Source organism: Lynx rufus, unplaced genomic scaffold (assembly GCF_022079265.1).
Source record: "Lynx rufus isolate CCGP_SWC_20201006 ecotype Redwood Valley unplaced genomic scaffold, mLynRuf1.p SCAF_5, whole genome shotgun sequence".
NCBI classification, from domain to species: domain Eukaryota; kingdom Metazoa; phylum Chordata; class Mammalia; order Carnivora; family Felidae; genus Lynx; species Lynx rufus.
Window position 1 is genome coordinate 134,370,910 of NW_025814867.1, and position 144,179 is coordinate 134,515,088.

A 144,179-nucleotide genomic window follows, 5' to 3' on the forward strand; every position below is an offset into this window, starting at 1 on the left:
TGTTCTCACAGTTCGTGAGATTAAGCCCCTCCCCCCATTGGGTCTGCACTAAGAGTACAGATCTTGCTTGGGATTCTCTGTCTCCCTCTCTCTCTCTGCCCTTTGTGCTCATTCTCTCTTTCTCCCCCCCCGCCTCTCAAGATAAAATAAACTTTTAAAAAAATGATCATTTCAATGAATGCAGAAAAAACATTTGACGAAGTACAACATCCAATCATGATAAAAACCCTCAACAGAGTAAGTTTAGAGGGCACATACCTCAACATAATAAAAGCCATATATGAAAACCCACAGTTAATATCCTCAATGGGGAAAAACTGAGAGGTTTTCTTCTATGGTTAGTTAACAATACAGGGATGGCCACTCAACCACTTTTATGTAATATAGTACTGGAAGTCCTAACCACAGCAATCAGACAACAGAAAACAATAAAAGGCATCCAAATCCATAAGGAAAAACTAAAACTTCCACTATTTGCAGATGACATGATACCCTATATAGAAAACCTGAAATGATCACTTCTAGCAGTATTTTGGTGGAGTTAAATGCAGTGATAAACAAATGCAGTAAATTTGAAGGATATTAAATCAACATACAGAAATTTGTTGCATTCATATACACCAGTAATGAAGCAGAAGAAAGAGAAATTATATAATCAATCCCATTTACAACTGTACCAAGTCAATCTCTTTTACCAAAGAGGTAAAAGATCTGTACTCTAAAACCTATAAAACCCTGATGGAAGAAATCGAAGATGATATAAATAAATGAGAAAACATTTCATGCTTGCGGATTATTAGAACAAATATTGTTAAAATGTCTACACTAACCAAAGCAATCTACACATCTAGTGCAATCCCTATCAAAATACCACAGCATTTTTCACAGAACTGGAACAAACAATCCTAAAATTTGTGTGGAACCAAAAAGACCCCCAATAGGCAGAGCAATCTTGAAAAAGAAAAGCAAAGCTGGCAGCATCACAATTGCGAATTTCAAGTTATAGTACAAAGCTGTAGTAAGTAAAACAGTATGGTACTGGCACAAAAACAGACACACAGATCAATGGAACAGAATAGAAAACACAGAAATGGGCCCACAACTATAAGCAGGAAAGAATATGCAATGGAAAAAGACAGTCTCTTCAACAAACGGTGTTGGGAAAAATGCAAAAGAATAATACTGGACCACTTTCTTATACCTTACACAAAAACAAATTTGAAAGACTCGTTCTTAATTGGAAAGTGATCTGTGATTTAAGACTCTTGTTTCTCGTATTTTCAAACAATTTTGTTTTCTATTTACTATTAATATATTAATGATCCCACCACTGTCAATTATTCTTACCTAAATTTTTAAAGCATCCTCCAATATTTTGTCACCTATATTTCCCACAAGATTGTATTAAAACAGTGTCTATAATTGTTTATCACTATAAATATATGTAACCAGAAGACCACTTCCAAAACATTTCTTCAAAAAAAAATCCCATGTTAAAACATAAAGAGATATGGGACATGATCAAAAGGTCTAAAATCCAGGAGAACACAAGAAATCTAGACAGAAATACTTGAAGAAATGATAAATAAGAATTATCCAAATTCTATATTAAAAATCCAGATAGTCAAACATCCTAAAAGCACTTAGCAAGAAAATTAAAAGAAAATCACATCTAAGGGTATTATAAGAAAATAAAATTATATGCCAATAACTTCCATGAACATATAGACACAAAATCCTAAGCAAAATATTAGCAAATTGTATCCAACAATATATTACAAATAATACATAATGCTCAAGAATGCTTATCTTACCGATGTGGTCATTTTAACATTCAAAAAAGCAATTAATTTCATTCATGGCAATAACAGAATAAATAGAAAAAATATGATCATTCCAATACATGGAGAGAAAAGGTTGTGGTAAAATTTAATGATGCTTTCTTTATGATATAAAATCTCAGCAAATTAGTGATAGAAGAAAACTTCCTCAGGCAAAGAATATCTACAAGAAGGCCACAACTAGCACAATTCTAAATGCTAAAGTATTAAACACCATCTCTCCATAAAGAGGTACGAGATTAACATACAATGTGAATATGGAAAAATGTATTTCTACATATTAGCAAAATGGTATGCAAAAGATTAAGGGTAAGCACATTAAAAGCTCCTTAAAATCATTACTAATCAAGGAAAGGTAAATCAACACCACAGTGAAATACTACTGTAACCCCAAGACAATAGCTAAAATTAAAACAAAAAATATATATATCATGTTAGGATGTGAACATACTCAATGGTATGAGGGGAATGCTACAGCAATGTAATACCATTTCACAAACTTTAAAGTTAAATAATCTGATTATGTGGCATGATTTTAATGATATGAGAAAATAAACATATATAAAATAGTCACTTTGGAAAGAAAGTAGGCAATGTGCGATAAATTTGAAGCCATTTTCACTCTACAACAAAACACTTCTACTTTTAAGTATAAAGTCGTAAAAAAGATCTTACATGTATCTAGATTTGTAGTAAGTACACTTGGTCTAAGGACATATGTACTGAGCATGTATCTACTAAAAACTACAAAATCTTTTGGTTAATACTTTTGACCACTTGTGTTTGCCAATTATACAACTGTCTTTTTCTTTTCACTGAAATATTTGTCTTCTCTTAATATTTTACAGGAGTTCTTTATTAATGTTGCTTGACATATGCTTTGCAAATATCACCTTCCGGTCTGGGACTTAGCTTTAATTTTCTTTATGGTGCCTTTAGGCTTACAGGTATCATTAAAAATGTATAGTCAACTTTTTCTGTTTTATGCTTTGCACTTTTTGAATCTAGTTTGGATCTGCTTTGTATTTTAATATAAAATAAGTTAATGACACAATTTTATCTTTGTTTGTTTTCCCAATGTTGATAATCAATTGTTTCAGAATCATTTGTTGAAAGATCCATTATTTCTCAATAGATTTTTAAAACCACTTCTGTTCCATTTAAGGCTTTCATATGCAGACAGTAGGACTTTGTTCTAAAGATTATTTTCATGAATTATTAAGCCAGTTACCAGTTTGATGAACACTATTCTACCTATTAACTGTCTAAAAATTTCAACAGCATTCATGTGTAATCAATTCTATTAGAAATGAATTAATAAAACCTAATAAATTGAACACGCATTAAATCTTCAATCATCTTGGATATTTTTCTTTATTCAAGATAATGTCTATCCTTGATTTGTAGTTGCTTTTGTTAAACTTGGAAACCTTATGCCATAAAGCTAGATGCTAAATTTGGCATATTTTCATCATTAAATTTTAATAAGTTGGATATTTGAATGCATCAAGATGACTTTATAACATTTTAAGTATGTTTCTTTTTAAATTTTTAATTCTAGAGAAGAGTATTAATTATAATATCCTTTTCTTAATATGTGCTAGTGTTTATTTGATATTTACAGGATTTTTAAAAAACCTCAAAGTCGCCTGACTCGACTAATATTGAAAAGTAAAAATATCAAAACATCATAGATATAGTTACAGTAACTTATGTGTGTAACTATGTAACTGCTATAATATACTGAATATTAGCAATTTTTTACTATAATTTTTCTCTCTACACTGAAAAATATGTATCTAATATATAGTCTTTGCCTTGTACTTTCTATCATATTTCTGTTTGTATCTGTTTTACAACATAATGTGTTTTTGCCAACCCCAGATCTATTATTGATAAGATTAATTATTTCTACCAGACTTTTTTAAGATTGTGAATTAAGTTAACTACTTCTAATATTAAATAACAGTTTGTTTTTTTCTGTGATAAGCACTATCTATCATAAGCATCCATCTATCATTAAGTGTATAATTTTTAATACACTATTGGGTTTGGTTTGTAGTAGTTTAATTAGTTCTTTTTCTATCTATGTTCATAAGTAAGTCTGCCTTACGGTTTACTTTTCCCAAACAGTTCTTGCCATTTTTTTTTTTTAATTTTTTTTTCTTTTTTTTTTTCAACGTTTTTATTTATTTTTGGGACAGAGAGAGACAGAGCATGAACGGGGGAGGGGCAGAGAGAGAGGGAGACACAGAATCGGAAACAGGCTCCAGGCTCCGAGCCATCAGCCCAGAGCCTGACGCGGGGCTCGAACTCACGGACCGCGAGATCGTGACCTGGCTGAAGTCGGACGCTTAACCGACTGCGCCACCCAGGCGCCCCAGTTCTTGCCATTTTTTAAAGATTTATTTATTTAAAGATTTAAAGGCATTTATAGCCATTTATATCTATATATTACCTATATTATATCTATAATAGTATATGGTAAATTCAATGTTAAAATGATCTGGAATTCTGTTCATTTTTGACTAGTTTATTCTTATTGTTTCAGTTTCTTCAATTGCTGTTAGTATATATCTGGGTAATTTTTCTGTTATTCTTTTTTTTTTCCTCCAAGAGTTGTCCATTGGCTTTAAGTCAGCAGTCAGCTAAATTTTTCTGTTAAAGGGGCAGACGGGAATATTTTATGGCTTGGCAGATTCTATGGTCTCTGTCACTGACTATTCAACTCTGCCCTTGTAGCCGCAGAGCCACATGTAAAAATGGCTGTGTCCTGAATGCAACTGTGTTAACAAAAACAAACGGAAGGCCAGATTTGGTGCACAGGCATAATTTGACAAAGTCTGTTCTAGATTTCCAAACTTACTGTTACCTCTCCTGTATCTTTGTGTCTTTCACTTGTCATAATCTTGTTTGCGTCTGGATCTGTTCCATAATTTTTGTGATCAAGTTTGAAAGAGATTTGTATATTTGTATTCATCATTTAAACATTTGGTTTAATAATATTCATTTTAATATTTTCAATGTTATGATTTTGGGGATTTTTTAAATTGTTATTTTATAAGTTTTAAAGAATCTATGCCTTTAGATCTTAATAGTCTAATAAACACATTTAAGGTTAGGTATCATTTTCCCTCATTACATTTCTCAAATTTTCATTTGGATAATTTTTATCACTCAACAACACTTATTTTCATAAAAACAAAAAAACAATAGCTTATTTATGTTAGTGTGATGTTTTTCTCCTTTAACCTTTGCATACTTTTGACATTTCAGTGAGGCTTCCTTAATCCTATGCATGTCACTGTGGGCTGTGTTAAAGCTCTGTAGTTTGGCTTTCTGCTTATTTGAAAAGGTGATTGAAATATACTGTCATCTAGGGTCAGGGCTTCTCTAATTAGGCCGGAACATCTGGTCTCCCTCAAGGGTCCATGTTAAATGGTTTATTATTAATTTTGTATGTTAATGACTTGGAACCCTCTAATTTTATGAAGCCAGCAGGGTTATTATTTTTGCCTGTGACCCACATTACATGAAAAAGTCTCTATGTATTAAACTTTCTTGGTAATAGAACACTGACGTGATACAAATCTAGCTGGACATTGCTTAGCACAGTTTTAAAAATTAATTTGATAATTATTAGGTCAAAAGAGAATATTTGTAATAGGTAATCAAATCAATGAAGTACACAATGTCAATCAACAGGGCCAGAATAGTTATTTCATAAAGATAAATATGAAATTTTATTTAAGAAATAAATTAGAAAAGAGGCACCTGGGTGGCTCACTCAGTTGGGTGTCTGACTCTTGACTTCGGCTCAGGTCATGATCTTCAGGTTTGTAGGATCGAGCCCTGCACTGTGCTCTGTGCTGACAGCACGCTTGGGGTTCTCTCTCTCCCTTTCTCTCTGCCCCTCCCCAACTTGTAGCATCTCAAAATAAATAAATCAACATTTTTTAAAAAGAGAAATAAATTAGAAAAAAATACATGTTCTATAGCAATAAACCAGGAAATTTGGGATTTTTTCCCCCAAATACTTATAATCAGCCATATAATTATATTGATGATTTTTTCAAGGTCATTGTTTTAAGAATGGCTACTAATGGTTCAGAATATGCCTTAACCCTTAAAAAACTATGGCAAGAAAATTACTTGGCTGAAAAATAAATTGTGGTTTGGAATATTCCTAAATAAACACTGTTTTAAGATTATTTTATATTCATGAACAAAATTTGCCTAGAAACTTTCAAGTTCACCATAAGAATATGACATAGAAGTCCATTATTTGTATAAATATATGTATATAAAGCAGCCTTATGTTATTAGAACCAAGATTCTGTTCAGTAATAATTAACTCTTTAACACTGCCTCCTATGAATCATACACATTTAAAATGTTGATTTACTAGAATTCATTTTTTTGAGTTTTCTTACCAATTGTTCCTATTAAGTATAATTTATTACATGCTGAATCTTCAAGTCTCCTTAAGATCAAGACCATAGATATTTCACATCTGTTAAGCTGCATCTGGCAAAGCTTCAAGTTTTCAGGTTATCCTTTCTCTTTCTCCTTTGACTCTTCTCTAATTTGTATACAGCCAATAAATTTTCATGTTTCAATGCAATGCAGTGCCAGTTCAGGACAAATTAAATATCTTTTGTCTGGCGCTCTTTTGTATTCTGAAACTTGAGGTACGGTTGCTTTTGTTATTAAAATTTTTCTTTATATAATTTCTCACATTATGTAGCATCTCTAATCTTAATGTAGATGTAGCCAGTATAGAGTACAGAATTAAAGAAAAGCAATCATGTGTATTCTTCTCATATAAACATGTCATACATTAGAGAAGCTACCAACCTTAACTCGTTTTTAACCTTAAATTAAAGCCAGAAACTGGCACAACATGTCTTAAATACCTCATTCTCAAAATTTTAGCAGATACTCTAGTGCGTTGTTTATAGATATCTACCTGCTGCGTGATTTTTTTAACACTTAAACTTAGCATTCAAATTTATTGCTTTTTATTTTCTAAATAACTATGACAAATTGATATTACACCAACATTACATATAACTCTAAATTTTCACAACTATGCTCCCAACATTTGGGGGGAAAATCAGAATTTTCTCACTCCTTTTAGCTCTCTTTGGCTAAAATAAGTTAAGAATATAATATATGTGAGTTAACATAATTTTATACAAGTTAAAGATAATTAAAATTAGGTTTTAGTGGACTTTCTTATAAACTTCTAGTTTTAGAAGCACATTAAGAAATATATTTGCTGGTGAAAGGCTTAAACATAGGCTTACAAAAACAAATATTTATTATCTCAACTTCTGGGGTCAGGAATCTGGAGCTAGCTTACTGAGAACCTCTGGTCAGGGTCACTCACCAGTTTACAGTCCTTCCTGAAAAAGGCTGAAGCAAAAACTTATGGGTTAGAGTTTTACCGTGGAGAGTAGTACCATGGAAGCGCGAGTGAAGAAAGAGTGAAAACAGTCAGCAAAAGCAAGAGAGTAAATACCAGAAGGTGCATTGCCCAGCTAGCCATGGATCTCAAAAACACAGCTGACTGCTCCGTCTTAGGAACTTCTAAAGTTAGTCCATGTGGAGCTATCACATCTTGGGATCTTTCTTTTGGGTGTTGGCAGGAAGATTGCAACAAATTATAAGTCATTTACTTATTGATCTTCTCTTTCTCCTCCCTCCCTGCTCAAGGACAACTGCATAATACTTATCATGCCTGCAATTTTGACTTATGGTAATGGATAGGGCCTGCCAGACCAGCTTGAGAGGAAGTCAGAACCTTAGGCAATTCATCTGGCAAGTGTGGACACATGATGGTCTCTCCTTGTCAGTCATCAGTATATGGGCATATTAATTATCTACTTCTGAGTTGTAAATTATTCTAAACTTATAAGCTTAAAACAACAAATATTTATTATCTCAGCTTCTGGGATCGGGAATCTGGAGATAACTTACTGAGAACCTCTGGTCAGAGCCACTCACCAGCTTATAGTCCATCTGTTGGTACAGGCTACGTTGATCTAAACTGGGGGAGGATCTGTTGCCAAGCTAATATGGCCATTGGCAGGTCATAGGTCTTTGCTGGCTATTGGTCAGAAATATAAATTTCTGGTCACATGAAACTCTCCGTGGAACAACTCACAACATGACTGGTAGGTTACTTCGGAGAGACCCCAGCAAAGCCTAACCTAATCTTAGAAATGATATCTCATTGCTTTTGCCATGTTCTCTTCATTAGAAGTGAGTCACTAGGGCATGTCCATACTCAAAGAGTGGGGGAATATGCACAAGAACCTGACACCAAGGGGACCTGTGTGGCCCATTCCACTGAGCTTCACACTCTTGATTTCAGCTCAGGTCATGATTTCAGTTTTTCGGATCAAGCCCCTCATTATGCTCTGCGATGTCAGCTTGGGATTCTTTCCCTCCTTTTCTCCTTGCCCAAAACCACTCACTCTCTCCCAAGATAAACAAATAAAAACTTAAAAAAAAAATACCAGGTTGTGGGAATCACTGTGGCTATTTAAAGGCTATTTAATTACATATTCATCAATATTAATAATTACTTGTAAGTCATACTGAAAATAACATTTGAATTTATTAATTTATTTACCTTCATTAAGTTCATAAAATGTTTCTTTCTCTACATTTTCTTCCTTGTGGCTTCAGCAACAAGGTATTCTAATAATGAGGGAAAATAGATTAAGGTCACATTGTGGAGGTCCTTAAATTCATGTAAGGAGACAGTGCACTAATTTGTAAAGGCTAGAAATGCAGTGACAATTTTGCAAGGGGAGAAAATATGAATTTTTTTGTATCTGGAGGTGCTGGCATAGCATCAGATATGTGGGAAAATCCAACGTTTTATTTGGTAGCTACTGAAAGTGGCAGTTATGGCAGAACTTTTCTTCAAGCATGTTGTTTTTAAATATTCAAACTTGGGGATTTTGAAATTTTTATTTCTAAGTGGATTTGCATATGATTAAACACATCCTTTTCAATGTGAAAGACACCAAATTTAGATGAGTATTTCCATAATGTGAAAAGCTAGACTTAAATTACCTCATTCTTTAAAAGTTTCCTCAGAGGTGAAATTCATCAATGATTCTTTTTATATCATTTGGTTACTTTGTCATTGGGTATCTAAAATGTAGAGAAAATTATACAAAAATGTGTTACCATTGTTAGTTGCATGCTGAACTTTTTGACTGGGTGGTTAAAACAATGGTTCAGTTTCCTCAAATTTCAAGATGTCTTTCTTTTTTCCAAGTTTAGTAAGTTACTTGTGCTTGATCAGTCATTAAAATTTCTTTTAGTAATTATAGTTTGTTTATTTTTGAAGAAAGACAATAAAAAACACTTTCTTTCCCACTCAAGTAGTGATCAATTCAGAAATAAGTGAAAATGTGAAGAGATATGAACCAAAATAACATCTTTGTTAATGAAAATACTGATATGATAGAACATAGCTTGTATTTATGGTCTTGTATGTTTCCTAATTCCTCTAAAAGGAGGCCATTGTGATTGTCCAGTCATCAGTAATGCTGGAAGCCATAGACTCATAGAGCCAAAGCTTACTCACAGTTGAAAGAAATTTAGGATACAGAATCTGTGTAGTTAGCTCAGACTCCAACCAGAAAAGTACGGAACAGAAATATGCAAACCCAGTTTCTCCTTTACTCCAAATTCAGCAACTAGCTACATTACTCTTCCAGTGAGTGGGATGGTTGAAGGGTCATCAGGAATGCTACCAATGGCCTACAGCTATAAACAGCACAGGGAGGGAAATATAGGAGAAAAAAGGATACATGCACTTAATGAAGGTAAACAAATGCATTTAAATGTTGCATTAAGTGAGGCTCAAAAACAATTATGAACATTAAGATATAGCCATTGATTTTAAAGAAACCAGGCAACCATCCAAATTAAAAGATTATGAGTGTTTATTAAGGTACACTTTCAGAAAAATCTCAGTGAGAGGATCAAATTTATGTTATTCCAAAACATTCTGTGCATTTTCTCACTTGACCTCTTTGAACTGTTGGCATTTATATATTATTCAAACTGGTAGATTTGAAAAAAAAATTGTACTTACTATTGAAGAAGGTATGACACACATCAAATTCATATTAAATGGTTCACCAAATTCTTATGAAGCTGGGTAATTAATAACAACTTACTATATAGAAAAAATAGCTAAAGAAAAGTTTCTGATAATTTTACATTAAATTTAACTATGCACATCAGTCACTTTGTTACTTTGTTGTGAAATATAAACCCCAACAAAACTTATATTTTCAAAACATTAAATTATTTGAACAATTGTCCTTTTCTTGCATTAATGTAGCCACCTGGTGGCACTGTTGATTAAATGTGGAAAAAAATCCAAATTTTGATAAGTGTTTGTAAAGAGCATTTTCTGTATTAAAATTACAAATTATATATGATTCCTGTTACTATTGTGTTATTTGAATATATCAATGTTGGATGGCTGTTGCCGGAAAAATGTATTGAAAATTAACTGCAAAAATTTTTAATGTAAAAAAAATCCTATTGAATATTTATGTCAGCACAACTCAAGGACTTCTAAATGACTATGCCTAATATTAGAAAGTGAATTGAAGACATTTATATAAAGATTGTATACTTAATGATTTCTACACTTAATGAAAGAAATCATATCAAATGGGATTTATTCATTTAAAAAATAGTTAAGACAAAAGTATGTCTAATTTTCATTGGTAGTCATTTTCATGATTTGATTTCATGTAATTTGACAAGAATACCATTACTCTCTTAAAGATACCCGCATCTCAAACATAATATGATTCATTTATATATAAGGTTCTATTGAAGATATATTCACAATTTGGTCATGCTATGAATTTAAAGGATCATGATGAACTATAATAGTACTTAATCTTTTATTTCATGAATTACAGACTTTTTGAAAAAAAGGAAATTATATACTGAATGCATTCGTAACCATCAAAAAATTTCAAACTATTCTTTGTGAAAACAGAAGGAGACAGGTTATCAGTTCATTGAGACATCTGAGAATTCATTCAGGAGGTAAATAGGAAAAATTATCTGAAAATGATGAGGAACACAACATTTATAAATATGGTTTGAGAGTAACTGAGTTCTCAGCCAGAAGCCAGGATAGTTGTCTTACATTAATAGAAACCAAAACATACTGGTCATTTTTATTGCCAGTTTATCACATATCAATATTTTTCTAACTTAAGAACTAAAATTTTCAATTTTACCTATTTGTTCAAAATCTGTTTGATAAGATATTCTCTTATATGCATTCATTCTAACAGAATTGATATGGACTATTTACCTGATTGTCATACAGGTATTCTGAAAGATTAACAATTTGAAATGCAACTTATATAATCAATGATTGTTTGATTATTTGAAGGGATGCAATTCATTTATATGTTATGTGTATTAATGTATTTTGTAAATATCATTTTGAGTCATACATATTTTTTGAGAGAGAGTGCACGCACATGCATGCAGGCAAGCAGGGGAGGGGCAGAGGGAGAGGGAGAGAGACAATCATGGGGCTCCATCCCAGAACCCTGAGATCATGACATGAGCTGAAATCAAGAGTTGGAGGCTTAATCGGCTGAGCCACCCAGGTGCCCCTGAGTCATACATTTTTAATAATGTTAACGAAAATATCTTTGCTAAGGTATTGTGGGATGGAAAATGATATAAAATATTCTGAGAAGGGGTGCCTAGTTAGCTCAGTGGTTAAGCACCCGAGCCTTGATTTTGGCTCAGGTCATGATCTTGCAGTTCATGAGATCAGGCCCTGCCTTTGGTGCACTGACAGCTCAGAGACTGCTTGGGATTCTCTCTCACCCTCTCTCTCTGCCCCTCCCCTCCTCAAAATAAATAAACTTAAAAAAATATTCTGAGAAGAATTACAGCAAGTGAAAGTATCTACTAAAGTTTTTATCTACTAAAAAACATACAGTGCTTTCATATATGCTCATGCAGTGCTATTATACACAGCTAAAAGAAAGATACAGGTTATATTTGCCTGGGCTTTGGGTCCTGAAGAAATGCTGAAGACAGAGAAGGAAAAGAAGGTTATATTATAAGTATTTGTTCTGTATTTTTCTATTTAAAAAATTATTTTACATTTATTTATTTTTGAAAGACAGAGACAGAGCACAAGCCGGGGAGAGGCAGCTGACAGCTTGGCAACTCCGAGCTGTCAGCACAGAGCCCAGGGCGGGGCTCAAACCCACAAACAGTGAGATCATGACCTGAGCCAAAATCAGATGTTTAACCGACCGAGCCACCCACGTGCCCCGTCTCATACCAATTCTTATAGTGATGTGCCAAAGTAACATGAATAAATCCAAAGAAAACTGTGATAATGGTTGAAATGTACAACCCTCCCTGCATACATGCCCGCGTGCACACACACACGCACACACACACACACACACACACACACACTCACACACGCTACAAAAGTTAGAAAAGAAAGATGTGGTGATTCACATTTTTATTCTTTCTATACCCTGGCTACACTGTGAACAGACTCAATATTATACATAGTGCACAAAATCCAGTTGATAAAGAACATGTTCATAAATATTCATTATTGTTTTGTATCTAAAATAAATTTACTATTGTAGGTTTACTGTACACTTTGGTCTGTAAGTTTATTCCTTGAACCACAGAACTTTATATGTGTGTTGACAATCACTATCCGACTGTGATAGCCTTCACTGGCTGTTCATTTGGACGCATGTCCTGACCTACCAGGGAGATGTATCCACTCCTTAAGGGAGGTCATTCTTTCATGTTATCTACTTTATAGTAGATAAAGCTTCAGGAAATCCATTCATAAAATCATGAGTAAATCATAACTATAATAGGATTATTCAGTCATAATAATAGGAGAAGTCTTTATAGAAAAACCTATAGCTTAGTCAAATGCTGCCTGGTGAACATCTAATAAAAGCAAAGATAGTTCAACAATTTGTATGTGTTATTGTTTCTACCTAAGATAATTTGATTCATTAGTCTCACACTATAAGCAATTCTGTCAAATGTTCTACCTTGTTCTGTTAAGATTCTGTCATATTAAAAAAGGGCATACGGAGAGTCAATGAAAACATCTTCTGAGTCGTTTTCTTAACATCAGATTGTAAACTGATACCTTTTTCTTCAATGTACAAATATAGAATCACTTAAGTCATTCTTGCTGCCTAAGAATCCAACTTACTTCTTCCTTCTGAGTTAACCTATTACTGATCTGATGTATTATGCTGCAAAACTTAGGGAAATCATAGTTCATATTTTGATATCCCCTTAAGACATTCAGCTGCCCTGTGAACAGTATGCAATACTCCTCATGGTGCACAAAATCCATTTGGTAAGGAAAAAAAATATCAAGATATGTCATACTTAACTGCAAACTTTTTTCACTGATGATTTTATTACTATTAAGATTCATATTTTGTAGAAATTAACAGTGGGATGTGCTTGCTGATAAAATCAGTAGATTTATAGTCAAGACTATAAACTCATTTAAATGACTCCAATGTACCTCTACCATTGTTCCTGCTTCTTGTTCCTCCACATTTCAGATTAATAAGAAAATAGCAGAGAAGTAGCCATGACAATCTCCTCTCCCTAAATTTTAATAGACTGTTGAATTAACCATGGACTTCTTTACCAACTACCTTAGTATTTATCCTGCCTGCTGCATATACAATTCTGTCTACAGTTACTCTTCATATACTTAACTGCAGTCAATTTTAGCTGGTACTTTTTCTGTGTGTTTGAACTGGCTTGTCCACTTCCAAGCTTTTCATTTTCCATTGTTCCATGCTGGAGTGCTTTATTTTTTCCTCTACTTTCTGTTGAAATCAATGATTATAGGAGACAACTTATTTTGAATCTTATGCAATTTTGGAAAGAAATGCTTTTGACTAGATCTAATGATAATATGATGCTTGTAATGGATAAAATACCTCTGCCAACTTTCTTTTTACAAAGAAGTCTTAGTTTCCTAAATTATCTGCTATTCAAATTTCCTTGACAAATTTTATAAAAGTAAGCAGCAAAAGAATTCCATCTTACTGAGGAAAAATAAAATCAAAATCACATAGGCAGGATAAATTAAGCCTTCCACTCATATTTCACAATCATTCCATTCCCTATTCAGTAAATTTTCCCAACACACTTTAATTATATTGTGATTTTTCAAAATTTAATTTTTATTGTATCTAAGTATACACATATTTTTATCTCTTTAAATAACATTATGTTTCAGTGACCTTATGATAACTTGTCAATAAATATTACCAAATAAGCATGAATGAGTGCAAAACCTCTTGTGTCTGTTTAGTTGAATCTCTCTACAGTTCTTGCATTTGCTCATTTAATTAAAAACATTATTTCACGACTACTCTGTTCCCGCCACGGTGTGAGGTGCTAGGGAAATGGTAATGGGGCTTACATTTACAGGGAAGATAAAAAGGTGAGTTTTAGAACATCCATTTCGCTACATATATTTAGAGTATTATAAACATTATCAAACTCAATAATGCTAATACTTTATTCTTTTCAAATTGAAAATATATTTAGCATGAGTCCTGGAAATAGCATATCTAATGCAGCTATTAAACATTAATCCTAAATCAAACTCACTGCATTCAGTACCTGAATCCATGAAACCTTCTATTTTTTCTAAGTACTCTGTCTTTAAGTTAATGTTCAGGCAAGGAAATGCTGTGGTTTTATGGATTTCAACCCCCTCAAGCAATACAGACTCAGGAGATTTCCCTACTGAAGAGCACTGCAGCTGTGACTTTATTAAATTAAACATAGTTCATGGCAATTAGCCATGGAAGTTTCCTTTGGGCCACTCTTCTGATCACAGAGACACATGACACACACGACTGGAAATTCCACCCGTGAAACTGTCACTTCCCTGCAAAGTATCTTCTCTTCAGTATTACCAGGTATCTCTCATTGCTCTCAGGGCTGTTTTCTTCCTCAGATTTGGATCACTATCTCTACTTTTTCAGCTTCAGGTGCTCACACCATCCATCAATAGAACTTTGTATTTTTCTTTCTCTTTGTTATACTTTTACTATGTGTTATGGTTTAGTTTGCAATGGCCATTTCCACAAAAGTATAAATGAAAATCTAAGCCATATGGCATAACATTTTTCAGGAAACATGAACCGTAATACCTCTCAGTAATTATTGTTTGCTCTTACCTATTTTACACTAGCTGGAAACCTTTTTTTTTCCTTGTTTTGTATTTTTCAACTTAACTTCAATAAAACATTTAAATTAGACTTTGATAAAGCCAGTTCACTGGTTTCACAGTTGCTCCAAAATGACAAAATCTCTCTACCCTGCACTCACACTGAATTGTTTTTGTTTGTTTGTTTGTTTGTTTGTTTAATTCCAGTCCCTATGGGTTTGTATCTGGAGTTTTCTTTCCCTATTCCTTTAAAATGCACTTCCAAGCCACAAGTATATCCTATGCTCGCTATAGGTAACTTTATCTTGCTACCTGTTTCTTCTCTTTTTTGTGTTTTAATTTTTACTTAAATTCTAGTCAGTTAACATACAGCACAATATTGGTTTCAGGAGTAGAATTCAGTGATTCAGCACTTACATAAAATACCTAGTGCTCATCATAACAAGTGCCCTCCTTAATACCCATAACCCCTCTAGCCCATCCCCCTCAGTGGTTTGGTTTTTTTTTTTCTTTTTAAAATTACTACACTTATTGGGGCCCCTGAGTGGCTCAGGCAGTTGAGTGTCTGACTCTTGATTTTGGCTCAGGTCATGCTCCCAGGGTTGTGGGACAGAGCCCCAGGTCAGGTCCTGTGCTGAGCATGGAGACTGAGATTCTCTCTCTCTCTCTCTCTCTCTCTCTCTCAAATAAACTCTAAAATAAAAAAAATAATAATAAATTTAAATAATTATAAAATTACGGCACTTATCATCTCAGGGAGCCATATCTTATTTACCATGATCATCTGTCTGTCACTGAACTTCAAGTGAATGAGAACCAATCCTCATCTGTCATTTTCCCAGGAAAGAGACAAACTTACAAACTTCTGTGACCCCATCTATAGATAGTATGCTACTCTAGCAGCTTGAATGGACTAAGAAATTGGTCCTGAGGAAGGAGGTGCTGTAACAGGTATCTAAAAATGTGGAAGTGGCTTTGGACCTGAGTACCGGGTAGAGACTAGAAGAGTTTTCATAGATACATGCCAGAAAAAAAACCTACTTTGCTGTGAATGGATCATTTAGGGCAATTCTGACAAGATCCCAGAAAGAAGAGGAGAGCTGTTGAAAAGGTCTTGGACCTTTTAGGAAATATCTAAGTAATCCTGAATAAAGCATTGGTATAAATATGTATGGTAAAGGCCATTCTGATGCACTTTGATGACCTAAGTCCCTCTCTTAGGTGGAAATGAGAAACGTATTATTGTAAACTAGGAGGGAAAGGAAATCCTTGTTAGAAAGTGGCAAAGAATTTTGCAGAATTGTGTTCATGTCCTAATGCTTTGTGGAAGGTAGAACTTGACAGTGACAAAATTGGATATTTGTCCAAGGAAATTTCTAAGCAGAGCATTATAGTGACCTGATATCTCCTGACCGCTTATGGTAAAATGTGAGAAGAGAGAAATGATTTAGATACAGGATTTTTAATCAAGAGGAAACAGATTTGGAAAATTCTAAGCCAATCCATATTGTAAAGAAGGATGATGAGAAAGGTTTCTTTTCCAATAGGCACACATTTACATCTGAAGACATAACTTAAGATGTAAATTGATGCTTAGACAGCCCCCATTATAGTAGAAAGGTCATAAACTACAATCTCCAACATAATTAAAGACAGAAAATTTATGAATCAATTAAAAAGGGTGGAAGGAGGTGCTGTTAAGATATACATTCACACTTAAGTGACAGTTACAGAAGTGTGCATATGCTTCTAGTTGAATTAGGCACATGATTAGGTGATTATTATGTTGATTTGATTTGCTCAATTTGTGTCCTGAAAGACAAGATGGAAATTAGGAGATAAAGAAAAATTCTACAGGACACAGGAAGTAATTTTTAAAAGTCTGTCTTGATGTTTCTTATTCAGCTTAAAGAGTCTGCTTTTAATACAATGTACTAAATTGTCACCATAATTAACAAATAATCTGCTTTCAATCAACAGCAGATGCTACCTGTCTCTGGTTATTACTCATGCATACATTAAATAACTTAACAAATATTTTATTTCCAGTGTCTTTCACAGGGACAAAGAACAAGGAATCATCTACTATAAGGGTGATTGAGAAGTAAATGTGAATCTTGTAGGGTAGAGAAGAGTAGAAATAGGTATTTTTAAAAAAAAGACATTTCAGAAATGCATTTGTTAAAGCTCCACTGGGCTTAGTTGATCTTCTGTTTTAAATAAAAAGAAAGGAAAAAAATTAGGATGAGTTGGTTGGGAATTGTGGAAACCATAAGAAACTGCAAGATGAATTTGTGTATCATACAACTCAGCAAATATTATCCCAGTGGACTTCAGTGATTGGTTGGTTTCTGCACTGAAGTAAACTATTCTGCAACAACTTATACTCCAAAACAGGAAGAGGGTCCATTCTATTTGGTTCCAAACCATCTTCTGTGGGCAGACTGCCAAGTTGTTAAAAATATTTGGCCAATGTTTAGCCCTCAGGGAAGAAGGCCTCAGATGAGTAAACTGGGATTCTAGATAGGACTCTAGTCCAACCAGAAAAGTAAAAGATTGGTAATTGATCAAGACAGAAATGAAGTCAACAATGTTCTAAACTAGATTCAATGTCACCAGGGGTTGCTGCTAAAAGGGTATGGGTATCATATCTGGTGAAGAGCTTGATATATAATAGAGTTATGGCATAATCCAGATGTTACCTGATGGTTTGGAAAAAAAAATAATAATGTTTTCCCAGGGTGTGTGTGTGTGTGTGTGTGTGTGTGTGTGTGTGTGTGTGTTTCCCAGCACCTAGAATGGCTGACTCGACAGCTACAGCTATATGCGAGAGTAAGAGTAGTGACAAACAATACCTGGAAAACCCCAAACATGGCATGTTTTGGAAGAAAGAATGTACATTAAGCAGTACAGAAGGTTCTAACTGAATTAGGGTGTTAATCTATGCAATTCTGAACAATGTTATTGAACAATGAATACTTCCCATCTCAAGTAGTCTCTGGATAAGTAATTAATAATTACATTATGTCTACTTATCAACAAAATGTTGTAACATATATTGTATATTATTTTACCATGAAAAAGTATTTATTGAGTCATATGGCCATATGCCTCAAAACTGTGTTTGTAATAGAAATGTAACAATATAAAGAACTAGAACCTAATATATTTAGAAACGCATACTATCTTATATTTGTATTCAATTTTGGCGATCATGTGAAAATAAAATATGTGTGAGCCTCCTTTCAACTGGGTGCTGATAGAACAGTTGGTTTGTATTTCCTACATTTTGTAGTTTTATTTTTTTAATAAGAAATTTATTGTCAAACTGGTTTCCATACAACACCCAGTGCTCTTCCCAACAGTTGCCCTTCTCAGTGCCCATACCCACTTTCCCCTCCCTCCCACCTCCCATCAACCCTCAGACTGTTCTCAGTTTTTAAGAGTCTCCTATGGTTTGGCTCCCTCTCTCTCTAACTTTTTTTCCCTTCCCTTCCCCTCCCCCATGGTCTTCTGTTAAGTTTCTCAGGATCCACATAAGAGTGAAAACATATGGTACCTGTCTTTCTCTCTATGACTTATTTCACTTAGCATTTATTTTCTAAAAACATGAAAGATCACTACATATAAATTGTTTTGTAGTTTATCTCTTATGTATAACCAGGTACTTTCACACACCAACTGCTTGGATTTATGGAAAGACCCAGTAGAATCAGTGACTAAAGGCTAACATAATACTTTTTACAATAGTGTGATTCATAAGATATCACTCATAGATTGATGGGTATAAGCATGCTCTTTTAAATACAGAAACAATTTCTACTATATTTGTTAAAGCCTTACAATTTCTACATGACAAAAAATGTTTTAATTTCAAGAGTAAAATTAAAATTTTTGCTTTGGTTAATGCATCTTCCAATGGTTGTACAGTTCATGCACCATGTGGAAAACATATTAGCTCCTGACACCAATGATTAAAGTCAGATATTACATTCGATTACATTTAATTATTCAGAATCTCTGTAGCATGTAATAAGATAACTTCCAGTATAATTAGAAACACAGCAACATCTAAAGAAAACTATTTATAGAATCTCAACAGCAATTACAATACCCTATAGGCTTCTCTACACTTTGAGGGAGAATTTTTCTGACTGTTTACTGACTGCCATTCAGAATAGATTCATTTTCTGTTTTTGTAAAATCAATACGTAAAGGAATCCCCACCCTCCAACAGCAACAACAAATTCCTGCTGTAAGAATTAATCGTGAATATTTACCATGACTCATAATAATAAGCTTTATGGTGCTATTTAGTCTAAACATAACTCACCTCTCTGGTACATGAACATTATACACAATTCCTAAACAAAACTGCACTTGCTAATGTGACATGTTATCCCTTGCTTCTTTTAATAACACTCTATCTATTATACCTGACACAATGTGCCCTTTCTGAAAGTAAAACATGAGCATTATGTTAATAATATAATACTCTATAAAATAAACACCAAGATTACATTTCTAATATTGTAGTATAAACAAACATATATTTTTATAGGTTGGAAGAAACTTATGAGTATAAGGTTTATGGTATTGACTCATTATTTTTCTATTCAGGAGCAAGTTTACTCCTAGCAGTAGAGTAACTTTTCATTGATTCAATAGCTATATCACATTATACATGTCATATAATACTATATAGGTTAGACCAAGATCTTACCTTATGTTTTTAATTCCAAATAATGATTTGATCTCCCTTCTTTTGGCAAGCCTAAACTAGTACTTTGATGTTAATTGACTTCCTTGTTTTAACTCTCCCAAAGGAATGCTTAACAGCAACAAACTATAGTATTTTAAGACCTATTTTTGTGTTAAATCTCATTATATAAGCTTGCTTTTTGAAAATCAAACCAGATTTTATGGACGTTAATCTCTCATCTTAGGCCAAAAAACTAACAGATAGCATTTAGAATATAAAAAGAGGGGGGGGGGAATGAATGTATGATTTCAGTGTCCAAATCTTTGTCATTCATTTGACTATTACAGTTTTCTTGCAGGTAGAGTATGTCCATTTTATGAATATAAACTTGACATCCTCTCTATCAGGAGATCCCAATCAATGGGAGCCAGATTACAATCTTTATCTTCTCAAAACAAACATGCCATTCATTTTGCTCTCCCACTTTACCCCTCCATAGCTGTGAGGAAACTTTCTTTTGGGAAATACTTTTGAGGTGTAAAATGTGCTTTAAATATATCTCACAGGAATAGGCACTTTACAAATGAGGGCTTGAAGACCCACATGTGTGAGTTATGTTTTGCAATTTCACATAGCTGGAAAATGATTGTATGGGAACCCAACATTTTGACTTTGAATGATAAATATTAGCAGGTAAATAATATAGTTTGGCTGCTTTGGAAAATTTATTGGAAAGCAAGTTTTGTTCAATCATTAGAGTTTTGTTCTAAAAATAAAAAAATATATATATATTGATTTCTAAGTGAAAGCAGTGGTGAAAAACCCTGCAAACCTAATAAGATATTTAGGGACAGGTTCTTGTGTGTCCTATTTCTTTAATGATTAGGGAGAAAACTTAATACTCAGGCATTTCCTGGTCAAGTTATAGCAATTTTAGGAGCATTGTGACATATGTCCTCATTCTGCTCAATATTAAAATGCACAGATTTCAATTACATGTGGTTGATGTTACAAGAGTGGTGTCAAATGTTTTCTTCAATCAGGTAGCCAATTGCACACAGTATCGATTTCTTGTTTTTAAGATACATTATTACAGAATCACAGTTACATCATCAACTATGTGATCTTTGATAGAAATTAAGGAAACACTAAAGGTTTATTTCAGTTATCATAATGAAAACTTTCCCATAAAGCTCTGACACAACTGTGACAAGTTGTCAATGGAGCAGTAAGAATAAAAGAAGAATAGAACAGTGACCTTTTTTCTCATGCCCCCCCTTAAAAGTTACGCATGAGAAACATTAATAAGGTTATTTGGAAATGTTATGGGGATGTACTTTACTTCTTAAGAACATGAAATGTATGTTTTTTAAAAGATGAATGCTCTACTCCCTTCATGGGGGCCAGGGGTGAAGTACAGTTTTGTGATTAATGGAGCATCAGATTATGAATAATACAGACAAATGATGTTTCCCTTATTTTTATATCCATTTTCTCCACAAAAGTAGTTCTAACCTTAAAATAATGCTCTTATAAATCTATCACTGAGTCAATATGTTTTATTGAAGGTGAAATGGGACAGGTTAATGCTCTGATGATAATCTAATGAGTCTTTAATTATCGTTGAGTTTCTTACCACTGTCATCAAATTATGCTAGCAATTTAAATATCATCTTTGCTTAGGATAAAATAAACACTGTCCATGCAAATTAAATAATTCTAATTACAGTCTTATATTTAAATATTTTAAATATCTGTAAGCACAGAAATTTGCATGCCCTCTAATTGAAAGTTGAATACTACTTTAAGACAAACATAATAAAATGAGTTTTATTCTCCCTCTCCCCCCTGCCATGAAAAGCATAGTGCAGTATATGAAATTGAAAATGCCTCCATATTAGGAAATTTAACTTTTTTTCACTTAAAACAGTTCAAGCCCTCAGGGCATCTGGGTGGCTCAGTTCATACCTTAAGCATCTGACTCTTGATTTCAAGAATCAAGTCATGGTCCCATGGTTCATGAGATTGAGTCCTGCCTTGGGCTCTGCTCTCAGAGTGTGGAGCCTGCTTGGGATTCTCTCTCTCCCTCTCTTCCTGCCCCTCCCTTGCTTTCTCTCTATCTCTCTTAAAATATATAAACTTTTGAAAAAAAAGTTTAAACTCTCAAGCTGTAACCATTGAAAGTTTATTAATGGCATTGATTTACAAACCCACACAACACACTCATGCACATATGTTTAAACATGCATATATGGCACTAATCTCCTGAAATGCACCAGGTACAAAAAAAAAATAAGCTTGCAACAAAATAACTGAGAAGTCACTTAAATTTTTGCAGTGTTAACATGTATACTTGTTTACTTAACTTGACTCAGTCCTTGTGTCATTAATCATCAACTAATGTTAACTATTAAATCAAAGTATCAGACTCATTTTAGCCTCAACTCTGATTTCAGTGCAGTGGACAAGCTTCCTTCATCAGTGTTGCTTTCAACCTGCTGATTTTGATATAGTAGTCCCTACTTATCCACAGTTTCATGTTCAGTGGTGTCAGTTACCCGAGGTCAACCTTTAATCAAGAAGCAGATAACCCTTTCTCCAACAGATGGCCAGAAGATCAATAGTGGCCCAACACTACATCACAACATCACAGTGCCTGCGTCATTCACCTCACTTCACCTTGTTGTGTAGGTATTGTATCATCTCATATCATCACAAGAAGGATGAGTTCAGTACAATAAGATATTTTGAAAGAGAAACCACATTCACATAAACTTTTACTACAATATATTGTTATAATGGTTGTTTGGGGTATTTTTTTTAGTTTTTTTTTTCTTTTAATGTTTATTTATTTTTAAGAGAGAGAGATTGTGTGTGTGAGAGAGCAGGGGAGGGGACAGAGAGTGAGAGAGACACAGAATCCAAAGCAGGCTCCAGGCTCTGAGCTGTCAGCACAGAGCCCAATGCAGGGCTCCAACTCACGAATAGCAAGATGGTGACCTGAGCCGAAGTCGGTCCCTTAACAGACTGAGCCTCCCAGGTGCCCCTAATGGTTGTATTTTATTACTAGTTATTGCTGTTAATCTCTGTGCCTAATTTATAAAGTAAACTTTATCATAGGTATGTAGGGATAGGAAAAGACATATAAGTATATATAGGATTCACTACTATCTGCAGTTTCAGGCATCTACTGGGGAATCTTGGAACATATTTCCAGTGGGTAAGAGCAGACTATTATACCAACATTCATGAGGTAATCTTGCTTATTTGAGCCCATTGACAAGGTCTCATTAAAACTACTTCATATCTATTTCTTTCAAGGGTTCCACAGTCTGAACTGTTGGTAGAGGCAATCAAACTTGCCACCAAAAGTGAAATACCACTGAAATCTGTTTGCTAGTTGCTTTTTTCTAAATATGTAAAATTCTCTTCAAGGGCAGGTTTCTTTGTGTCCTGAAAAGGTAAAATTGCACATTGCATCATCCATTATGTGAGTTGCCTTCATTTGTATTTTAACGCAGGGTTAGATTCCTTAAAAAATTGAATTATTTTAATAACAAAATGATATGGAAGAAAGGCATTAAATCCTTTTGTGTAATCATTAGGAAATTGGCTTTAGTCCACATGAAAGTGTGCTTCTATTCCAAGCTGAAATATCTGATGGCAGTTTGGAAAAGGCAACTTCTATCTCAACCTCAAATTCCAACAGTTTCACTTAATTATTGAGTTTTCTTCTTCTTTCTTAGCTTGACTGGCATCTCCGTTGGTATTAGAGGCATGTTTGTGGTAGGACAGCAGTTAGCTACACAGAGATTACTGTCTGTTGCATTGTACTTCTGTTCATTATCTAGAAGAAGCGATAACTAAGCTTCCGCAGATCACTCATACATATAAGCGATTTACCCATATGCAGTTATTGAATATTGATGACTGCCCATTTGGCAATTGCTTTTCTCGAGTTCTTATTCTGGCTGTAGTACTTCTAGTGAATATTGTTTAGGTTAAATAGAAACTTTCCTAATACTTGCCTGGATCTATCAACTGTTCCTCAATGAGATTCCAGTGCTTATATAAAGCTCTAGCATTTACCTCAAAGAGCTCATCTATTTTGCCTGACTGCAACCCTGCTTCCAACCAACAGATTCCTTATTGGTGGAATTCAGTGTTAAATAGTTTGAGCATAACCTTGAAGTGAATTCTTTTCTTTCCTTGTACTCAATTACCCTCTTTGAGCTTTTCATAAAGCAAAGGACTGTGCAAAGCTGCGCCGTCAGTGCAGCCAAGACAGAAGAGCGAGAAGAAACGCTCTGGGGAATACCGCAAATGCAATTGCCGCCTCTTGCTCGGAACTTGAGAACCGGCAACAGTCTAATAGAAACCCTTTGCTTTCTGGAAGATCCCTTTACACTGTGATGAGCACTAGCACGCAGTTAATATCATTCCTCAGAAGCAGACCTTTTCATACAGTTAACTATGTGTAAAATTGTCTTTCTTTTCTTTCTTATTTGACACATTTCTCAAATTTATAACCAGTCTGCCATGTACTTCCAATAAACAGTCTGGTCTTCCTTTTAGTATTTGATTTATGATTGCTTGAGAAAGAGATAGAGCTAGAATATCTTCTTGCATATATCTTCTTGATGTATTTTCACTGTTTCCTAATTCCGATGAGCTTTCTAGTTTTAAATTTGTTTTTCCTAACATTTGTATGTCTCTATAAAGTCCTAATATAATATAATATAATAATAATATATCAGTTTTTTTTCCTATGCATATGCTGTCTTACAATTCATGTATTCTGCCCTGTAGGACACCATTTTTATTATCCAGAGGGAGTAATGTTCTCTTAATAACTATATATTGTAGTGACAAGGACCTTGTACAGAGTCTAAATGACCCTCCCCATGTTTCCCTTCAGTGTGTTATTTCAACTCTATTATCATTAAATAGACATTGGGAATCTTACTACACTACAGAGTAAATGATTAACCTCATTATTCCCATGAAAGAAGGTCAGTATCAAAATTATTCCTTTCAAATAGTACCATTTAAATACGTCATCTATGACCAGACTAGCCAAGGATAAGAACTGTGTCATGTATTAAGTTAAAAATGGAAATAGTTAAAAATTATTAACATTGACAATAGAGGTTAGTTTTGATATTGGTATCAATTTAGTAGAATAATTTGGTGAGATTTATACAAATATTACAGAAATGCTGTTTTTGTCTCTGTCTTGTGTAGCTTTGCTTAGAAAAGCCGACACATTGCCCTGGTGAATGAAGTCACTCATTAGTATTCTGAGACTTCTCATAAACTCTGTGGTGCCATGGAAAAACAGCGGTATTGGAAAGAGAGTCTTGGATTTGAGTTCTAATTTTTTTCTACTTGTCTACATAGATGTCTTACTTAAACCCTGGACTTCAACTTCCCCACATATAAAATGTTGGTAAAAATAATGCAGTAATTAGTTTTTCCTTCATTGGTAAAAAAAAAAAAAAAAAAAAAAAGGAGAGAAAAAAAGGGGGGATTGTTATCAAGTGTTATAAGACCTGAGATAAGTGTGGTCCCAGGGTTTAATTCTGTGGCTCATTTGCTTCCTCAGGACTTAGTTGTCTTTCATTTTTTTGTTGTACCAATTTAGAATTCTGTTTCTTAGTCTAGTCATCTTCGTTCACTCAAGATAGTATAGCAGGAGTGCCTGGGTGGCTCAGTCAGTTAAGTGTCTGACTTTACATGTCAGCTTGGATCTTGATTTCAGGGTTGTGAGTTCAAGCCCCATGTTGTACTCCACACTGGGCATGAAGCCTACTTAAAAAAATAATAAGATAGTGTAGTAAATCTAGGAGTCAGTCTTTTACTTCATTGCTTCACAAGGTCAAAGAGACTCTTCCCAGAAGCCCACAGACATCTCTTTGATTACCCTTTACCCAGATTTGCACTACACACCTCACATTTAATCCATTCACTGATAATTGTACTGAAACCACAATACGTAGCCATGATCAGTAAAGACTTAGGGTGGTGGATGTCCAAACAAACTGGGGGTCTGGCAGCATAAAGGAAGCAGGCATAGATGCTAGTCAGGTAATTAAAAAACATATTCTACAAACATACTGGGTTTGTTATACAAGAGAATATTAGTACATAAGCATGTCAATCAGCACAGTGGCTGACACAAAGCAGGTACTTCAAAACGGAAAGTTAAGCCACTTCATTCTACTCAAACACACTGAGCCTCTTTTTGGTTTCAGGAACCTTGCAAGCCATTGAGAATATAAATGTACTGAATATATTTGCTGAAATCAGATATCTAATTATGGGAGAGTCAGAAAGTATGGTACATAAATAAAACATAGAAACAAGTGAACAGTCTTACTCACAAATTAATGTTACACATGCTCTGATAGAGGAAAACCCATACTGAAATGAAAGCAAAGAAAAGAGCTCTAGTCAGACATTTGGATGGGAGAGTGGGAGGCAAGCAGGAGCAATACTTGACTAAATGCAATGGTGGAATACTTTATTCTTAAAATATGAGTTGTCATTAGCTACGGGAGAAACACAGATTGGATTTTCCAGGGAAAAGATATAAATAGGAGCACACAAGTAGAGAGACACAAATGTAGAAGTACCAGTTTTTGTTTCCCGTTGCATACTTGGGTACCAGAGAAGAACTTCAGTGTCTAGGAAAGCCGTTCTTACTTTTAGAGTGTAGAGTTTAAGCTGCATGATTGATGAGACATTAGTCTTTTCCTTGTCATTATCTGGGGCCAGTTCTAGTAGCATAATGAAATGGCAGGACCTTGACTTCAGTCTTATTTTGCCAGCTTGATATTTATAGTTGAGGGAACATTGATCCCTCTTCTGGCATGGTCAGGCACCAAGGTCTCAGCCTTGGCTTGTGGCTAACATGGTATGATAGATGAATGACTTGATTTCTTACCTTCAGTTCTCTAGTGAATTGATTACGTTACAATTTGGATGTAGCAATTTTTCAGGGAGCTCTTTAGGAGGCCAACCCAGTCTTGGGAAAGTTGATACTTCCCTCACAGAAGAGTACAGCCATGATATGTTAATTTTGTACAATCATTGCTTTTGATCATGCGTTTTGAAATCCCCTTTACTGTTCCTTGGACAGCCTTTATAACTTTCTGGGCACTTTCAGTTTTAAAAAACTACAAAAGAAAAAAAAACCAAGCTCATAGATACAGAGAACAGATTGGTGTTTGCCAGGGGAGGGATGGGAGGTAGCAGACATGAGAAAACTGGTTTTGCTGTTGTCATTGCTCATTTATTTGGGGTTTTTTTTTGGTTTTTTTTTTTTTGTTTGTTTGTTTGTTTAAAGAAATTGAATTTTTCTTAAATTCCATCAAAGTTAATTGGTTTTAAATTGTTTACCCAATTCACTACTCATGTCTTCCCCAACAGGGAGGCCTCAAATTTTTGGAAACACACAGTGAAAAGGCATGTGATATTCATTCTCTTTTCACCACAATTTCCTCTTCAAGATGCTTTCAACTTTTGGAATATTTGAAATTCATGAGTAGGATTAGGAAAACATTAAAATTCTCACCTAACTGGTGATAAAGTTGTCCCCTTTTGGCTGTTATTGCTTGCCTGATGATACCTTCCATGCGTGATATGGCTAAATACTTGACTTCTTGTTGTACACATGTGTGAATTCTTTGAAAATCCTCACATAAAAAACTTCCCCACTTCATAGGTTCTTAATTACTCTGCCTTCACCTCTTTACTCTTTCTCACCTCTCACTTTTGTGATCTAGTTACTGCAAAGTCCCTTGTCTTAGTAACCAGCTCTCTTACTGCCTTGAATTAATAGCTAACTTCTGTGGTGGCCAATGTGTTTGTATTATTTGGGGTTCTTCAGAGAAACTATTAAGGAATTGGGTTACATGATTATGGATTTAGAGTCCTAAGATCTGCACTGGTAAACTGGAGACCCAGGAGAACTAGTGGTATAGGTTCAGTCCAAGTTCAAGTCTTAAGTCAGGAAACCGATGTCCCAGCTTAAAGACAGGCAAGAGAAGTTTCCTGTTACCCACTCTTTTCCTTCTATTCAGGTCTTCAATTGATTACATGAGGGCCACCCGCTTTAGGGAGGCCAATCTTCTTTACTAAGTCTACTAGTTCAAATGTTAATCTCATCCAAAAACATATTCAATAGACACACTCAGAATAATGTTTGATCAAATGTCTGGGCACCCTTGACGCAGTCAAGCTCACACATAAAATTAAGCATAGAGCATTCTTTTCTTACTAAACAGTAGTATTCAGGCTGATAATTAAGATTCTATTCTTGGGGCAGATGGATGGCTCAATCTGTTAAGCATCAAACTTTGATGTCTGCTCAGGACATAATCTCACAATCTGTGAGATTGAGCCCCCGTTGGGCTCTACACTGACAGTGTGAAGACTGCTTGGGATTCTCTCTCACTCTTTCTCTCTCTCTCTCTCCTTCTCCACCTCTCCTGTGGTGTCTCTCTCCACCTAAATAAATAAAACTTGGGAAGCCTGGATGACTCAGTAGGTTAAGCATCTGACTCTTGATTTTGGCTCAGATCATGATCTCACAGTTCATGAGATCAAGCCTGGCATCAGGCCCTGTGCTGACAACATGGAACTGCTTAGGATTCTCTCTTTCCCTCTGGCTCTACCCCTCCCTCTCTATCTCTCTCCCAAAATAAATATATAACCATAAATAAATATATATATATATATATATATATATATATATAAATAAGAGTCTCTTCTTCTTACCTTCCATCTCCTTCAATTTGCCCAATTTTCCTTTTCAGATGATCACAAAAAGTAAATCATCAATGCCATTTTATAAACAAAGAACCAAGCTTATCAATGAAATACCAGTCCCTTCTTTGTATAATTGTTTCCACATTTATTGGCTTCTTGTGGGGTCTTCTTCATGTGTATTAATGGGAATTCCACAAATTTGTATGACAATGTCTTGGCAGTTCTACTTAGAATAACAGGCAAACAATCTATTGTCTAATGTCTGTTAGGGACATGTAGTAGAATGAGTATTTTTTTTTTCAGCGTTCTACACATATTCAGTAATAGGATCACACATTCACATTCTTTGCCATGTTGCTTCCATGGGCCATATTTCTCTACTCCTCCACTCTCAGTTCAGCTATGCATCTCACTTTTGGGATGATTATTCAAGAAGCAAGCTCAGGCTTGAAAAATGTTTGTACTTTTGCATTTATTCCAGAACATCTGAAATTGTCATGAGAAAAACATGCCCAGTATAGTTTGATTTTTATCAGAAGGGAGAAAAAAAGTCTTGGAACAATCACACTGTCCATCTGAGTGCAATCCAGATCAGCTGAACCCTGCCTAATCTCCACTGAGTCACCTGTGGGAGCCCAAAGCTCAGCAGAGTGACCAATCAAAACACAGTCTAGACCAACGGACCCTCAACTGATCTGGAAACTTGTGAGGACGAATGATTACTGTGACTTTGGAGATGGTTAGCTTCTTTTGCTTGTTTGTTTTTTAATCACAGCATTTTTGTAACAATAGCAAACTAACACAAGGATTTAGTCCCAAGTAGGTATACTCAGGGAAAAGGGGAAAAAAAGATAAATATGTAAATTACCTATTTTTTTTACTTTCTCACATATGCTTATTTTTGAAGTGAAAAAATAATGACAAAACAGATTGAATATTCATTTTTCTAGTCAAACATGGTTTGCCATCGTATAAACTTGCCCTTTTGCTGAATTTGATTTTAAAGAATTCCATCAATTCCATCATCTTTTTATATGGGCACGCATTTGTATCAACCTACTGCTTAGATTTTTATTCTCTAAGCATAAATTTTGTAGTTAGAAATGTCACCTTTGTGCAGATTACTTATCATCCCAGCATTATATATTTTTTCAGCTTATTTTGATTTTGCATTGCATTTTTTTCCAATATAAGAACTTGGTACTGGATATATTATCGAAAATATTTGGATAGACATTTTTTTTCTCTTTGTAAATACCAATTTAAAACTACTCAATAAAATTCTCTAAGTAACATTGAAAGACACACAACGCATATTTAACATTAAGTTAAAATGGCAGAATTAAAAACCAGCTAGACTTTAAACAAGAATACAACATTATATTCAAAAAAAGCAAAGGTTTTTCTACTTTATTTTAGCCATTTTGTTGTTTTGCTTGATGACAAAGGTTTTCTGATTTTCAAGTTATTGTGTAGAAATTGGGATAAACACCACAGAGGAATTTGGGCTTCATAAAGTAAATCAACTTCCGTTTATGACTCCTGTTTCATTTTCGTACTTCCCAGGCCTTTTAAACAGAACAAACATGCCTTGGGCTTTTTCTTAAAATCATTTTGAAAGTGTGATTCTGTTATGACCCATCAGTATGAAATATAGTTTTCTGATAACATGATGGCTAAAATAAGTTTGGGGATTTTTTTCATAGGTAGAGAGCAGGTTGGATATGTGGAGTTTCTATATGGCAGGAATTTAATCTATTAAGAAACAATGCTTCAATGTGCCAGCATACAACATAGATTGAAAAGTGTGTTTAATATGGAATAGTATTGAAAATTAAATAGAAGAGAAACCAAGGTTCAAATGAAACAGAAACCCATTCAAGTGGTGCCAATTCTACGACTGAGCTAATAAAGATCAATTTCTTAAAATGCACAAACTATCAAAACTGAGCTGATATTAGATTGCCTTTATCTATTTTAAAAATTGAATTTGTTTAGTTAGTTAGAAAAAATCTCCCCCAAATAAATCTCCAAATACAGATGATTGTACCAGAGAATTCTACTAAAAGTTTATAAAATAATTAACACCAATTCTACAGTCTCTTTTAGAAAATAGAAGAGGGGATACTTCCAAACTCATTTTATAAATTCCATATTATCCTGATTCAAAAATTGGATAAGAGCAGTTCAAAAAGAGAAAATCACAAACCAGTATCCCTCATGAAAGTAAGTGCAAAAATCCTCAAGAAAACGTATAACAAATTAAGTTTAGCAATATGAAAAGAAATTATACATTGTGACCAAGGGATTTTTATTCCAGAAATGCAAGGCTGGCTCAGTACTCTAAAATTAATCAATATAATTTACCATATTAATAAGTCAAAGTAGAAAAGCAACATAAATATATCATTGGTATGGAAAAAAATATGTGCCAATATTCAACAACCACTGGAGACAAAATTTTCTCTGAGTAAATTAGAAATAGAAATTTCCTCAGCTTGATAAAGGACTTCTACAAAAAATAATAATAATAAAGGTAACATATTTCAGGATTAATGAGTAAATGTTTTCTTCTTAGATTAAGAACAAGGAGGGGCGCCTGGGTGGCTCAGTCGGTTGACCGATCAACTTTGGCTCAGGTCATGATCTCACAGCTCATCAGTTTGAGACCCTAGTCAGGCTCTGTGCTGAAAGCTCAGAGCCTAGAGCCTGCTTTGGATTCTGTGTCTCCCTCTTTCTCTGCCCCTAACCCACTCACATTCTGTCTCTGTCTCTCTCAAAAATAAACATTAAAAAAAAAAAAAAAGAACAAGGAAAAGATGTTCTTACTCTACATAATCCTGGAAGTCCAAGTCAGGGCAATAGGGGAAAAAGGAAATAAAAGGCACATGGATTGGAAAGAAAAAAAATTAAATGTCCTTATTTGCAGTTTATATGATTGTATATGTAGAAAATTCCAGGAAATGTGAACAAAACTTTCAAAACCTAAGGTAAGATCAGCATATATAAATAAGCTGTATTTCTATCCACTAGTAATAATGTGGAAAACACAAAAGGAGTTACAATTACTCAAAAGATTAAATCCTTGTGTATAAATATAACAAAGATGTACGGGACTTGCATACTAAAAACTACAAAATGCTAATGAAATAAATCAAAGAAAATCTAAATAATTGTAGTGATATGATACACCATGTTCATGGATTAGAAGACAGAGTAAAAAATCCATTTCTCCCCATGTTGATCTATAAATAAATAATAAAGGGAATTTATCAGTGCTTAACCATTTTTAAAAAACAAACACATGGAAAACATAGCTTTATTTTAGAATTGAGAATTGGTAGTTTCTTAAAAATCTAAGCATGACACTACCATACAACTCAGCAACTGCTCTCCTGGAATTTAACTCAGAGAAATGAAACTGTGTGTTCACACAAAAGCTGTACCTAAATGTTCACATAAAATTATTCAGAAGAACACCAAAGTTATCTCTCCAGATGGTATTCATCAAATAAATGGTTGAATAAACTGTACATCCATATTATGCCATATTATGTGACACTGCTTGGCAACAAAAGGAAACTATGAGTCCACACAACTTGGATGGATCTCTAAAGAATTATGCTGAGTAAAAAATGGCAATCCCAAAATATATATACTTTAGTAATATATTTCTGTAACATTCCTTACCCCACCTTACCTTTCTCGACTCTAAGGTGAATGTGGCTTTTGTTTCCTTTCTTGGAAGAGGAAGGGGAGAGGGCCTTTCCCATTGCAAATCAATCTAAAGAAGAGGTGAGAATGACCCAGAAGATGCAGCTAGAAGGGCAAGGTGATTATTCCTAAGCCTTCACTGTAGTTACTCCACACGGGGTGGCAGCTCCTGCCTCAACAGAGGCAGGTATGTGGTGGTGTTCATGAACAGGATGGAGAACAGATGCAGTGAGTGACTGAAAAGAGGGCTGGAGTAGCCAACCCTGCACCGATTCCTTCCCAGAATGATAACTTTCATAAAATGAGTCTTTTCAGTATGATGGCTGGTCCTTTAAAAAGGTCCATCTCAAGCTTTGACTCTTTACTTTTCCACTGGTTTTTCTTCTGGGCTCTGAGGCAGGTGACTCTGGCTGGCTTTATTGGAGGGCTTATGGCTGGCATGGCTCATGACCTTGGAAATGGTGCCCCAGGGAAATGGCTGTACAAGCATTGTCTCTGTGGCCCAGGCCTCCCTAATATTCCTGAAGTGGCAAATTTATTCAAGGAGAGTCCATATTCATAGTTGCTAGAGTTTAGAGACAGAACAGGGGGAAAGAGTGGATATAATTATGAAAAGATAACAAGATATTTATGGCAATTCAACAGTTCTGTATTTTGGTTGTGATAGTTATATCTATTTATTCATGTAATAAAATTTCATAGAAGCACACACAAATGCAATGCAAACATACAAATAATAAAATGTCTGAATAAATTATGTGGATTATACCAACATCAATTTCCTGGTTTTGATGTTCTATAGTTGTGTAAAATGTATCAGTTGAAAACTGGGTGAAGGGACTTCTCTACCATTATTGCAAATTCTTCCAAATCTACAATTATTTCAAAATGAAAATGGTTTAAAAATTGTTGTAGCTTTGTGACATGAAGCTTAGAACATGCATTCATGAATACTCAGCATATGCCTGAAGGCAATGTTATATTGCTGACAATACAATTACTCCTGAGTACTGCCATGCCAGGATATCACCATACTGAACTTGACAGAAACTTTAGAGTTCATCAGATATTGATCGTTTTAATCAACCAGAAGAATGGATGATGCAATTTAAAAATGAATAGCATATAAAACATTTTTTATCAAAAAGATTTGGCATTTAAAAAATCTAATTTCTACTTTCTACAAATATTTACTGAAAACTGTTTCTTACATATGGATGTTTCTGTGTACACCTGAGGCTATGTAGTAACATAGCAGGATTAGGCATAGCCTTATGGTAAACACGGTGATTTTTTCCAGATTAGTAAGTGTATTTTAGGATTTACAAGTAAACATTCTGAATGCCTGTACTCTCAAAAAAAAAAAATGTTGAGAGTCTGTGCAAGCACAGTCAATAGAATACCAATTTTATGTGAGATTTTCGCGTATGTATGTGAGAAGGCTTGCAAAGTAGAAAAAAATAATTTACCCAAAAGGATTAAATGATCTGATATTTTGAGTTCTCAAAGAATCTAGTAGAATTTATTCTGTAGTCATGTCAAAATGAAAACAGCAAGCTATTGGAGTTCAAAAAGTATTTTATTGTTGGTAACCAGTTCTGAGGGGATTAGCTGAAATCTATGGCTTCTTTCTGAGTGAGACTGTTCACCTTGAATTTGACCCAGATGTTTGTTATTTAATTTTTTTCAAGACTATTATACAAAATCTGGTCCATAAAATTATTTGGCTTCCTATTGCTATTGTCACCATCAGTTTTTTTGTTTGCTTTGTATATTTTTATGATATAAAATTACTTATTATTATTTATTATTACTTAATAAATTATTTGATATAAGTTGCAGTATATTTAAGTGTTCAAGAAAGGAATTTTTAAGGAGATCAAAACAGCAAAATATGCAAAAAATAAAGGAAATTAAAAATTCCTTAAGCTGTAAATGACTGAAGCAGACATAGTATTTTTAAACAACTCAAAATGAACTTTACAGCAAAAGACAAAAAGCTAACAATTAGAACTAAAAATCTTAATCATTAAAAACAATGGTCACTGTAATAATATTGTTGCAGACGCACTCCTCTAGTGGATGTTAAAATCAATGGACCAAAGTTTAGGGACAAACTTGAGAATATCTTATAGTTTCAAAGTATAGTGTCATGATATTTATGAATTGCAAAAATAAGAACATTGACATTCAGTGAAGAAACTCAGAAGACCAAGTGATCAAGGATAACATTATTAGTAATAAGACTTATTAACATCAAATAGTTCATCTGACAAGATGAACTGAGGACACCACATCATTATGGGGTATTCTTATCAAAACTGGATAATCTCAATCTAATCATGAGAAAACATCAGAAAAATTAAAATTGGGAGACATTCTGAAGTAAAAATGATTACTAGTACTTTTCAAAAGAAGTGAAGATTAATCAAAGTCATAGAAAGACTGAGAAACTAGTTCAGATTGGAAGAAACTGAGGAGACACAATAATTAAATGCAGTGTGGGCTCCAGAAACAGAAGGACGTTAGGGGGAAAAGATTGAAATTTAAATAAGGTCTTATATTAGTTAATATAGTTGATATCACTACTATCAATGATCTTTTAAAATCTAATATCGGGCTGTGTGCTGACAGCCCAGAGCCTGGAGCCTGTTTCAGATTCTGTGTCTCCCTCTCTCTCTGCCCCTCCCCTGTTAATGCTCTGTCTCTCTGTCTCAAAAATAAATAAACGTTAAAAAAAATTTTAAAAATCTAATAATTGTGGTTATGTTAAATATAGAGAAGGCTAAGTGAAAGGTATAAGTAAACTCTATACTATTTTTTTTCAATTTTTCTGTAAGTCAAAAATTATTTGAAAATAAAAGGGTTTATTCCTAATATATTCACAGGAGTTAACAGTTCCCAACCAAATTAATATATTAAATTTTCATTTTACAAAAATAAAATAAAACATTAAAATAAAGAAATAATTATATTTTGCATATGACTAGATGATTGTGGTGGAATTCGTTTTTAATCTTATCAAATATCCTCATGAACATTAACAAAAATTCCATATAGCCAATCTAAAATCAAACCAACAAGCAAAAACTACAGTCATGATAACATTGTCAATAAAATCTAAAGATAAGTCATCTTTATATCTCCTGATCCATCTTTATATCTCCTGAATATGTGGGGACAAGATACTGACACCAGCAAGTCCCTGGTTCCAGATGAGCAGTAGCATAGGAGAGTGCAGAGGGAAGGAAAGAATTAGTCAGATGGTCTTATACTTAAGCCAGAGAATCCAGAAGTTCCCCACAAGTACTTACTCGTTAGTTCCCAAAAAACGAAATGGAAATTCAGCACATGAATCTGATAAAGACAGCCAAAACTGAGGAAAAGAATACACAGGTTCCATCTGTAAATTATGTCAAAGTTACTGCGAAAAATTTGGAGAGTACTTTGGGTGAGGTGTGGCTAAAATCTCAAAGTACCCAACAAAAACTCTTTCCCAAGAAGACTGAACAAATCTGCTGAGAGTGGACTGTAAATATAGCTGAGTAGAAATACTGATAATAAAGAAGAGAAAGGAGAGCAGATACAGAGAATATACAGAAGGTGCAGAGAAATCACCACTCTCTTCCTTACAATACAAAAAAAAAAAAAAAAAAGCAAAGCAAATTAAAACTCAATGACTTTTCTTGAACCCATCCAAGGACTGGCATCACAGAACAAATCAAAACCCTGAAACTTGTAGATGGATGAATCCATAGAGTTAAAGTCAAGAGCTACTACCCGGAGCACAGCTGCTGGAGCCATCAACTGGTAGGAACACTAAAATGATAATTTTGACAAAGTGCTGGAGTCTGAGTGTGGGCTAGATATAGAGGGAGAAATTCCTGGGGCCCACAGTCTATGCAGGATCCCCACATTTTCTTAGGTTTTACCCATATGAAGCCTCCAGGTTCTCATTGGCAAGAACTAAGTATAATCTCTCATGGCCTTGGCAGAGGGAGGGGAAGAATCAACCTTGTGAAATATGATCAGGGCATTGTCCATGATAAAGGCTTACTCTAAAGGGCAGCTGACCTTACCAGAGTGTTATCTCACCTACAAGATAAACATTTCTCCCACTGCATCCTCATGTAGCCTTTCTGTGTTATCTAAGATGTGGAGGGATCAAGAAATATTGATGAAGTTTGTAATCCAAGGACAAAGGCCAACGACAAAATTGAAATTTAATTTTAAGATTATAGAAGGTTTCCCTTCATTCAAACCTTAGTATGATACCAGTAGTTTTCCAGAATAATAATAGTGGATTACAGCTGAAAGAGATGCGAGACACAGACTCTTCTTTGATAACCAAAATAGAAGGAGAACAAAAATAATGCCACAAAGGATACTAAAATGCCTGGTACCTACAGCTACAGCAGATATCAAACATGATCCAACGTTCAAACGGATTAGCAGATCTCATTCTAAAATCCTAGTTACCTCAGATTCCAATTGCCCATTACATCATGCCTAGCTTTCAACAAGAAAATTCTAGGAAAAAAGAAAAAACAAAACAAAACAGAAAACCATAGTCTAGAGGGACAAAGTAAGCATCAGAATCAGACTCAAGTATGACATAGAGCTTGGAATTCTCAGACATGGAATTTAAAATACCTGTGGTTAATATGTTAAAGTCTATAAAGTAGACAGCAAGTGATAATAGATGGGTAATACAAGCAGAGAGATAGAAAACCTAAGAGCGAATTAAAAGAAAACGTCAGAAACTGAAAACTCTGAAACAAAATTATAGAATACTTTTGATGGATTTATCAGTAGACTAAGCATGGGAAAGAAAGGAATAAGGAAACTTGAAAATAGGTCAATAACACTGTTCAACTGCTCAAATGCAACAACAAATAATATAAAAACCAAAACCAGAATACTTAATATCCCAGGGGAAATTCAAAAATTTTATATGCATGTAGGATCCTAGAAGGAAAAGAACATAAGGGAAGTAATATTTGAAGTAATAATGGCTGAGAATTATCTAAAATTAATGAAATAATCAAATCACAGATCTAAGTAGCTCAGAGAATACCAAGTGGGATATATACCAAAAAGTTAGACCAATATATATTGTATTCAAACTGTAGGAAACCAAGGATAGAAAAGGTTTTTAAAAATCCAAAAACAGAGTGGGGGCCGAGGGGAGGGGGGAAGGGTGGATGGTGGAATACCTTAACAATAGAAAAACAAAATTTTCTTTTCAAAATGGAAGAGGAAAAAAAAACACTTTCAGACAAAAACTGAGATAATCCAGCAGACGGCACTAAAGTAATATAAAATGAAGATCTTTAGGAAGATTAAAATGGTAGACGTAAGGAGTTTGTATTTACACAGAGAAAGGAAACCACTAGAGAAGGAATAAAAGAAAGTAAAATGACCTTTGTACTTTTATATATTATTTGTTGATCTATAAGACAGCTGTTCATTTCAAGGAATAGCAGTAACCATGTAATGGGTGTTTATAAAACACGCATGAGTAAAATGAATGGTATAATGGCCTAGTGGACAAGAGGAAAGATGTGAGAATTCTCTGTTGTAAGATACCTGCTTAGACATGACTTGGCATGGTATTATTTGAAGGTGGACTTAGACTAGTTAAAAATATATACTGCAGACTCTGGAACAACCACTAAAATTATTTTTTTAATGTTTATTTATTTATTTTTGAGAGCAAGAGGGAGTGCAAGAGGAAGAGGGGTAGAGAGACACAGAATGTGAAGCAGACTCCAGGCTCTTGAGCTGTCAGTACAGAGCCCAATGCGGAGCTTGAACCCATGAACCGGGAGATCATGACCTGAGCTGAAGTTGGACGCTTGACTGACTGAGCCACCCAGGCACCCCATTAAAAGTATTTTTTAAGCACACTTGATATTCAAAAAAAGGAGTTAAAATAGAATCATATAACATGCCCAATTAAAACCAAAGAAGACCTTGAGAGAGAGGGGAAGAGAGAAAATGTAACTAATAGAAAATTTGTTTTAACAAGATAGCTTTTAATGCAACTGTATCAATGATCACTTAAAATATAAATGGTCTAAATATGTCAATTAAAACAGACTGACAGAAGTGGACAAAAAAAAAATCATGACCTGATTATATGTTGTCTGCAGAGAAACCACTTAAAATTTAAGGCTTATGTAGGCTAAACATAAAAAGATGGAAAAGTAAGTATCATGTTAACACTAAACCAAAGAGAGCCATATTTATGTCAGATAAAGCAGACTTTAAAAATTAGAAACATTATCAGTGATAAAGAGAGACATTACATCATAATAAAGTGGTCAACTCTTTAAGAATACATAAAAATCCTAAAAGTGTATGTATCTAACAACAGAATGTCAAAATTTGTGAGACAAAAACTGATAAAACTGCAAGGAGAAATTGGCAAATCCATTATTATTGTCTGAGGTTTCACCACCTCTCTCAATAATTGATAAATTAAAGAGGTAGAAAATCAGTGAGGATATAGTTGACCTGAACAGCGTTATCAATCAATTTCATCTAATTGATGCTGATAGACTACTTCATCCAACAGCAGAATACACATTCTTCTTAACCTCACATTGAACACACACCTAGACCACATTCTCAGCTATAAAACATACCTTAAGAAATTTAAAAGAATGGAAGCATGCAAAGTGTGTTCTTAGACCAAATGAAATTAAACTAGAAATCAATTACAGAAGGATAGCTAGAAAAATCCCCAAATATTTGGAGATTAAAGAACACACTTTCAAATAACAAATAGAAAAAAAATTTCAAGAGAAGTTAAATAATATTTTGAACTTATCAAAAACCAAAACACAACTCACCAAAAATTGTGGAATGCAGTGAAACAGTGCTTTGAGGGAAATTTACAGTATGTAATCCATATATTAGGAAAGATAAGGATCTGAAATAGAAAATCTAAGCTTCTATTTTGAGATAATTAGAGAAAGAAGAGCAATTTAACTAACTCTAAACAAACAGAAGAAAAGAAATAATACAGAGCAAAGCTAAAAAGTAGGATACATATTCTCCACTCTGGGCCAATACAATGAAGTTTCTCACAATTTTGAAACTAGGGCTAAGAGGTTCAGACACTTCTGATTTTCCTCTAAGAGAGGTGCAAATAAACTACAGTTCAAAGCACATGCATGGAGAAGAACAGAAAATGTGTAAAATCTTAAGGGTGACTCAGAAACTTGGAAATATACCTTGATGGCTTCCCAGGCCTTGGTTTCGATACCTTTTTGAGACCCTACTGTATACTACCTCCTGGTTTCCATGAGATTCAACCAGATTTCTTCGTGAAACTGTCTGGAATGTTACTGAAATTATTTCAAGTTGATTTCTATTACTTATAACAAGGGTATAATAGCTAAGATACATAGCTAAGCAGCAAAGGCATTTAAATAAAGATTCATCTTGAATTTTAGCTTCATTTTTTTTTCTTATAATCTAGAGGATAGCAAAGGATTTGAGCTATTTAGCATCACCAAGTGCTCATATTATTTTTTTCTTGTTTTAAACAAAGTACTTATATGTATTTTTAATATTCTCATTTGGAAAATAGGAACTTCAATTTGGATGCATATATCATTTCTGTGAGGTTCTCTATTGAAAGGACAATATGGATCAAGTTTACTCTCATGACACTTATCATGAGATAACCATTAACAAAATAGTATATTCAGGAAAAAAAGTTCCACTGGAATTTTAGAGATCCATATTGAAGATAATATGCTCTTCACTTATTTTCCACTTATTTCTTGGTGTAATATTGACTACTATTTATTTTTGCATGTGATTATTTATAAAATCACACCTATTGATATATGAATAAATAAATGCAAACATGCAGATGTTGATGTTCATACACATCTTTGTTATTTTTCTACTCTGCGATTTTTTTTAACTTAAAGTACTGTGTACACTCTGAACTCCTAAAGTTGAAATCTTTTGAATAAAACCTTTAGAACTATACATGAGTATCATTGTGAAAGGCAAGTACAAAATACAATACAGGTTAAGGACACCCTATATCTTGAAATAACACCTTTGACTAAGTATACAGAGATTTCAGAACCTTAAGATGAAAGTCATTAGCATGATACAGATTCTTGATTACTTTTGTTTAAAAAAAGCTTTGAGTATACCCACTTAGTGTTTTGGCCAACTCTTTTGATTAGCTTGGAGTTAATCAGTTCTATCTCCATTCTTTTACTAAGGTAAAATGTGTTTTGAAGTTCCTTTTCTATAAAGGGCATTGGTATCAATGGCAATTCATTTTCTCTTGGGATGCTCTTGCAATTTTGCTGTGCTAAATGCTTCCACTAAGCACTTAGTGAAGGCTGAGGTCACCTCTCTTGTTAAAGAAGAAAAATTGCAACGCTTTAACTCAAAGTTTCCCAAAGTGCAGTATAAATTGTAATTAAAGGCTGGAATTAATTTTTTCAAATGACACAGAAGTTTTATCCTTGTTTACCCAATCTTCCTGTTTAGCTAGGTAAATATTATCTTGAAACTATATGTTATGGCCCTAAGGACATTTATTTTATTCCTTAATGTCATATGTCTTATAAAACATAGTGATATAGAAAGAGGAATCATATTTCTTTCTGGTGTCTGGAGACGATGTCATGTTCCATGTAAAAATGTCTTCTATTTTTTTCTTTTTTTCTTTTAGAAAGAGAGAGAGAGAGAGAGTATGCATGCCAGTTTGGGAGAAGGGCAGAGTGAAAGAAAGAGAATCATAAGCAGGCTCCATCTGCAGCACAGGGCCCAATGTAGGGCTCTATCCCATGACCCTGGAATCATGACCTGAGCAGAAAGCAGGATCCGAAGCTTCAACCAACTGAGCCACCCAGGCACCCCAAAAATATCTTCTATAAAAGTGATGGTTAACTCATTGCCAGCGTGATACTTTTCAGTAATTCGTAGTTTATTACTAAATAAGAAAGCAAATTCCACTGTTCATACCTCTGAATAGCAATGCTGCTATAATAGAGGCTTAAAATGTTCTTTGAAATTTATGAAATCTGCATCCTATTTAGTGTTCCACATGCATGAGTTATATTAAAGCTCACATATTGATCTGATCATATAACACTTCTGTCCTTTTAGGAGTGGTCTTTAATTTCTAAAATGAAAATAATAAACAAAATAGTAACGATTAAAAAAATACTGTGAAATAATATTGCTGCAATAGATAGCAAGCATTAAATTAGTCCAAGTAACCTATCCTTCAGCACCTACACACAATAAGAAATGTGAACATTTCTTTTGGCAAGAATGTGATTTTTTTTAAGGTTTGTTTATTTTGAGAGAGAGAGAGAAAGAGAGAGAGAATGAGCACACATGGGGGAGGAGCAGAGAGAGAGAGGGAGAGATTCCCAAGCAGGCTCTGCCCTGTCAGGGCATAGCCCAACACGAAGCTCGATCTCACCAACCATGAGATCATGACCTGAGCCGAAATCCAGACTTGGCTGCTTAATCAACTGAGCCACCCAGGCGTCCCAAGAATGTGATCCTTCATAAGATTCTTTGGAATTAGAAAATAATTTTTAAAAAGAATATCTTCTGAGAGTTAAACTTTTAAATCATCACAAGTATGTCACATTAAATACATACATGTTTTTAAATGAAACAAGTCTCAGGCAACTGGCCTGGATTCTTATCTGCTTGAAGTAGTTAACACACATAAAAAATAAACGTTCCATGGAGAGGAGGACTCATCCAATCAAAAAATCATGGAAGAAGAGAAACATTGAAGCAAATAAGAGGAAGTTTGAAAGGAAGGTTCTGACCTATGGACTGAAGCAACTTTGTCTCATTAGCTGGTCCAATGCTATTAAAGGGATACGTGCTTTTGTATAATTTTACCTCTTGACATTAACTGCAAAAACAATCTAATTCAATTTGCTTACATCCATATGTACTCAGCAAGATACTACCTCTCTGTGGAGAGAATGGGTTAGTCATACGCATGTAAGTATTTCTGTGCTAGTGAGAATTGCTTCTTATTTTTAATGGCATTTTTATTCCACAGAATTTTCTCTTAAAATTTATTGACTTGATTTTATTTCTTATAAATATAGTCACATTTTTGATATTATGAGAAAGTTATGATTGATGGTGAGAATGCAGACTTTGGTAAATTTGCCAAAATAATGAATACTACAAGTGAGACTTCTTTAGAATCATATCGCTAACGTGGACAATGAAAATCCATATTGTTGAGAAAGTCGTTCTCCTCCACGCAGTCTTTCTGCTGCCTGGATGACTAAGAATGGGCTTAGGAACAGTTCCTTGCCAGGAGAAAGGGAGCCTTTGCAGCCTGTACTGGAACTATCATCTTGTATGGGAATATCTTTGCCTGTTTCAGACTCAGGGAAAATCTTCTGTTCTGCTAATAGCCCTGAGGCACTCACCCAGCTTTCTTTATTTCAGACCCCACGGGAGAGGGGCTGAGGTACTTCTACTGCAGCCTGGACCAGGGTGTGCATAGCTACACCACCCACATGGGCATGTGTCCACTGGCCAGGGGAACTGATGCATTGCAAGGGGCTGGATCTTATGCAGTCTTTCTCCTTTCTCACTGTGAGTACATACACTGCCCTACTTGAGCCTCTTATACATGCTCTCTTCTTAGGGACCTTGCATCATACACTGGTCTCTTCCTTGGCTGCCACTTATCTGCCCCTTAACCTTGGCCGCACAGTGAGGCCACTGAATTATGCACCCATGTACACGTAGTCCATCACAAAAATGCACCTATGATCTCATACACACCTTACAAACATCACAGAAAAATATCTTCAAAACAAAACAAAGCAAAGCAAAACAAAGCAAAGCAAAGCAAAGCAAAGCAAAACAAAACAAAACAAAACAAAACAAAACAAAACGGTAAGTTAGTAAAATGGTAAGCAGATATTGGTACCTTACTGGCTCTGATATTGTTTGCTCATCTCTGTGATCAAGTATATCAAGTATCAATGGCTTGGTGTCCTGAAAATGTGGCCTGGCTTTCACACGAACTTGTGTAATGAAACTCAGACACCTAAAACCGAGATCTTGAAACCTACTGTGGATCATCCGACAAAGGGAGATTACAGAGCTAATATCCACAAAATGTCACTCAAAAGCGATTTTTAAAGAATGCTTTTTATAAGAAAGAACATTATTTCAACAGCATAGTCCAAGATTAAACAACAAACACTATTGAGGAAAGAAATTGAAAAAGGTGGGTATGACTCCAAATGAACGTTGACTGTTTTAAACACTACTTTTTGATTTTTTCAAAATGTTTATTTTGAATTTTTTAAAAATTTTTGAAAATATGTATTTATTTTGAGAGAGAAAAAGAGCATGGGGAGGAACAAAGAGAGAAAGGAGTGAGAGAATCCCAAGCAGGCTCTGTGCTGTCAGCATGAGCCTAATGTGGGACTCGATCCCACAAACTGCCAGATCATGACCTGAGACAAAATCAAGAGTCTGACACTTAACTGACTGAGCCATGCAGACGCCCCTCAAAATTTTTATTATTTTTCAAAAGTATTATTATGAATAGTAATAAGCATTGTCAAACAGAGGAGGGGAAAAGAAAATGTACATAAAACCTGGAAAACGCTAACATGAAGTTGGTAGCATGGTGCTTGGTATTAGATTTTTAAAAGGCATTTTTTTTGTCTTTGTTTATTCTTATTATTTGAGAAACAGCTACAGACATGTTTTAATTTTAGATTTTGTCAAATTAAACATTCAATTTAATATTTTATTTTATTTTTTCTAAATATTTATTTTTGAAAGAGAGAGAGACCACAAGCAGGGGAGGGGCAGAGAGAGAGAGGGAGACACAGAATCTGAAGCAGGCTCCAGGCTCCGAGCTATCAGCACAGAGCCTGAAACTGGGATTGAACCCATGAACTGTGAGATCATGACCTGAACTGAAGTTAGCCACTTAACCAACTGAACCACACAGGCACCCTCAATTTAAAATTTTAGGTAGCCATTAGTAAATGAGAATGTATGTAATTTCCAAACCAGGAAAAAGAAAACAAAACTAGGCAAGCAACAAAAACAAACAAAAATCACCTCCAGTCAATCAAAACGAAGGTAGAAGAAGAAGAAATAAGAAAAGGACATAAAGGACTATCCTATGCCTGGTTCCACAAAAGCAGATCCTGGGTAAGTGGTTTATTTTCCTTCCTTCTTTTCTTTTCCTTCTCCTTCTTCTCCTTCTTCTCCTAATCCCTCTCCTTCTCTTCTCCTTCTCCTTTTCTTCTCCTTCTCCTTTTTCTTCTCCTTCTCTTCTTCTCCTTTTCCTTCTCCTTCTCCTTCTTCTTCTTTGAATCAAGACAAAAGGAAGGGATGTAATTAAGCAAGGATATGATTTCAAACAGTCTTGCAAAGGTTATCTTCAGTCTAATCCTTCATGACTGCTCTGTTGTGTAAGTTATCTTCAGATATGTCCAAACCTAAGGACAGGGCTTTTATATTCCTGCACCATCAGGCTTTGGTAAAGAGCTGCCCTAGGGGAATGTGAACTCCCAAGTTCTCCAAGTTCTGCCCCAGGAAGCAAAATATGTCCCAGTAACCTGAGAAAACCTTTCCAGCCACGGGCTGCAGAAGCGGGCTGTGGCCAAATCTAAAAAAAGACATAATGCTAAAAAGATCTAAGGAAATCTGGCCAAGTTTTCAACATCATCTGCTACAAAGACATATAAGGAAAGTCAAAAATAAAATTGTTTAAATACTTTCAAATATACCACTAATCATAAAAATGTAAATGGCCTTAATTATCCTGTGAAAAAACAGAGGCTGCCAGATTGGGCTTAAATCAAAATCTAATAATAATATATTTATAAGAGGTACACATAATACGTAAGGATGCAGGAAGATTGAAAGTAAACATTAAAGATATACTTACCAGTATACCAGGCAAACATGAAACAATTAGAAGCTAATATCATTATTAACATCACATGAAATTGACTTAAACCCACATGTACTATTAAAGATGAATAGGGCCCTTAGATAATGATAATGTAATTTAACTAAATATATACAACAAAAATTATTTGTCCTTGTAAAATGGTGAAAACTATATGGAGCAAATGACAGAACCCTATTAAAATTTGCAAAACTAGGGGCACCTGGGTGGTTCAGTGGGTTAAGCCTCTGATTTCAGCTCAGGTCATGATCTCCCTGTTCGTGGGTTCAAGCCCCACGTCAGGCTCTGTGCTAACAGCTCAGAGCCTGGAACCTGCTTCAGATTCTGTCTCCCTCTCTCTCTGCCCCTCCCCCACTCATGCTCTGTCTCTCTTTCTCTCAAAAATAAATAAACATTAGAAATTTTTAAAAAACAAATATTAAAAAACAACCTCAGTGGCAGATTTGTTTGGTGATTTTTTAGTGATATAAAATACACATGCTAAAAGGTACATACATTTTAAGTTTACAATGCAATGAATTCACACAAAGTGAACACTGCCATACAACATCAAAGTCAAGAAATAGAACATTACCAATATCCCAAAGTCATGCTACTCTCCCTCCCAGGATATGCCCCATCAATTTCACTGCACTATTGACATAATGCCATGAATTAACATCACTTGCTTTATAATTTTCTACAAATGGAATCATACATTGTTTACGTTTATCTCTTTGGCTCCTTTTACTTAGCAATTTGTACTATTTGTCTATGCCATAGATTGTAGAAGCTTTTTGTTCATTCTCATTGTTGTGTAATATTCTACTATATGAATAGAACCCATTGTCCAGTTAATAAGCATTCACATGTTTCCATTTTTGTCTATTATTCTATTATGAATAAAGTTGCTCAAATCATTTCTGTGCATGACTCTTAAGTCTATACACAGGCATAAAATGGCTGATTGACACAGTATGATCCACTTTTAATGGATATTATCAAATAGTTTCTCAATGTAATTTATGAACATTAAAATTTCCGCTTGGGGCACCTGGGTGGTGCAGTCGGTTAAGCGTCCGACTTCAGCCAGGTCACGATCTTGCGGTCTGTGAGTTCGAGCCCCGCGTCAGGCTCTGGGCTGATGGCTCAGAGCCTGGAGCCTGTTTCCGATTCTGTGTCTCTCTCTCTCTCTGCCCCTCCCCCGTTCATGCTCTGTCTCTCTCTGTCCCAAAAAATAAATAAACGTTGAAAAAAAAAATTAAAAAAAAAAATTTCCGCTAGTATTTCATGAATGTTCCCCTTCCAGCCCCACATCCTTGCCAACACTTAGCATTGTCAATCATTTCACATATAATCATTCTGGTAGATATAAAGTTGTCTCTCATAGAGGGTTTGGTTTGTTTTGGTTTGTTTTTTTTTTTTTTTTTTGCATTTCCTTAGTGACTAATGAGATTGAGATATTTTCATATTTTTATTGACAACCCTTTAGATAACTGTTTTTCGAGATGCAATTTCCACTGGAGATTTTTACTCACTTTTCTATTTATCTGTTTTTCTTATTGATTTTAAGATTGTTATATATTTTGAATATTGGAAAGATGTATACCTTGTGTATGTATACCTTATGGATAGTCTTTCATCCTCTTAAAAAATGATGAGCATGCATTATTACATTTAATGTAGTTATATTTATCACTTTCCTTTATGGTAGCAGATATTTGTGTCTTGTTTTATTTCTCTTGGTTTAGAATATTCTATGCTTTCTTCTAGAAATTTAGTATTTTAATTTTTTATACTTTAATATTTATTTAATTTAGACTCACTATTCTTTTTTTTTTTTTCTAATTGGGATATCTGCTTGCTTCTCTCCCTACTGCAGTACCAATCTTCTTACAAACCATGCATGTGTGGTTCTATTTCTGAACTCTATTCTGTTCCATTATTTTATTAGTCTATACTTGAACTGATATTACATTTTTGTAATAGCTGTATCTAAATACATTATTGTCTCATAGTGTAAATCTTCTTTCTCCTTCTACTTCAAAATTTTCTTGGACTTTTTGTCTCTTTTCATTTTTATGTTTTTACTTGTATCAGCTAGTATTTTTCCACAAAATAGCAGCTATGGCTTTGAATGGGATTAAATTAAATTTATATATATATATTTGGAAAAATATTTTTACAAAATTGAGTGTCCTGCACTCATAAATATTTTATGTTGTCCATTATTTAGGCCTCCTTTAATTTTTTGAGTATTTTTATATCTTCTTATTAGATATATTGCACAATTTCTGTTAGATTTGTATGACTGATTTTTATGCTATTTCACATATCATTTTAATATTCTAATTCAATTTTTAGTGGTATATAAGAGTAGGATTGATTCATCTATCTTAATTTTATGCTTATTAAACTTGTTAAATCAAATATTTCAATTTTTTTGTAGTTAGACATTCACAATTATGTTGTCCTAAATCTCAGCAGTTTTAACACAACTTTTCTGATCCTCATATATATTTTTTTCTTGCCTTAATGTACTTGGTAAAATATAGAGTACAATATTGAGTGAAAGTGATAATCACACATTTTTTTTGTTTTTGCTTCCAACATTTGAGTAATATTGTCAATAATTCATAATTAAACATGATGCTTTTGTGGGATTTTGTATGGTTTCTCCATACTAGTTAAGGAAATTTCTAATTTCCTTCTATTTCTTGGTTCATGAGGTTCTTTTTTCTTTTTTTCTGAGTGGATGTTGAATTTTACAAACTATGATTTATATCCGATATTTCAGAATATTATCTTTAGTTTCTTTTAAATTTTATTTTTACATTATTTTTATCTATTATTCTGATCACATAGTAAATCTTACTGATTGAATTAAAATTGTTAAGTGACCTTTACATTATTGAATAATGAAATAAACCTAATATTAACACTAGTAATTAGTGACACTGAGTTTGTTCTGCTAATCTTTTGATCATCATTGTCCTGTGAGCAATGCTTAATATATATCAATTAAGTCGATTCTGTCAATCATGTTCATATTTCATGTTTAAAATAGTTAATGAATTTTGTTTCGTTGTCTATCAGTGACAGAAACAGTCTACCTACAACACTCAGTTTGTATATTTCTTCTTATCTATGTCCATTTTGCTTCGCATATTTGGAAGCTATGCGTTAGATGGATGCAGACTTGAAGTTGTGTATCTCCCTGATGGATTCACTTCTTCGTTTTAAAGAAATGGCCATCTGCATATCTGCTAATTCTTCTATCCTAAATTCTATACTGCCTTCTGTTATTGCATAACTCCCACCTCCCTTGGGATAATGTATTAGTTTTCTATTCCTGCTTTAACAAATCCATACACTCAGTGCCTTAAAGCAATCAAATTTATTCTTCTTTTTGTTCTGCAGTTTGGATGTCCAAAACCAGTTTCACTGTGTTAAAATCAAGGTGTTGATGGGAGAGTGTAAGAGGATTACTGCTTTCTTGCCATTTTAAAATCTTTGTGGCCCCTGGATCCCTTGACTTATGGCCCTTTCTTAATGTCACTATAACCACTTGCTTCTATCATCTCATCCTCTATTGCCCATCTGATCCTTCTGACTCCTTTAAATAAATATCCTTTCATTATATCAGGGCAACCCAGAAAATTCATGATAATCTTCCCATCTCAAAATGTTTAACTTAATCACATCTGCAAAGTCTTTTTTTGCAATATAAGGGAATATTTACATGTTCCAGGGATTAGAACACAGACATTTTGAGAAAGGGAATTATTTAGCCTAAAAGTGTTTCATAGCATAACTCTTCCCATTCTATTACTTTCAAAATTACTGATTACCTATATTGAATGTGTGTATCTTAGTTGTATTATTCTGTGTATTCCAATGGAATATTGTTGTGATATATATTTTTAATATACAACTTAATTTTTGTGTTATATTATTCTACTTGTTTTATGTTATTTTTTTGCTTCTTTGTTTTCTTTGGGATTACTTGTTTTTACTATTCATTTTTCCTACTATGACATGTTAACACATTCTTTCTAGCTCATTTAGTGGTTATCTAGAAATTATGACATGTCCCATTTAGTTGCTAAAGTCTAATATTAGTACATCTACCATTTATTGAAAAGTGCATGATCTTAGAACACTTTAACTCCACTTTGCCCTAAACCTGCATGTTATTTTATGTAGTTTTTATTTCTACTCATATTTTAACCTCTACAAAATCTTATTTTATATATCTATGGCAATTTATATTTTCTGCATACCCACTCTATCACTTTATACTCATTGCTCTCTATATTTCCGTGCTTCCATCTGATATAATTTTCCTTTCATCTCTGTTTTTTTTAACTGCAGACTTGCTAATAATGCCATTTGGGGTTGGACAATATTTCTAAGTTTGCTTCATCTCTGAAAGATTGGTTTTTGCTCATATGGGGCTTTGTGTGGGTAGTTATTTTTTTCCAGCAGTTTGATGACACTTCCCCCCCCTCTCTTCTGCTTGGTTCTATATTTGAGTAATCAATCATCAGTTTCCTCATGTCTTTTGAAAATAATATGATTTTATTTTCTGGCTCTCTTATAAGATTTGTTTTCATTAGGTTTAGTATTATGTGTCTTGGGGTGGTTTTTCTCTGTATTTATTCAATTTGGTTTAAAAAAACTAAAATCAGTTATTTATTGTGTCATCAGTTTCCGAATATTCTTAGACTTTATCTCTTCCATTATTCATTTTCTGTCAGATGCACTATCATCTTTTAATCTTGAACTCCAATTACATGATTATATGATACCCTTTAATATGGTAGTTAAGAACAGGGAGTTGGCAATCATATGGATTAAATTTGCACCTGTGCTCTTTTTTAACTAGTTCTGACAGTAGGTAATTGTTCACCTGTCAGTTTCCTCATAGGTAAGTGGAAGATCATAATTCCACAGACACTAACTGCTGAGTAAATATTCAACAAGAAATACCTGTAAAGCATTTAGGACACACATTTTGTTTCCTATATAGCAATATAGCTTTTCGTATACCAAATAGACTGAGTATAAAATAAATTGCTTTAACCAGCATCTCTTTATTTCTTATACTCTTATTACCGTGTGTGTGTGTGTGTGTGTGTGTGTGTGTGAGAAACATGTAGTTGCATTACCATTGCACTTAATCTGAACTGCAGTCCAAATACCTCAATATAAATTAACTTTCTTCTATGAGGTGAGCTTATAAACTATGATTATACTTTCCAGACATTATTGGTCACAGCAGTAAGTCAAAGAAGGAAATCAGAGAAGTAATGTGATATTATAGGAGGAGACCAGAGAGTACATGGTCCAGAGCATTTTCCCTGCCCAGATTTTGCTGATTGTTGGTCTGAAGGATCCTTAGGAATTTAATAGATATCATCAACTAACTACAACTATCAAAGACAAGAGGATTTAAACAAAGCTTTCGTGAAATAATACTACTACTGAACACTCCTATAAAAACCGATTGCACAAAATAACAGATATTAATAATTAAGGATATTGTTTATTTCTGTGTTCATATTAACCAATTCACTTTGCATTCATATCAAATAATTCATTTTGAAAATGTATGTTTGCTAAATTCAATTAAAATTAGTATCTCCAATTGAACTAAATGTATAATTAGTATCTTTCAAAAACTAGTGTAGTTATTCATTTAATTCCATGACTTCTGTTTTAGTCATTAAGCTATATATGCATTATACATGCCTGTGAAGAAAACCAGTGGAGCATTGCTATTTCAGTTTTGCAATGATAATTGGGACTTAATTAAAAGAGAAAGATATACAAAGCTATTGATTAGTTTCCTACATATTAAAAAAAAAAACATTTGTTTCTCTCCATTCTGTGTCTATGTACAAAAATATATAAGAATATTGACATAGAGTATATTGCTTACATTGGCTTTGGAAAATAATTTTCTGTGTGATCTTTCTAGTGAGCATCAAAAATTTCAAAAAGAAAAAAAACAAGTTTTCAAATATGTCTGTACTGTGGATTTTATATATTTAAAAAACAAATAAGCAAAGAGAATAACTTTGGGAGCAACCTTCCTAAGTAGATTACTTTAAGAGCACAAGAAAAAAAATTAGGCAGTTTTCAGCCAAATATTTTGCTTTGACTAAAATGTCTTCCTCTCTCAAAAAGAGAACCAGAAGTCAATATCTCTGATGAACATAGATGCAATTATCCCTGTCTCTCTTTTTTAGCATGAAAAAATGGTTTCTGTTTTTTTCTAGTTTTTATTTTGATTATTGCCATTTTTTAACCCAAATTTTATTTTTAAATTTTTATTAAATAAATTAACTCTTTTATCATTTTATAAATTAAAAATGTTTTCCATGTTGGTATGTAAGTTTATATTTTAGTAAGGATTTTATAATGCTATGTAAGTTTAAAATTGTGAGTAAAAAGGATAGAAAAATGTTTCCTACTCCTGAGGAATAACCTCTTGGATAACATCATACCATTTTAACATTACATTCTATATTTTTAGATTCAAAATGAATTTATTCAAGCTCATGAACTTGCTAAGCATTTCTTAAATTAGAATTTTCTATCTTATCACAGCTAATTTAGATATCAGCATATTAGATATATTTTCTCATGAAAATTATTTTGTAACATTTATAGATTTCATTAAATTATTGCACTATACTTTATAGAAATAGAATGTATGTTGGCAGCCATCCATGAGGCACTTTAATGTATAATGTACTCAACCTTCTTCTTCTATCATTTTTATCATTAAACTATTTATAATGAGTAACATATAGTCCCATAACTTAATTGTATAAATTGAAGAATGTTTAGATGATACTAGTAATCCAATATGACTCAGAATGCAACAAATATATTTGAGAGAATTTTTAAGGTAATGATTGTATTAGTGCCTTGAAAAATTGTTGAATTTTCTAAGAAAAAAAAAATCTGATGATGGCTTAGTCTGAAATGGCTTTTGTCAAACTCATGATTAGTATGTCCATTAACTAATTTCCATTGTATGAAATAAAGAAAATACAAACCAAAAAAGTCAATTTTTAATCAGTTGTTCAAAATATCCTAGTTTAGTCACCTGTGGGTATAGTAATTTTTATTCTATTTAACAAATTTTATTATCCCAAAATGTATTGGAAAACCACTATTTAGTTCTGGAAAAATAAACCTGAAAAAAAAACTCTTAAGGACAGAAATTTTCTTTTTTCTCAGCTTTATTGAAATATAATTGACTTACAATATTGTGTGACTTTAAGGTGTACAATGTGTTGATTTGATATACTTACATCATGCATAATGATTACCATAGTAGTTTTAATATAGTTACATCATCTCACATAATTACCATTTATTTTCTATAGAGAGAACACTTAAGATTTACTCTCTGAGAAACTTTCAAGTATAGGGGAGCCCAGGTGGCTCAGGTGTTTAAGTGTCCAACTCTTGGTTTTGGCTCAGGTCATGATCTCAGGGTTCATGTGTTCCAGCCCCAGGTCAGGCTCTACACTGATAGTGCGGAGCCTGCTTGGGATTCTCTGTCTCCCTCTCTCTGCCACTGTCCCACTCTCTCTCTCTCTCTCTCTCTCTCTCAAAAATAAATAAATTAACTTTTAAAAGAAGAAACTTTCAAGTGTTTAATACAGTATTGTTAACTGTAACTATCATGCTAAATGCTAGATCCCCCAAACTGACTCATTTTATGATTGGAAGTTTATACCCTTTGACCAATATCTCATTTCCCCAAACCCCTAGCTCCTAGTAACCAGCATTCTAGTCTTTGGTTTCTATGAGTTAAGCCTTTTATATTCTACATATAAGTGATATTATACAGTACTTGCCTTTATATATCTGCTTATTACACTTAGCATAATATACTCAAGGTCCATCCATGCTGTTGGACATAGCAGGATAGGCAAGAGATTTTCTAGTATGTTAATCCCCATACCTAGTCCATGTAAACCCACAAATATTTTTCAGAATAGTGAATGTTTACTTACCTCAAGTGACTTCTTTATTATAAGTCCTTCTACAAATCTTCTTTTCTTGAAAGAAGATCTCTATTGTCTAGGGGGAAATACCTTAAAAAGTGAGAAGATTGATCAATCAGTTGATGATTGATAGATGATAGATAGATAGATAGATAGATATGATAGATGACAGATGACAGATAGATAAAAGATAGGCAGACAGATACAGGTTAGTACAAGAAACAAACATCTTTGTGGTCTGTAAAAGGAAAGTCCCTGAAGAGTTGAGCCTAAAATATTACAACTTATAATATAAAATATTATAGAAAACTATTGTGGTCCAACTTCATAATCCTAATAAACAGAGTCTGTGGACGTGTTTCTAACTTGGCAGAGATAATTACTCTCCAATGTTTAAATTTGGAAATGAAGTGCCCAATAACTTTAGGTAAAACCCAAGACCAGATCTTGGTCTCTTGTTTGTATAAGCCCAGAAATGAACCTTTTATGTGATTCAGAGCCTAGAACTTAGCTGTTAATGTGAGACTAGCTAAGAACCGTGAACAATAAAAAGCTAACTCATTGACAATGTTTATACCATCTTATAGGCAAACATCCCTTTAGAAGATCCTAACAGACAATGAACTGTCACATAAAAATTTCAAAATACACAAGGAACACAAGCACTCAGACACACACACACACACACGCACACAGGCATGAACAGGTCAAACAAAATGAGACGAGAAGAAATTAGATACTCTAAAAAAAAGAAAAGAATTACATATTACATATAGAACTAATTACATATAGAATTCATATTACATATAGAACTAATTACATATAGAACTACATATTACATATAGAACTACATATTACATATAGAACTAATTACATACAGAATTCATATTACATATAGAACTAATTACATATAGAACTAATTACATATAGAACTGTTAAGTGTCAAGAAATATTGAGAAAATTTTCGAGTGGAAGAAATGAAGTTTTGGGGCGCCTGGGTGGCGCAGTCGGTTAAGCGTCCGACTTCAGCCAGGTCACGATCTCGCGGTCCGTGAGTTCGAGCCCCGCGTCGGGCTCTGGGCTGATGGTTCAGAGCCTGGAGCCTGTTTCCGGTTCTGTGTCTCCCTCTCTCTCTGCCCCTCCCCCGTTCATGCTCTGTCTCTCTCTGTCCCAAAAATAAATAAACGTTTGAAAAAAAAAAAAATTAAAAAAAAAAAAAAAGAAATGAAGTTTTGCCTTCCAGATATCAACCATTAAGTATGGGGATAATTTGCTACACAGTAATAGGTAATTAATACACTGAGATTCTAGTCATTGTTCTAGATTATGCATTTTAATCATGATTCTGGTCCACTAGTAGCTCAATGTTCCTGGAGGAGTTGTTTATTTGTTTTAAATTTTACTTTTCTTTGTACAATTGTTATATTTAAAGTGACTTCCAAATAGAAAAAAATGAAATTTATTAGCCAAGTGTATACTTTCTTGTAGCCAAAAATAATTTTATGAACATTTTAATAGAAATGACCTTAAGTAGTAAATGGCATTTTGAAATAACTACATTATAAATGTTCATTATTTTATAAATAATTATAAACCCAGTTGTAATTATTTCTAAAGAAGGATCCCAGTCCCACATAAAAAAAAAAAGACAATTCTTCCAACAACTGGTTTTCATTTATATAATTCCCAATTTCCTAAATAGTAAAATGATTTATCTAAATCACAAAGTGTTACACCATCTTGCCAACAGTTGTATCAATGTCTTATTATACTTTGCATATGAAAGAAGCAGAATTCTCAGATTTCCATTTCTGTTGATATCCACCACAGTTAGAAGTATATTTTAATTTGAATTAGGAAGTAAGTTTGAATTAATAAAAAGTAAAGAGAGAGTAATGCAGTATCTAGACATGCCTATATATGCTATGTTTAAATATTTTCTTATGTTATTTACTAATACTTGTTGATGGGTTATTTTTTAAGTCACATATGCCATAAATATTTGTGGCATCTGAAACATTATGTTTTATGTTATAATTCTTATAACTAAATAATATGACTGACTATATAAACACCGCAAGGCTGTATCACGTGTAGCATGATTTTCAGTTGTTCCCATTTTGACGACTATAGAGGTGATATGATTTACTATTCTGTTCTTATTCAGCCTCTGTTGATAACAATGGTGTGAATTTGTGAGCTCCATACTTGATACATACAGGTAACACAAGAATAGAAGTAGTTCTGTGTAAGTTAAACCTTTCTCCTGGCAATAGTGGCATGGGGATCTTACCAAAGAATTAAACATCCAGTCTTTGCAGTGATCACCAACCCTCAATAATTTATAATAGAAAATAGAAATACTGAAGAGGGAACCCATATCTAATTCAAGTGTATATCTACCTTTAATATATGTTAATAGTGCAAATTCTCAAAAGCTTTCCTTAGTATATTTTATGAATTATATTATTTTTTAAAATGTCGCCACCTGCTAGACACCAATAATTCAAACCATTTACCTTAAAAGAGGAACAAAAATACAAATTATATTTGTTTTTATGAAATTCATAACGATAGAAAAAACTGCAAAAAAAAAAGGAAAAAAGTGCTTGGTTAGTCAACCAGTTAAATAGATGCTTTCCTAAGTTTGACACTAAAATGTTTTATTTTTAATCAATGAAACTCCTTGTTGATGAAAGTACATTTTCCATGCTGCTAAAAGTACTCACATTACCATTTATATTCCATGGAAATAAAATGCTTGTTCTTATAAATGTATTAAATATAGGTAGCTTAAAATGGTCTTTTTCATTTGATACATAGATGATACAGATGAGAGATGATAAATGATAGAGAGAGAGAGAGAGAGAGAGATAGCCTATATAATTTATCATTAACTATAAGAACACATTATTTAAAAAAATATCTCAGACTATTTTTATTTTTATTTTTTTAATTCCAAAATTTTATGACTCAGATGGCAGATCCTGGTGAAAACTGAAGTGTTTGAATGGCCATAACATTTCAAAGAGCAGAAAAAAACTTCTTCCAAAAATATGTGGCTGTTCAAACTTTCCTTCTTCATCCCAGTGACAAACTGGAAACATTCATCTGACGCCACCGTCGTTTTGTTCTCCATAATGCAGGTTACAATTTACTTCAGAAAGACATGAAGGACTTTTCTTCGCAAATAGCTGCAGTGAAAGAGGATTGTGTCTTTTATCTGTCTTTTTTTTTTTTTTTGCAAGATAAATGGAGCAGGTGTAGAGGAATTAATGAAGCAACTGCCAAATTGTAGGGGTCATTGGTGTGTTGAAAGCTATAAATTAGCCAGGTCTTGTGGGAAATTACCCTCTACCTCTATTGAGATTCTGCCATTTCTAAATTCAAGTTCTAGACAAGAGAAAAAGCAATTTGAAAGTGGAAAAGAAAAGTGCTAGTTAGCTTGCATTATTCAGGGTCAAACTAAGTGAAAAACACATAGTGGAATATTTCTAAATATTAATTTTACAATGAAATCCACCAATATAAATATAGTTAAATTTTATTAATTCTAGAGAAGAAAATATAGATTATGCTTAATTAAAATCATATTTCTATTGGCAGGAACAACTTAAAACTATTAGGAGTACAATAGAAACTAGTGTTTGCAAAGATACTGATTTGTTGAATTCATAATAAATCCACTGTTTTTTCAGGGAACTGTTACAAGACTAAGGATTAAAAAGAATTTGAATTAAATATGAAATCACGGGATATGCTTCTTGCACTTTCTGCCTCAGACTCTCATTGTTAAACGAAACATCAAAGGGAAAGTACTTGTTTTTTTTAGATTTATTTCATTTTCAGAGAGAGAGAGAGAGAGAGAGAGAGAGAGAGAGTGTGTGTGTGCAGAGGAGAGGGGCAGAGAGCGACAGACAGAGAGAGAATCCCAAGCAGACTCCACACTGTCAGCACAGAGCCCAATGTGGGGGTCCATCCCAGGACCCTGCGATCATGACCTGAGCCAAAATCAAGAGCCGGATGCTCAACCGACTGAGCCTCCCAGGTGTCCCGCAAGTGCTTTATTTTTAAAATACATTTACCATAATAAACTAAAAGCTAAAAAAAGAAGACATTTGAAATTCTTTCAAAATAGTATTGAAATTTTATTCATATTGTTTCAAAGTTACAAAGAAGCCAAACAAGACTTGTAATGTATCTATGAGGCAAGAAAAATAACTTACTTGCATAACAAGAAAACTTGTAAATTGTGTTCTTACTAATATAGTGCTCTTCAGAAAATCTACAATTTTAGTTCAAATGTACATAAATCCTTGTAAAGTTCTCTAGAAATACAATATTCTACACATAAGGCAAAGACAGAAAGTACAGTTTTGTCTAGAAACTGAAGCCAAAATTAGTTAAAATTATGTATGTATCATAGGTTTCTTTATTTAGATGTCAAACATGTACATTAATGTTATACTACCATTGACTGTGCAAGTATGCTCTACCAGTTTTCTTTTATTAATTTCCTGTTGATCACATTACTGTTTCTCTCTTCTCCAAAGTATATACTTCAATGTGTTTGATAAATATTTTACAATATGTCTGTATCATTTTAAATATATAGGATTTAAAATTTTACTTTATATGTTGGAAAACATTTTTCATTTTTTCACTAAGCATTATGTTACATAGCATTATGTAATGTATGTACAATTATGTACTCCAACCGTGTTACACTTTTTATAAATTAACCGCTTATAATTGCTAAGAGTGTTGCTTTGTATGCATTAATCACATTTTACCTGCTTCCTCCCACTGCGGGGATGCACATTATTTCCAATAATCAATGTCACGAAACTACATAAAAGGAAAATCTCCACAAATATTCCTTGTGGACGAGGGCAAGCATTTCCATTCATATATGTGCAGGATGAGTTACTCAATCCTAGAGTGAATATTTGCCTTAGTTCATTACATTCTTCTGAGTTTGACCTCCAGAATGGCTATATCGTTCTAGAGACTTGCAAGCAATATATAAAACATTCATTTCCTAAAATAGCAATGGATTTACCAGCTCTACAGATTTTCCCACTAGTGGATTTCCTGTTTATTTAATATTCCTAATTTTGTAATATTTAGTTTGGGTATATGGAGGACAACTCTTATATTCCAAAGATTAATTCATTTTCAGATTTATATGGCACAAATGTTTTCTCATACTGTTACCGTACTCTTACTCAAGAAAGCTGTCTTTGAACAGAAATTCCTATTTTGTATGTATGTAGTCAAGTTCATGATTTTACTTATGATATATATATTCTTTGTGGATTTGTTTAATATATGAATCTCTATCCTTACGTAATAATTAATTGTCTGAATTTTCTTTGATTACACTAACAGTTTTTTCCTTCACATTTTGACAGTCAGTGGGGTGTATGTTTTGTATATAACATAGCATAAATGTTTAGCCCTAGTTTTCTGTAAATAATTTTTGTCCTAAATGATAACTTTTCTTCCCAAATGATTTAGTAAAAATTCATCTGTTTCCCACTGACATGTGGTGTCACTTTTGCCATATTACAATTTCTTATATGTACATTTATCTAGTACTGAACTTTCAATACTGGTTCATTGTTAATGTCACCGATAGGACTATATTGTTTTTACTATTATTTTGTGATAATCATTATTCATAAAACTTCTCGGGTAAATTGTTGAGGTCCTCAGTAAAATCTTCCTATTACTGTAATAGAGATTACATTTAATCTATTGATCAATGTGGAAAGAAATAAAATATCATAATGTTAAATAATTTCATCATGAAGAAAGTATAATTTTTTATTTATTCATCATCATTTATGTATAGCAATAAGGTTTTAAACCTTCTCATCCTGTGCTCACTTCAGCAGCAAATATACTAAAATTGGAATGATACAGAGAAGATTAGCATGGCCCTGCATAAGGATGACACCCACACTTTTTCAATCCTATCATCCTTTTATTGTCCTCTACATTCATTCTTTCAACATCCTATCCCCTACTTAAATGTTAAGACCCTTCAACATCTAAATTGTCTTCTTACTACTTACACCCCATATTTCATCATTATGAAACCTTGCTTACATTATAAAAACCTCATTTACCACAAAGCACTATCTTCATGATGCAAGTCTGAAAAAGCCCAATTCATGTCTACAGTAGGACAGCCAAATGTGGGTGGTAAAGCAAATATGAAACCTTCAATAGTCTTACTTTATTTTTTAAAAAAATGTTTTAATGTGTATTTATTTTTGAAGGAGAGAGAGACAGAGCACAAGCAGGGGAGGGGCAGAGAGAGAGGGAGACACAGAATCTGAAGCAGGCTCCAGGCTCTGAGCTGTCAGCACAGAGCCTGATGCAGGGCTTGAACTCATGAGCCATGAGATCATGACCTGAGGTGAAGTCAGAGGCTTAACCAACTGAGCCACCCAGGTGCCCCTAGTCTTACTTTAAATCTAGAAACTCTAACATCAATTATGCTCTTACTGATGCCTACCAATCCTATTGTATTTCCACAAGTCCACTTCCTTTTTTGTTTTCTATTCAGACTCCTCTCTTCTGATGCTTCCTCCTTGAATCTTAATCTCAACACATGACATTGCTTTTCATTTCACTGACAAAATTAAAAGAAGGGGGGAGTTGGAATGACCTCACCAACCTCTCCTTATCACAGACTTGTTTGTTGATTTACCCTCATTTTCTTAGATTGAAACATGAAAGCATATCAGGATGTCATCCTCAGTTCCTGTCTCTTCTACTGCTCACTCTGTAGGTGATTTAAAGTATCATTTGTGTTCCAGCTATGCCCCAATTTAATGAGCTGGCTAGGTTGCTCCTTGACCTACAGATTCACACATGCATGTACCTTATCAATATCAGGTTGCCACTCAGGCAACCAAAATGTTGAAATGTTTCCACAGCTTCACATATCTAAAGTGGAATTGCCAATTTCTTCCCACAAAAGACGAGTTCCATCTGCATTCTTCTCAGTAAATTACACTTTTATTCAGTCAGTAACAAGGTGACAAACAAAGCTCATTCCTTTTTTTTTGATATTTTTTCCCAATTTCTACTGTGTTAGATGAGAGCATGTTACTAATTCTAGCCATGAGAATATGTGTAAAAGTGATGTATATCACAGTACGTCCTTGACTGAAAATAAATACCACTTAAAATCTGCTATGACCTATTGTGTTCTGGTGGCTGGTGTGGAGACAATCCTCAGACCATGTGTGAAGAGGGCAGAATCATTTAATGAAAGGAGCTGGGATCCCTACTTTGTTGTTTTGGTGTGATTCACCTGATCAAAAAAAAAATGCACAGCAGATTGGTATGTGTGCAGGAAATGTACAAGTGCTAAGTCCTTGACATTTCAAGAGTTTATTTGTTCAGAAAATAGAATGATAATAAGCCTAAATATCTTGATCCATTTGAAGTCTTCATATTGCATATTTGTTAATCAACTTCATTCATAATTTGACCATCTTTTCAATGTCACTGTTGTAGGCCTCTACCCTGCGTTGTTTCTATTATCTCCTAACAAAATTGTTGCATTGCTGTAGAAATAATTTCATTGGAAACATATTTACATGCTTGTAAATTATCCTACTATAACTTTGTCTTGAAATGATCCTGCTAAAACTTAAATCAGATAATTCCACAGTATTGCTCAAAACTATGCTGTGGAATCCCTTCTGAGAATAACCACATAGATTTATATGAACTTTCTCTTCTTCATTACCTCTTTGACCTGCCCTTCTACCTTTTCACCCCTCCTACTCTGCTGTAATTCTCTGGCTACTTTGTAGATCCTCAATATATCAAGTGCACATTTTTTACCTTTACTTTAGCTATTCCTTCTGCTTGAAAGGCTTTTAACGTAAGATATATGCTAAGCTTTCTCATTCCATTCATCCAGGCACCTGTTCAAATTTGTTGAATGAGCATATAACAATGCATTTATCTCTTTTATTTTTGCGATTTCCATTTCATGACTTATAACCTGTTTGTAGTTTTATGCCTTTATAAACAATGCATGTCTATGAGCATATCTGGAACTCTTCCAATACTAAGTTATATATCTTGTGTTAAAGTTGAATTGCTAGGTCATGAGATAGGAGATAGTTAGAATATGCCAGGTAGTGCTAGTTTATATTCCCACCACAATGGATAAGTGTTCCAGAAGTTCAAACTCCACCAAAACCTAAAGTTCATTTTATATATTTTTTATTTTTAATTTTTTTCTGATAATTTAAGGGATGGGTTTTAATTTTCAGTGCTCTGATCACTAACACATTTGAACAACCTGTCACACACTTATGACCATTTGCCACAACCTGTTTTGTCATATATCTGTTCAAATCTTTTGTTGATTTTCTTCTGTGATTTTCTCCTTTTTTTTTTTTACTGACTGTATGACTTACTTTTCTTGTTAATTCCTTATGAATTATATTAGTTAAAAATATTTCCCTTCATTGTGACTACACTTTTAAATTTTTTCCCTCTGGTAGTAATGCATGTTGGTGATCATAAGTACTTAGGTTACCAATTTGTATATTTTTCAATTTTGTGCTCCGTTTAAATTTTTTTAAGTATTCCATTTTGATCTGATGGTTGTGCTGAAAATAACAAAAATAACAAAATGATAGTGGACTAAGAATCAAATATCTTGTTAAAAACCACATAGAAGTAATTTCCAGTGCCTTTTTTTTTAAGCAGTCTCACAAAGACTTTATTACATTTATTGGCATAACATCTATAATATCTTTTATCTTTAAAATTCTCCGACTTTAAATGTGCCATTCTTTTCACTCTCAGTGTTTAAGAGTATTTTTCCAATGTGTCTTCATTCTCATTGTTCTCTTAAGTGATAGTGTTATTATTGTTTATTTGAAACGATGTACCTTTACATTTAGCTATTTTTATGATTTGAAAAAGCTTTTGATTTTCAGTAATTTTGCTATGATATACTAAAATGTGGTTTTCTTTGGATTTATCCTGCAGTAGGTTCAATCACCTTGAATCGGTTTTCACATGTTTTTATTAATAATATCTTTGAATTCCCTCTTGCATTTCTACATTTTCTTTCTACTGTATTTTTTCTTTTGTTTCTTCAGTTTATTTCTTTACCTAAATATTTTTTGTGTGTTGATCTGCTGTTAATTCTGTATCTTTAGCTAATTTCTAATATTGAATTCTTCCATTATAGAATGCGGCTAAAGATGCTTATTCTAAAGTTGCCAAATTTCTTGTAAAATTCTTCTTTTTATCTATTTTCACCTTAATTTCATATATCTTTTTCACTGTATAAGGCACAGTTTTATCCATTTTTTTGCTAACTCAAAACTCTTAACCATTTCACATTTGCTCTTACTGTTAATTTTCTCTACAATATTTGTCATTTTGGTCTATTTGAATGTCTAGTAGTTTTTATGTATGGTAAACTGTAAACTTAAAGTTACGATAGGGGCACCTGGGTGGCTCAGTGGGTTAAGCATCCGACTCTTGATTTGGCTCAGGTTGTGATCTCATGGTTTGTGAGATCAAGCCTGGCATCAGGCTCTGCTCCAACAGCACAGAGCCTGCTTAGGATTCTCTCTCCCTCTCTTTCTGCCCCTCTTCCACTCGTGCTTTCTCTCTCTCTCTCTTTACCTCTCTCTCTCTCTCTCTCTCTCTCTCTCAAGAATAAGTAAATAAACTTTAAAAATCCTTAAGAAAAATAAAGTCACCATAGAGAATCCAGAACGTGTTTTTTTCTTTTTTTACCAGGAAGGATTCTCTCACTCCTCTGTTATACAGATAGCACAAGGATATCATTTCAATCCAAACATGAACACATCTAGATGGAAATTTGAAGATACTTGGAATATCTCTGCTTCATTCCTGTCTGTTGAGCATGGGCTCTTAGGCTTTTGATTGAGACTTTGTCAGGTTTTTGTGGCTTCACCAGTCTGCACCCAGACTGCAGAATATTCATCATTATTCTTAAACGGTTCCCTAGTTTGGGTTTCTGTTCTCCTACCCCAGTGAGAAATAAATCTTCAAGATACATCTGTAAGCAAAGACTAGTTATATGCTTTGTTCCTTGAGCACAGTGACAATGCAGGGAATTTTAATCTCCTTTTAAAAAAACTGTAACTCAGTCTAGGTCTCTGGCCTCTCGAGCATCTCCAGAGCTCAAATATTCTGTGTAGGCATGTGGTTGATCATCCTCCAGATCTTAATTTTGATTACCAAAAGCTTTATTGTTTTTTCTTTCCTCCAGCATTGTTTGTCTGTTTATGCTGATCCCAATCCTATGCCCAAGCCCAGAATTGGATGAGGCACCCAGTTTAATAAATGAAACAAAAACAGTGCTGGTGAACATCAGCTAAATTCAGATAGACTCTAATCTCTCTTGAGTGAGGTAATAATTGTAAAATAAAGTAAAATCTATTAATATGTTGTGAAACTAATAGTAATTCAACTAGAATTGGCAATTAGAGAAATGAAAATTGTTATTAAACTTCTTTTCAGTTCAGCTCAGGATTTGGCACTAAATGAGTTAATACCATTTTTTTAATATGTGTTTTCAGAGCTCTCTTATTTTGGTATTTGTGGATCAGTGACTATGGGTCACTGATGGTCATTTGTGGATCAGTGATTATGGGTCAGCTAGTATCTCTACTCACTTTTTGATTGGCAAATACAAAGCAAAACACTTAAATTTCATTCCCCTCTTGTACTTGCATGTACTATTACTGTATATTTTAATTCTAGCTTAAATTTCTTAAACATCAAAATGACTATTATTGCCAATTTACAAAGTGATTATTTATGGTACCTGTATAACTTGTTTCCTTTAGTTCTTCAACTGACTTCCCAACTGAAATAACATTCCTTGTTTTATTTTATTTTGTCATTTAATTCACTAATTAATTTATTTACATTTAGTGAGAATTTGCTGAGAGCAAATGCTACTTTGGTAAAAATGCCTATTTTTTTCTAACGTTATTAACATGTTTGTATTGAATAAACAATTCATGCTAGGAATTTATGTACTTTCACCACAGAAGATAAAATTCCATTGTTTCCTGGATTTTATTATTTATTTCTAGAAGTTAGTATAACTTACCTTTAAACATAATTTTTTTTTCTCTTTAACACCTTTCTATATTCTTTCATAGTCAAATTACACCTTTGTATAGATACCTTGGATTACTTTCGTTGGGATTTATATTCTTGTTATTTGAATTGAAAGTTTTCATCTGCTCTGAAACATTTTTTTCTTCTAGTGTCACCTCCTTCCCATTCTCTCATTCTTCCTTCTGTAAGTCCAATTAGACATATGTTAGACTCTCCGTCTGTCATTCCTTATGAGCTCCCATTTATATTTCCCTCTCCTTGTGCCTTGGAAGCAATTTGGGTAATGTCTTTACTTTTACCTTTGAATATCTAATGACCTCTTTATCAATTCTGGTATGAAATTATTTGAGTTTTTTTCATACTTGTATTTTATGAGGTAAAATGTAAGTATAGTAAATGTACATTTACTTGGTAAAGCTTTTCTATCACCTGAAAATACCCTTATGTTTTTGTCAGTCATTCTTCACACTCCATAAACATAGATCTGTTTTTTTACTGTGAACTAGTCTGGTTTCTACATATTCTAATAATTAATTTTAATTTTCAATGCTTAATTTCTTAATTAACTTTAAAATTAATGCAAACATGGTCAGATGAAATGTCCTTTGCCCTTTGGGTTAATTATTCTGTTGTTTATCTATTATATTTGTAATATAATTCATACTTTTCATATTTAGCATTTTGTGCTCCATATTATTTATATCTGAATACTTTAAATCATGACTACTTTACTTTTATTCTTTGGTTCCTTTTTCTTTAAATTTATTGTAGGTAGCCAGTATATACAGCTTACAGTGTTATATTATCATGGAGTTATTTACTGGTAATGTGTGCTCAAGGGCAGAAGCTAAAATCCAGACTAGATCTATGGTTCTTCCTTCCCTACCGAATGTGGGGTATCGAGGCCATAGAACAAGAAATTCATAGTATAGAGCTTCTGACGTTAGTCTGGGCTTCATGCTCTTTCCTTGTTCCCAGGCATTAGAAAGCTTTGTCATTCAGGCTCTCTACTGGCAGGTCTGACTAAGAGACTTTCTCTTTCCAAAACTTTCTACTTCAAATATAATACTCTAATCTTGAAGTAAGAAATAGGGGAAGGTAGGCTTAGATTCTATCAGGCATTACTAAACCTCTTTGCACCCTTCACCCCTGGCAGGGCCCAGGTCCCTAGGGCTCTGCTTTTGCGTATTTCTCCCTTAAACTAGGCTTAGGACAGGCAAATATTTTTACAATCTATACTTGCTCCCTGGATCTCAACGCTTCTCTTCCCTAGAGTCTTTGGAACCCACCCTACCACCAGCCCAGTGCCATTTGTACTAACTAGCCATAAGAAAGTCATAAGAAGGTTTTCAATTCTTTTTCATTTCTTTATACTTTTGATTATTCAGATGCGGGTAAAGGAGGAAAAGCCAGAAACCCATTTTAGTCTTCCATATTGTCAAAAACTACTTAAATCATATTTATGGAACAAATTATATGCTACTTACCATAGGAAAGTGAAAACAAAAAGTGAGATATGGCTCTGTAAATGTTTTAATCTAACTCTCAAAGAATCAATAGATGCCTGTGAAAACTAGCAAATAGAGAAGAAATTTCATTTAGAAACTTCTTTATCCTGTATCGTTCTTTAAATGCGTAATGCATGGGGTGCCTGGGTGGCTCAGTCGGTTAAGCGTCCGACTTCAGCTCAGGTCATGATCTCACAGTCTGTGAGTTCGAGCCCCACGTCGGGTTCTGTGCTGACAGCTCAGAGCCTGGAGCCTGCTTCAGATGCTGTGTCTCCCTCTCTCTCTGCCCCTCCCCTGCTCATGCTCTGTCTCTCTCTGTCTCAAAAATAAATAAAAACATTAAGAAAAAAATAAAAAAATAAATGCGTAATGCAAATCAGTTATGAAGATTCAGGTTTTCAATAACTTTGCAAAAAGGGATAATTACAATCTAAATGTTCTAAGAATATATAATATCTATTTCACTACTATTCCTGTATTAATTTTATAAATGACTAGTAATTCTAAAATATATGTCATTGGGGTGCCTGGTGGCTAAGTCAGTTGAGCATCTGACTCTTGGCTTTGATTCGGGTCAGGATCTCATGGCTTGTGAGTTCAATCCCCACATCCAGCTCTGTAGTGACAGCGCGAGCCTTCTTGGGATTCTCTCTCTTCTTCTCTCTCTGCCCCTACCCTGCTCATGCTGTCTCTGTCTCTCTCTCAGAATAAATAAATAAACTTAAAAATGTTAAAAAAAAATAAAACAGATGTCAGCAGAGTTTCTATTTCTATATGGTCCTCTATGTTTATTTCATGTTAACTTTCCGGGTAAGTTTACATTAATTACATTATTAAATAGTAATTTAACTCTAGTGAATTATGTTTGACAAAGCATCTGATTTGAAATATTTGTTATTTCAATTAATAAATCTCAAAAACAAAAAACTTTTGCCATTATTTTCCCAATGTGAAACTATTCAGTGAAATAATTGCACTACATAAAAATGACAGAGACTTTTCTCTGTTTTTCATGTCTTAAAATAAGTGTTGAAATATGTTTCTTATTACTTTAGAGCTGTTCTGGAGATTTAAATATTGCCTCTGAATATTCTAAGACATTTATTTCAGTTTTATAGCAATGTCCATAGATTGTTTCATGGCTTGCATATTTCTAAATTTAAATATAATTTCTCTATTATTTTTATCTGAAACTGGAAGTATCCAAGCAGCAACACTCTTTATAGAGAATGATCCCTGAGAGAATTTTACTGATTGAGTTTTGTTTTAAAAAGATGAGATATACTAAGATTTCAGTTTCATATTATTTTCTTGATGAAGAAAATTTCCCTGTTCAATGATGCAGAAAATATTTAGTTTTCTCTCAAATTCATAGATTCCTGTTGAGATATAAATGAACTGGCTCTATCTTAGAAGATTAATATTCATATTTTTTATTTTTATAAATGTGCCTTTTCCCTATTAGTCTTTTCTTGTTTTTCAGCAGATACCTGCATGAATACTAATTTGACAGATTTTGTCTTAATAGTATTTATAGCTGCTAATGATAGCTCAGGATGGAGTATCCCTAATAAAGTAACTAATAAGAGTTTTCAAAGTATCAGATTCTGACACAAGTATTTAAAAAAAAAAAAAAGAGGGAGATGCTGAAGAGTGAGGGGGGAAAAGTGTAGGAAACACTGTGTTACAGTGAAGTAGATTTCTTTCTACAAAAGAACTAAAATATTCTAATTTGTTAATGGATATGGCACATTTTCCATTGAAGATGTCATATTTAACATTTTCTAAACTTATTTGCAACACCTCATAGGACTAGCTCTAATACACACTTTGAGAAATGCTAATATAATTGCAAAGAAAATTTTCAGGAAAATGTGGTCTTCACTATAATAAATAAAAATATTAAAGACAAATATACTGATATCTTTTGATGTAAAGAGTAATTATTTTCTGTTATGTAATGTGGGCAGCAACTAATTCTAATATTAGTTGTGTCACTCTTCAGGGATAGAAACATGAGCTGCACTGATAGGTAATTTCAGCCATCAGGAATATAGTTATAATAAATAGGTTAGATATTTCTAGTCTTCTTATGTACATGTGTCCTTAAGAACCTATAGGAATGCTGTTAAATATAAAGGTTCCCAAGGTCTATTTCTTTACATTTTGCTTCAGAACATCTAGATAGAGTTCAGGCACTTACACTTTCAAGTTTCTAGGTGATTTGAAAACAAATTTGAGAACTAATGGTCTAGACCAAGAGTGGGAAAACTACAGCTCAATAGGTCAAATCTGTACTAGAGACTATTTTAGGTAAGAATTGTTTTCCATTGTTAAGGTTTTGTGCAAAAAATAAATACATAAAAAAGAAAAATATGTGACATAGACTATAGGTAGCTGACAAAGCCTAAAATATTTATCCTCTGGCCCATTACAAAAAGTTTTCTGACCTGTGGTCTAGATTATATTTGTAAACATTTGAAAAAAATTTTTAAAAATATTTTTTAAATAATGTCTTTGCTGAGATATAATTTACATACCATAAATTCACTCTTTTAAAGTATACATGATGGTATTCAGTATATTCACAAAATTGTGCAATCATCTCACTGGCTAATTTTAGAACATTTTCACAGCCTCCAAAAGAAATTTACTACTCATTAGTAGTAACTCAGCATTCTTACCTTTATCCATCCCCCAGACAATCACTAATCCACTTTCTGACTCTATGGGTTGGCCTATTCTGGACATTTCATATAAATGGAATGATAACCATATGCACACTTGTGTGACTGGCTTCTTTCAATCAGCAAAATGGTTTCAAGTTGTAGAATATATCAGTAATTCATTTCTTTTCATAATTAAATAATAATTGTATTGGTATGTGATATCTTGTCTATCCACTTATCAGTTTATGGACAGTTGAGTTGTTCCCACTTTTTGGCTATTTTGAATGGTGCAGCTATAAACATCCATGTAAAACTTTTTGTGTGGACATATGTTTTCAATTTGAGAGGATCTATATATATAAGTGAAATTGTCAAATCATCTGGTAACTCTATATTTAGCGTTTTGTGAAACTGCCCAACTGTTTTCCGGAGTGGCTGCACTATTTTACAATTTCCCCCACAATGTATCAGGTTTCCAATTTTCCACATTGTTTTCACATTCTTTTCTTTTCTCTTTCCTTTTTTTTTTAATTTTTTGAAAAGTTTATTTATTTATTTTGAGAGACACAGAGAGTTGGGGAGGGGCAGAGAGAGAGGGGGAGAGAGAGAATCCCAAGCAGGGTCCACACTGTCAGCACAGAGCCTGATATGGGGCTTGGAGTCATAAACTACAAGACCAATGCCTGAGCCGAAATCACGAGTTCGACATTTAACAGACTGAGCCACCCAGGCACACCAACACTTGTTGTTTTCTATCTTTTTAATTTTTGCCCTCTTACTGGATACAAAGTGGTCTCTCAGGATTTAGATTTTAATTTCTATATGACTAATTATGCTGAATATGTTTTTCATGTGCTTGTTTCCAATTTGCATATCTTCTTTGTTGATGTGTATATTCAAATATTGTGCCCATTTTTCAAATTTTTTATCTCTCTCTTTTTTTTTTTTTTAGTTTTGAGCTGCTCATTATATATTCTGGAATATGAGTCCTTTACCAGATACATAATTTGCAAATATTTTCTCTCATTCTGTGAGCTGTCTTTTCAGTTTCTTGATGGTGTCCTTTGTAGAATAAAAGCTTTAACTTTAATGAGGTCTAATTGATCTTTTTTTCTTTTGCCTTGTGTTTTTGGTGTAATTTCTAAGAAACCATTGTCTTATCCTAGGCCAAAGCTCTACTTTTATATTTTCTTCTAAGAATTTTATAGTTTTAGCTCCCACATTTAAGTCTATGATACATTTTGAATGAATTTTGTGTATGGTATGAGGTAAATGTTTATTTAGTTTCATTCCTTCGCATGCAGATATCCAGTTTTTCTGGCACCATTTGTGGTCTAGATCCTGTTTTAAGAAATGTATGAGAAATTTTTAAGAAATGTATAGCTACCACCTGGTGCTGTTACATTCCAATAGTAATGAAAAAATTTGTATATAAATATACAAATAAATAGCAGTCATCAATCTAGATTAAAGTTAGTATATTTCATAATCATTGAGCCAGAAATATCACAAAGTTAACCCACAACTGATAATGCACAAATATTCCCTGTAACAAATCCACTTGGAGGTTTCTCTGCTGTGACAAAATGTAAACAAAAACAAAAATACATTAGTAGGAATACATCTAAGACACTGCATTTATATATGCCAGTTATAAGGCACAGTAGGGATGCCTAAAAATGTGACAGCTATTTATATTAAAGGTAAACTTTGGCTTCTCTTAGTAAAAATAATAGAGTTCCAAAAGAAACAGCAAACAAAACCAACATGTTCTATCTGGGCAAGGAAAATAAAAACACTTGCTGTAAACTATGTTATTGTTGCCATGTTCTTATTCTTCCAACTCCTCACAAAAAAATGTATATATGTCTACTGTATATCACTTTCACCTGTTTGAAATGTCTTGCTACTGCTTGTGGTTCATTAATGAGCTTATATTCTATACAAAATGAGCTTATATTCTATACAAGTTAGATTTTCCTCAACTAACTTGATAGTTTGAGTTTACCAGTGCATAGCTCCACTCCACAGCACCAAGCTTAATGGTTTGAATTGCAACTTATATATATAAAAGGAATTTAAGAGCTTTTATTTGTTTTTTAATGTCATGCTTCACATTATATTTCTCGCAGCTTATTAAGAATTTATAAAAGGCTTACTGAAACCCCACTGTGTGAAATTATCACTTTTTGAAAGAAAACATTTGAACAATTTCACAAGTATTAGTTTGACACAACTTCTCTTGTACTAAAAAACTCACTCTCGTTGTGGTAAAATAATACTTTCAATTAGGTGATTCCATTTTATATGTCATAAAAACAAAGGTTAAATAATGTAATAATTTTCAAAATAACCTAATAAGTTACTAATACACTAATTATAATGAGCAAAGTACACCATATGCCCAAGTTCATGGAGTTAAAAATGAACTCTAGCTGTGACCTGTAGCTGTCAGAATCCAAATTGCTACTTCAGAAGGTGATGGTAACAGTTAAAATGTACAACTTTATTTAACCAGAAAGATCTAATTTATTTTGTACTCTATATAGCAAGGGTTTTAAAAGTTGTGCTTTTTTCTATTCCATTTTCCAATTTCATAAAAAAAAAAAACACTTGTATCTTCACTTAATCACAAGCATCAATGATACTGAAGTGTGATCTCTTCATGATCAACTATATTTAAGCTTTAGAATAAACTTAATACCAGAATATGTCATCACCTGAGATATACTCCAGATCAAAGCTGTAAGAAAGGAACAGGGCTGGAGCCTGAGCTCAGAGACAATGCCTTCGGAATTATTAATTAGATTGTCATACATACCAAAGCAGCTACAAAGAACATGAGACAAGTGAGGGAAAAGGGCCTCTCTGTCACAGTCATTCACTTATCAGCTGGGTAAAATACAAATTATCAATGCATAAAAAACAAACAAACAAACAAAAAATCTTCCAAAATTCTAAACAGAATGGAAGAGGGGCAAATCAATGGAAGATCAGTTTTTTAAAAAGGAAAATTAATATAAACAGGAGGGGAAAGTACCATTTTTCATGTTTTGTCTTTGAAGTGTCACTAAAACACATCTCAAAATGTATCAACAAAGTGAATGTCAATGATGAAAATTTTCAAGTAGTATAAAAGCATAATTTTCTTTCTCACTTTCATTTTTATTCTATAGCATTATTCTTAGCACACATAGTTATGCAATATTCTAGTCCATTTTTATATATCAGCTATGAACATGTTTTCATTGAGTTTTTACTTTACTTTCATTATATTTTATACAGAGAATGTGCATGCAAGTCGGAGAGAGGAGCAAAGTTAGAGAGGAGCAGAGAAAGAGAGAGACTCTTAAGCAGGCTCCATGCTCAGCACAGAGTCCGATGCAGGGCTCGATCCCAGGACCCTGGGATCATGACCTGAGCCCAAACCAAGAGCAGGGCACTCAACCAGCTGAGCCACCCACGTGCCTGCTTTTGTTGATTTTTATAAATAGATCCACATGTGTGTGTACCTTAATATCTAACAATTCCATTATTTTTTAAAATTTTTTAAATGTTTATTTTTGAGACAGACAGAGAGAGAGAAAGAGAGAGTGAGCAGGCGAGGGGCAGAGAGAGAGGGAGACAGGATCCAAAGCAAGCTCCAGGCTCTGAGCTGTTAGCACAGAGCCTGACGTGGGGCTCAAACTCGCAGATGGTGAGATCATGACTTGAGCTGAAGTCAAACACTTAACCGACTGAGCCACCCAGGTGCCCCTAACAATTCCATTATTGATAGTTAATTAGTTTCTTTCCATTTTTTAAATGTCTAAAAATGGCAATGATTATTTTATCTATGCACATGCAGTGAGTTTTTCTTAGATATATTCTTAAAAGGGAATAACATAGAATAGGATTTCTGTGTTTTCATTGTCATTAAATTGCCAAATCTGTGTCTCATAGGATTTTTGAAATGTTTGATTATATGTTGCTCTAGAAAATTCGGATGCCTGAACAAAAAGAGAAACACTATTTTTAAAGTACCCTAACCTCTGTAATTAATGAAAGAAAAGTGACTTCACTTTTCAAAACTGAAATATCAAGGCATGACATTGACCCCAAAGGTTAAATACTCTAAGTTCTCCTTGTGATTATGACACAGCATGTATGCTTGTTTGTGCATGTGTGTATATGTGTGTGTACAAAAAGAAAATCACTTTCAAAAATTTAGGGCACATGATTTTTTCTTTGGAAACTTAATATTTCATCTATTCCCAAATACTATATTTGTCCTATTTAAAGTGTTTCCTACAAAATGAAATATCACTTTGAAGACAAAAATAAAAACTAATTTGGAATCAATAGTAATAGAATAATCACTCTGATTGGCCAAATACCTTTTTAGAATTAGCATATAGCAAGAATAAATGTCATTCTTTATGAGGAGAAAATTTCTACCTTCTGTTCTTGTCTCTTCTTAGATCAAGTATACATATGGACATGTATTTGTACTGAGATGATAAAAATAGCATAATTATCTAATCTTCTTTTTCTGTGATTAAACTGGAGAGGCTATTGATAATGCCATACTCATCCAGATATCATTAAGAGATGGTCTGCCTGTGTTATTAAATGTTTGAGTTACACAACTCAAACATACAACTTGAGTGGTTGTATATTGAAGTTTCCTTCTGGATAATGGCATTAAGATGTGAGAAAATTATTCTATAGAGGTTTATAAAATGAATATAAAACTTTTTTTTAAGTTTATTTATTTATTTTGGGAGAAAAAGAGAGAGAGAACGAGCGAGAGAGAGGTAGAGAGAGAGGGAGAAAGAGAATCCCAAGCAGGCTCCACACTATCTGCATGGACCCCCAGGTAAGGCTTGAACTCATAAAACAGGAGACCAACACCTGAGCCAAAACCAAGAGTTGGAGGCTTAACCAACTGAGCCACCCAGGTGCCCCATGAATCTAAAACTTCTTAAATTCAATTTAAAAAAAATGAAAGGATTAAAATGTGCTTTATGTAAGTCTCAGCACATCTGAAAATAAAATTAACAAATTAATATTTGCATTTGGATACTTTACTTGGCTTTCAAAAAAATGAAAGAAAACAAAAAAACATAGTGCTTCCAGTATTTTAAACTTAATGTAAAGAGTAGAATTTTGGGGGCACCTGGCTGGCTGAGTCAGAAGAGCATGGGACTCTTGATCTCCAGATTGTATATTTGAACCCCAGGTTGTGTGCAGAGATTACTTAAATTAAAAAAAAAAAAAGTAGAAGAAGGAGGAGGAGGAGGAGGAGGAGGGTGGCCATTGTGAAAGTAAAAACTCCTAATGTAGAATTAATCAGAGTGCCTACCCAGGGCCTCAGAATAACAAGTCTCATTGATAGGGACCTATACAACTCAGGGCAGATATTCACTTGTGAGGTGTGGTCAACCCTCCAGAGATACGTGTACAAAAGTGACTCTTTTTCTAGTGATTAGCAGAGAAGAAGGCATGTGGCTCCCTGATTCAAGCTAAAAGGAGTCAACTTGGAGAAGTAAAGGAGAGGCTTCTTCACTAACTAAAAATAAAAGCTATAAAAATATTTTTTTCTTTTCCATATGCAAGTGTATGTTCACACAATGACAAACAATGACAAGGGTGCGATGGATAACTGTTTTCTAAACTTTTTGCATTTTTGTATGGAGAAGAAAAAAGTTACGTAAAGAGTGAAAATACGATAGGGAATAATCAGTTGTTTTGAACATACAATAACTTTATAAATGGAGAAATAGATACTTATAGAAAAAAATACTTACAGAAGAAAATCTTTCATAGGAACATGTAAATATTTCTGAGACCGTGCTCTTTTATTATGATATACCAAGTGATTCAATTATGAATTTATATTCATCTCTTCTGAAAAGTCTTTAAAAGGATATCTAATACACATATCATACTGAGTTCTTGAATTGTTTGTACATTTGGTTGTTGTGCTTTCAGAGTTATTAATAAGGAATATAATTGACACATTTTTAGTACATACTAAATCAAAGAGTGTCATTCTATACTAGATAGTCATTAGCCAGTTTTTCTCAATTCTATTATTACCATAGATATCAAGTGCTGACTGCCTTGACTTATGGAAGACAAACTATATAATAGCATTTCAGGATTTGAAAATCAAATAATAAGTTAAATCCAGGATTAAAAATAAAGAATATCCTGCATAACACATTAGTATTAGTATTGACAAGATAGTTAGTGCATATTTAATGGATATCTGGCTTTAATTTTTTTCTTCAGACACATCATCTTTTTGTAAAGTAGTCAATAAAATTTAGGGAAGTCTTATAACAATTAGAAAAATTTCAATCAAGAAAAATATTTATGGCAACAATAAAAATAGATCTGTTTTTGATAATAAGTAAATATTTGGATTCTTTTGTAATTATTATGAGTACATTAATAATTAGTATGTTGTAAATATATGAAGAATAATCTAGAAACATTTTTCAAGATGCATAGGCATGAAAGAAAAAAAAATATGTGGCACAGTTGATGTTTTCCTTCTCTTGAAATACTTCCTTCAATTGGCTTTACACTACATACATTTTTCTGTTTACTGTGACTTCATTACTGGGCCATTCTTTCTCAGTCTCTTTCCGTGGCCCTTCGTCACATCCTTAAACTCATAAAACCCAAGTGCTCCAAGGAAGTTCGCCAAAATCTCCCATTTCTATTTCACTCCATTGATAATTTTACCACGTCTAGAGGCTTTAATTACCTTCCACACATGACAATTTCCAAATTTATCTCTATTGTATGCCACTCATAATCTCACTGGTTACTCAATATCCTAATTTCAATACATTGTTGCCAACTCACTTTCTCACAACAATTACTTCTCTTCTCAGGGTTTTCCTCATCTCAATTAATCAAATTTCAATTGTTCTAATTTGTTGGGCCAAAAATATTAGAGTTATCATTGACTCCTTTCACTATGGTAGATTCCCACTCCCCAATGTGACTGTATTTGGGGACAAGACCTTTAGGGAGGTAGATAAAGTTAAATAAGGTCATAAGTATGGAGTCCTACCTTATAGGGTTGATGTCTATATAAGAAGAGAAAGAGACATCAGAGAATAGCAAAAGAGTGGAGATCAATCTCTCTCTCTCTCTCTCTCTCTCACTGTGCATGTATGTGTGTGTGTGTGCAGGCACAGAGAAGAGGCCATTTGAGGACCCAGTTGGCTCTCTTCCCAACTGATAGATAGATGCCTTCTCCGGAAGGAATAGTACAGCATAGCTCAGCTGGGTTCTAGCTCAGTCTTACCAGGTTGACATCAAGGTATTGGTAGGGCTGTATTTTTGTTTCATGTCTTTTTAAAAAATATTTATTTATTTTTGGAAGAGCACAAGTGGGGAAGGGACAGACAGAGGAGGACAGAGGATCCAAAGCAGGCTCTGCGCTTACAGTGTGACAGCAGTGAGCCTGATGCAGTGTTCAAACTCACAAACCGCGAGATCATGACCAGAGCTAAAGTCCAACGCTCAATTGACTGAGCCACCCAGGTGTCCCTGTCGAATCAAACAGATGGCTCTGGGGATGAATCTGCTTCTAAACACATTCAGGTTGTTGGCAGATGTGTGTCATGTGGTTGTCAGACTGAGGTTCTTTTTCTTGGTTGTTGGCTGAAGGTGATTCTCCTCTTGTGGATGCCGCCTGTGTGCTCAGACTCATTGCCACTTTCATCTTCACTGTTAGTGTGGGTGGTTGAATTTTCATCATGTTTCTATCCTTTCTGACCTCTCCTTCTGCCTCCTATCTCCTACTTCCAGCCAGAGAAAATGCTCTGCTTTTAAGAGTTTATGGGATTAAATTGGGCCAATCCCCCAATAATAGAGGATAATCTCCCTGTTCTAAGACCCATAACCTTAATTACATCTGCAAAATCCCTTTTGCCATGCAGTATAACATACTCAGAAGTTTCAGGAATTAGTCTCTAGACACATTTGACAGCCATTCTTCTGCCTTCCACTCTGCTTATGGGTTTAAGAGTGTGTGCATGTACCTTTTTTTTCCACAATGCCTGGTTGTGATCCAGTGCAAATTAATATCCACTTTATAAATTGTTGAATAGTCAACTCTTAAGAAATCTTTTGTTTAACATTGAGATATCAATTTAATACATTCTAGTAGTGCTTAAAAAACATTGAAAATTAAATAGCTACATTCTTTCTAACTTACTGCCCAAATATTTTAGATCCATTTTAGTGTTATTATTGCCTTACAAGTTCCAAGAATTATAAACAAATTTAGTGCTTGGCATTGTTCCTAAGAAATGTATAATCTAGTAAAAGGCATAAAGAAAGATCAGAAATAATTATAAAACAATATGTGATACAATATGTCATGTAGGGATTTATACCTTTTGAGTATTATGAGAACATGTGGTCACAATGGTGGGAAGAATTTGGAAAAATCTCATCAAGAACTGTATCTTGAAGAATTAAAATAATTTAAATAACATGATGCCCAGAGGAGACACCCCTAAATAAAATATATGACAAAGATATAGAAGTAAGAAAGTGCATTGAAGGACAACAGTCAGGATCTGTGACTTTTTTCTGAAAATAGCATAAATCAAGACAGAAAGAGATAAGACTAGAAATGGTCATATTAATAACATCTATTTATTGGGCATCTATGAAGATCACACACTCTTCAATGGGCAGATAACACAATGGGGAACCAAAATAAAATTCCAGTGGATGGACACAAATATAAACAAATGCAAGAATATATAAGTCATCAGTTAATGACGAGTGTTTTATATAAAAACAAAGCCTGGCAGTAAAACTTGAGAGTATCAGAGCAGTGCGCTGGTTTGTATAAGTTGATTAAGGAAGACCTTTCAAAGAACAAGCCACTTAAAGGCATATCTGAAGCCATGTGAAAGACTGAACCATGCTGGTCTTTGAATGAAAGGCCTTCCAGGGGAAGAAAGAGAATATGAAAGGTTTTAAGACAGGTCAGGAACAGGTTTAATTTATTTGGGAAACAGAAAGAAGGATCATACACCAGGAAGAGAAAGATCATGTGTTGGGGAGAAGAGAGAAAGGAGATGCTCTCATAAAGACATTTGCAACCTTATGATGAAGAGCCTTGACTAAAAGAGGGAAGAATTCTGATGAGTTTTATAAACTCATTGAGTCACATATTAATGATTTGGAGCTGTCTTTTAAGATGATTATGGAAACAACAAACAGTGTGAAGTTTACCTGGAAGAGATCACCAGCAGAAGACATGTTAGGGGGTTATTACAATAACCTGGTAGGGAAGCACAATGTTTGTACTTGCAGACCTGATAAAGCATTGAAGCAGAACAGGACATGAGACAAGGTAAAGAACAAGGAGATAGAAAGGAAGAAACAGGAATAAAATTTGGTACACAATTTCCAAACTTAAGTAAATAGAAGTAAGTTAGGATTGAACCCTCATTAAAAAATATTTATGTAAGTTGCAGTTTGGATATTGTATCTGACACTACTTAAAAAGAGATGCCTCAGACTTTTGCCTATATCGCTGTTCTCCTTGGTTTGATTCATACAAAAGTGGCTGCAGTAATAACTTACTTTACACACCTGAAAAATCTACCACCTGAAAGTGTTGCCTAACTTCTTTTTTTTTTCATTTTTTAATGTTTTTATTTATTTTTGAGACAGAGAGAGACAGAGCATGAGCAGAGAGGGGCAGAGAGAGGGAGACACTGAATCCAAAGCAGGCTCCAGGCTCTGACTTTGAGCACAGAGCTCAAACTCACATACTGTGAGATCATGAGCAGAGCTGAAGTCAGACGCTTAACTGACTGAGCCACCCAGGTGCCCCAACTAATGCCTAACTTCTTAAGCCTCTCTCCTCAAGACTCCCATCCCAAGATGGGGATTTCAATCAGCTCCTCCTCTCTTGATTAAGTGAATCAAAAAGTCAATTAACTAGTCAGTACACCAATTTTATGCCATAAGTTATTTGAAAAGTGTACATAGAAAAAGATAAAAATAAATGAATGAAGAGAAGAACAGACACAGATGAAAAGTTACACACCTGAAGAGATAGAGGTGGAGGCTGCATATTTGAATTTTAGCTCGCTGCAAGTCTAAATGAATAATGTTAAGAAAAGCAGTAACATTATTGTCATTGTTCATAGATTAAGAACATTAATCTGAGGAAACTAAGCTTTCCTGGAATAATTTCAGATATATTTTTTTTCTTTTGTGGACCTACGCATCAGTGATAATGAATGGCATAATGTACAATGGCCTCAACCACATTTCCTCAACAAATGTAACTGTGGGTTTTAATGTCTGTTCTTCACAAGTTCTTTGAAGAAAGATAAGACTATAACACAAATGTGAAGCACAGATAAATTTAGGGGATGGGAGTCAAGGAAAGTAAGCAAATAATCTACCATAATTCTGGTAGAATCTCCAAAACCAAATTACAAATAACATGAAAGTTTACAGTTTTATGATAGTCCAATCTATTCTTCTCTAGTGAAATGGATGTCTATCCACTATTATGGACTAATATGACCTCCATTATTGACAGGTTGGGCACATAGCTTTTGGTCTATTTGGGGAGGGGATATAGGAGGATGCAGGAACCCCACAAATTCTGGTGTACAATTAAATTTCTTTTTTGGAGTACAGATAGTCAACACTATTCAACTACTTCTGCTTTAATACTGGTAAATTTGTTCTGACCCAATAATATCAGGTATCCTTGGTCAAGGATGCTTAAAATCTCTTCTCACAAATATTTCTTCAATCCATAGATAAAAGCTAGCAAGGTTATCAATTTATTTGTCTATTTCTATACTTATCATTTTCTTGCTTTGTAATCCTTTCCTCTAGGTTTATTTTCCTTCTTGCTAATAAACATCCTTTAGTAATTCTTCTACTGAGAGCTATGAATGGTACATTTCTTACTGCTTTATGTTGGGTTCATTTTAAAAAGCCTTTTATCATTACCAAGTTTTAATGTTTTCATATTATTAATGTCCATTGGTATTCCTACAGCACATCTAGATCTGAATTTAGTTTTTATTATCTTCATTTAAGAATGCATGGTTTCTCTAAAACAATACTTCCAGACCAATTTAAGTTCTTATTGACCAGCAAATAAAATTAGAACAATCTCTGAACCACAAATCCAGTAGGCCACTTACTTTAAGCTTCCACTCAATCTTTGGGGTTTTTAATTTATTTTTTATTTTTTAAATGTTTATTTTTTTTATTTTGAGAGAGAGAGAGAGAGCGCGCACACACATGAGCAGAGGAAGGTCAGAGAGAGGAGAGAGAGAACCCCAAGCAGGGATTCAGTGCACTGCCAGTGCAGAGCCCCGTGCAGGGCTTGGTCTCACAACCAGGAGATCATGACCTAAGGTACTTAGCCAACTGAGCCACCTAGGTGCCCTGTTTCTTTGTTGTTGTTTTTTAAAGGAAGTTAAATTTTAATTTCCAGACTGATATGTTTTCTTTTTCTCTGTCATTGCAGTGTATTTGGAAACAGGGTTGAGGTTAAAAGTATAAACTCACAAAATTTATTCTGAACTAAATCTATTGGTAATATGCTAATTTTCTTGTGAACTCTCCAACATGATGCTGATCAAAAGAGCACAATACTTCCTTTTTCCAATGTTTTATCATTTTATTCAATATCAAAAATAATATTTTTAAATGACTGGAAAATAAACATTTTAAGGTTGAAGGTTTCAAATGTCAGTATATTAGGGGAATGTTTTGTTGAGGGGGGAGGGATTTCCCATCATGCAATTCTACTCAACTTTAATGCCAAAGCTTTACCTTCTACATTGCTTTCGCTCTTTTGTGTGTTGAGTACTTAAGAATTTAATCTGGCAAGTGTGAGTATTTGAGTGACTGGGTTATTAAAACGTATATGAACTTATGACAGTTCAGATGAGTTTCATCCAGGTTCTGGGACATTGACAGACATTATTATGGTAGAAATTTTAAAATCAAATTACTGGAAACTATTGATGGAGGGTTTACACTTCACAGCTAACAGGGGTTTAATGGTAGATCATTACTTATTTTTTAGGGCACTGTCCATACAAGGTGCTTATAGCATTTTAGATGTAGTCTTCTTGTCTCTGGCTCTAACCTCCAGGGTCAAACCCCATCCCCTCCTCCCTACGAATAACTAAGAAGTCTTTCATTTATCTCCCTGGAACCAGGAAGTCTAGCTCATTTTATATTTTAATTTCAAGCTGCTATGACATAAATTCAATGCTTATTTCCTTCAGTTCTTTCATTTTGATTCTGTAGAATTTCTTTTGCACGTCGAAATTATAAACAGTGATTATTTCTCTCAGTTTTAACTTGAATGATTTGTGTTCAGCTATGTGAACAGAGCTGATTTATTTGATCTCATAGTATATGTCCCACTATGCTAAGTTGTCTATTTTTTGGCCTCAGGCTATGTGGTCTGGAAAAGATGACAGTTTAATATTTCAAGTTATTATCTGTCTTCACAATAATCTTGATTTTACGTATATATAAATATAGACAACATATTCATAACATGCAGCTTCTATTTGATATATAAAATATATGGATGATTGAGAAGTTTTGTTATATACTTCTCATTCTTGCTGGGAAGATGAAACTTTCATCAGTGACTTAGAGACTGAAATTCTGAAAATAGCATACGTATGCATTTTGCAAACAATGGAGCGAATTTCAAAAATCAAAGCAAGAGCACCCATTTAACTCATCACACTGTATAGTCAAAATACACCTAAAACATAGATATAGAACATCTTTTCTTTAAAATTAGATCGAATGCATCAGCATTTTTGCAGATTCAGCAAAGATGCTAGCAGTTACTAGACTCAGTTTATAAGCCACATGCAGCTATTTTACATTTTGGAAGATCTCCAATATCGCTACTTACCTAAATGACATTTGAGGTGGTGGCACTTAATGAGGTACATGCAATACAGTACTTAACTCATGACATCTACCACGCATAAAATACTTTATTAGCTGATCCTGTTCTATGAATATAAATTGATTTTCCCCCATGGTTAGGGAAATTGGCTCTTCAACTATACTTAAAGACAGAGTTAACCGGGTCCATCTAGCAAATTAGAGTAGGTTTCTTTGCATAAATGACGGCATAAATGGGAAAGGGTACTTAAGTCTAGTGATCTTTGTCCCTAGCCATCATGTTTATCGATTGCCCTACATTTAGGTCAGGAAGAAAGGTCTTACCTTACAGTTTGTAGAGACCCTGGAGTTTAATTACTTTGCTACAAAGCATTAGGTAATTCTTTTTTGTTTAACAAATGAATTCCTTAAATGTCAGATTTTTAGTGCTAATAGACTAAGACCTTGAAAAAATATTTTTTTCTTCCAAGTTTCTTGTTTCTGAATCACACTGTCTTTGATCTACAAATGCAAATAGTTTTTAGTTATTGCTGTAATTACTGATGTTGGGCATACACAGGAGGCTTAGGACTATACCATTCAAAATGAAGGTGGTAAAAGAAGCATAAAGATGTTCTCTTTTATCAAAATTCATCCAACAAAGGGGAAGAGATAGATGCAGAAGTAGAGATAAAGAGAGAGAGACAGAGACAGAGAGAGAAGAAAGGAGAAAGAAACATTGAACACAGATAATTAACATTCTGTAATAAAGGCTTAAGAACAATGAATCTTCAGAAAAGAGTGATTTTCCTGGTTATTCATAAAGAGGAATTAACAGATGAGGGGCGCCTAGATGGCTCAGTCGGTTGGGCATCCAACACTTGATCTCAGCTCAGGTCATGATCTCATAGTTCCTTCAGTCGAGCTCTGCATTGGGAGTCTGCTTGGGAGTCTCTCTGCCTCTCCCCCACTCGTGTTCTCTCTCTCTCAAAAATAAATAAATAAAATTTTTTAAAATATCAACAGATGAAATTTGACTTAAGTTCAGGGTTTAAAGATATATGGGATTAACTTAATTGAAACGGGGAAAAAAGTGATTTTAGTTTAGTAGAGTATATAAACTTCATGAGCATAAAGAAATGAAGGAACAGAAATGAAAGTCACCTGACTGATACGAAAGCAAGTCTGAGACATGGTATTGCTAGGCTGTGCCATTTGTCAACTATATTATACTTCCTTCAACTTTGTATTTGAAAACTTAAATCAAAAATGTAAACTCTACATTTTGTACACAGAGTAGTCACATAGGCCTAGAAATTATGTTATATGAGGAATGATAGGAAATGAGGTGATGTTTGTGGAAAGTATTTTTAAGATTATATTTGCCAGTTGTTTCCATACATTAATTTTTAGTTATGATATTGATGGTTTCCAGGGGAGGTTAACAAGAAATATAAAACTTGTCTGTTAATATGTGAAGGGCTGTCATTTAAGAGAAAGATTGGAATATTGTGAATGATGCCAAAGGCAAGGTCAAAACCACTGGATGAGAATTACAAGTAATCTGGTGTCTAGCAAAGTAATAAATAGTTCTCATAGAATCAACCATTAGAAACAGCATAATAATAACAAAATAATATCCTATTACTGAATACATTTAAACAAATGTGAATGATTTTTAGACAATGGGTGCTATAGAAGCAATCCCTTCATTATTTTAGTTAGCGTCTAGGGTTCTTTCTCTAAAAAGTCTACTATTTTGTAAGTAGATTTACTAGGTTAAATGAAGTCAAATTGTAGAAGTTTTGGGAATATAGATTGAGAATTGCATTCTTGACATTATATCCAAGAAGGAAAGCATATAAATTTTGTTAAAAAGATAAATATAATGTATTTAGAGTGATTAAGGGAATATTAACCCAGTAGTAACATGAAAAATGGAAAAGAAATCAAACTTCTGGAAATTCTTATTAAATTCTTCTGAAAGATGCATTTATTATATGATTTTGATTGTGGAGTATCTTGCTTTAGAGCTAAGGAGAAAGTACAAGATAGATCACTCAAAAAATCTTGATCCACTAACCGGTTTTTTCAATAATTCTTCAATCATTCTTAGTTTCATAAAGCAAACTATATATGAGTTTATTCTGATTCACAAAGACATTTTTCATTTTTGTATTTTGAATAATGTTTCTTCTGGATAATTCAGTATGTCATTAAAAAAAATGGAGAAGGGTAGAGAATGAATCTCCAGAGACAAACAGAAAATATGTGGCATAGTATGTGAACTATACGCACCTGCACAGAAACACAATTGGGAGTATTTAAGAGACATTTTAATAGGAGACATTCATCAGCATGTAACAGAAAGTACAAATTAAAATGGTTTAAACAATGACAACACCCACTATCACATATAACAAGAAGTTCTAAGATATTTACATTCTTAGTTTATTATATAGACTTCTTGTCAACATCATGCCATCGTCAGAAATGTTTTTCATCTTCCTAGAGTCTCATGTTCAATGTATTGGCTTGATCTTCAAGTTATTTCCCCTTGTGATTGACAAATGTCACATCAAGACCTGGCAATATTGAGGGCAAAATAAAAGACAGCATGCTCCTTGTGTGTTTCTAGGCGCTAGAAGACCTCTTTTAGAAGACACACTGCCCTCCAGAAGACCTCCATTACATATCATTGGACAGAAATTGATAATGCACCATCAACCTCTTACCTTCAAGGGAATAGGACTACCAAGATCGACTTGAATTACGAGGATTTACTCATGAATCACATGTGTGTAATGCAGATGCTGGAACAAATTCAAGCTCTACCAGTAAGATAGAAGGAAGGAACGGCTGCCATATAAAAAATATATGATGATAATTTATCTCTAAGTAATGAGTAAATCACGTATATTTCTTTTGTATTCTAGTGCTGCACATAGTTTCTTGCTGAGCCAAAACTTTTGGAATAAAAAATACAAGAATTATAAAACAGAGCAATACTGAAATTTATTGCTGCTATAATCAAAGCAATTTGCCTCTGCAAATGAAAACTAAAAATAAACACAATGTAACGTGCTCACAATTCTGCTCTCCCTTTAAATGTTAGCTAGAAATTCCATAATGCACTATGCGTCTGTCTGCCTACATGAAAAAGGATACACAATGCACATGTGGACATATTTACACACATACATGTGTACACACACGCATAGATACACACTGATTCATGAATATTTAATTATCCAACAACTGGCCAGATCTCTGAGTTGCGCATTTATATTTGGCATATGCACTATGAATAAAAAGAAATTACAATTGACTGAAGTGCCTGTAGTTAAATATAGGATGTTAGGTATACCACAGCATCTGCTTACCTATGCAATTTATACTTCCCTAAATATAGAAAATGCAAAAGTAGAGGAAAAATTCCTTGCTCATTAAGGAGTCTGACGAGCTGATCTATTGGGAAAATTATAAATTTATTATGCTCTTATTTTACATGTGTTCCAGTAGGTCCAAGTGATGGATTTCGAGCACTGTACACCTATCATTATTGTTTTACTTTTAGGCTAGTAATACCAATTAAAATATGTAGTTATGTCACTTTCAGTGACAAGCTACACTGAAATTTTGTTTAAATAGGATTCCTATGATTAGTGTCATTTTCCTTATTACTGCTTCCCCATTATATATAAATTTCCTTCAATTATAATTTAGTATTTAATAATCTCACAGTTTTATTTTATGCTAACCTGTGAAAAGCTGAATTAATTTTTTTGTTGTTGTGTGTAAGTATTTTTTAAGTTCTTAACTATGTGAATTTATCACAGATCCCAACATGTTCATACACTATATTTTCAGTATTTTTCTATAGACATTTATATTCACAGTGATAATTGAGTGTAATGGAAAGTTTAAAATACGTAATGAGTAATAATAGAGAATTAAATTTTGTTTGCTAGCTGAGTAATTTGTCTATTAAAATATTTTTCATTCAAAATGTTTTAAAATATAGAGATATAATAATCTGGGCCAGATCCAGATTAGTAAAGTTTAAATCTTATATATTTTGAGGTGACCTTCTTTAAGGAAAAAGGATTCAAAACTATAAAAATAAAATTTTGGTATGAAAGCAAATATTGTTTAGAATCATAAATGAAAACAATAAATGACTACAATCTACCAAAAATGGTTACATTAAAATGCTTTCTGATTGCAACCAGCTCTCCTTCCTTACCTAGAATATTCTACAACTACCAGCAAAACCTACTACTCACACAGATCTTTGACATATGAGACTCTGATTCTTAACTTTCTGTTCCTTCTTGGTATGTCTTCTGATGGTAAAGCCTAAAATAATCACAATTTTTATTTAAAAAGAGAAAACTAATTCCTCTCCATTTTAGATACCTGGAAATTTACTGTATATTCAAATGGAAATGCGTTTCAGCCAATACACTAAGGGAATATATGAGAAGAGAGTGGCTTCAAATTGTTACTTAAACCCTTCCCCCTTTTTATCTTTCTTATTTGCACTCAACAGTCTTTACAATCTTTTGTTTTCTCCATTACCTATAACTATGATTTTATCAATAAAATTAAACACATCCTTATTTTCTAATTCTTGTGTTAGCCTGTTGTCTTCGGTTCCAATTAAATATTAAATTACATTAATTAATAGCACATTAAATAATAGATTTTGTTATTAAATTAAATTTTGTTCTCCTATGCTTTTTAACACAAAAGAAATAAAAGCCTGAAATTGTCTGTTATGAGTAAGACCAGAACAGGTATAGCCATGAGAAATGAAATTCCTCAATAGAAAGCTAATGAGTAACTTCTTTCTTTCCTACTTTGGAGGAATTTTAATGTCATAATATATGTGCACATTTTAATTTTGAATGTTACTAGAATATGAAAAAATTATTGAATGCATGCTATGAAAATGCTTGCACATTCTATTAAATCAAGAAGCCAGCAAAAATAGAATATTACAGGGGCCTCTGGCTGGCTCAGTCTTAGGGTTGTGAGTTTTTGACCTCAGGGTTGTGAGTTCGAGCCCCAGGTTGGGTGTGGAGATTACTAAAAATAAATAAATAAACTTAAAAAAATATATAATTACATAGTAAAAGTGTCATTTATGACAACAATTTTTTGAGAGTTAAGAATTGAGAAGATATAATTTCACTTTGGTGCAATTATATTTAGAGAATGTTTTTTTCTTTAATATCCTATTAGTTTAAGCCAACTATGGCAGGCTAGTATGCCAGCAATGAATGAGCAGTCAAAAGCACTATGGTATTTCACTTTTGAAGCATATTAATTTATTTACATATTTTAATATTCATATTAATATATTTTAAAACTGTAATATATAACATAGTTTCAAATAAAAATGGAGAACTATAAAAATATTCTAAGTATGTAGATCCTGTGAATTCTGCCTCTGTTCAGATACCATGCTGGATTTATCATTCAGTAAGATGTAAGAGATATATAAATATGTGATTCATTACATACTCAAGATTGTAGGTATATGCCATATCTTAGAAAAACTGTTTATTCTAGAATAATAATAATCACCTTTTACTTATGAAATAAATATTTTTTAACATAGAGGCAATTATTCCTGAAAAATCTGTCTGAAAGTATTGAAGAAAAAAAAACTAAGTCCTTAATTTTTCACCTTGCATTAATTTTTACTTAGCAAGTTGATCTTAACTGTGTTTTTGCAGTGACTTAACAAACAGCACATATTTGAAAAAGTACACATTCTAGAAAAAAAAAAAAGAAAGAACTGAGGAAATTCTAGTCTTCCCTAAGTACAAATAATGTCCTCAGGGAATAATTTTCTCTCCCAAATAAAGCAATTCATGCCATTTTTACACATAAAGCATATGTTTTATGTCTAATTTATTTTTAAGTTCTTGCCGAGTAATAAAACAGTATAAATAAATTGATTTAGTATACATGCTATAATTATTAGAAAATAGCTATTGTGTGTTCATTGTAGGTTGAAGTCTAGGGGCACCTGGCTGGTTCAGTCAGTGGAGCAGGGGACTCTTGATCTCGGGGTTGTGAGTTCAAGCCCCATATTAAGTGTAGAGATTATTTAAAAATAAAATCTTTTTTTTTTAAAGGAAAGTCTAGAAAAGAATCCAACTGTAAAGAAAAGGAAAAATTAATGCTTTTTTTTTTCTTTTAAGTTTCTGTGTTAGTTTGCTAGGTCTTTAAGCCACAAAAGAGTGGCTTAAAGAACAGAAACTTGCTGTCTCATGACTCTGATGGCTAGAAGTCCAAAATCAAGGTCTTGGCAGAATTGGTTCTTTCTGAAGGCTGGGGGAGGATCTGTTCCAAGCTTGTCTTCTTGGCTTTTAGATGGTCTTCCCCATGTGTTTCTTCACATTATCTTCCCTAATATGCACGTCTGTCTGGATCCATGTCTCCCCTTTTTATAAGGACATCAGTCATAGTGGGTGAGAACTCACCCTAGTGAACTCACTTTAACTTGACCACATCTGTAAGTGCCTGATCTGTAAATAAGATCACATTCTGAGGTACTGTGGATGAGGGTTCTAACATATTTGGGGAAGGGAGTGGGAGGGGGTTTCCTTTGCATGAATACAATATATACCAAAAGCTAAATATTTATACCAGGTTTATGTGTGTGTATGGGAAAACATAAAATTTATTGTAACATTTATTTGGTGAAAATTGGTGCATACATACATTCACAAACACATACTTAGGTCATTGACTTAGACACTTGAGTGTGCATTAGTATGGTCGAAGACTTGTCAAGGAAACATGGTTTATGGAAAGAATAAGCTAAATCATCTAGTGAAATAAATACTATTCAGAAGTTCAAAGTGTTACTGAAATGAACATTATATTAGGATAAGACAGGCTAATAGATTTCAGTGGAAAGATTCCAGTTTTAGGAATTATATTATATTAAAAAATAATCCTGTTAAGCCTAAAATCTATTAGATTTATTACTGTAGGTGATTTTAAAAGTTTTATCACAATGAACTTGGCAACTATATAGACTGGAATTATTACAAGTATAAAGCAGTATTATATCTGATCTGTTCAACTCATCTACACCATATACCATTTGATTTTAGTAATATTATTTCAAAGATATTTCAGGCAAAGTCATTTTTGAATTAATTCATAATTCTTTGACTTACAAATCATAGACTTAAATAGTCTGTTCTATTTCCTTAAAGGTAAAAAGAAGCAAATATCTCTATAAGATGGGAAAGTCTAAAGTTATTTTATTTGTAAGCACTATGAAAACAATGTATTTTTTATTGAAATTGTGATATTGTGACCTAAATAAAAACATTATTTTAAAATGTTCATTGGTATATTTACAATAATTATACAATTTTCATTTCCCCTTAGGGTTTATAATACTTGAGTTAAAGAGTACCACTTTTAGAAATATACAATCTGAAATATTAATGTTATTTATCAAAATAATTATCAGCAATATAAACATTTTAAGTATAATTAGTTTTTATATAAATTCAATTCTTCTTTTTTCCATGAATCAGCACCATCTCTTTTGGTTTTCTAAATTTCTAACTGTACATGCAGACATACAAAGGGTAAAATAGTTGATTTTGGACATATTCTCCCTTACTTTGAGCTATCAGGCCCAAGCCTGGGTATAAAATAGAGGGCTTATTCCCAGCAGCAGATGGGAGCAACCTGAGGCCTTTAATGAGATACAGTAATCCAAGGTTTTCTTCTTGAACTTTAACATGTAGGCAACACTACAGTCCTCCATTTAACCCCTAATTCAAGAATCCATTTTCTACAATGCAACTGTGCAATGCACTTGCCAAGAAATCTGTGTTAAATATAGACATGAGGAAACAATCAGATAAATGCAAAACTGAACAGGAAAACTGGTTTGGACTCTTCAAAAATTCAAGGTCATGAAAAATACAGAAATGTGCAACTGTCTAGATTTAGAGAGAAAACAGCAAAACAAACTATTGTCATGCAAGAATATTATTTGCAGCCTCAGAGAAAATTTACAAATGAGACATTTTGTGGCAATTTGAAATAAGGTTTATATAATTGATGATTTTATTGTATTCGTGTTAAATATCTTAATATTAATGTGGTTATATAAAAAATGTTGTTTTTCTGAGGAAATGTATATCAAAGTGTTTAGTTATGAAGGATTAGGTATAACTAATTTCCTTTAAATAGGTTAAGAAAAGAAAAGGAAAGATATGTTCACAGATATGGAGAGATGAAAATGTGATAAAATAGTAGCAATTAATTAACCTAAGCAAAAGCATTACTAGAGGTATACTATTCTTATTTTTAATTTTTTTTCTTTAAATTCCAGTTAATTGACATACAGTATAATATTATTTCAGGTGTACAATACAGTGACTCAACACTTCCATACATCATCAGATGCTCATCGCAGCAAGTGCGCTCCTTAATCCCCATCACCTATTTCACACTTTCATCCACCCACCTCCCTTAAGGGAACCACCAGTTTGTTCTCTATGGTTAAGTCTGTTTCTTGGTTTGCCTCCCTCTTTCTTTTTGTTCCCCTTCAGTCATTTGCTTTGTTTCTTAAACTCCACATATGAGTAAAATCATATGGTTTTTGTCTTTCTTTGACTGACTTATTTCACTTAGCATAATACACTCTAGCTCCACCCACATCGTTGCAAATGCCATGACTCCATTATTTTTAATAGCTGAGTAATACTCCATTGTATATACACCACATCTTTACTCATCAATAGACACTTGAGCTGTTTCCATAATTTGGTAGACAATGTTGCTATAAACATTGGAGTGCATGTATCACTTTGAATTAGCACTTTTTAATTCTTTATTTTTTTTATTTTTTTTTTCAACGTTTATTTATTTTTGGGGCAGAGAGAGACAGAGCATGAATGGGGGAGGGGCAGAGAGAGAGGGAGACACAGAATCGGAAACAGGCTCCAGGCTCTGAGCCATCAGCCCAGAGCCTGATGCGGGCTCGAACTCACGGACCGCGAGATCGTGACCTGGCTGAAGTCGGACGCTTAACCGACTGCGCCACCCAGGCGCCCCAGCACTTTTTAATTCTTTGAGTAAATACTGGATCATAGGGTAGTTCTATTTTTAACTTTTTCAGGAACCTCCATACTATTTTCCAGAGTGGCTGCACCAGTTTCCGTTCCCATCAACAGTGCAAAAGTGTTGCCCTTTCTCCACATCCTCGCCAATATCTTTTGTTTTCTGAGTTGTTAATTTTAGCCACTCTGACCCATGTGAGGTGGCATCTCAATGTCGTTTTGATTTGTATTTCCCTGATACCAGTGATGTTGAGTATCTTTTCATGTGTCTGTTGGCCATCTATATGTCTTCTCTGGAAAAATGTCTATTCGTATCTTCTGCCCATTTTTTAATTGTATTATTTGTTTTTGCAGTGTTGAGTTTTATAAGTTCTTTTTTTTAAGTTTATTTATTTTGAGAGACACAGAGAGAGAGCCAGCAGGGGAGAGGCAGAGAGAGAGGGAAAAAAAGAGGAAATACCAAGCAGGCTCCGTGCTGTCAGCACAGAGCCCGATGTGGGGCTTGAACCCACAAGCCATGAGATCATGACTGGAGCCAAAGTCAAGAGTCAGACACATAACTGACTGAGCCACCCAAAAGCACCAAATTTTATAAGTTCTATATATTTTGGATACTGACCTTTTATCAGATATGTCATTTGCAAATATCTTCTCCCATTCGTAGGTTGCCTTTTAGTTTTGTTATTTGTTTCCTTCACTATGCAGAGCGTTTTATTTTAATGAAGTCCGAAGAGTTCATTTTTGCTTTTGTTTCCCTTGCCTCTGGAGACATAGCTAGAAAAAAATTGCTATGGCCAATGTCAAAGAAGTTACTGCCTCTGTTCTCTGGTAGGACTTTTATGGTTTCAAGTTAGAGTTGTACTATTCTTTAAACTCTGCCATTTTAAACATTTGAAATTATAACTTCCATAGAGTGTATTTACATATGAAAATTGGAACACTCCAGTTTTTGTGAGAACTGAGATATAGAAAAATATACTTTATATACTTTATTAGTACTTGTGAAGTATATACTTATATATTATTTATGTAATTTGTATTTTAATGGTAGATTCACTAATGATATAGTAGAGAACAGTAAAAGGTACAATTAATCTGGAACAAGTAATTATACCTCCTTTTATTTGTTTGGAAAGCAAGGTTTAACATATACTTCTAGGAATAATGTGTTCTTAACAAATACTTAATAGTAATATACTTGTCTTTTGTTTTGATTTTTTTTCTTGTTTTACTTTATATTTTATTTCTTCTAGTCATATGAACCTTGAAAATATTTGTCAGTTTTAGGGGCGCCTGGTTGGCTTAGTTGGTTAAGCAACCAACTCTTGGTTTCAGCTTGGGTCATGATCTAATAGTTCCTGAGATCAAGCCCCATGTTGGGCACCATGCTGACAGCGCGGAGTCTGCTTCAGGTTCTCTCTCTTCCCCTCTCTCTGCCCCTCCCCACTCATGCTCTCACTCCTTCTCTCTCTCAAAATAAATAAATAAACTTTAAAACACATGTATAAAAAAAGAAAATATTTGTCAGTTTTTCAATTATTTACAAATTATAACCAAGAAACACAAGTAATTTGGGTCCATCCAGGCTTGAGAAACTTATAAACACTATGAGCATATTTAAATGAAATATTAAACTCCAGGATTAAATTAGAAAATACTTAAAGGTTACATAATCAAAGATTATTAACTAAGTTTGAGTTGAAATGGCACATTTAACTAATGATATTAAGCACTGTATTATTTTAACTTCTTTATCCATAGTAATGCAAACTAAGTAGTGAAAACAAAAATATTCACTTGTATATTTGATTATTTTTAACTAAGAAAATTGGTGGATGCATGCTAAAAATTTATACCAGTTGTACACCACATCAATAAGATATTATGTTAAAAGTATAACATTAGGCATAGATACTGGAAGTATAGGAAACGTATTTTAAAATTTCTTATTTCTTAATTACATTTTCCCTATATGTACTCAAATATCATACTGAATTCGTTGGAAATTTAACTTTACATTATGCATTTTAAAATGACATCTAGTTTGCACTGCAGTTCCAAGTGGATGAGGAGAAAATGAGAAATAAATGAATGCTCACATTTTTAGGCGATCATGATAATTCTATTTCAATTGCTATACAAATAACACAAGTTAAATTTATCCTAAAATTGGCTCAGAGATATCAAATATCATTTGGGAAATAAATTACACAAACACCATCTCTCTCTCTCTCTTTCTCTCTCTCAATCTGTCACACACACACACACCCACACACACACACACACACACACACACACCACACACATCCCAGAATCTATGATAGAACATGGAACATAAAAAAACATAATTTACATTGTACTGTCAATTTTTGCTACTTCAGCTTGCAATATGTTTATTGAATACAATATATCTCTTTCTGGAATATTTTCAATATATTCTTAATGAATTAATAGTTTGATAACTCCCTGTCCTATTTAAGAGCATCCATATGCACACTGAGTTCAGTTTCCATTCATGTGACTTAGTATTCTCTAGTTCTTTCAAACATCAAAAATGGAGTAAAAAAGTAAATTTCTTTTGCATGCAATTCCTTACTGCATCCTCCATTTACCCAAATTGTTTTTTTTAAGTTTATTTATTTTGAAAGAGAGAGAGAAAGAGAGAGCAGGGGAGGGGCAGAGAGAGAATCCCAAGCAGACTCCGCACCTTCAGCACAGAGCCCAACACAGGACTCAAACCCATTAATTGTAAGATGAAAACCTGACCCAAAATCAAAGTCAGATGTTCAAACAACCGAACCACCCAAGTGCCCCATACCCCAGTTGGTTTTTTGAGTAGTTTCTATTTACCAGAGTCTCAAGCCATAAATTTCAGAATTCTTATCATTAGAGTGCAGTGTGTTATATGGTTATTTAAATAATAAATGTTCTGACACATTTCTACCTGAAATGTTCTGAAAATGTTCTACCTTTTCACGCTGTCTGTTTAAGGTTGGTGTAAATATTTTCAAACAGTCCCAGTTTCTTTGCAGAAGTTGCTGTCTATAGATAGAGGAGACAAAAGAATAATTACATTTACATAGACCTCATTGAACTTTATTCCAGCTTCTGTTTAAATCCTCATAAAATCTCCATTAAAGCCTACATTCTTTTTCTTAACTATCAGGCAAGGTCACAGAGTAGAATAAATTCTCTGAAAATCCAAGTCATGGAACTCAGAGTAGAAAATGAATGATAAAGGGGCACCTGGGTGGCTCAGTCGGTTAAGCATCCGACTTCAGCCCAGGTCATGATCTCGCCGTCGGTGAGTTCAAGCCCCGCGTCGGGCTCTGTGCTGACTACTCAGAGCCTGGAGCCTGTTTCAGATTCTGTGTCTCCCTCTCTCTCTGACCCTCCCCCGTTCATGCTCTGTCTCTCTCTGTCTCAAAAATAAATAAACGTTAAAAAAAAATTAAAAAAAAAAAGAAAATGAATGATGAAGTAGAAAAGCCAGGAATAATGCAAAATCGCAAAGTTATTACATGTTAGTTGTCCATCTGATTAGAGAATAACTGATTGCTAAATTATGAGTTATTGAGAGTGAGATGAAATGAGAGAGATCACCATTGATTCCAAAGTAAATGAAATTTGAGGAGGGCTTTGTTGAAGAAATGGTAAGATTTTTGCAGGTGGAGATGAAAAAATGGGTCAAGAAACAAATGAGCAAAATCCAAAGAGCAAGGATGAGCATGCTATAAAGAGGGAACAGTAGGATCTTTTCCCAACAATACTGGAGTCTTATTGTGTAGAAATATTGGAAATTAATGTGAAAGGTATAATATGAAACTAACATGAAATAGGTACCTGCTCAGTGAATAATGATGATCAGAAAGGGGACTTTGCATAAAATTAGTTAATTATTTATAGCTTTCCTCACTGAACTGAGGTACTTTCAGGAATAAATAACTTCTATTCACCTTCATATTCCCAGCAAAAGTATAATGCCTGAGGCAAAATAAATAGCCAGTAAATAGCATGGAATGAAATAATGAAGAGGTGAATTAAGAAATAAATGTAGACACAAATAAATGTTTAAAATAAAATACTTTGGCATGTTTATTCTGATAGCAGTAAGATCTTTTAATAATTCTGAAAAATGCCTAAATGTGTGGGAACGAAAGTGCAAATTTAACCTATACTTGGAAATTAGGTATATATGAATCAACAATACTACAACTTCAGAAAAATCATGAGATGTACCATTGTTATTTGTAAGCTTTTAAGATTTCAAGAGTGGTTAAACAATTTCAAGTTTATTTTAGTATTTGGCTTTCTATTATGGCTTAGTACTTTATTTCTTAAAAGGACCATTTGAGTAGACTCTTAAAATATTAAGATAATTATCAATACTTTCTCTGGTGTTTGAAAATACCATGGAGTATAAAATTGTAATGAGACAAAGAATGTTAAACCTGGGCACTGAACACAATAGCACTGGGAAAGATACCATCACTGAACACTTCTTTTGCATTTTTTTTTTTTTTGGTCCCTAAGGGAAGAAATGAAAACAGCATTCAGATTGCTTTATTTAAATCAAATTAGAATATAATTGTAGTTTGGAAACATTGGGTTTGTTGTTAAAGAATCACAGGAAAGTAGGAGAAAATAGTACTTAGTTCCTTCATTGTACATCAGATCTTTGTAAAATGAAGCAAACGTTTTATAAAATCGTGTATGTTCTCTTAAGCAAGCAAAGTGCAGGAAGCCTCCAATGATGAAGACATTAAAAAACAATGGATACTGCAATTTTATCATTGTATGTATTTAATTTTTGAGGCTTGTTATACTAACCCATTACAGAATAAGTCAAGCATCATATCCTTTACTGATTTTTGTCAGCAAGAATATACAAATTAAATCTGCATTAAAATGAACAATATTCAAATTTATAAACATGTATTTAAGAGTGTTTAAAGAAATGGTTATAGATATGAATAGTTAGGTACCTCCACAATGAATTTGTATGCTTTAAATCAGTGTTTATTATAATTTTTATTTTTCTATCTAAATAAAAGTAATTGACATCTTTGATAACTTATTGCAGAATTTGATGCATACATGAAATTTTAGAGTAACTACATATGATATACAATAATAGTAGAATTGATGTTTTAGTGTGGATTTGCAAATCAGGCACACACACTGATTTAAGTTTATGTGTTCATATACATATGCACAGATATATATGGCCCTGGCTTTGTCTCTTGAGAATGCCTAAAAGCAGCAAGAGGCCAGCAGTTTTAAGTCTAGCTACTGCCTACATCTTGGCTTCTATAAGGCAAACAGCAAGGCTCCTTGGAGGAATGACTGATTCTAAGCCTTGTACCAGAAAAGTACAAGATGATACTGGAAACATCATTTTGTACCAGACAGCAAGGATATGCAAAAGAAAGAAAGAAAGAAAGAAAGAAAGAAAGAAAGAAAGAAAGAAAAACAGAAATAGCAGAATACATTGAATGGACACAGAAGCTAACACTAGTCAAATTAAGAACAATCTGAGTTTCAAGATAAATAATTGAGGCAAGAAATTACAATTCATTGAAAAAAATAGAAAGCAATGTGTCCACGAAGATACAAATGAATAAAAATAAATGTGTGGAAACTTTTGTAAGCAAAAACTTATATTTATGCAGTTTCAAAATATTTCTATATAAAAATAATTAATTTTAAAAAGAAAAAAATAGTGACTGTATAATTAAAAATCCTAGCAGACATTACTGTAATCTAGTGATCTAAGTGAACTAATGAAACAATTTGAAATTGTGAAATTCTATTGAATTGTGAAATTCTATTGAAATCCAATAGAATGCATTCAAATGATTTCAACATCACTTCTAGGATATTCATGCAAAGATGCATGACCTGAAACTACCCACTAAGAAGCACTACTTAGGGGATAATCTACAAAAAGAGAGAGGGGATGGGGAATAAACTGTGTCAAATTCATGAAAATCAAGATAAGCTTAAGAAGTTTATGACAGACTGACTTTGTTAACAAGACATTATTGTTACACTTGTCAAACTAGATAGAAACTTGTGGATTATATAGCAATAATGTGTTCGTGTTAATTTTTTGTCTTTGATGATCATATCATAACAGGTGATTACATTATATAAGCACATGTTCTTTAAAACACAAAGTTTATAGTAATCTATTTGAGGCATCAGGTCTGCAACTTACTTTCACAAATGTTTAAGGAAACACAGCTCTTTTTACTGTAATTCTAAGATCTCTGTAGTTTGTGTTTATCTAAGAAATACCACAATTCTATGCTTAAATCATTTGCCAGGTTTTGAAGCTCTATGATTTTGGAGTCTTAAGTGTTACTAAGAACATATAAAAGGCAGAAGTCAACCTTCAACCTGCCCTTCTCTTTCAGGAAATCATATCCACCAACCAAAAGCCAGAGAGGGTCAAGTACAAGGAATGGGAAAAATTAAAAGTAGGCTCAGACTACTGGAACTGAAAGGTCCCCATGACCAACACCCAATTGGATTAAGTTAATCAGTCATTCATGCCATCTGCTTCACAGAGTGAAAAGAGAACCATCTCTTGTGCAAGATAGAACATTTAGATCTTAAACAGTTGTTTTATACACTATGTCCAGAATATTATAGACATGAGGCAAGAAAATATTACTAATGAGTAAGACAAAAATATAGACACAAGAAGCATCTCTAGACATGATATAGATATGGAAGTTAATAGATAATGTTATTGAAATAAATATGATTAATTTGCAAATGAAGTCAGAAGAAGTGAACAAATAAGAGGAAGAATGATAGATTTCAGGAGATAATTAGAATCTATATGAGAATCAAAAATGCTAAAATGAGTGGTTGAAAAAAACAGATTGGGTCTTGTAGAATAAGGATTACCAAAATGGAGGACAGGTCACTGGAAAATTTTCAAATTGGAAAAAAAGGAGAAGAATATATATTTAAAATAAAATAATAGAGTATAAAAAGCATACAAAATCTTGAAAATTTTACAATGGGTAAAATAGATTTCCAGAAGGAGAAAACAGAGAGAATGAGAAAGAAGAAATATTTGAAGAGATGACTAATAATGTCCCAGTAAGAGCATCTATCTGCAAAATCAAGAAACTGTGAAACTCAAGCATGTTAAAATTTTCCTCTGTGAAAATTTCTGCTTTTATGGTATTTAAATACACCATATGTATTTAAAAAGGAAGAGATGAGAGTTTCTTTTCAAACACAAAGTTCATTTAGAAAAATAAACCAACACAATTAAATTTTACTGAAAATATACATGACAATAAAATTTTAAACATTTCAACAAAAGTCAAATAATTATTCCTCAACTTTTAAAGTGTTCATTCAGTGTGTTTACATAAATCCTTGGTCCTTTCCTTTAATTCAACAAAATGTCATTAATTACATTTTATGTACATAACATATTCTCCATGATATCGCAGCAAAACATTTTTTCACTTTAAAGATTAAACAGATTCATTGAGATGAATTGAATTTTGTGAGAAGAGAGCTTAAGATTCTATATCTTTATACATTTAATGGATTTGAAGCTGAAATATTTGTCACATTTTTAATACATATTAACAGCTCTAAAATTGGCTTGAATTTATGTTTAACCATGTTTTACATATGAATTGTTTTCATTCTTAATAATAAACATAGTGGGTCAAGGAAAGATGCTAATTGCTGAAAGCTAATTAGACACCAGTTTGACACCATTTGGTACTCAAATTCTGGATTGATTAAATGTTACAATGCTATTTTACAACCAAAGTACCAATAGAAGACTTGTCAGCTGCTACTCTATGCTCTAAAATGTATTGAGGTCTTTAATAAACAGAGCTTTGAAAGAAACTTGCTCAGTATAAGAAAATCCATTATTAAATTTTCTAAAACAGTGTTTCTCATTTGGAAGGATGGATAATATTTACTGTGGGATCATCTGTGCATTGTAGGATGCTTAGCAATATCCCTGCCTCTACCTTTTATATCCTAGGATCACTTGCCCCCAGACCTAAGTTGTGACCGTCAAAAATGTCCCCAGAAGGAAAAAAAAAATTATACAGATTTGAGAACCATTGTACAAAATAAGGAATTTTCTAAAAATAAAAGTCTCCTAATAGGCACACAGTTCTCACAGGTTTGGGCTGTTTTATTCTTAACTACTTGGTTAACACAGTTATCCACTGTTTGAGTATTAGTGAGAGCTAATCTACTGAGAGATAGATAATCACATCCAAACCAAGATTCTAATTTCTTTGCTATTTGTAACTGTGGCTAGTGAAGTATGTCTCCACTTCATAAGCAATGTTTGATTTTAATGTTGAATCAGATCTTACAACATTCATTGATTGAAAGAAGTCATGATTTATAAACAGATATTTGTAAAATGGTATTATAGACTTTTCAACAGAAATTTTATAAGCTTAGATCCTACGGCTATCTTTCTGATTTTTAGATTTTTTTCTGTTGTTTTCCTCAAAATATTATAAAAAGAAAATGACTTTCCAGAAGAAATCACTTTTATTTTTAACTAAGTTATTTTAATAAAATTTATGTATTATCAATATGTTTTAAGGTTTTATGCTAGATATTTAATATGCAAAAATGAATATCTACTATATATCATCTATTGTTCTATGTATTGGTTCCTACACACAAAAAGCATGCAGATTTGTGGCATTTTTTAATGGATCTCTTAACAAAAAGTAATGTTTTGCATGAAAAATGAAATTGTAAAATCACCTGATAGTACCTTACAGTGTAGTTATTTATACGAAGGAAGAGTATAAAATTTAATTAGAGAACAAAATACTTCCTTTTGTAAAAATTTAAGAATTCTCAACACCTCAGGAAAGATAAATAATGGCTTTCATAAAAAGCAAATAAAGGCACGTTTGAATTCTTAAATTGAACACAAAATTTTAAGATACAGTTTTTATAACTAACAAAATATGATATCAAAGTTGCTTTAAATAATATGATAAACAAGATTGCACATATGGCTACATTTAGAAAAAGAAAAAATAGTTTATCCATATTTCCCTCTTTATTTTTAGTTCAATGCCTTCATATGGAGAGGCACATATTATAACAATTATAGAGATACACTTTTCATAAATGTTTGTTATACTGAATTAGGAATAGATATATGTCTTATAACTTTTAAAATGTAATTTATGTAAGTGGAAAAATACTTATTATTAAAACAGGATTTGGTAAACTTTTTTGTAAAAGGCCAAGTATGGAATATTTTAGGCTTTGCTACCCATACATCTCTATGGCAACTACTTAACTGTCATTTTAGCAGAAAATCAGCCATGGACAATACATAAACAAATAGGTGTGGTTATGTTTCAATAAAAGTTTATAAAATCAGACAGTAGGCATGATTAGTCCATGAACTGTCCTTTGTCCACCGCTGTAACAATTATGCATATCTTAACATGCATACATTTTTGCTGTTAATGAGATGTTCCCCTTTCCTGGTGATCGGTTAAGTCATTCCCTACATCTTATATAATAAGAACTATATGTTCCAGTTAATAAATTAGTGTTACCATTTCTTTTAAAATATATCTAATATTATCATTATGAAAATTGCTCTTTTTTTAGTGAATTCTTTCAATTTAAACATAATAAAACCGACATAAATATAAACATTTTCTTTTATAAAAGATATCATTTGACATAGAAAAGTGTACTGATGACTAGCAGTTATAATTTAAAGGAAAATTAGAAAATGTACGATAGGTAAAAATGGCATTAAAAAATTAGATTCTGGGGGACCTGGGTGGCTCAGTCAGCTCAGGCCATGATCTCGCAGTTCATGAGATTGAGCCCCATGTCGGGCTCTGTGATAACAGTGTAGAGCCTGCTTGGGATTCTCTCTTTCTCCCAATCTCTCTGCCCCTCCCCTACTAGTGTTCACTCATGCTGTCTCTCTCTGTCTCTGTCTCTCTCAAAATAAATAAATAAACTTAAAAAAAATTAGATTCAGCCAAAGGAGAATTTAAGTTGCTGAAAGCTTTGATACATGTTGCCATCCTTTGGATATGAAACTTGAAGATAAGTTTGCTAAGGGCGAAAGGTCTTTTGGAATCAAGATTTACAGCTGCTTTAGGGCTTGCTTAGCATAAAGAAAGTACATTTTCATAATATATCTCAAAACGAGAGAAAATTATTGCCTGTTAAAGAGACAGAAATTTTTCTTTAATATTTTCCTATTTTTTAGTGTCAAAAGCAAAACATTCCTAAAAATTTTATCTATGCTTTCATATCTTACATTTTTCGCCACCTCTCTATAAGCTTGAAATGCAAATGTTGATTTGCTTTTTGCTTTTTCTAATCCACCAAGAAACCATTTAGAAATTATCTGTTTGGGGCACCTGGGTGGCTCAGTCGGTTAAGCGTCTGACTTCGGCTCAGGTCATGATCTCACGGTTTGTGAGTTCGAGCCCCGCATCAGGCTCTGTGCTGACAGCTCGGAGCCTGGAGCCTGCTTCAGATTCTGTGTCTCCTCCTCTCTCTGCCGCTCCCCAACTTGTGCTCTGTCTCTCTGTGTCTCTCAAAAATAAATGTAAAAAATTTAAAAAAATTAAAAAATTAAAAAAAAGAAATTATCTGTTTTATGTGTCTTCAACATACCTGCTTATTGGAAATAAACTTTTTATGAAATCAGAGAAAATAAATGAAAATCCTACTAAAAATTTCAAGGGTTACAGGTGATAAGTGTTGTTTTTCTTTTTCTGTATCTTTGCTCACACTAGTTACCACCTGCTTCCCATCCTTGGTATCACATGCACATTATCTTTTTTCTTTTCTTTCTAACTTTTGGTCTTAGAGCTGTGAAAAATACCTACTTTGCAGAAGTTTTGAAAGTTCTTAAAAGTCTTCTCATTTTTTGCTCCATGAAACATCATTATACTAAAAGGTTAACAAATAGAAGAGATTAAAATTCATTCACAGTCTCCACCCTCCCACCCCCACCAGAAAAATGAACCCCTGCTTTTCAACATAAAACTCTGTAGTCCTCAGTGTTTACAGTACACAATAATTTGCCATGGCATTTTCCAGGGTATTTGTATATAACACACTCTTCTTTAACCCTTCCCATAATATATTGAAATTACTTGTGACTTTAGGGATCTCAATCTTATTCTAATTACTCTCTGCATATGGAACTCTTTAGCTATTGGCAGATTCAACAAATGTCTTATTACACCCCTTTGAAAGAGTGACTGAAATACATGTAATATACATGTGCTTTTCCTCAGACACATTATATTCTATAAAAAGTTTTATTTTTATTTTTTTAAGTTTGTTTATTTATTTTGAGAGGACGAGAGCTCGCTCGCGCATGAGCTGGGAAGGGGTAGAGAGAGAATCCCAAGCAGGCCCGGTGTGGAGACCCACCCTGGGCTTGAGTTCACAATGTGTGAGCTCATAACTAGAACCTAAGTCAAGAGTCGGTCACTTCACCTACCGAGCCACGCGTGCGCCCCAATAAAAGTTTTAAAAATGTATCATAACAGTAGTTCAGGCCTCACTAAAAAATATCCCCTAGAAAATGGAAAGAATGGACACTGTTTACCTTAAGTGTTATATAGTTGCCCAAGTTTAACCATTTTACAAATGCTATATATGGGTTACAGAGACATATCTTGTCCTTTACCATTGATGACTGTACAGGTGTCAATTATTATTTAATTAATATCACTCACAAAATTGAAAGCATATCAAGGGCATTGCTGCTTATTTTACAGACTTGAGCTATTTATCTCAACATTTAAATTTAAGAAATTCTGTACCTGCCATGTAAAGATCTAAAGTCTAAAGAGAAGCTCTGAGTGGTTTAGTTCCTTTTGCTGAACGATTGAAAGGGAGTTACGATAACTTTTCAAAATCATGGAACGGATCCCAGGTAAATATAGCACTTGATTTTGGCAGAGATCTCTTACTAAGTAGAACAACTAAAAACACGAGATGACTGCCACACAAACTATTTTATTGCAACATAAAAAGTTGCATACAACAAACAAGAAATATTACAAAAGTCTGTGTCACCTTCATCCCGGTGACACTGCCCCGAAGCAACAAATTTTAACATTCTCAATTTATTACTTCATCTGTTGATTCCCTGTATCGCATTATATTATATAAACTCCATTAATTGATTTGTCTATTTAGTTTCAATTAACTCCTTACTTTAAAAAAAAGAGAGTAGGGGCGCCTGGGTGGCGCAGTTGGTTAAGCATCCGGCTTCAGCCAGGTCACGATCTCGCGGTCCGTGAGTTCGAGCCCCGCGTCGGGCTCTGGGCTGATGGCTCAGAGCCTGGAGCCTGTTTCTGATTCTGTGTCTCCCTCTCTCTCTGCCCCTCCCCCGTTCATGCTCTGTCTCTCTCTGTCCCAAAAATAAATAAAATTTGAAAAAAAAAGAGAGTAATAATTATACCCTACTTCCCCTTCTTAAACATCTCTGTATGTTTATTCTTAATTTCTTCTATTAATTACTTTAATCTTTTACATAAAATATTTATAGCTCTCTCTTGTTAAATTAACTGCAAACAGTATATTTTGGCTTCTTTTTCAGTAAGATGAAGAAATTTGCACTCTTAAACTTTTCTCAGTATCTAGTGTCCTTTTTTACTTTTCAAATTCTAGATTTTTTACTTTCCAAATCCTTCTAGCCTTTTTTTTTTTTTAATTTAGTTTGGCAAGGTGTCTTTTGTATAAAAATATAACACACTGGCCCCATGCCGTGTTTATAGGTTAAGTCTAGATGTTAAAAACAAGGAGGCTGTAAAATTATGAATACCTTCTGTATTACTAAAATAACTACTGTGACTGGACCTATAGAGAAGTAGACATAATGCAACCCCCTGTGCTTTTTGATGCAAATAGGAATAATTTTGACAGATCATGCTCTTCCATCGTTACATTCCATATATTATTAAAAATCAATCCATATTTTATTTTGCGTTATCATTGCACCATGATTCTTAAACATTTTTTCCCTGAAATTTTGAAGTGTTTTTCTTTTTTGTGGACAGAAGAATCACATGTCATCACCATAATACTAATATCCAATTTCTTAACAATACTATACTAGTTATGATGCAAGATTAGTTGCTGTGACAATGATGAAAACAACACTTATTTTTTAGATGACAAACTTATTTCTAATCATCTACTCTTAAGAAAAAAAAAAGGTTAGCATGCCATTTCCATGTTTTAGGGCTATTTTTATCTTGATCCTGTTCCAACCTCAATATTAGGTTTGCATCTTGCAGTCTAAAAGATCTGTACCAGCTACTGGTATAATATCTACATGCCAGCCAGTGGGAGGGGAGAAGTGAGGAAGAGGATGGTCTGAGTCTTCCCTTTCGAGTATAGCACTAAGAAGTTTCCCGTACAATGTACTTCAGTAATTCAGTGTTAATTTGTGCAGGAATCTAAAGCTCTTCTCAGCTGCAAAATTTAAATAATAATAGTACCTCCCATGGATGCAGTGATTATTAAATGAGTTACCATTTATAAAGCACTTGGAATAGTACCTGACACGGTAAAATAATAAGCAGAGTAAATTTATTCAATACTATTGCTACTTCTTTTGTTATTTATTGACCAGAAATTAATTACATGATCTGAGTTTGTTGCAAGGAAGCTAATACAACTTTTTTTCCTTCACAATCATGTGCTGAGGTAAAACTTTCATAATTATAAGAGAAAAAGAGAAGACATTAGAAGGGACAATAGCAAGATCTGTGATATGCGCCATTAATTAAAAATAACAACACACCTATTCTTTTCTTGATAGTTTTCTCCAGAATTGGGACTTTATGTTCTGATGTAGAGTCATTCCTCCAAAGGCCTTCCTTTCCTTATACTCCTGTGTTGTATCACTTTGTGTAGACTTCTTTCTTGGATTTGTTTTCCATTTGGTAGAATATATTCTTTTCTCTCTCCCAACCTCTACTTTGTGTCAGAAAGAACAAATAACACATTGTCTTAGTCCATTCGATTTGCTCTAACAAAAATACTTCAGACACGGGAACTTATAAACAACAGAAATTTATTTCTCAGTTTTAGAAGCTGGGAGGGCCAAGATCGAGCTGCCAGCATGGCAGCATTTTGGTGAGAACCCTCTTCCTGGTTTATACCTTGTATCTTCTTGCCCTGTTCTCACATGGTGGAAGGAACAGGGATCTCTGTGGGGTCTCTTTTATAAAAACACTAAGCTCCTCATGAGAGTTCCGTACTTTTGATCTAATTACCTCCCTAAAGCCCCACCTCTTTATACCATCATTTGTGGGAGTTACCATTTCAACATATGAATATGAGGGGACACAAACATTCACACATAGCATATACCAATTTTTAATTACTTATATCTGAAAACATCTTTCTTCAGTTCTCAAATTTTAAATAATTGTTTTGTAGGACATTGATTTTAGTTCAAAATCATATTCTTACCAAAAAGTTTAAAGATTTTATTCCATGCCTTCTAAAACCTAGTCTTGCTGAACACTAATACTTGAATTTTCTCTTTTGCAGATAAACTATTATTTTAAAAAATAACATTTTATTTTTGATGCTATACATTTTCAGCAAAATGTGTTTATGGTTCATGCTATTTAGAACTCACTGAGTCTCTTTCAATCTGAATATCTGAACCTTTGTTCACTCAGATTTTTTTTATTGTTGCTTTTATTATTTCTTCCATTTTTCATTGTTCTCTCTTCTTGGATCATCTATCAGAAACTTTGTGAACTTCGTAAGTATTCCTCCAGGTAAACTTCATTTCTAATTTTTTTTCAAATTCTGTCAATTGTTTTGCTTTTTTGTTTTCCTTCCCTGTACTTTACATGATGAAAAATTTCTTAGGCTTCTTCTGCTAGATTTTCAGCTCGATATTTTGCTGTCACGATCCTACCTTAACTTCTAAAATTTCTGCCACAGTCTCTTATTATCCTCTTTCCCGAGTGGAGTGCTCTTTAGATGTTACATTTAATGAATCTGTCTAAAATTTTAATTAAAATTATCTAACTTTTATCTGTTTCCTGGATTATTTTAGGTTTCTCTGAAATTATTTATCTTTGTATTTTATATGCATGAAATTCCTAATTTTTTTTCCATATTTAAAAATGAAAACTTACGTACTGGCTTAAACTTAATGGCTTGCTTCTTCTAAGTGCTTGGTTGGATTGCTCTTCAACTGTGAAATTCTCTTACACATTTAGCCTCTGCCCTGAATGTACGGTACGGCTTGGCTCCTCTGTGAGACATGCTAATTGACTGGTTTCACTTTGGGATGTATGGGCTGGGAACACAGCTTCACGCTCCCTGCATTTTTCACTGTGTTCCCCCAAATAAACATAACTTAATTCTGAAGTGCCCATACGCACACTAGGTGTTCAGTTGTGCCCAAGTGCATTACCTGCTTTAACTGTAAGCCAGGAGCATTGCTGTCACTCTTTCTGTTACCACTCAGAAATGTAACCAGCTTATTCCCACTAATTAGATTGCGGACTCCCAAGATTGTTGTGTTTTCAGGTTTCAACAGGGAAGAAACAATTCCACCTCCACTGACTTCTCCAATTCCTGGTTTCTGTTGTGGCTAATTATGCTATTGGTGTATCACTCAGTATGAAAGAAACTGCCTCAGACCTTTCAGAAATGAGTCAAAGTCCCCGGTCCCCTGTTTCCCACTTCTCACAAAAGTCTAAGAACTGCTTTTGATTATTTTTGTGTACTTTAGATTTTAGAGAAGGAAAGAAGTAAACGAAAGTCTTCAGTTTTCCACGTCAAACTAAAGAGACTATTTTAAATCTATGGATATTTTCAATAATAGCCTTGAAACAAAAAGTATTTTTCAGTATTATAATGTGAATACCGTCAATGGCACTGGAAACAAATGCTCCAAATTGTCTTTGAAACAGTGGCATAAAATCCTCCTAGGGAAAAAAAAATAATTTATCCAATGGGAATTCTTGTCAAAAATATTTATATTGTTCAACTAGTCAAAATATAAAGTTTGTTAAACCTTTGGGGGAGAATGGAATTAAATGCCAAGTCATTTATTTGGTTCAAGAGATTACATAATTTACTTGAAGTAGATATGAGTCTTCCAAGTTCTCAAAAACTTAAAGCTCTCAAATAAATCACATGTACCTAGTGGGTAATAACATACATTGCTGTGAAAAGCCTCATATCAATCACATATACCCAGTGGGTGAGAGCATGCATTGCTATGAAAAGAACAAAGTTGAATAAACTACAGAGTTTTAAAAACATAAGAATTTCCCATGGATAGCTGTGTGAATTTAAACCAGTTACTTAAGTCTTCGAATTTCTGTTTCTTCATTTAAAAGAGAATAAACTATTTACCTTGAAGTACTTTTAAGGGGATAAGAAGAAACGTATATATATTGTTGATAGTTTACGTAATAGGTGCTCAGTAATGTTGAAAACACTTGCAGTGACAAAGAAGATATTAAAAATATGGATTAGAGTATCCAAGTTTTATCTGTTGCCTGAATGATCTCTATCGAACCCCTCCAAGATCAGCTATTTATTTTATTTGTATAATTATACTGTGTATCGTGTCATTTCTAAAATTAATCTAACTGGATAAAATAAGGTTAACCTACATAAAGTACTTGTGCATTGACAAAAATATATGAACAACTGCAAAAAATTATTTTTAAAAAATGAAGACAAAACTAGTTCTATTTAATAACACGTGTAGTAATTTTAAAGGAAAGACTAACAAAGAAATCTCACACGAAATCTTAGGTAAGAGCTTTTTTCTTAAATGACCACCAATTCCTTATGTTTCATCTTCAGCCTTAGGGATTCAAATACATGATTTGTCAACATAGAGAATGAATTCTTTTTTAAGGGGAAGACTCATATTAACCAAGCTTGCAATAAATTGTAAAAAAAATTCCATTATTATGTTAGAATGTCAATATATTTATTTACAGCAAGAATAATCACAATAGGGATTAATAATTATTTAAGATTCATATAAATGGGACATGGTCTCTCTAAAGGTAAAACAGAAATATAAAAAGAATCATTATCATCCACTTAATTCATTGAAAATAAGAAGTCAGTCTCAATGACACACTGAGGTACCCAAAGGTTTCAACGTCTCCAGCAGTCTCTACATTAGGGATAACTTTGAAGACTCAAATATTCATATTACCAAGTTTCTATCCCCCATAGGGGAATGCTCTCATAAACATCAACAAACTTGTCTACATATTCCTACATTCTTTATTTCTTTAACAGTGTGCAAACTCTAGAAGGAAATTTTGTTTTTCAGTTCATATGAACATCAAATAGAACAAGTAACATTAAGCATTTAAAATGACAAACATTAAAAAAATTTTTTAGCATTTTTCTTAACGTTTATTTATTTTTGAGACAGAGAGAGACACAGCATGAATGGGGGAGGGTCAGAGAGAGAGGGAGACACAGAATCTGAAACAGGCTCCAGGCTCTGAGCTGTCAGCACAGAGCCCGATGCAGGTCTCCAACTCATGGACCGCAAGATCATGACCTGAGCCAAAGTTGGATGCTTAACCAACTGAGCCACCCAGGTGCCTCAAAATGTCAAACATTTTAAATTGAATAATCTCTGTAAGGAATAGGGGCACGTGGGTGGCTCAGGTAGTGATCTCATGGTTCCTGGACTGGAGCCCTGCATCAGGCTCTGCACTGACAGAGATTCTCTCTCTCCCTCTCTCTCTCTGCCCCTCCGCCCCCCTGCCGGACTCACTTTCTCTCTCTCTCTCTTTCTATCTCCCTCAAAATAAATAAGCTTTTAAAAAAGGAATATTTACATATCTCTGTTTTAGTCCATTAAGGGTATGAAACAAGGTAACTTATTAATTTACTCAATTATTACCTCTTGATTACCTATGTGGCACACACCATACCAGTGTTCCAATTATACAGACAGAAAAGACAGAGAAACTCTGATTCCATGATGATCACAGACTTGTGAATATATATCAATCCAGAATCATAATTTCTCAGTAATGTGTAGATCCTGATTCAAAAAAAGGAACAGTAAAGAGAAAACAAATGAGCACAATGATACTTGAGTTCTCTTGTTAAAGTATCCCTATTGTGTGGCATCTGAACCCTCCTTGATATTATTCTGGTTAAAGCTACCATTTTCCTAAAAGGTGTATCCATCTACAAAGGGTGCATCTCTCTAACACCTATGACTAGTCAACATATTTCAAGTAGTTTACAAAGCGGTTTATATTTTATCATCTCCTTCTTACAACATGCTATCACATTCTACTTACTTCAAATATGTGCATAATGAAACTGAGGATGGAGATAAAGTAATTCGCCTAGAGTCGTGTGGCTTACTAATTATGAAGCCAGAAGTTTATCCCAGTGTTAACAAGCTGAATTGTGTCCCCCCAAATTTATGTGTTGAAGTCCTAACCTCGAGTACCTCAGAATGTGATCGTATTTATAGGCAGTTTTTAAAGTGGTAATTAAGTTAAAATGAAGGCATTCGAGTGGGCCCTTCCTCATCTAATGACTAGATTATTTATCAGAAGACAAAATTAGGACCTAGACACAGACAGAGGTAAAATTAGGACACAGACACAGACACAGACAGAGGCAGAAGACTGCCATCTACAAGCCGAAGAGAGGGGCTTCAGAATAAACACACTATCAACATTCTGATCCTGGACTTCTAGTCTCTGGAATTGCGAGAAAATAAATTTCTACTGTTTGAGTCACTCAATCTGTGGTACTTTCTTACGACAAACCCAGATTAGCAAATTAATGTACCCAGACTAGACTGGGAACTCATAAGCCTGTAAACTAGATGCTCATAACCTGCTCATAAGCAAAATTTATGGACACTTATAAGGAATTTATAAAGAAATACAGATAATCTGCTGATTATTAATAATTTTCTATAAAGATAAAATGGATTAATTGTACATTTTACAAGTAAACATAACTAGATAGTGTGATGGCTAATTTTATCAATCTGCTTGACAATGCTAAGGGATGTCCAGATTGCTGGCAAAATATTTTTTTCTGGAGTATGTCTGTGAAGGTATCTCCAGGAGATTAACATTTGAATCTACAGATAAAGAAGATCCCGCTTACCAATGTGGGCAGGCATCAGCCAATCCATTGAGGGTCCCAATGAAACTAAAAGGCATAGGAAAGATGAATTTGCTCTTTGTTTAACCTGGGATGTTCAACTTCTTCTTCCCGCAGACATCCCATCTTCTGGTTCTCAAGTCTTCAGACTAAGACAGGGACTTACACCATTTAGACCTCTATTTACAGGCCTTTGAACTCAAATCAGATTATACCACCAACCTCCTTGGGTCTCCAGTATCAGATGGCCAAATTTAGGACTCCTCAGCCTCCATAATCACAACAAACTATTTCTATAATAGGTTTTCTCTTATATGTATCTATCTATCCAAATCTAGATCTAGATATAATGTTCTTTCTGTTTCTTTGGAGAACACTGACTAATGTAGATACCAGTTCTCCTATCTTAAGTAGAGCTCCTAAGTAAAAGTAGAATGAACAAAATGGTACCAGAAATATAGGAACTATTAACAGGAGTTATTATTTGGTGGTGAGATAACAGATGATTTTGCTATCATCACCATATTTTCAATATTCTCTAGGGTTTGGGGGGATCTATTTCTTAACTGGGATCTATTTCTTTTTTAAATGCATATTAAATATTATCTCTAGTGTTTACTCCAATAATTATTGAATCTATTATAAAAAATGTACCTGGCAGATACTGTGTGGAGAAAATAAGAGCAGAACACAGACTGATAAAACATAATCATTGTAAATAAATCCAATATGATTCATTTCACTAAATCTCTAATGGCCACCTTTTTATTCTTGGTAAGCACTGATGACAATTACCCACCTCTATCATGATCAAAATTTCCTATTAGGGGGATTCCAGAATTTCCCTCTTAATGTCTACTCCCAATTCCATGTGGGTAGAGGTAGAGACACTATCCAAGTCCTATTGCAATATTCAGGTGAACAGGAGTCTACCCATTTCACGGCTGCTGTTGACTGTGGTTCTGGATTGTTCAAGGGCTGGTTGGTGCTGCTGCGGTGACCCTCTTGACATGTGAACTTGCGAGGCTGAGTTACCTGATGATGTTCCATGTGTGAGCCCCATCAATAACATGCTTTTAGTTGATACGCTTAGTTATTTTGGCTTTACTCCGGGTACATGGGTCAGGATTAGCTTCCCAGGGCAGACGTAAGTCATGCCCAAAACAGCCTCTATCCCTAAAGAACTCACACTCTTATTCTGATCCCCCCAAAAGCCAAACTGTTCCATCTCTCCTGATGACTACTTCTTTGGAGGCATTGTACCCTCATGTACTCAGGCACCACCTCTTTAGAGAGGATTTCTAAAAACCCACTGATATGTTCTGGGGTTTGTCTTTGTAACCTCAGGAAATTTTTAGTATACCCTTTCCCTTTTCCCTGAGGGCACTGAGATGTTTCCTGGCCAAATATATGCATAAAAAAGAAGGATCATTCAAGTCTTTCCTCACAGAGCACACACTCTGCTCTACATTGGTGTTTGAGTAACGTCAGAGACTAGTTTACTTTAAGTAAATAACTTTGACTGGACGATGAACATAATCTACACTGCAAGAGGTACTCTGTTACAAAGAGACAGGTAACTGGCTTACTGTTAACTATTGGGAGTGAGCATACATTTAAAAGTCAACACTGCACACTCCAGCACTTTCCTTTTTTCTCCTCAATCCTCTTTATTCACTTTTGTTCTTTTGTGTATTAAGTCTGTGTGCCTCTCCCACCTCTTTGTAATTTTCCTCACCCTTAAGATTCCTTGATTTATTTTCTTTCCCCACCGGCTTCTCTCTCATATCATAGCAAAATAATATAACTAATTATGATAGATATTTTATTACTATTACTCAAATAATATAAGTGCTAATTGTAAAAAGGGGGGAGAAGAAAAGAAAAATGTAACTTCTATCTAACTAGCTAAAGAAAACTACTTTCAAACTACTATGTTTTCTTTGTCTCTTAATCCTACTTCATCTTCCCCATGTTTTTGTTTGCATATATTTGTAGCAGAAAAAATATATTATAAATTCTTCTTCTTTTCCTGTCCTTTCCCTTTTCTTTATTACAGCAGGTTGTTCATTGAACCAATTGACAAACAGAAATTATGTCTTTTGAACAAAAGGCCCAGACCCCAGAGGAAGGAGTGAGAACAGAGATACAGAAGAAATGTCTGGGGAAAAGGGCGAAGAGAGGAAGATTTATGCATCGTAACAGCAGAGACATCCACACCTTACTTGTAGGCATCTATATGGAGCCGGCAGCCAAATTCATGAAGAGTAAACAACACTATGTGGCTTTCACAAAAACAGAGCCTGAGGCAGAGAACCTATTTGCTCACAATTATTTAGCAGAGTGTACTGCCAGGGAAATAAAAATGAGCGGTAAAGGGAATGGGAAAGGGGAGAGAGAGCACATACAAAGCAATGCATCACCAAGCTGGTGCCAGTTTAGCATCAAAATACAACCCATTGCTGTAACATTTGAGGACATCTCCCAGGAGGCTGCTTGGGAACTAAGACATTTTAGAAGAGTCCATTGCTGGCGAAAGAAAGTGAAGGATGATTGAGCAATTAATCTGCCATGTCTCTTCTGTCTTTTAGGTCATCGTATTTATGGGGTGTAAACCTGTTGGCCCCACAATCACACAGCTCCAGGCTGTGTTTTCCAGCATTTTTGAGCAGCCATTGGGTACAAGTAGAGCCATCTCAGGCCCTGCTTGTTGGTCTGTCTTTACCAGTGAGTTCAAGGTGGGGTGGGGGCATTCTTGGATAGTGGTGGAGGCAGGCTGAGCTTTCAGCCTGTGAGTAGAACAGATCAACAGAATGGCTCCAGAAAGGAAACAAAGTAAATGATCTAACCCCAGAGCTATAGCATAATTTGGTGGGAATCCAAGAAGACCTGAAGTTTTTGCTAGTCTGGTAATAGAAGTCTTTGAGTGAGAAATTAGTTACTACTTTTACTTCCCTGTTTTAATTTCCTATCTGCTATAAACAAGGGTCTTATCAGGGATTGCACAAAACAAACCCACATCAAGTACTGATGATACAGGTGATAGTTCATGCCCATACATATTTATGGTGCTCATGATTTTGTTGCATAATTGATATGGAGACATGAAACGGACTATCGGGAATCACTGCTCAACAACATCAGAAGACCTTGGTGAGACAGAAAGTCAAAGTACTACAGAACACTGTTAAAACCAAATGAAACATCAACCCAGGGGTATGACAAAGGCAATAAAGAAAAGGTCAGTGAAGTTTTTGTTTGGGGAGGAATTTCTTTTTAATGAAATTTATTTTCCCAACTTCCCAGAATCCCTAGAAAAAAAAGTATATGTGCAATTATCTCTAAGGACTCCATTTTAAATTCTAAATTTCTAAAAAAAAAACCAAATAATCACAAAGTAAACAAATTGTGTTGGGGCGCCTGGGTGGCTCAGTCGGCTGAGCGTCTAACTTCGGCTCAGGTCATGATCTCACGGTTCATGAGTTCAAGCCCCGGTCAGGCTCTGTGCTGACAGCTCAGTGCCTGGATCCTGCTTCGGATTCTTTGTCTCTCTCTCTCTCTGCCCCTCCCCTGCTCATGCTCTGTCTCTCCCTCTCTCTCAAAAATAAACATAAAAAAAAAATTAAAAAAAAAAAAAAAGAAAAGTTGTGGAGGCCACTTTTAGGCAAACAGTCTTGAGCAATGGAATGTAGAAAGGGGACCACACTGACCACCTGGCTGAATACACAGGCCCATCAGGCAACCCACTACTTACAACCAGGCACAGTTACCAAAAAAGGGAAAATTCCGCATGTTGTCACACCTCCTCACCTTCCCTCCTTAAAAGTAGCCCCTTCCCACAGCCTTGTTGCAGATAACTTCTCCTCTGCTGTCCTGCCCTTGGGTCCTTTGCAGTGTGCTCAATAAGCTTCTGTCTCCTTTGTTCTGCCTCTGGTGATTTTTTTTTTTTTTTTTACCTCTCAGGCTACTAGCTTCTACCTGATCATCACCCCATATTTGGGGGCGATCATCCAATCAAGAGACACCCCATTTATACACCACGCAAGTCTCTTCCTACATTTAAAAAAAAACGTAACCTGAGGTTGTGCCTGGGTGGCTCAGTTAGTTAACCATCCAACTTCAGCTCAGGTCATGATCTCACAGTTCGTGAGTTTGAGCCCCCCACCCCACCTCCCATCCTACCCCAGGTCAGACTCTGTGTTGACAGCTCAGAGACTGGAGACTAGTTGGTATTCAGGGTCTCCCCCTCTCTCTCTCTCTGCCTCTCCCATGCTTGTACTCCATCTCTCTCTGTCTCTCTCAAAAATAAATAAACATTAAAAAAAATTTTTAATGTAACCTGATAAAGGACAATCTAGCCTCTTGATCCCTTCCAACCTCTAAAGTTGGAGAAAGTTATAGAGATGGAGTTGTGGGCTCGTCTCTCGAATTAGAGACTCGAGTCAGAGTCCATACCAATGTAAGTAGGACATTTAGAACCTTATCACAGTAGGTCCTCCCCCAACCACACATCAACTCTACCTCATGCCCTCCATCCATACTCTGCCTATGGACTGCTTAACTTGCCAAATATGTGTAGCATAACACTAAGTGGATCCATAGGGGGAACTGAGGTCAACATTAAGGTCTTTCTGTAGAACACAGAATTTAGAGATAGAAATTAAGCCGAATTGAAGAAAAGTTAAATTACAGTTTTGCACAGCTGACTTTGCAAAAGTCATTTTCTCATTGTCTCTCCACACTCTGTAAGCATATACAAAGTTAGAATACACTAGAATAAACAACACATCGCAAAATATAAACAGACATGTCATTTTTAAGACTTTATTCAGTAAACATTTACCAAGATTATTAATGATATAAAAAGTACATACAAGTACTGTATTAAGATATACTATAGATGTTTCATGTTGTACTTATTTGTACTTCTGTTAATGGGCATCTTGTTCTATAAACTCTGAGCAAATCTCTTATTACTCTCTGAGGAAGCATTTCTAGAAGAACTTTACTTGTAAAATTTTTAAAGACTCTTGGGGTACTATAAAATTCTCCTCCAGAAAATTCATGCCAATTTAGAATCATTCTAGCGATGTTTTAGAGTTCTTGTTTTATTGCAACTGTTCACTAGAATTATTGCTGAAATGTGTGGTATGGAAAATAAGATATGGTATTGTTATTAATTGCAATTAATTCCTTTTTTCGATTACCAGCAACAGTGAACATCTCAACACACAAACTGGTTATTTGCATTTCTTCTTTTTGAATGCCTGCTCATTCACTGTGAGGGTTTTTTGTTTGTTTTTGTGTTTTTATCCTAGTTCAGCCCTTTTACTTTCTGATTTTCAAATGTACTTCATGTCATAAAAGAGGAAATTGAATTGGCCTACCAATATCACAGCAAACTATGTTGATTGGGAGGACACATTTTGTGGTCAGTTCAGAAAATTGTGCTTCCTAATTTACTGCTGAGTGGTGTGGTGAACTTGGATAAGTTTCCTATCGTCTTTAAACTTCAGTTTCCTCATCTATAAAAATGGAAATAGCAAAAATATATACTTCCTAGTGTTCTGTGATTCAAATGACACACTATATCCAAAATAATTAGTATATTTTTAAATGGTATTGATATGCCAAGCCAAAGTAGGAACAATTTTGTTTTAAAATAACTTATACAATATATAATAAATAGGTCAGTGAACTCACTCTTTGTCATAAGAAATGAGTGGTTTTGATGTTGAAGACCCATCAGATTAGAGAATACACTCCCTATTATGACATTATAGAATCATTATGACAAGTAATGGACACATTACTTGATCTCACTGATTTTTGCTGTTGTTATTTCCTCATGTTTGTAGTCCGCTAACTGAGGAAATACATAGATTTTTAAAAAACATTCTAGGCTTTTAAAATATATTTATAAATAGAAATGTGAAAGTTGTATCCATTAGGCTACACTTTGTGCAAATAATACAAACGTTCAACAAATAATGAAAATGAAAATGTTTACCTTAAACCATAGGACATGTGTAATGCCTCTAACAAGATGTCCAGGGATCAGCTCTCCTGGTGTTGTTCTAGTGGCCCTCAAGGACTCAGGTCTTTCATCCTACTTCTCTGCCATCCTTAGACTTGATGTTCATGATTATTGGGTCCACACTGAACAGTAGCCAAACAAGAAAGAAAGCGAAGGGAATGAAATGGCCTTACTCTCCCTTTAAGTCTCTCCTATACCAGGGAAAATATCATTTCCCCATAATTCCTCCCATTGCCCTTTCTCTTACATTCCCTTGCCAGTACTAGATCACATATCAACCTTTAAACTAATTAAAGAGAATCAGTTTCTCATAAGGAGCTTAAACCAATCATAATTCATTCCCTAGGGCCATCCACATTACTGATGAATAAAGCTGAGCTCTGAAAGAAAGGAAAAGGAGGTAGTTATGGGTGAGTGTCTCTTGTATCTGCAGCATTTTAATTTATAGAGATGCCTGAGTGACAACACAGAGCTGTCACTGCAATTGTGAAGGGGGCATGTCAGACCATGCAAGGCCATGTGGCAAGTCCCAGTTTGGATCAAGAGCTGGGAAGCATGGCTCAGAACCTTTATTGTGTATTTCATGGGAAAGACACAGCAGGGTGGGGAAATGGTGTAGGATTGCTCATTTGAATGCTGCCGGTTGGCTTTCAGCTATTCTGTGGTCTCTTAGTTGTCTCTTACTTGGCCTGAGTTGATTTAGGGTAGGGAAATACTGGCTTGGTATCTGAGAGTTAGATAAAGGATGTGTTCGTTAACAAGGACAAGGGGTTAGTTGGTTTGCATATGAAAGACATGTTCCCAGGAAGTTGTTCATTATCTTAAGAATTAGCTTCCCCACCCTACTGGAGAGACAGGAAGATGGCGGCGTAGGAGGACGCTGGGCTCACCACGCGTCCTGCTGATCACTTAGATTCCACCTACACCTGCCTAAATAACCCAGAAAACCGCCAGAGGATTAGCAGAACGGAGTCACTGGACCCAAGTACAGACGAGAGGCCCACGGAAGAGGGTAGGAAGGGCGGCGAGGCGATGCGCGCTCCATGGACTGGCGGGAGGGAGCCGGGGCGGAGGGGCGGCTCGCCGGCCAAGCAGAGCCCCCGAGTCCGGCTTGCAAAAGCGGAGGGGCCTGACGGACTGTGTTCCGACAGCAAGCGCGACTTAGCGTCTGGGAGGTCATAAGTTAACAGCTCTGCTCGGAAAGCGGGAAGGCTGGAGGACAAAGGGAGGGTGAGCTGCGGAGCCCCCGGACGACAGAGCTCAGTTTGGCGGGGAACAAAGGCGCTCGCCAGCGCCATCTCCCCCGCCCATCCCCCAGCCAAAATCCCAAAGGGAACCAGTTCCGGCCAGGGAAATTGCTCGCTCCGCGCAAACACCCAACTCTGTGCTTCTGCGGAGCCAAACCTCCGGCAGCGGATCTGACTCCCTCCGGCTGCCACAGGGCCCCTCCTGAAGTGGATCACCTAAGGAGAAGCGAGCTAAGCCTGCCCCCCCCGCCGCCGTGCACCTTGCCTTCCCACCCCAGCTAATACGCCAGATCCCCAGCATCACAAGCCTGGCAGTGTGCAAGTAGCCCAGACGGGCCACGCCACCCCACAGTGAATCCCGCCCCTAGGAGAGGGGAAGAGAAGGCACACACCAATCTGACTGTGGCCCCAGCGGTGGGCTGGGGCAGACATCAGGTCGGACTGCGGCCCCGCCCACCAACTCCAGTTATACACCACAGCACAGGGGAAGTGCCCTGCAGGCTCTCACCACACCAGGGACTATCCAAAATGACCAAGCGGAAGAATTCCCCTCAGAAGAATCTCCAGGAAATAACAACAGCTAATGAGCTGATCAAAAAGGATTTAAATAATATAACAGAAAGTGAATTTAGAATAATAGTCATAAAATTAATCGCTGGGCTGGAAAACAGTATACAGGACAGCAGAGAATCTCTTGCTACAGAGATCAAGGGACTAAGGAACAGTCACGAGGAGCTGAAAAACGCTTTAAATGAAATGCAAAACAAAATGCAAACCACCACGGCTCGGATGGAAGAGGCAGAGGAGAGAATAGGTGAACTAGAAGATAAAGTTATGGAAAAAGAGGAAGCTGAGAAAAAGAGAGATAAAAAAATCCAGGAGTATGAGGGGAAAATTAGAGAACTAAGTGATACACTAAAAAGAAATAATATACGCATAATTGGTATCCCAGAGGAGGAAGAGAGAGGGAAAGGTGTTGAAGGGGTACTTGAAGAAATTATAGCTGAGAACTTCCCTGAACTGGGGAAGGAAAAAGGCATTGAAATCCAAGAGGCACAGAGAACTCCCTTCAGACGTAACTTGAATCGATCTTCTGCACGACATATCATAGTGAAACTGGCAAAATACAAGGATAAAGAGAAAATTCTGAAAGCAGCAAGGGGTAAACGTGCCCTCACATATAAAGGGAGACCTATAAGACTCGTGACTGATCTCTCTTTTGAAACTTGGCAGGCCAGAAAGAATTGGCACGAGATTTTCAGTGTGCTAGACAGAAAAAATATGCAGCCGAGAATCCTTTATCCAGCAAGTCTGTCATTTAGAATAGAAGGAGAGATAAAGGTCTTCCCAAACAAACAAAAACTGAAGGAATTTGTCACCACTAAACCAGCCCTACAAGAGATCCTAAGGGGGACCCTGTGAGACAAAGTACCAGAGACATCACTACAAGCATAAAACATACAGACATCACAATGACTCTAAACCCGTATCTTTCTATAATAACACTGAATGTAAATGGATTAAATGCGCCAACCAAAAGACATAGGGTATCAGAATGGATAAAAAAACAAGACCCATCTATTTGCTGTCTACAAGAGACTCATTTTAGACCTGAGGACACCTTTAGATTCAGAGTGAGGGGATGGAGAACTATTTATCACGCTACTGGAAGCCAAAAGAAAGCTGGAGTAGCCATACTTATATCAGACAAACTAGACTTTAAATTAAAGGCTGTAACAAGAGATGAAGAAGGACATTATATAATAGTTACAGGGTCTATCCATCAGGAAGAGCTAACAATTATAAATGTCTATGCGCCGAATACCGGAGCCCCCAAATATATAAAACAATTACTCATAAACAGAAGCAACCTTATTGATAAGAATGTGGTAATTGCTGGGGACTTTAACACCCCACTTACAGAAATGGATAGATCATCTAGACACACGGTCAATAAAGAAACAAGGGCCCTGAATGAGACACTGGATCAGATGGACTTGACAGATATATTTAGAACTCTGCATCCCAAAGCAACAGAATATACTTTCTTCTCGAGTGCACATGGAACATTCTCCAAGATAGATCATATACTGGGTCACAAAACAGCCCTTCATAAGTTTACAAGAATTGAAATTATACCATGCATACTTTCAGACCACAATGCTATGAAGCTTGAAATCAACCACAGGAAAAAGTCTGGAAAACCTCCAAAAGCATGGAGGTTAAAGAACACCCTACTAACGAATGAGTGGGTCAACCAGGCAATTAGAGAAGAAATCAAAAAATATATGGAAACAAACGAAAATGAAAATACAACAATCCAAACGCTTTGGGACGCAGCGAAGGCAGTCCTGAGAGGAAAATACATTGCAATCCAGGCCTATCTCAAGAAACAAGAAAAATCCCAAATACAAAATCTAACAGCACACCTAAAGGAACTAGAAGCAGAACAGCAAAGGCAGCCTAAACCCAGCAGAAGAAGAGAAATAATAAAGATCAGAGCAGAAATAAACAATATAGAATCTAAAAAAACTGTAGAGCAGATCAACGAAACCAAGAGTTGGTTTTTTGAAAAAATAAACAAAATTGACAAACCTCTAGCCAGGCTTCTCAAAAAGAAAAGGGAGATGACCCAAATAGATAAAATCATGAATGAAAATGGAACTATTACAACCAATCCCTCAGAGATACAAACAATTATCAGGGAATACTATGAAAAATTATATGCCAACAAATTGGACAACCTGGAAGAAATGGACAAATTCCTGAACACCCACACTCTTCCAAAACTCAATCAGGAGGAAATAGAAAGCTTGAACAGACCCATAACCAGCGAAGAAATTGAATCGGTTATCAAAAATCTCCCAACAAATAAGAGTCCAGGACCAGATGGCTTCCCAGGGGAGTTCTACCAGACGTTTAAAGCAGAGATAATACCTATCCTTCTCAAGCTATTCCAAGAAATAGAAAGGGAAGGAAAACTTCCAGACTCATTCTATGAAGCCAGTATTACTTTGATTCCTAAACCAGACAGAGACCCAGTAAAAAAAGAGAACTACAGGCCAATATCCCTGATGAATATGGATGCCAAAATTCTCAATAAGATACTAGCAAATCGAATTCAACAGCATATAAAAAGAATTATTCACCATGATCAAGTGGGATTCATTCCTGGGATGCAGGGCTAGTTCAACATTCGCAAATCAATCAACGTGATACATCACATTAACAAAAAAAAAGAGAAGAACCATATGATCCTGTCAATCGATGCAGAAAAGGCCTTTGACAAAATCCAGCACCCTTTCTTAATAAAAACCCTTGAGAAAGTCGGGATAGAAGGAACATACTTAAAGATCATAAAAGCCATTTATGAAAAGCCCACAGCTAACATCATCCTCAATGGGGAAAAACTGAGAGCTTTTTCCCTGAGATCAGGAACACGACAGGGATGCCCACTCTCACCGTTGTTGTTTAACATAGTGCTGGAAGTTCTAGCATCAGCAATCAGACAACAAAAGGAAATCAAAGGCATCAAAATTGGCAAAGATGAAGTCAAGCTTTCGCTTTTTGCAGATGACATGATATTATACATGGAAAATCCGATAGACTCCACCAAAAGTCTGCTAGAACTGATACATGAATTCAGCAAAGTTGCAGGATACAAAATCAATGTACAGAAATCAGTTAGTTGCATTCTTATACACTAACAATGAAGCCACAGAAAGACAAATAAAGAAACTGATCCCATTCACAATTGCACCAAGAAGCATAAAATACCTAGGAATAAATCTAACCAAAGATGTAAAGGATCTGTATGCTGAAAACTATAGAAAGCTTATGAAGGTAATTGAAGAAGATTTAAAGAAATGGAAAGACATTCCCTGCTCATGGATTGGAAAAATAAATATTGTCAAAATGTCAATACTACCCAAAGCTATCTACACATTCAATGCAATCCCAATCAAAATTGCACCAGCATTCTTCTCGAAACTAGAACAAGCAATCCTAAAATTCATATGGAACCACAAAAGGCCCCGAATAGCCAAAGGAATTTTGAAGAAGAAGACCAAAGCAGGAGGCATCACAATCCCAGACTTTAGCCTCTACTACAAAGCTGTCATCATCAAGACAGCATGGTATTGGCACAAAAACAGACACACAGACCAATGGAATAGAATAGAAACCCCAGAACTAGACCCACAAACGTATGGCCAACTCATCTTTGACAAAGCAGGAAAGAACATCCAATGGAAAAAAGACAGCCTCTTTAACAAATGGTGCTGGGAGAACTGGACAGCAACATGCAGAAGGTTGAAACTAGACCACTTTCTCACACCACTTACAAAAATAAACTCAAAATGGATAAAGGACCTAAATGTGAGACAGGAAACCATCAGAACCTTAGAGGAGAAAGCAGGAAAAGACCTCTGTGACCTCAGCCGTAGCAATCTCTTACTCGACACATCCCCAAAGGCAAGGGAATTAAAAGCAAAAGTGAATTACTGGGACCTTATGAAGATAAAAAGCTTCTGCACAGCAAAGGAAAAAACCAACAAAACTAAAAGGCAACCAACGGAATGGGAAAAGATATTTGCAAATGACATATCGGACAAAGGGCTAGTATCTAAAATCTATAAAGAGCTCACCAAACTCCACACCCGAAAAACAAATAACCCAGTGAAGAAATGGGCAGAAAACATGAATAGACACTTCTCTAAAGAAGACATCCAGATGGCCAACAGGCACATGAAAAGATGTTCAGCGTCGCTCCTTATCAGGGAAATACAAATCAAAACCACACTCAGGTATCACCTCACGCCAGTCAGAGTGGCCAAAATGAACAAATCAGGAGACTATAGATGCTGGAGAGGATGTGGAGAAACGGGAACCCTCTTGCACTGTTGGTGGGAATGCAAATTGGTGCAGCCGCTCTGGAAAGCAGTGTGGAGGTTCCTCAGAAAATTAAAAATAGACCTATCCTATGACCCAGCAATAGCACTGCTAGGAATTTATCCAAGGGATACAGGAGTACTGATGCATAGGGGCACTTGTACCCCAATGTTCATAGCAGCACTCTCAACAATAGCCAAATTATGGAAAGAGCCTAAATGTCCATCAACTGATGAATGGATAAAGAAATTGTGGTATATATACACAATGGAATACTATGTGGCAATGAGAAAAAATGAAATATGGCCTTTTGTAGCAACGTGGATGGAACTGGAGAGTGTGATGCTAAGTGAAATAAGCCATACAGAGAAAGACAGATACCATATGGTTTCACTCTTATGTGGATCCTGAGAAACTTAACAGGAACCCATGGGGGAGGGGAAGGGAAAAAAAAAAAAGAGGTTAGAGTGGGAGAGAGCCAAAGCATAAGAGACTGTTAAAAACTGAGAACAAACTGAGGGTTGATGGGGGGTGGGAGGGAGGGGCGGGTGGGTGATGGGTATTGAGGAGGGCACCTTTTGGGATGAGCACTGGGTGTTGTATGGAAACCAATTTGTCAATAAATTTCATATATATAAAAAAAAAAAAAAAAAAAGAATTAGCTTCCCCTGGGAGTAGTAGTCTCTCCCAGGCCAGGTGGGCTCCTAAAATGTTAAAGCATCATAAAGCAAATAACAACAACAACAACAACAACAAAACAGAGTAAGCAACCAAACTAAAATAATTGTTAATACTTGAAATGTATCAAACACGAATCATATGTGTTTCCTCACTTAATTCCCATAAAACACAGTGATAAAAACCTCATTTTTATTTCTACACTCATGAATTATATTCAAAGTCCCACAGTTAGTGATTAGTAAAGCTAGGATTTCAATTCATTCTGAATTCTGATCTCAAGTACTTAATTAGGACTTTATTCATTATTTTTCAAGAGTTTTAAATCAGACGTTTCTGGGGGTACCTCGGTGGCTCATTTGGTTAAGCCTCTGACTTCGGCTCAGGTCATGATCTTGCAGTTGGGGAGTTCAAGCCCCGAGTCTGGCTCTGTGCTGACAGCTCAGAGCCTGGATCCTCCTTGGGATTCTGTGTGTGTGTCTCTCTCTCTGCTCCTTCCCTGCTCACTCTCTATGTCTCTCTCTCTCAAAATAATAATCATTAAAAAAACCCCACAAAACTTTTAAATCAAACACTTCTAAAATAGTAGAAGAAAATGGTTACACAATGAAGTACATTATCTCAATGATAGTCTACAAAAACAAGCAAACAAACAAAAACTCTTAATCTTTTTTTTTTTTTTTGAGAGAAAGAAAGAGTGCCAGAGATGGGGGGAGGGGCAAAGGAAAGACAGACAGAATCTTAAGCAAGCTCCACACTGAATGTGGAGCCTGACACAGTGCTCAGTCCCACCACCCTGGCATCATGACTTGAACCAAAATCAAGAGCTAAATACTCAACCAACTGAGTCACCCCAGTGCCCCCAAATCTGTTAATCTTTAAAAAAAAAGAGAAAGAAAGAAAAAAGAAAAAACTTTGCACTGAAAATTTAGCTCTGAAGAAATGTGTAAAGATACAATAATGTACTTAAGGGAATTGTTTGAAGCACTAGAAATTAAATAACTTTCTTTGCCCCAACCTGGATGTAAAATCAGGGTTTTTTAATGTTTTTAATTCATTTTTGAAGGAGAGAGAGAGACAGAGCATGAGCAGGGAAGGAGCAGAGAGAGAAGGAGACACAGAATTCGAAGCAGGCTCCAGGCTCTAAGCTGTCAGCATAGAACCCGATGCAGGGCTCAAACCCACAAACTGTGAGATCATGACCTGAGCCGAAGCCGGACTCCGACTCAACTGACTGAGCCACCTAGGCGCCCGTAAAATCAGTTTTTAAAATACGAAGCATGTTTTGGGGCACCTGGGTGGCTCAGTCAGTTAAGCATACAACTTCGGCTCAGGTCAGGATCTTGTGGTTAGTGGGTTCGAGCCCTGCTTTGGGTTCTGTGCTGACAGCTGGGAGCCTGGAGCCTGCTTCAGAATCTCTGTCTCCCTCTCTCTCTGCCCCTCTCCTGCTCGTGCTCTGTCTCTCTCTCAGAAATAAACATTAAAAAAAAAAAAAGAAATTAAAAAAAATGCAATATATGAAGCATGTTTTAATGCAAATGATACCTTTTTATTACAGACAAAATACATATACTTTCTGTTACATACTATGGTTACACATGTAGAGCTTTTAAAATAACAGAAATAATCACTACCACTGGCTATCAATCTCTAAGGTTCTCCCCTGCTCCAGTGCAATATGGGACGTCCTTTGCAGCAATATCATAACCAGATCAAAAAGTACAGTAGAAGCCTTAGGTGTTGAGATTCTCTGCTTTTGAACCAGAACATGGCAAAATTTTTTTCTAACAATGAAGCAGCTGATCCAGGGCATTTGAGCAGATTTTGCCAGGATTTTCTTTTCAATATTCCCTGTGGGTATTAGCTTTGAAACTTATCTGGAGTCACAAAAGCTGTGAGCTATAGTGGAAAGAATATGACCGTTGAAGTTTACTTAGAGTACATTTAAAGACTTGTTCCATTTCTTGACCCAGAGGCATTGGGACTGTTATTATTTTTTTTTTTCAATATATCTGAGCCTATGTTTCTGTAGCTATAAAGTGTATATGTATTGTGGGTGGGGGTAGGAAGAACATTATTTATGAGAAAATTGGAAGCATTAAAGAGTTAACCTATAAAAACTACCTGGCACATAGTAGGGACTCCATAAAATATTAGTTTCCTGCTGGAGTTTTTCTTCAGTAGGTTAGGGCATCTTCCAAGCCTCATGTTCCTATCCCCTGCCTGATCATTCTCTGAAGTAATGAAATGCTCTCTGATGTTCTCAGGAGCTCTTCCTCTCTCCTCCTTATTTTCCATTTCACTCCCCTTCCAACTTATTTATATGATTCCAAGTCTTCACTAACCCCTGGAACCTTCTAAAAACATAAACACAAAGATTGGATCTTCAAGATTATGATTTCCTGAAGGAATCCTCTCAATGTGTTAGAACATTTTAGAAATTTATAGCTCACCTTATAGACAAGCTCTACCCACTTGGTCAGTTTCCTCTCCTAGCTGGATCCCTCCTTTTCCCCAGCTTCTTTTCTCTCTTCATTCTTGTTGATGTAGCCTCTAGGACCAGCCTGCTGAAATAATAATAATGACCTCAAGGTATTTACATTCTCTACTGCTAATCTGAAGGTCATCTTGAGAGCTTGTTTATCTAAGAAGTTTTTTAGTTGTGTATTTAAACTTCGCAAGGCAACTCCATTTGATATATTGTAGATGTTAATTCTGAAGATAAATATTACGTTAAAACAGATACATGCAATTTACCATAATTTCAGTAATTTAACCCAATGATATACATATTTAAAAATATTAATAATAATAAATAAAATAATAATATTTAAAAATATAATATTTTTCCTAGAAAGATCGTTAATGTTCATGACTCATTAAAGCATATTTGATTTGGGGCGCCTGGGTGGCGCAGTCAGTTAAACGTCCGACTTCAGCCAGGTCACGATCTCGGGGTCCGTGAGTTCGAGCCCCGCGTCAGGCTCTGGGCTGATGGCTCAGAGCCTGGAGCCTGTTTCCGATTCTGTGTCTCCCTCTCTCTCTGCCCCTCCCCCGTTCATGCTCTGTCTCTCTCTGTCCCAAAAATAAATAAACGTTGAAAAAAAAAAATTTTAAAGCATATTTGATTTGATGATGGCAATTTTTCAGGTACACTTTTCCACTTTTCTTAGTCTCACATAAGTGAATAATAATTATGCAGAATGGCACTTGATCCTAAGTGTTCAGAATTTTCAAATAACTTATTAAATTATAATATACATAGAAAAAAGTATACAAATCATAAATGTTCAACTAATGTTCAGTTTTTAAAAACTGAACACATCTGCATAACAAACACACTGATCAAGAAACAAATGTGACCAGGGGCGCCTGGGTGGCGCAGTCGGTTGGGCGTCCAACTTCAGCCAGGTCACGATCTCGCGGTCCGTGAGTTCGAGCCCCGCGTCAGGCTCTGGGCTGATGGCTCAGAGCCTGGAGCCTGTTTCCGATTCTGTGTCTCCCTCTCTCTCTGCCCCTCCCCCGTTCATGCTCTGTCTCTCTCTGTCCCAAAAATAAATAAACGTTGAAAAAAAAAATTAAAAAAAAAAAAGAAACAAATGTGACCAGTGCATTTGATAGTGATCGATCAGATGTTTGTGAATCAGTATAGGGAACTGGCCTTTCCTGATTGTGGGGGCTGGTTAAACAGTGTCTGTAAGCTCTCCTCTTCCTGTCTGATGCTGGGGCTTGAGGTCCACAGTGCAGGTATTCAGGAAGGGAAGATTATAGAGTAGGTGAGAGAGCTATGGCAGATTGGAACCCGTGTAGGTGCTCGAGGACCTGCATCAATTCTGCTTCTCCATCTTTCATGTTGTGGATGTCTTGCAGGGGAAGTTGATACTTTCCCCCCACCCCCGGAAGCTAGTACAGGAGATGGGGAAGCTAACGATGAATACAGGGGAGGGCAGAGTACATGCAGGCCCAGCTGCTGCCCCACAGCAATCAGGTGAGCCATAAGCAATAATATTTGTGAGATGCAAAAGTGCCTGCCTGAATTTCTGAGAGTAAAAAACTAAAGGACGACTGCTTCACTTCTGACTCAAAATCTCTCTTGTGGTCCACCATAACCAGAAACACAGAGAAGGGAATTCTGGGAAATGTAGTTCAGCTTAGCTCAACTGACATTTTACAAAACCACCAGAACCATTTTCCTCAAAGCATTCCTTGGGCACCCTTTTATTCTCTACCCCAGCCAAAGGTAATCACTGTCCTAACTTCAAATTCCATAAATTAATATGGCCTATTCTGGATTTTATATAAACGGAATCATGCTGTATAAACTCTTGCATTTAGTGTAGTGTTTTTTTGTTTTGTTCTGTTTTCTCTCATTGTATGTTTGTTACATTCATATATATTATTGCCTTTAGTTGCTGATAGTTCTTTCTCATTACTGTAGAGAATTGCTTTGTAGGACTACCTCACAGATGATTTGTTCTTTCCACTGTTGGTGGGCATTTGGGTAAGCCTCAGTTTGGGTCTATTTTGAATAAGGACTCTATTAACTTTTTTTTTTTTTTTTTTTTTTTTTTTTTTGCGAGCATGTACATGCATTTCTGTCAAGTTAATACCTGGGAGAGGAAATGCAGGATCATATGATATGCATGTATGTACATTTAGTAGATACTGCCAAATAATTTCCAAAAACAGTGCCAAATTCAAAACAGGGTTTCAATTGCTCCATATCCTTGCCATTATGTCTTCTTACTTTCAGTCATTGTTGTAGATATGTAATGGTAATATATCCTTGTAGCTTTAATTTCTATTTTCATAATGATTACATTGTATTTATTTTCATATTTCATTGACCATTCTGATATCCTATTTTCTAAAGTACCTTTTGGGGGTGAGGTATCTTGATTTTTCTCTTACAGAGTTGTAGTTTTTATATATATTTGAGATATGAGTCATTTGTTGAATATATATATTGCACAAATCATGTACCACTCTGGGTCGCCTCTTTGTCTTCTTAATAAACATGCATAACTTTTTTTATTTATGTAACAAGAAGCTCTAAATGAAACATGAGATCAAACACTTAGACCATAATTACTAGGAATTATGCCCTAATTAGATATCTTAAAGAAAATATTTGTTAATCTAGATAGGCACATTTAAATTTATAGGTACAAGAAATTAATACAGCTGTCTAATTATAGTATATTTTATAAACAATCATTTAGAATATTTTTAAATGTGCCTAATATTATGGTTAAATGATTGCTTTAAAATGCAGAGAGAAAGTAGTTAAATCATTTAGAAAAAAAGTTCTACATTCTCAATGAAAATTATTAGGTAACTTCATAAAATAAAAAAATACGGTTTTGAGTGGAGCATAATGATAATTTTTTTAAATGTTTATTCATTTTTGAGAGAAACAAAGACAGTGTGAATGGGGAGGGGCCGAGAGAGAGGGAGACACAGAATCTGAGGCAGGCTCAGAATATGAGCTGTTAGCTCAGAGCCTGATGCGGGGCTCAAAGGCACAAACCTCCAGATCATGACCTGAGCCGAAGTCAGACACTTAACTGACTGAGCCACCCAGGCAACCCTGGAGCATAATTATAAAATAAATAGTGTCATGCAGTATTAAAATGAAAAAATGACATGCAATTAGCCTTTGATAACATAGATAAAGCCATTCTAGGTTATTGATAGGAGAAACCATGTAACATTTAAATCTGCTCCATTTATTCAAGCTTTTACTTCTTTTCTTACTCATAAATTTTACAATCCTATTCTCTCTCTTTCCCTATTCCTTCATCACCCTTTCTCCTACTAAGGTAAAAGTATCTCAGGATTTCTCCTGGCCTAAAGGAATATCCATTACTTAAACAAGGTTCATCAGGCACTTAGTATAAAACTCTATTAGTTTTAACACAGCACATGGCAATTAGCCCAGGGCAGTTTCCTCCATTCAGTGCCTATGAATACCTAGTGACTTAACTTCAGTATTCTGAAAGCACCAAGTCACCGTTCCCATTCCACCAATAGAATAAAGCTGACAGTTCATAAAAGCCATTGTTTGCTCTTTCTAGTAATTTTTTTAATTTTTTTTTTATTTAACGATGAACTCCATGACCTAACTACCATTCCTTTTCATTCTAATCTAGTACTTAAAGACAAAAAAAAAAAAAGAATGTAGATTGTTTCTTATGGCTACTTTCCTATAAGTTGAGTGTTTTAAATGTGTTTTAAACATGACTTAATTTCTCTTTATTGTGGCTTGTTGGTTTCAACTATGAAAATTGCTTTAGAAAAAACTGTCTTTCAAAAACAAGACAATAATATTAACATGTCCTATCTGTATTGAAACCAGTGGGAAAATGTGCCAAAATTGTCCTCTTGGAGAGGGAGATCAAATCCATCAAAAAACTCATCTATTAATGCTTCCATTTGCATAATTAGGAAAATCGAAACTGGCCTGGATAATAAGATTTATTATAAAGAGTTTAATTTGATAAATTCACCAAGCCACCCAAGTTATGTATAACCTAGTGGAGTTACTGCTGATTAAGCCAACACATACATTGACAACAGGGTAGGATACCACTTATGTTCATAACTTGGGTACAATTTGGGTACATTGTTTGTTACTCAAAATATTGGTTGTCCAATGAAATTGTCAATATTCTACCCCTAAATACAGCTCAGTCTTAGAGTGCTAAAAAGCCTCAAAAAAGTAGCACCTTCCAAACCTCAAAGAATATGTGACCCCTCAGCACTACCCTGACCAAACCCCTTGAACCTACTTAAGTTCCCTGACACTTAGAGGTAGTATATCCACACCCCATCTGTCATAGTTAAAAGAGCAAAGCAATCTCTAAGTTACCGAGTAGGCAAGACCAATCTGCTTCCTGTCATACCCAGGTATTAGCATGGAACACCTTTGTTCACAGCTACACCCCCATATGTTCATCAACATCCACATGGTGATATTCAAATGCATTAAACATAGATTATTAATCATGAACAAAATGATAACTTTAACTTGCTACTAGTTAAATCACAAAGGAGTAGTGTTTCACAGCTATTCTCCAGATTATCTAGATGTAATCTTTAGGCAGAGCCTAAAATCAAGTATCTAATTTCCCTTCTCCAGACAAAATAAATTAAGTGACCTCTCCAGCATCAAACATTTTTTGGGGGTAATACATCTGAGACAAATACTGAGTTTTGTTTGTTTGTTTGTTTGTTTCTAGATACTCTTGTGGGTAGAGTGACTACTACTTTCCCTGGCATCATGATCCATTTTCCATCATATTCCTTGTATATTCTCGTTCTAATTATTTTAATCTATATCTTTCTTCCCCCAGCGGGGTACCTGGTGCAGACACATTCAGCAGGCAGTTAGTTGCATTGCTCACACCAAGACTGTTTCCTTTGAGGAAAAAAATTAGAAGAATGCTCCTGCCACTTGCCAATGGGGCCACTTCACAATCAGCCTTAGTTTAGCAATATAGGGTAAAGTTAGATCCACCCTAAGATTTTATTTGTAATACATGCAGTCAAATGTAGTGGTGTATTTACCATGCCTTATAAAATGATGTCTCCACTACTAGCACAAGAAAGTAAAGTTCTTGCCCTATAACAACCAGATAGACAGCAATGAAAGGAAAAAAAAATCCACCTGTGAGGTAAGAAAGAAATAGATATGTGTTTTATTAGCTCCCACCTCATCATTCCTTCCAACTCTAGTAACAGCTCCAGTCAAGTCTCTCCTAGAGTAACCCTCATATGCAGCCTGAGACCTACTGATTCTTTCAGGCATCCTTTTACATCCTTTTCCTTTTCTGGTTTAAGTAACAGCTGTTTTATTTGCATATTGCAATTTTTTTTTATTTTTTTAATGTTTATTCAGTTTTGAGAGAGAGACTACGAGTGAGGTAGGGCAGAGAGAGAAGGGGGTAGAGGATGCAAAGCAGGCTCTGAATTGACAGCCCAATGTGATGCAGGTTTCAGGGCGGGGCTCGAATTCACGAACTTTGGGATCCTGATCTGAGCCAAAGTTGGACGCTTAACCAACTGAGCCACCCAGGTGCCCTTCACATATTGCAATTTTTAACAAACCACTGCTCCATTGGTTATAGGAATGTGATATCCCCCTATGTGACATTTTATGCCCATTTTCTTTTTTTGTTAGTGGCAAAAAAGAACTGTCAACCTACAATATACAACCTATTAGTAAAGACATTTTCAGAGAGACAAAACTGAAAGAAAACATCTCTAGCACACTGGCATAAGAACTGCTTTCACAAAGTTCTACAAACTTTAGAAACAAATCAAACAGAAAGCAAGGAATAAACCCCCGAAAAAGTAAATAAGTTAATAAATTTCAGTAATTTGTGTTCTTTATTAGTAGTTGTCAACCAAGGATGAGTACAATTTTGTCTTCCTGCCCCTAGAGAACTTTTGGATGTCTAGAAACATTTATTTATTTTTTTAATTTTCATAGCTGAGTCAGGGTAGGCAGGTGCTGCTGGCATATTGCAAGTAGAGAACAGGGATGATGCTAACCATCCTACAATTTACAGGATAGCCCTTTCCTCAACCAAAAGTCTTCCAGGCCATAGTGTCAATGGTGCTGGAGTTCAGAAACCCTGATCTCTATATATATAATTAAAACTCCTTAAATACTATTAGTTGTTGAAAGCAACTAAATGTGCATTTTATAGCATTTGTAGAACTAAAAAATACAAAAATAAGAATATAAAGTGTCGAAAGGCAGTAGTCAGTGATAGATTGTCATCATAAAATTCTTAAAACAACCATGAAGCGATAGAATTCTTTTGAACATAGATCTAATAATTATAGAATATGTTGAAATCCCTAAAGGAACTATCATAAAAATAATACAAAGAGGCTTAAATTGAAAAAGCATTTGAGGGGCATCTGGGTGGCTCAGCCGGTTGAGTGTCCAACTTGATTTCGGCTTGGACGATTATCTCATGGTTCCTGAGATCCAGCCCCACATTCAGGTGCTGCCCTGACAGCATGGAGCCTGCTTGGGATTATCCCCCTCCCTCTCTTTCTGCTCCTCTCCCTCTCTCAAAATAAATAAGTAAACTTTTTTTTTAAAGTCCTTAGAAAAGATAGTCCTTAGAAAAGATAGTCATTAGAAAAGATATAAAAATAAACAATATTTGATTCAACTTAAAAAAAAACAGGAAAGAAGTAACGAAGAAACTAAGAGCAAATGGGAAACATAGAAATCAAATAACAACGGGGCACCTGGGTGACTCAGTGGGTTAAGCGTCTTGATTTCTGCTCAGGTCATGATCTCATGATCTCTGGATCTTCTTGTGGGATTCAGCCCTGCATCGGGCTCTACACTGACAGCCTGGAAACTGCTTGGGATTCTCTCTCTCTCTCTCTCTCTCTCTCTGCCCCTACCCTGACTCATGCTCTCTCTCTCTCTCTCTCAAAATAAATAAAAATTAAAAAAAAAAAGAAATAAATAAACATTAAAAAAAGGAATCAAATAACAAGTGGACTTAAATCAAAACATATCAATGACTACATTGAGTGTAAGTAAACAAACAAACAAAAAAAAACCCAAGGGCAGATTTTAGTCTGTTAAGTATTATTTACAAAAGAGAGAGAGAGAAAGGAAAAAAAAAAAAAGAAAAAAAAAAACAAACCACAATTGACTCCTAACCACCACAACAGGTTAAGATTAAAAACAGAAAAAGATTTACATATAAAAATTATCAGGACAAATACTGGCATTGCCATGCTGATATTAGAGAAAATAGATCTCAAGACAAAATAAATTACTGGGAATTAAAAAGAAAAAAAACATGATGTAAAAGATAAACTGATCGAAAAAATACAAAATATTATATGTGTATGCACCCAATAACAAAGCTTTTGAGTATATAAAACAAAATTGATAGATTTTAATTCTCTCTGCAATGAATTCATAAAGTAAGTACAAAATAAATAAAGGTATGAAGTATTTTTTTTTTTTTTTCAGCGTTTATTTATTTTTGGGACAGAGAGAGACAGAGCATGAACGGGGGAGGGGCAGAGAGAGAGGGAGACACAGAATCGGAAACAGGCTCCAGGCTCTGAGCCATCAGCCCAGAGCCCGACGCGGGGCTCGAACTCACGGACCGCGAGATCGTGACCTGGCTGAAGTCGGAGGCTTAACCAACTGCGCCACCCAGGCGCCCCAGGTATGAAGTATTTAAACAATACTATCAACCAACTTGACTTAATAAACATAAATGGAAGACTGTGTCTAGCAAAAGAATACAGATCCTTCTTAAGTGGGACGACATTTTAGGAAATATGGAATAATAGAAGACTGCAGAAAGAATAAGGATAAGGCTGTGCTATGAAAATCTAAAGGTCATGAAGTTTTCAAATATTCTCCAGGTAAAGATCTATCTTTCAAATCTATTGGAATAATTAGGTTGATTTCTTGGAATCACATTAAGAAATTGTATCAGGGGGCAGCTGGGTGGCTCAGTTGGTTAAGTGTCAGACTTTTGACTTTGGCTCAGGTCATGATCTCACGGTTGGTGAGTTTGAGCCCCATGTAGGTCTCTTCACTGATGGCATAGAGCCTGTTTGGGATTCTCTCTCTCCTTCTCTCTCTGCCCCTCCTCTGCTGGCTCTCTGTCTCTCTCTCTCTATCTCTCTCTCTCTCTCAAAATAAATAAATAGACTTTTAAAAAGTTAAAAAAAATTAAGTAATTAATTAACTTAAAAAAAAGAAATTATATCAGAAGATTTTGACATCAGTCAAGTACTACATACAGTGATTGATATAAATTAGCAAACTGGATGGGATAAAATGTTCGAGATTAGAAAATACTTAGAAAAATTGGTGTGAATGTGTATTAATGTATTAACAACAGTTGATTTAAATGATCTCTAACAATGAGGGCTGAAAGTTTCCATGAACTTACGTCAAAAGTGATTAGCATTGTTTATCTGATGTTGACAGTCCATGATAACAGAAAGGATATGATGGGATTTACTCAGCTTCTCAGTTTGATATGACATGCATATTTAAAACAAATAAAGAAAAACAGGGAACTATTAAGGGTAGGTATGTAAATCATGAATAAAGATACACAAATTCAACAAATGGTAGCTATAGCTGTGGTAAATATACCTGTATAAACCTGTTGAATCATTATGTTGTACATGTGAAACTAACATAACATTGTGTGTCAACTATACTCACATTTTAAAAAAGATAAATTCATAAATTAATAAATAAATGTTATATTTAAATAAAAATTTGACTAGAATTTTATCATCCAAATCTGAAAATAAAATCATTGTATATTACTTTTGAATACTTTGCTAAGTAAAAGTATTTTTTTTCTTAGTAAGAGGTCATATAGATGATAAGTGAGCATTCGCTGATTAAAAATGTTTTATCAATGTTTATCTTAAAAATTTAGAATGTATGATTTTATTAGGGTCAACCATTATTAAAATAATTGTGATATTGTTAATTTAAGAAGATAGTTTATATATTTGATCAGTTTTGAATAAATGTATAAAGTATTTGAGAAACAAATACATAAACTCAAAAATGTGGTTTTTTTTAAAAGGAATCATCATGGAATGGCAACATTTAATTTTATTAATTGCATTACAGACATGAAAAATTAAAGTACAGTTCCTGTAGATTATTAAATTTTCTACCCTTTAATATCAGAGATAAATCAAATCTTAAAACTTAATTAGCAGCAATAAGATAACAGAATTTTTTGAAGTCAATTATTTTTCAATTAAAATGAAGTTTTGAAGAAACAGCAATTTTTAAAGACAGAACAAATTTTCTCACTGTACTTTAGTGAAAATATACCTGTCAATAATAAAAATAAATATTTTATCATAGCACATTGTGCTGTGCATAAACCTCTCCATGATTGTTATTTGTAATCCTCAAAAGTATCACTTATACAAATTGGCTTGTAAACACTTAAGTACACATTCGTGACAAATATTGACACGTGTAAAGTATGTCTATTTTTGTCTATCTTATAGTATCTTTCTGAAAGATTTCTTTATCTTGTCATAGAAATAGTATAAGTTTGGAAGAAACTTTAGAGAAAGCATAGTCTAATTCTTTTATGTTAATTTTTTGAAAAGAGAAAACCGAGTTTCCAGAAAAGATAAGTGACTTGCCCAAAGCCAGGAAGCTAAATCAGCACTGAACAATCATACGCAAATGTTAAAAGTGGTGGGAGTGACAGCATCAACAGGGTAAAATAGATTATTCCTGATTTTGCTGATCCTTACAAGAAGACTAGCAGCTATTCACAAAGAAGACACCACTGAGAGAATCTTAGAACTTGGGAGTGAGGCCGACATGCCCCACTCAATCATAAAGACCCAAACAGCCTGTAGTAGAGAGGAAGAGAGGCCAGCACCTACACATGGACTTCATTGCCCTTCCCCCAAGCCAGCACAGCACCACATGAAGAGATCTCCCCTGAGCCTCTAGATCCTTCAGTAGCAAAAGGGAACTAAGGGGGAACAATCAGCACCCCACCATTAGGGTCACTTTGTGGGACTTCCTACTCTAATATTGTGATAGGAGAAGATAGGATTAAATAGGCAGAGAGGGAAAGATTAGGGCTTGAGGTCCCTGGTTTGGGAAAAACACCTGTTTTGGAAAAATGCTTCGGTGTGTCTGAGGACAGCAAACCCCCTCAGGCATAAAGTTCCTCTTAAGAATGTAACAGACCTAATCCCCCTCAGGTTTCCCCTCAGGAATTTAACAAAAGACCTAAATATGGCCATAGACCATCCCTGATACAATGGAAATGAACCATTCAGGAATGGACAACCCAGCACCTAGAGCTATCAAGCCAATAAGGGTAGAACCTAAGAAGGAACAAGGAGGAAGGGAAGGGGGAGGGATGACCAGAACCTTATAAAACAAGGACCCTTGCCTATAGCCTCAGGTGTTCACTTTCAAATGTCCCCTCTCTGTAAGGAGAATCTTCCTACTATTTTTCCTTTCTAATCTTATATTCTAATAAACTTTTACCTGCTTATTCCGTGTCCACCTCTTAATTCTTCAAAGTGGCCAGACAACGAATCCTGGGCATTGTGGTAAAATATCCTGCAACATTTCTTTGGAAGCTCCTCTGGGATAATCATCTTCTAATTGTAAGTAAAGAGTAGTTGGTACCCTCTCTTTTCTTTCTATCCTAAATAAAACTCTCAAACGAAACAATGGGCACCGGTCAGCCAGTTAAGAGTTAATAGTGCAGCTGCCATTCTCAAGTCTCAGGTGACAGGCTCCCTTAGTCTTTTCAGCTGATCCCCCAAAAGTAGTTAGGGATGTTGGTGTGGTGGAGTCCCAGTTTCCTTTCGAGAAAAACCCCTGGATGCGCGGGACTCAGGGGAGGTCAAACAGCAATTGATGGGTCCTGACCAAGGGTACTCTTTGGTAGATGCTTGAAGGCTGTCAGCAGAACCTGATCCCTAACCACCAGTTTGGGTATCCGGTGGAATTCTCCTCTTTTTGTCTTGGCCAGTCTCTCCCTTTGGGAAATGAGTGGAAAAGCCCAGTACTGATACCTCAGATATCCTCCTAGGAGAGATCTGGATGACTCCCAAAGGGTCCTCCTCATAGGTTTCCCAACTACACTGGAGGGTGGCCCTCTACCTGCTTCCATTTCTGACACTCTGGCATCACTTCTCAGGTCCTCATTTTTTGGACATTTTATTTTCAAACATCTCTTGCAGAACAGAGAACAGAACTTACTTCAATGCCTTCTGGGCTCACCCTCCTCCTCCTGATGCCCATGGTGGAGATGGGAGAAAAGACATTTGGCAGGCTCCCACAAGATGCAGATGATAATTAGAGCCAACTGTCTCTGGCTACCTCAGGATGGAGGCCTTAAGGAATATTCCCAAGCAGCTGCTGATACTCCTTTTGTTTTGGGGAATTTCCCTATCTTCTCTGGCCCGACATGGACTACCCATTTAAACTTGTTGGTAGGTGGGGTGCCTGGGTGGCGCAGTCGGTTAAGCGTCCGACTTCAGCCAGGTCACGATCTCGCGGTCCATGAGTTCGAGCCCCGCGTCGGGCTCTGGGCTGATGGCTCAGAGCCTGGAGCCTGTTTCAGATTCTGTGTCTCCCTCTCTCTTTGCCCCTCGCCCGTTCATGCTCTGTCTCTCTCTGTCCCAAAAACAAATAAACGTTGAAAAAAAAAAAAGATTAAAAAAAAATAAAAAAAAAATAAACTTGTTGGTAGGAAAAAAAAAAAAAAAATCTGCCTCTGCTCATCTTTTCTGAGCTACAGGCTTCAGGACCAGCAGACCTTTTTTTCTGCCTCCAGACTTCTTGGTGGAATGTCACTTCTTGATCCCACAATCATGACCTGAGCCAAAATCAAGAGTTGGATGCTCAACCAACAACTCACCCAGGTGCTCTTAAAGACAGTTCTTTGAACGGAAGTAAAAGAATGCTAATTATAATCATAAAAACATAAAGGTAGCATAAATCTCACTGGTAATGGTAAATACATAGTCATAGTTAGATTATGCATTATGATAATAGTGGTGCACAATTCACTTAGTAAGAGCTAAAAGAACATAGCAAAGATAAACACAACTACAATAATCCATTACTAGTTTCACAACATACATATAAATTTAAATTGTAACAACAATAACCTAAAATGTGAGGGGGTAGGAAGAAATGAAAATGTAAAGTTTGTGAGTTCTATGGAAGTTGTTATCCATTTAAAATAGTGTGTTACAAGTTTAAGATATTTTATGTAAGCCTCATGGTAACCACCAGAAAATAACACAATAAAGAAGTCACAGCATGCTGATACCAAAAGATATCAAAACACAAAAAAGCAACAGGAGGAGAAACAAGGAACAATGGATCTACAAAAAACAAACAAACAAACAAACAAACAAACAAACAAAAAACAATGAACAACATGGAAACAGAAAGATCTTACTTGTCAATATAAGCAAATTAAATTCTCCAATTAAAAGACTAAGAATCACTGAAAGGATAAAAAACAGGTTCCAACAATATGCTGCCTACAAGAGACCGACTTTTAGCCTTAAAGACACACATAGCCTGAAGGGATGGAAAAAGACATTTAAAGCATCTGGTGACCAAAAAAAGCAAGGATTGTTTATAATAAATAGACAAAACAGGCTTTAAAATAAAAATGATAAAAAGAGACAAAAGATGTAATTATATAACTATAAAGGGGTTCAACACATCAGGAAGATATAAATATTTATGAACCTATCATCAGAGTACCTAAATCTATAAAACAAAAATTAACAGCGCTGAGGAAAAATAAACAGTAATACAATAATAGTTGGTGAGACTTTAATGCCCCATTCTCAACAATGGATAGATCAACTAGACAAAGAATCAATACGAAATCAGCAGATTTGAAGAACATCATACACCAAATGGACCTAAGTAACATATACAGAATATTCTATCCAACAAGAGCACATAGAACATTTTTATAGGATAGACCATGTGTTAGGCCACAAAAGTAGTCGTAGCAAATTCAAGAAGACCAAAACCATACCAAGTATCTTTGCTGATCACAATGGCATGAAACTGGAAATCAACAAAAGGGAAACTGGAAAATTCACAAACACATGAAAATGAAACAACATTCTCCTACAAAACTAATGGATCAAAGAAGAAATTAAAAAGGAAGTAAAGATTCTTGAGACAAATGAAAATGGGAATGTAACATACCAGAACTTATGGGCAAAAGCAATTCCTAAATGAAAGTTAATAGATGTAAATACTGATATTAAGAAGATAGAAAGATCCGAAATAAACAACCTAACTCTACACCTTAAGAAACTAGAAATGGAAGAGCAAACTGAGTCCAAAGATAGCAGAAGAAAGAAAATAATAAAGATTAGAGCAAAAATAAATGAAATAGAGAAAAGAAAAACAATAGAAAAGATTAGCAGTCTGAGTTGGTTCTTTGAAAAGATAAACAATGTTAACAAACATCCAGACTAACCGAGGTAAAAAGAGAAAGGATCCAAATTAATGAAATTATAAATAAAAAAGGAGACCTTACAACTGTTAACAAAGAATTTCAAAGGATCATAGTATGTTTCCAATAACAACTAAATGGCTATAAACTGGACAGCCCAGAAAAAAATGGAAGTTTTCTTAAAAACATACAATTTACCAATATTTAATCACAAAGAAATAGAAGATCCAAATAGAGAATTACTAATAAAGAGATTGAATAAGAAATTAAAAATTATCGATGCACAGGACCAGATGGTTTCGCTGGTGAAGTTCACCAAAAACAAAACAAAACAAAACAAAACCAACCAACCAAACAAAAAACAGTCCTTCTCAAACTCTCCAAAAAAATTGAAGAGGAAGGGCAACTCCCAAACTCATTATGAGACGAGAATTATTATGACACCAAAACAAGAAAAAGATACTATTGATAAATATAGATGCAAAAATCTTAATAAAATAGCAAACCAATTCAGCGGCACACGAAAAGGATCATTCACCATGATCAAGTGAAATTTTCCCTTGGGATGTAAGGATGGTTCTAATTAAAATCAATCATAATACCTCACATTAATAGAATGAACAAAAATCACATGATTATCTCAATAGGTGTGGAAAAAGCACTCTCAACATCCATTCATGATAAAAACTCTTAATAAATTAGGCATAGAAGAAAGATATCTCAACATAATAAAGACCACATATGACAAGACCTCAGCTAACATACTCAATAGTGAAAAGTTGGAAAGCTTTTCCTCTACAATGGAGAACAAGACAAGGGAGCTTACTCTCACCACTCCTATTTAAATATAGTACTGAAGATTCTACCTAGAGCAATCAGGCAAGATAAAGAAATAAAAGGTGCCAGAACTGGTCCTTGTTAGTATGGTCGTGAGTATCCCCGCCTGTCACCCTGGGAGACCAGGGTTCGATTCCCTGATGGGGAGCATGCAAAAGGTGTCAGAATTGGAAAGAAATACATAAAAATGTTTCTATTCGCAGATGACATGACTTTCTATATAGAAAATCCTAAAGACTCAACCAACAAACTGCTAGATCTAATCAATGAATTCAGGAAAGTTTCAGGATACAAAATTAACATATAAAAATGCCACAAAACAATGTTCTTTCTACTCACTATCAGCACATTTTCTGGAGGAGAAATAGAGAAAATGATCCATTTATAATAGCATCAAAAACAATAAAATACTTAAGAGTAAATTTAATAAAGGAGATGAAAGATCTCTACTCTTAAAACTAAAAGACACTAATGAACGAAACCAATTAAGATACAAATAAATGGAACAGTATCTTAGGTTCATGAATTGGAAGATTGATATTGTTAGCAAGTCAATACTACCAAAAGCCATATATAGATTTGGTGAAATTCTTGGAATCTATACTTATAGAAGTAGAAAAATACTCCTAAAATTTATATGGAACCACAAGAGATCCTGAATAGCCAAAGAAATCCTTAAAAAAACAAAGCAGGAGGCATTATACGTCCTGATTCCAAGTCATACTATAAAGCTATAGTTATGAAAACAGGATAGAACTGGCATAAAAACAGACAAATTGACCAATAAAAGAGAATTGAAAGCCTAGAAACAAATCCACGCATGTATAATCAACTAATATTTGACAAGGTAGCTAAGTATACTCAATGGAGAAAAGACAGTATCTTCAATAAATGTTGCTGGGATAATTGGATAGTCATACGTAAAATAATAAAACTGGACACATATCTTACACCACAAAAATTAACCCAAAATGAATTAAAAATTTAAATGTGAGATATGAAACCATGAAAAACCTAGAAGAAAACATAGTTACGTAAACCTCCTCAGTTGGGTCTTGGTAATGATTTTTTGGATATGACACAAGCAACAAAATAAATAAATTAACTTAAATATAAAATAAAATAAGTGGGACTACCTCAAACAAAAAAGCTTCTGCACAGCAAAAGAAACCATGAACAAACTCAAATGACAACCTATAGAATGTGAAAAAAATATTTGCAAACCACATATCTGATAAAGGATTAGTATCCAAAATATAAAGAGCTCATAAAACTCAATAGAAAAAAACAATAACCTATTTAAAAAATGGGCAAGGGGCCTAAATAGACATTTCTCCAAAGAAGATACATGAAATGCCAACTGATACATGAAAAGATGCTCAGCCTCACTAGTCATTATGGAAATGAAAATTAAAACCAAAGGAGGTATCACCTCATTCCTGTTAAAATATCAGTCATCAAAAAGACAAGAGATAACAAATGCTGACATGGATGTGGAGAAATGGGAACCTTTGTGCACTTTTGGTGGGGATGTAAACTGATGCAGTCACTATGGGAAACACTATGGAGGATCCTTAAATATCAAAAGAGAACTACCATATGAGGCATCAATTCCACTTATGGGAATATATCCAAATGAAAAAAAAAAAATCTAACTCAAAAAGATATGCCAGTACCATACTGTCTTGATGACTATAGCTTTGTAATATAGCTCAAAGTCTGGAATCATGATGCCTCCAGGTTTGCTTTTCTTTTTCAAGATTGCTTTGGCTATTTACAGTTCTTTTGTGCTTCCATACAAATTTTAGGATTGATTATTCTAGCTCTGTGAAAATTGCTGGTGTTATTTTGATAACGATTGCATTTAAATGTGTCAACTGCTTTGAGTAGTATAGGCATTTTAACCATATTTGTTCTTCTAATCCATGAGTGCCTTATGCTAAGCAAAATAAGTCAGTCAGAAAAAGACAAATATATGGTTTCACTCATATATATATGGAATTTACGAAACAAAACAGATGAACATAAGGGAAGAAGAAAAACAAGAAAAGAGAAAGGGATGTCAGCCATAAAAGACTCTTAACTATAGAGAACAAACAGGGTTGCTGGAGTTAGGTGGGTGGGGGATGGGCTACATGGGTGACGCATATTAAGGAGGGCAGTTGTGAAGGGCACTGGGTATTTGTTATAGGTAAGTTATATGTAAGTGATGAATCACAAAATTCTGTACCTGAAACCAATTTTACTATATATGTCAACTAACTAGAATTTGAATAAAAGCTTGAAATAAAAAAAAAAAAAATCTATGCACCCCCATGTTTATAGCAGCATTATTTACAAAAGTGAAGACATGGAAACAACCTAAGTGCTCACCAATGACTGAATGAATAAAGTTGTATATATACAATGGACTATTACTCAGCCATAAAAAATGAGAAAATCTTACCATATATGACAACATGGATGGACATTACACTAAGGAATTGAGGACATTATGTTAAGTGAAAAAGTCAGAGAAAGAAAAATAACATATGATCTCATTTATATGTGGAATCTGACAACAACCATCCTGAAACTCATAGAGAGATCAGACTTGTGGTTGTCAAAGGTGGAGGGTGGGGAAGGCAAAATGGAGTAGGTTGGTCAAAAAGTACAAACTTCCAGTTGTAAGTAAGTACTAGAGATATAATGAGCAACACGATGAAAATTGCTATCACTGCTGTAGGATATATAGAAAAGTTAAGAGAGTAAATTCTAAAAATTCTCATCACATGGAGAATTTTTTCCTTTTTTCTTCCCTTTTTCTCTTCTTTTTATTATGTCTATATGAGAAAATAGATGTTAGCTGACCCTACTGTGGTAATCATTTCACAATACATTTAGATGAAACCATCATACTGTATGCTTTAAACATACAACATGATATATGTCAATTATTTTTCAATAAAACTGAAAAAAACTATTGAAACATAAAAAATAATTGTTAAATCAGGGGGAAAAAATGACTAACCTCTTTTGTGCTGTGGGAAGGGCTGTATAGATTTTCTGGGCATGCATGACTGATTTTCAATCTGGTAACTTTGTCATGAAATTCAACAACATTGTCAGCACCAAGTTGTTACAGATTCCACACAGCATGTTGATCAGAATTCATTAATTATTTATTTCCATATGAATTTAAAATACAATTAAACATTGATAGTCATTATCAGTACTAAACACATGGTATATGCATTTATGCTAGTAAAGTCAGCATCTGAGCTCTACTGATGATAAAAGGGGAAAGAACAAACAAAGTCAAGAGTTGACATCCTTGTGCTGATGAAAATATTACATTACAGAGCTGGCTGGATATCTGAAAGTTACAGACCTAGAAATCTGCTTCTGAGTGAAACAGCAGCTGGCTGAGGAATAGTGGACAAAGAGAATGATGAATGAAATCGGGGTTTGATGTGGAGTGGAATATGAGGAACAAACATTTTGGTGCTTTTGTGGAAGCCTTTACAGTCTTTCAGTTTAAAAAAAATGAACAGTTTTGGAATGCTATGCACACTTTTCTGTCCAGTTGATTATGTTGCCTTCTTTATTCTATTTTCTGTGAGATTCAGCCCACCTCTTAAGACAGTGTCGAAGCAGATCATTTACTTATTCTAAAAAGGAAGTTTATAGGAAATGGGAAAAAGTTATTTCCTTTGCTTTGATCATTTCACCTGCACAACACAAAGAACATTTTAAATCAATATTATTTATTTTATTCAAAATATATTTTTCTAAGAAATTATATACAATCATCAAGGAATTAAATTATTTTTGTGATTATTTTATGATAATTTTTATAATGTGTGATAACACAGCAAATATACAATTAGTGTCAAGGTGTGTGAACTTGATTCCTACTTCTGTCATTATCTTAGATGGAAATTCAGATAAAGAAGAAACAAAAATATGATTTTTTAACTCTGATATTCTATTATTTAATAATTTCTAACAAATTCGTCTGTGAAAAGAATGTGCTCATTATGCAATAGGGTACTAACAAAATTTGTTTTATATGCATTCATTTTCCTTGGACTTCAATTTTTTTTTTAATGTTTATTTATTTTTGAGAGATAGAGCATGAGTGAGCGAGGGGAAGAGAGAGAGGGAGACATAGAATCCGAAGCAGGCTCCAGGCTCCAAGCTGTCAGCACCAAGCCTGATGTGGGGCTCAAACCCATGAACCGTTGAGATCATGACCTGAGCCGAAGTTGGATGCTTAACTGACGGAGTCACCCAGGAGCCCCAATTTTCCTTGGACTTCAAAGGTTTTTGTCAAAAATTTTAATTAATTAAGGACATTAAAAAACAGCAACAACAAGGTGTTATCAGATCTGATCACTGTTCTTCGTTCAGAAAGCAGTTTGATTAGTCTCTCTATTTTAGGCTACATGATATATTATCAGCCCTGTACTCCAACAATTAAAATATGACTTTCACCATAATATGATAAAATATCTTAACAAAACAGAACTGCATGACAAGAGTAAGAAATGTCAAGTCTACATTTATATGAAGTTGTTCAAAAAGTAACCACTGGCCTGGACTTTGACAACACCAGGCAAGTAGTATTCAGAAAGGACATT

At 34.5% G+C, this 144,179-nt stretch overlaps 1 non-coding gene across 1 annotated transcript; it reads left to right on the forward strand.

The window, feature by feature from the left end:
• The first annotated feature begins 59,180 nt into the window (after positions 1 to 59,180).
• On the forward strand, positions 59,181 to 59,287 carry LOC124527359 (U6 spliceosomal RNA). Its single transcript, XR_006965823.1, has one exon. It is a non-coding gene; the product is annotated as a U6 spliceosomal RNA (small nuclear RNA).
• The last annotated feature ends 84,892 nt before the right edge of the window (positions 59,288 to 144,179 follow it).